At 30.9% G+C, this 144,179-nt stretch overlaps 4 protein-coding genes and 3 long non-coding RNA genes across 17 annotated transcripts; 3 read left to right on the top strand and 4 right to left on the bottom strand.

Moving 5' to 3' along the window:
* Positions 1–2,839: 2,839 nt before the first annotated feature.
* Positions 2,840–80,275, bottom strand: LOC656219 (uncharacterized protein). 9 transcript variants are annotated; one of them, XM_064354633.1, is made up of 10 exons: positions 80,125–80,275; positions 52,983–53,199; positions 20,074–20,268; positions 18,650–20,015; positions 14,272–14,946; positions 10,415–10,921; positions 7,102–8,125; positions 3,762–3,910; positions 3,544–3,713; positions 2,840–3,219 (listed from the first exon to the last, which is right to left on the bottom strand). In XM_064354633.1, exons 2-9 carry the CDS (start codon positions 53,151–53,153, stop codon positions 3,562–3,564), a joined length of 4,239 nt encoding a protein of 1,412 aa, XP_064210703.1. In that variant the 5' UTR covers positions 53,154–53,199; positions 80,125–80,275; the 3' UTR covers positions 2,840–3,219; positions 3,544–3,561. The 9 variants fall into 9 exon arrangements, with proteins under 9 accessions (XP_064210703.1, XP_064210705.1, XP_008192878.2 ...); XM_064354635.1 differs by lacking the exon at positions 80,125–80,275 and adding an exon at positions 71,330–71,483 and having other exon boundaries at positions 10,415–10,909; XM_008194656.3 differs by lacking the exon at positions 80,125–80,275 and adding an exon at positions 71,330–71,483 and having other exon boundaries at positions 3,641–3,713.
* Positions 37,128–39,543, top strand: LOC135265401 (probable ATP-dependent RNA helicase ddx42). 2 transcript variants are annotated; one of them, XM_064354865.1, is made up of 2 exons: positions 37,128–37,770; positions 37,828–39,543. In XM_064354865.1, the coding sequence occupies exon 2, from the start codon at positions 37,999–38,001 to the stop codon at positions 39,037–39,039; it is 1,041 nt and encodes a 346-aa protein (XP_064210935.1). In that variant the 5' UTR covers positions 37,128–37,770; positions 37,828–37,998; the 3' UTR covers positions 39,040–39,543. The 2 variants fall into 2 exon arrangements, with proteins under 2 accessions (XP_064210935.1, XP_064210934.1); XM_064354864.1 differs by having other exon boundaries at positions 37,128–37,622; positions 37,674–39,543.
* Positions 38,829–40,598, bottom strand: LOC135265402 (uncharacterized). The gene is made up of 2 exons (XR_010333052.1): positions 40,337–40,598; positions 38,829–40,281 (listed from the first exon to the last, which is right to left on the bottom strand). It is a non-coding gene; the product is annotated as an uncharacterized LOC135265402 (long non-coding RNA).
* On the top strand, positions 53,713–59,233 carry LOC107399054 (uncharacterized). Its single transcript, XR_001575737.2, has 2 exons — positions 53,713–53,878; positions 59,041–59,233. It is a non-coding gene; the product is annotated as an uncharacterized LOC107399054 (long non-coding RNA).
* Positions 80,276–85,563: 5,288 nt separating the features above from the next.
* mars lies at positions 85,564–89,861 on the top strand. Of its 2 annotated transcripts, none has more exons than XM_015984731.2 (6): positions 85,564–86,420; positions 88,286–88,393; positions 88,437–88,544; positions 88,595–88,898; positions 88,949–89,440; positions 89,580–89,861. In XM_015984731.2, the coding sequence occupies exons 1-6, from the start codon at positions 85,753–85,755 to the stop codon at positions 89,757–89,759; spliced, it is 1,860 nt and encodes a 619-aa protein (XP_015840217.2). In that variant the 5' UTR covers positions 85,564–85,752; the 3' UTR covers positions 89,760–89,861. The 2 variants fall into 2 exon arrangements, with proteins under 2 accessions (XP_015840217.2, XP_008192897.2); XM_008194675.3 differs by having other exon boundaries at positions 85,566–86,420; positions 88,446–88,544.
* Positions 89,862–92,633: 2,772 nt separating this feature from the next.
* Positions 92,634–98,128, bottom strand: f-cup (flyers-cup). The gene is made up of 9 exons (XM_008194682.3): positions 97,676–98,128; positions 97,439–97,629; positions 97,188–97,391; positions 97,017–97,140; positions 96,796–96,965; positions 96,552–96,694; positions 96,301–96,504; positions 92,967–93,485; positions 92,634–92,908 (listed from the first exon to the last, which is right to left on the bottom strand). Exons 1-9 carry the CDS (start codon positions 97,833–97,835, stop codon positions 92,803–92,805), a joined length of 1,821 nt encoding a protein of 606 aa, XP_008192904.2. The 5' UTR covers positions 97,836–98,128; the 3' UTR covers positions 92,634–92,802.
* A 1,162-nt stretch (positions 98,129–99,290) lies between these two features.
* Positions 99,291–99,708, bottom strand: LOC135265477 (uncharacterized). Its single transcript, XR_010333164.1, has 2 exons — positions 99,571–99,708; positions 99,291–99,519 (listed from the first exon to the last, which is right to left on the bottom strand). It is a non-coding gene; the product is annotated as an uncharacterized LOC135265477 (long non-coding RNA).
* Between the last annotated feature and the right edge of the window lie 44,471 nt (positions 99,709–144,179).

Below are 144,179 nucleotides of genomic sequence, written 5' to 3' on the forward strand. Positions count from 1 at the left end.
AGAATAGCAAGACAAATCGATTAAGTAAAATTTATGAAAATCACACATGCATAGTTTTTCCAAAAAAATTTTTTTGAAATGAAAGTCCCAAATTTTGAGAAACGCTGAACTAGAATTATAAAATTTTGCGCAAATTTTAGTATTATTGACAAAACAGCTGAGTAAATTAACTTCTTGGTTATTCATTCTTCTATTTGAATTTGTGTTCTGTTATTAAATTGTACAAAATAATACATTTTTTGCCAGGACCGGGATTCGAATTTCCCACACAATTGAACATGTTAACCACAATTTTGAAAAATTCTTAAAACGCCCATGCGCCACTATCTCCATTATATTTTATGAAAAAATTAATTGCTAATAAACTACTATAAGTCACACAGTAGCTCTCAACAGGTGTGTTAATAAAAATTTCTGAAGAAAGTACGCACTTTTTGGAAAAATGATATAAGAGTTTTTAACTCGCCTGATCACGACAAATTCACATATGAAATATTGCTAAGCCATTCCCTAACATCTTATATTATAAGTGATAGATATGCATCATTATATGCGAGTGAGAATTTTGATCTACGAGTGCGCTTGCGCACGAGTGGGACACTTCTCACGATTTCGATCACGTGTGATATACATTTTATCTTACAGGAGCATTGTAAAAAAATCCAAGAAATTCAAGTAAGTTTCCGCCTGAAACATTAGTATGGTTCTATGTATCAGTTTTCGTAGCGACCTGTTGCTGCTAGAGTTGTGAAATATTTAAACAGTCTCATCGTTTTCCACAATTTCCCCAAAAATTACGTTTTCACAAAGTGTCGAATTTTGTTGTAAAAAGCAAAAATGCACTAGAATTTTTATTTTTAGCATTTAGTATTTAGCATTAAAAATTTGGTGGAGGCGCCAGGGTTAATTTATAGGACGGCATTCAACAAATCTTCCACTGGACTTGTTGTAGACGCTTATTGTTGTTTTTGCTTTAGTTTCAAGATATACAATAATTTTCAAGAAAATTTCTGTAAAAATCCCAGCTGGGACACCTGGTACAGCAAACATATTGTTCTATTGATCATCGTTAAATGAATTTATATAATTGTTGCACTCTTTGCATGGAAACGGATAGTAACTAATCAAAAACGTGAAGAAAGGATTATTACTGACAAAAAAGTATTGGCAAATTATCTTTCTCTTTTACGATATCGTGGGTGCATAGTAAATTATGAAAACTGAGTAGCGTAACGTTTAGGACAAGGACAAGATTTCCTTTTTTTCAATTATTGCAAAATATTTATACATCTTGGTCCACGACTCATTCCCCAGCGGAACTGTGTAGTGGTAACAGCAATGGAGATGGCAAAAATAGTAAGTCCTTTATTCTTCGTTTGCAAGATACGAGGTTTCAAACTGACCAATCCCAAAAAGTCTCTTCCAGGTGAAGGAAGTGAAGCTGCGTTACCAAGGAATGAAAAATAATTCAAGAACAAACTATTATTATCTGGTGTAGTTATTTTTGGTTTCCTACAAACGTGTTTTGTTCTCGTAATCCTCCGGAGCAAGGCCTTTCGTGATTGTCTCCTTTAAGGCGGTGTTTTTACACTTTTTTTATTTTTATACATCTCAAAATCGACAACAATTTTCAACCGGAAACCATTGTGGCGCCTCTAACTGGCAAATCAATTTTGAAAGCGGTAATTTAAAAAAAAATCTCGTTCTTAAAGTAATTTGTCTAAAGGTTGTTTTTTCCTTGCTATTGCTAGTATCGGGTTCAATTTTTGCATACATATTTACAATGATGTTGTGCACGAATGGTGTACTTTTTTCCGATCTGTGCAGTATTTTGCGTTTGGCGCCCAAGTCTCAGATCAGCAAACCAAGAAAACGGATTTAATACTAAATTAAAAATGTATAGATTTGTGGGGAATTGATTTCTAATCATTTTGGTTTTTGTTTGGTACTGCTCCGTAGTTTATTTTTAAGCTATGTATTTATACTTTTAAAAAAGAATAAACATATTATTTTGACAGTTCTCGGGGGCCGCCTTAAAACGTTTTTATCTCGTAAACGCAAAGAGTTAGAACTTTTTTGTAAAGGCACTTTAGATTCAGAATTGCGTAAACTATATGCACCTTTCCGGTTGTGGTCCACTCTTATGTTTCCTCATTTCAGTTCGTAGTTTGCATTTTTTTAAATGAAATGAAGCACAAATTGAGAGTTTTTCATGGGTTTTCTTAGCTCAAAGTGTGTCGCTGGGATTTAATTTAACACAGAATTCTTAGCATCTACAGAAACTCTCAATTTGTGCTTTATTTTTCACTCAAAAAAAAATTCAAATGCGCTGTTGCAATTCTACTATGAACTGAAATGGGATATAGTTTATTTTTTAAGTAATTATTGAACAAGAAAATTACTGGTAGGTTATTACAACTTCACAGAAAACAGTTAACTAACGAATAGAAACTAGAATATCCATTTACACTAATCACAGCTTACGGTGGACTCCTTTTTGTGTTTTTGTTGGTAAATTGTTATTTTTCCGTGTGAGGTTTTTTTCATTTCCTTAAAATTCCTGCGTGTACTTTTTTGTGTGAATTTCTCTATTCTTTCTATGTGGATTTCTTCTCTGTGCGTTTCTTTCTATGTGAGACGAGGTCTTTTTCTTTGTGGGTTTTATTCTTTGTGAAGAAAAAAGGCTCAATCAAAAATTTTTCACCATCGTTTGAAGGGTGCCAATTCTATTCAATTGATACCACTTTAAAACTTTAAAATTACTAGATTGTCAAAATTTACTTATTTTATAGCATTGTCTGCGTGAAGAGGAATAAGACTGTATAAATGAAACGCCACATAATTAATAATCATTTAATTAATAAAACATCACAAAACCAAAGCAGTTTAAGATCACAATTATTTCAGAAAGTTAAACATTAATTACAAATGTATTAAATAATACATGTTAAGTATTAAGTAAGCAAACTCACATGTTATTAAACGCAAAGTCAAACGCTTGTCTTCGTCATTAAAGTAAATTAATTGAAAACATCGAAATGTTTATAAAAACTAAAAGTTTAGGAACTTACATGCTAATACGGCAGGAATATTACACTCATATTCGTATACTAACTTAAATAACATACTGAACTAACTAAGAAAATTCACTGGATTCATCCTTTAAGCAGCTCGGAATGTCGTGGCTTTTCATCTGTTCGGTGGCACTTTTTTATATTCCTGAAATAAAAATACAAGTTAACGGTAATAATTGTTACACCAAGTCACTATTGACATGACTTATTAACGTTCTAACGAAAATTAAATTTTTACTCAACATGATGTCATGACTTAGTAAAGCTCACGTTCACAGCCATTAACTACATGAGAAGTGTCTACAATAAGTCCTACGCTAGGTACCATTTGACTACGGCTACTTGTGACAATGGTACTTACTTGTTAATCAGTGAGTTAAACTATGATTCTGTTCACAATTTTTTAGTATTAGTTTAGATTAGTCAAAAAGACCGAAAATCTACTGATAATGAAACATTGCATTGCTACCTAGCGTAGTTCTAATTGTCAAGAACATAAACATGGACACTCGTCAGGTTGTTCAGTGTGTACATTTCGACTTCTAGCTCTACAAACAGGTACATACGCTGTTGAAATTCGGTGGTTAGAGATCTCACGGGTTGAAGCCGCCTTCTTCGGTTCACTTTTATAAATAGTTCCTAAAATGAGGAAATTAGAACAAAGCTACACACAAATATTAAGCGTACCTTTGATAGGTTCCTTTTTTGTTGTGGGTGGTACTCTTTTTTTTGCTTCTTCAGCTCTGCTTCGGCTTCTGTCACGACTAGACTTGTCTGCAGTACTTCTAATGGTAGACACAGCCGTTTTGTGCCGAATTTCAGTCACTGGTTCCACCCTGCAAATAAAATACGTTGAAACGAGTGAATAGACGCGGATGCGATCGGTTTCGCAAATATTTTTTTAAAGGTAGGGATAGTTGTTGATGTCCTAAAATATTCTCATTATGGTCTGAAAAAGTGGTAAATTTTACCGATAATTTGGCTAAAAAAGAGCCAGTGCCAAATATGTTTAGAAAAACGAAAACATTCATCAAGCACTTAGAAAGCGATTGTTAAGCCACTATTTTCTTACAGTTAAAGGCTCCTTTAATAAGCTTTGTTTTCTGAACACAATCAGAAAATTTTACGGATGATTCGTCTAGACACCAGAAATGCAAAAATATTTTGAAACAATAAGAAAATTTGTTACGCCCCTAAAATGATTGTCAATCCACTATTTTTTAACAGCCGAAAGTCTGTTAAATCAATGTTTTCAGCAAAAACCAGGAAAACGAGCCAAAGAAGAAATATTTTGAAAATTTATTCGTTAAGACTCTAACTAGTGACCATTGGTTCATTTTTTTAATCGTTCGCTTGTTTTCTCCATAAACTGGAAAATTTGCTAGGCGCGTTGACATTTAACTTTTGTTTTGTTATTTTGAAAAAAAATGTTTTAAGGCTCTAACTTGTGACTACTGGTTCATCACTTTTTTATAGCTCAGGAAAAAAACGTCGTTGTTAACGAAAATCGAAATAATTACAAAATCGTGGCCTATCGCCTGTGCGAAGCTGGAGTATTGGAATTATTATTACTTCCTATGTTTCGTATTTTATTTTCATATGAGCTGTTTTTATTTGCGGTTTGACTTGAAGAATCTGATACAAAACAAATGCACTGGCCGGAAGTCCTACGTTCAAATACATTTATTTGTTCTTTGATGGGAAGCCGATCAGGCTTTTTTTAGGGTTAAAAATTAATTTACGTTAATGTTAAAACATACAAATGTGTACTTTTTATTTATTTTGCTTTGTTTTCATTAGTGGCACGTAAATACGCTGCTCACGAGATAATTGCAATACAGTCCTTTCTAAGAAACACCTTATTATTGGAATTATTTATTTTATTTGGTGTAGTTTTGGTTTACAAAAGATCGTACACACTTTATTGTTTAGTGGTTTGATTATTTTGAGAAAACAAAATAATTTGTTAAAGTCCTTACTTGTGACAGTCGGTTTAATATTTTTTTAAAGTTAAAAGTCCTTTTGGTTAAATTTGTTTTTTGAAAAAATCTGTAAAATTGCTACAAGGGAGGCACTAAAGAAAATAAAAAAAATTAAATAAAATTTGGATTGGCAAGATATTAAAATAGAAAACAAAAAATTCGTTAAGTTTCCAAATAACGACGAAGTATCGATTTATCATTTCTATAGTTGAAAATCCTTTTGAGAAGCTTTATTTTCTGTAAATGTTTTAAGGTATTTAAGAAAACCAAAAAAAAACCGTAAGGCCCTAACAAGTGAGAATTGGTGTGTTTTTAGAGAAATATGTTTGAAAACGATGTTCGAAATAAACTCACAAACATCCTGTAGGCCATTTTCTAAAAAATACAATATCCTTACTGTGACATCATATTCTACATCCTCGAATGTGCAGCATTTATTCAAATCAAAAAGTTTTTGAAGAGATAATTTCTACTCGTAATAAACACCATTTACTTCAAACTACGTTTTCTGCAAAAATAAGGACAATCGCCATATAAGATGACACTTGAGAAAAAAAAATATGTCATAAAGGGATTTTGAAAAATTTAAAAAAAACGGTTAAGACACTAATACGTGCCTGTTTGATTCATCATTGTTTGAAGTTGCAAGCTGTTGTTTTCTGAAAAAATCATAATAATCGCTACTGGGAATGAAACTAGAGAAACGAAATAAAAGTTTTGTGAACACATTATAAGAAATAAAAAAAAATCTTAATGCCCTAACTAGTGACTATCGGTTTTTTATTTTTTTGCAGTCCAAAGTCTTTTTAACGAGCTTTATTTTCTGCAAAAATTCAAGAAAATCGCTGCACCGGATGACATTTAAAAAAAATTGCATGTAATTTTGAAACAAGATTTGGTAAAAATCTTTTTCATATGCAAAAATCAGCACAATCGTTACACGGGATAGCACTAGAGAAAGAAATGAATTAATTGTGAAAACATTTTGTGTTCTGCAAAAATCATGTGCAGATATGTTAAGAAATCAAATTAAAATTCGCTAAGGCCCCAACTAGTGACTAAAGATTTATTAGTTTTTATAATCGTAGGTCATTTTAAAAAGTTTTGTTTTCAGCAAAAATGAGGAACTCCGCTATAAAAGATGAGACTTAAGAAAAAAAAATGATTTTTTTTATTGTGAAAATATTTTGAGACACAAAAAAAAAAGAATTTTGTTAAGGCTCTAACAAGTTTTTAAAGTCAAAGATCATTTTGTGAAGCATGTTTTCTACAAACACTTGAGAAAGCAATCGAGACAATCACTAAATGACATTTGATAAAAACTTGTATTGAGAATATATAAAAAAAATATTTGTTTTCGTTTTATGACTTTTTTTAATTGGAAATTTTATTACAAGCTTATTTGTTTGTTTGTAAAGACCCCATTAAGTGATTTTCCTTTACATAATTTTTTACAATGAAAGACCTTTTCGAGAAACTTTGTTTTTTGAAAAATCAAGAAAAATTGCGACACAGGACAATTGAAAAAAAATGTGAAAACATTTTGAGAAAACTAAAAAATTCTTAAATAGTGACTGCCGGTTTATCATTTCTTTAAATCGCAGGCCTTTTTATCAAACTTTGTTTTCTGTAAAAATCTGAAAAAAATAAAATCTGAATTGGGAAGATATTTTTAAGAAAAAAAAAATGACTGTCCGTTCAAGCCACAAGCCTTTTAACAAGCTTTGTTTTTTACAAAAATTATAGAAACATAAGTATTATGCTGAATGAAACTTTAGAAAAAAAATGAATCTTTATTGTGCATATTTTGTAAAAAAAAGTCGCTAGAGGGAATGCACTTAATAAAACAAATTAAATTCTCACATATTATTGTAAAGACATTAAAAAAATTGTTGTGACCCTAACCATTTGTTCTTTTTTTTCTGCAAGAATGGGGAACATCACCACCTTAGTAAAAATGTATGTGCCATTTGATCGCAATTTAATATTAAATTTGGTTTTGAAATAGAACAAAAATAATTTGCAATACAACTAAACATACGTACTTCTCATCTGTTTTCGCTCTACGCCTGGGTGGATTCGGCGGTGTTGTTTTTTTATTCATTTCAATCCCGTTGCTAACAGTCAGTTGTGTTTGCTTCGTCTTTCGAATTTGCCTCGGTTTGCGTTGCGGGATTTCGACATTAGCGCCCAAATCCTCCGATGAACTACCATGAGACTGCAGTAAAGCTTCCCTACTACTGGCCCTTTGTAACCGTCGAGCTTTAGTTGTTGCTCTGACTGTGGGTTCATTAACCACATTTTTCTTCCTAATTGGAACAGGTCGTATTTGTTGCGCTTTACGTCCTTTTGTCAAACTTTCAACCGAAGAAGTGGACGATGTGTGTTTTAGCCTCGTTTTCACGTTTGATTGTTTCGCTGTTTTACTTTTCTTGTCTTGGCTCCAGGACTTGCTCTCAGTTATTGTGGCCAAAGGCTCCTTGAAGGTGTTTTCGTGTGAATCGTCATCAGTGAACCCGTTCACAGCCAATAGAATTTGATCAGCTGCTTTTGTTAGTTCTTCGAGTATGTTACTATCAAACTCTTTACCAACACGGACAACATTTTCGTAAATTGGTTGCGTGCGTTCGGGTGATCTAGTTCTACTTTTAGGACTATCTGTTTTCATGTGTTGTAAGAGATCAGGTTTTTCAGACAGTTTTGTTTCCCTATGTATCACAGATTCTTGGCTTTTTTTCACTGATTGTGGCGAAACCCTGACTCCGAAATAAGTCATTTCGGAACGTTTGGGTTGTCTTAGAACTATGTCGTTAGAAGAGTGTTTCTGGTGAAGTTTAGCATCTGTAACGTTTGCGAATTCTTTACTTTCTGTTTTATATTCGTATTTGTCCGTGCGTAGGTCTAATTTTGAGCTGCGACCGACTAGCGAAGGACTCGATAAATCACTTGTTGCACTCTTCAATTTGCGAGTTGCAACTGGCGAATATTTGTCTTTCGTTTTGATTCGGTAAGTTTTCGACAAACTATCCTCGATTCCAAATTTGTGTTTGGCACTTGCTTTTAAATCGTCTGCAAATGTGAGAGAAAATTAGTAAACTACGGAGCAATATAGATTAGGAGGCGAAACGAGATACACAATCGCACCAAAAAATATAGTACAAAAATACAGTCTCGGCGCAAAACCGTTTTAAATTAATTTATATTTAACCAGTTCATTATAATGGCTTGGACAAAAAATACAGAAATGTTGAGGAAATAGGCTGAGGAAAACTGAAGTCTAAAATTTTCACGAGAAACATGAGAAAAGATTATTTAAAATTTGAAATTTGTGTTTTTTCCTATATTTTTCAAAACGCTACAAATACGCTTAAAGTAAGGAGGTTAGATCCATACATATAACGTCCTTGGCTTAAAGATATAAGAAAAATGTCAGTAGTTAGCGAGACCATATGTCTATCTTCAATTGTTTATGCCTCAAAAACGTTTAAAAACGCTTAAGTGCTGGTCTTCTATTCCATAGTGTTAAAGCATTCAAAATAAACTTTTATTCATTAAATTAGCAATTATTGTTCCTAAAGGAAAGCAAATTAAGAAATATAAATTAGAAACTAAAAATTTTGTTGCTTGAAAAAAAAAATTAATTTCATTTTTGTATTTTATCAGTTACCCGAAAGTTTGTCCGACACTTTTGAATCAGCCTGTATAATTTAACACTTGACAAATACCTGGTAACGAAAATCTTCAGTTTTGTCAAAAGATTATTTAACTTTTTGTATCACCTTATTGGCAAATTGGAATCAGCTTTCTTAAATACAGGGTGAGTCTTAACTTATATGCATAAACTTAGGGAATATTAGCATCTGCCAAATAATAAAAATGCTAAAAAAATCTAGCAATTTTATTTTATAAAATATCGTGTAATCAAAATAATATTAAGCTTATAGATTTTAAATAAATTGTATAATACAACGTTTTCTCTTATAGGTACATTGAGAAATTTTTGTTAAATTTTTAAACCGATTGATTAAAAAAATCACCAAATGACCACTTTATTCTATCGAATAAGATAAAAAAATATCTAAATCAAATATTGTACCATAGTAACTGCTTGTAGAATAAAGATGTACTACTTCTACTCGTATCTGTGGAATAAGCAGTAACATTATTAATACCTATAATAGAAAATAAGTTGATCTCTGTTATCACAAAAAATTAGTTAAATGCAAAACATTTTTTTTTAATATAACAACAAGGAAACAATTTTTCTTTACATAGACAAACCGGTAAATTTAAACAGGTAAACATTAAAAAACATTAAAACGAGAAAAAATTCAACAAACAATCGAAATAATCAACATTATGAAAATTTTCGTGTTTTTTTTCTATTCTTTTTGAAGTACTGTTTTATTTTTTCCAAATTATCGATGTATGTATGTATCGCCATAAAAAAAGTTTAATTTTTACTTATTTTGCATTTTACTCATTATTGATTATAACTATTTTTTTTAATTGCCACTAATGTATACCAAGGAAGTAGATAAGTACTACCTGGTTAAGCTGGGTATACTTACCGTGCTTAAAATAATGACACTTTTCAAATTATTTCAAATTTAAAAGTTTAGTAGTGTAAAATTACGCAGTATCTCGGTAAATATAATAGTTTTACTTGATTGTTTTTCACCATTCGTCATTATTTGGCAAAAGCTAACATTCCTCAAGTTTATGTGTATTATGTGTATAAGTTCAGATTCACCCTGTAAACTGTAAAAAAGTAACTAGAACTAGAAGTAGCACAGCATCTCGAATATGTTAATTTGTCAATTGGTTGTCAAATCCTTGGTCCAACAGAAGCAGTGATGAGATTTATTTTTAATTCGATTGTATTTTTTATGTTAAAAAAAACGGGGAAAAAATCCAAATTTTAAATTTAAAAATTCACAATGTTATTTACTTCGTTTACATTACCTGACCTAACCTGAACTGACTTTTTTGTAGTAAAGTAAATTCTCTACAAGCTTTTTCCTGACATGTTTGTAGTATCTGTAACCGTATTCGCAGCGTTTTGAAAAATATGGGGCAAATTTTTTTCAGTATAGTTTACGATATAATTTTTGCATTATTTTCCTATTATTGAGAATTTAATGCTCTCTTTGAATTGTTTTTTAATTCCTTTCTCTGAAAACTTAGACGGTAATGGAGCAACTGCGCCCTCTTGCCACATTGACGGAACTATCCAGATCGAGGACGTTTTATTTGTACGTCGTTTCGTATCCTAGTCTATAGTTATCCGTATAATAAACAAATCGAAACATTTATTACAAAATTATAGTACGCGGTAATTTGCCTATAAACAGGTACCTTTTTCTACTTTTGCACTTATTCTAGCACTTGGAAAATCCCGAGTTATGTTTGTCTTTAGCATTCTGCAAGCCCTCATTTTACTCCAACTTCCGGAGATTTCGCTCGTGTTATCGTCTTTGTCGTTTTCGAGATCCCGTTCGTTCATTTTTCCCATCAAAACTTGCACTTCCTTGTCCGCGTCACTATCGCTTTGTACGTCTTCGTAGAGCTTCTTCAGTGCTTCGAGTTGTTGAGGAATGTTAATTTTATTGCAGTCGTTTTTAATCGTGTCTAGGACTAAAGAGGTAGACTTGAAACAGTGAGATCGTTTGGTTTGTGAAAGTACGGGGGATTTTTTTATGTTAGTAGGGGACGGGCTTAGGTCTATAGTGATTTTGGTCGTGGTGGTTGTGCTTGAATCCTGAGATGTTGTTTTGGAACAGACTGTGTGTTTAGATGTGTCGTCTCGTCCGATTCTTACCACAAGTCCTTTGTTTAAAATTCTCTCCGAGTCTGCAAGTTTCACTTTAATGAAGGTTGTTGGTTATTATTGATGGCAAGTCAGAAGAGTGGTTAATCTACGTTTACGAAAGGCGCATGCAGAAATAGAATAAGGTACCGTCTACAGATTTACAATGTCTAGTCTGATCACAAGGACAGTTTAATACTACAATGAATACACTACGTATGTACATTTTGATGACAAATTTTTAACTATCTACATATTATTACTTAATACACGATGTTTTTGGATATACTTGGCTGTGATATTTTGAATTCCTGTTCGTAAATCGGAATAAATATATAACAGATCAAGTAAAACAAAAATAACAAATTTTTAGCATAGTTCTTGTATAAAAATGTGCTTGATTGTTTAAAAAAGGCAATAATTACACGATTTTATATGAAATGTTAATGATTTTTCCAGATGATTTAAAAAAAATGGCGAAAATATGCTCAAGCATTTGAAAAACGAAAAGAATTGTGTTTAATATACTGGGTGTATCAAAAATAAATGTGTTAATTTTACCACGTAATAAAACTCATCAAATGCAACAACTTTTCTATGTAACATTTTGCAAGATTCTTAATTATTATTATTACTGTTTTCCTCCCTTGTGCAGACGAGCCCGTCAATGTTTAATAATTAGTTTGTGTTCATAGCAACAATTTTCATTGTTATTTTAAAATTGTTCAAATTACCAATTTCTACGACAACGACAACAGCTCGGCACTTTGATTTTTGAACCCATACTCGGGTACACGTTTCAATACATTACCTTTTTTAAATTATAAGTAAATTTCCGAAACTTTTATTCAAAAATTATATATAGAAAAAATGTTTTATTCGTTGAGTTTTGTTACCTGTTAAAATTAACACACATATTTCTGATACACCTGGTATAAATATGTAATCAAATCTCGTTATGTAATTGAATATTTTGCTGAAACTGCTCAAAAAGAGAGACTCAAAAAGAGTCTAAAAAAGTTAAAATAATCTCCCTTTCGACCTATTTAGTAAAATTTTGGATAATTTATGTAATTTTTTTAAATAGTATGCGTAATTTTTTCGGTCTGTTTGAGCGCAAGTTTGTGAAGAAAACTAGGTTGTTAACTTAGGAAAAGGAAAATTTAACACCATTTTCTGAAACCGCTTTTCCAAAATTTCGTTAAAAAATTTAAATATCTTGCTGGAAAAATGCTCAAAAATAAAATGCCATTTATGAATCAAATTGACAAGTTACATAATTTTCGACTTATTTAGCTATTTTTTCGCAAATTATAATGCTTTTTAACTGAAAAATATGTAAATACCGTCATTAAAAAAACATTTTCGACCTATTTTTAGTAATATTTTGTAGAAGTTTTGTAACACACAAAATAGTTGTATTTTGTGCCAAAAAACATGCATAGATTCTCAAATGTCAAAATATGTCAATTTATGATAGTTTCTGCTTGTTCTTCACAATAAAAACATACTCAAATGCTCATAAAAGCCAAAAAACGCATTTTTGACATAATTTAATGATCCATTTTAGCGCAAAATCGCGAAATATTTTGGTTATTATCTCAAAATCGTAATCAGTAAATGAAAAATATTACATCAGTTTAAATCTGATTTATCGACTACTTGAATAGCAAAAGTAGTGTCTAGCTTAATTTAGTAACTTTATGGACAGGTTTGCTAAAAACTGCAAAAATACCTGAATTCTTAGTTCAAAAAGTGATTAAACATTCGAAATAGCGGATATATTACTCCAATTTAGCCATGTTTCAGCTTATGTTAGACTATATTTTGCAAAACAATGGCAGTTCTTTCTACAAAAATGCTCAATAAAAGCAAATTTAGAGATTTTTTGACTTTTAGAGGCTTTTCAGCTCAAAACCGAGCTAGCATCAAACATAAACCAAAATTAGGCATTGTTCAATATAATTAGTGCGTCATGTTTTTGGCAAAATTTCTTAAAATTTCTTCAATAGTTGCAAAAACGCTTGAAAATGGTAAAAACTTTGAATATGAATATGAATCTTTTGTTAAGAAAACGTTAAAAATGTAAGAAAGTGAAAAGAACTACACAATTTTCGACTTAATTTAGTGACTTTTTACAAAATAATTGCTTTTTGAGCTGAAAACAAAAAATCAAAGTTATGATAAAAATTTCACCGGATTAAGTAAATACTTGGTAAGGCTTAGCAAAGACACGCTAAAAGTGTTTTTTTTTGGATTATTCTTTACATTTCGCACAATACTTGCGTTTTTAGCATCAATGCTTGAAAAAAAAAATATAAGGAGACCTTGTGTCAACAATTGATAAAAAGCGTAATTATGTTATTTTTTTAATTTTTACCGTATTGTTAACACTATACTTCGTGAAACAAATGCGTTTCGGGATCAAAAAGTACTAAAATGTCCAAAAAAGGCAAAAAATTCCATTTTTTATTTTATTGTCCATTTTACCTAAAAAGCGCGAAAAATTTGAGTTGTTATTTGGAAAAACGTAAGTCTATAAGAAATTTTTAACACGGTTACAAATATGCAAATATGATTTATGAGCTTCTTGAACGGTAAAAGTAAAGGCTTTTTCGACTTACTTTAAAATTTTTTTTAGTCAGGCTTGCCGTTTGTTCGAAAAGTGGTTAAACATTTAATACAATTCAGCAATTTTTTCGTTTATTTTTGGAAAAGAAATTGTAAAATTACAGCATTTATTGCTGAAAAAAGTACAAATTTTGCGATTTTTTGACCTGGATTTAGCCAAATTTTTCAAAAGCAAAAACTTTATAGCTCAAAAAGCAACACGTATTACGCAACCTTTGACCTACATATTATAATAATTTTACGTATTTTTTTTGTAAAAATTTCGCAAGGTAATTGGATTTTTGTCCTGAAAGCGTGGTTAACGTTTGAAAAGGGTGTAATTTTTAATCAAAATTGTCTCTACAAAGATAATCTCATAAAAAAAAATTCTTGTATTAATTGGGTTTCTGACAAAAAACGTAAAAAAAGTCTTATAACAAGTGACTCTCATTGATGTTTTTACCCGGTTTAGAAAGATCTCGTTGAGGAAACTACATTTGTATTCTAAAAACATGCTAATACGCCTGAGGAAAGCAAAAATTTTGGACAATCTTCGTTCTGTTTCTTCGCTTTATTTTTCGTTTAATTAAGGGTAGTCCCCTTAAACTGAGCCTTTTAGCCTTGAAAAAGGCAAAACTAATTTTTTTGATCAAATGTGGTAACTTTGCTCGGAAAAAAAGATAATTCACAGCCACTTCAACCAAAAACATCCCGAATCTACTTATTTTACAGTTTAGTAGAAGACATGAGAGGAAGAATTAGACTAGCAGTTTTCTACACAAGAAATATCAAGTACCTTTCGCAGAGTTCTCCTTCTTATTCCATTCTTTTTGCTCAAACTGATCGTTTTCCACAACGGCTGTTCCCCCATCACCAAAATTGACCTTGGTAGAATAAACCTTATTTTCTGCCCATTGACCGTCCTCACTTAATTTAACTCTATCAGCAACAGACCATGGTCTTCGATTATCAGCACTCGTGACGAACTTTACACTCGAAAAATTTTCTGAATTTCGTTGATTGGCCACCAGATCCGGCTTGTTCCCGCTGGTTGGTCGCAAATTCCTTAACAACTTCTGGAATTCGGGTTGTTCATCCTGTCCGAAAACGGTATTGTGCAACGTAACCGTGGATTTCCAATAGGGCGGTTCGGTTTTTTGAACCGGTTTAAGCCGAACCCCCCACTTCCCACTGTCACTGTCGGAGTTGCTGTTCAAAAAACGATCCTCCCCCAGGTGGTATGGAGTCGGTTTGATTGGCTTGTTTTTCAAAATCCCCTTCACGTTTTCAACAGCGTCCTTTTTGTCGTCGTCTTGCGGGTCCGCCAAATTTGATGTTGTGTTCACTGTGACCGTTCCGCACGAGATGTTCGAATAGATGTTTTCGTCGGTTGCAGGTTCAAAGTCTTCGTCAGCCACTCCAAGCAAGACTTTTTCGTACGAGCTGTCCCCAAAATGCAAGACTGGCAAGCCTTGGAAATAGAAACAGAAATCCAAAAATAATTTTATTTATGTCTAACAAGATAGAATAAAATAAAAACTTACACATTAGTACAACTGTAGTGAAAATGTGATTCAAAATTACATATATCAATTTACAATTAAAAACTCTTTAAGTTTCTTCTCAAGTTTCATTTGATACATTTAAAAAATCACTTGGCAACATATTTTAAAATTTAGTACATAAATTTAAGGGGAAGAGTTCCTGTGTTTCTAATAGCAACTGTTCACAAGTCATTTGACGTCACATATTTTATGTACTCTATGTCAACTGATCAGGAGATGGTTCATCAATAACGCGCAATAGGTTGGAGGACACACGTTTTTTTAAACTGATTCTTATGCAAAATTTTCTGCTAAGTTAGATTTTCCTAAACGTTTTAAACGTAACTGTGAAAATGTTTGAAAGACTTAAAATTGGTAAAATTTTGTGTTTACATCGTCATATCTTCCTTCTGGATAAAGCTAGAAACTTCTTTTTTTTGCAACAGACTCCTCAATGAATGTGGATTCTAACAAAAAGACACAAGTTTTAGTTTGAACACAAGAAAACTGAGAAAATCCCGTTTTTCTTGTAACGTTTCATATTTGTGTAGTGAAATTTTCGTGATAAGAGAAATTTTTTTATCTTAAAAGATAGACCTATACATAATCGAGATGAAATGAAGTTAATAACTTAAGTAAGTTTTTGGTGCGGGAATCATTTTGATATCTTCAACACTCAGCAAGTTATTGCAATTTAAAATTACTACGATATGCACTTGAAGTGGCAATGCTGCGTATTTCCATTTGTCCTCGTAGTGTTGCCCAATTTTTTTTCTTAAAACTAAAACTTGTGTATTTACGTTAAAAACTACATTCATTTAGCAATCTGTTGCAAAAAACGAAGTATTTAGCTTTATTCACAAGGAAGATATGACGATGTAAATGAAATACAGGGTGTCAGGGAATGGTCTCCCAAGAATTTCAGGGTGCGTTTATAAAGCCAAATGTAGTCGAAAACCTTTAAACAATTTTTTGCTAAAACAAATAGTTTTCTCAAAATCAAAATGGTCCCCACTGTTTGGGGACTGCTAAAATACTGCATTGGACACAAAAATCACATAAGTTTTGCGTTAGAAATTATTGTTGCCAGGTAACTATTCTACACAGTATCTGTCACAGTTACTGTCATAGCCAAAACTTAAAGTGACTTTGTTATTTTTAAAATCAATTTAAAGTTTTCTAATGGTGGAATATACAAACGAAGAATATGCAGATATGCATTTTGTGTATGGAGAATGTAATGGGAACGCAAGTGCAGCCGTCCGAAGATATGCAGAACGTTTTCCTCAAAGGAGAGTTCCGGATAGCAAAACTATTCTTGGTGTAGCACAACTTTTGCCTACAGCTGGCTTACAGTGAAACCAAAGGATCAAGACGTAGGTAGAGAACGAGAGTTGGGAACGGTTGGAAGTGAAAATGTTGCATTGAGTTGATAAAGATCCTTCACCAAATACTAGGCAAATAGCTAGGGAAGTTGGAGTGAGTCGTTGGACGGGATGAAGAATATTGAAAGAACCTCTGCTCTATCCGTACCATTTACAAAGAGTTCTGTTATGTTCTTCTGTCTTTTGGTGTTTATTTATTTTGGTTTTATTTTGTAGGTCGTGAATTTATTACAACTTATTGTTTCAATGCACAGTTTAATATAAATAAATAAAAAGCTTGATCTTCGAATAGTCTTTAGCAGGAAATAATCTGTGTTGTTTAATATTTGGTCAATAGGTACGTAAATTTTATAAAAGCTGCAGTCATAGTTCAATTCTTCACAAAGCCCCTTGCTTGCTTACTTGCGTTGATTAGCGTAGCGCCAAATTATTGACTGTTTCAGTAAAAATGCAAATCTGGAAAGTTTTGATGAATTGTGCAAGGGAATTTAAAAAACAAACGTAACATTACTCGCGAAAGTCTGTCAGAAAATGATTGTTCGTTTTTTTGTTGCTAAATAACAAACTTTTCTCAACAAACGATTGCTTTTATTCATTAACTCAACAATCAAATTATACAGAAGCTCTCAAACAGTAGGGCCAATTTTAAATTATTTATTTTTGAGAAAACCATTCATGTAAGGAAAAAATGGTATAAAGGTTTTTGTTTCCATTTTGCCTCATAGACTCACCCTAAAATTCTTGGGAGACCATTCCCTAAGACCCTGTATTTGACCAATTTTAAGTTTTTCAAGAATTTCTATAAAACGTCTTTTTCATGATGTAGGCAACCCCAAATCAAGAAACTAAATTCGAATTCGAATTCAGTAGAAAATTTTACATAAGAAAAAGTGTTTAATGAACAAAAATAGTTTAGTAAAATAAAATATGAAAAATGACAGCCGAATAAAATTTAAGAACTTATTGGTTTCTTAGACCTAATATTGAATATGAAAAAGGTTATCAAATAATAGAATAAAATTTAATTGCTCAAATTAGTCTAGTTAGTTTATCTGATAAATAAGGTCGAACTGAAATTGATAACAGTAAGCAAGTCCCACATTTATTTAACAGTTACCGTTATTGAATAATTTCTGAGGTTGGTGATACGACCCTAAGGCATTAAAACGTTCGTTAATTTGTTGCACTTAATAAAAAAATCATTCATTGTGATTAGTTAATACTGTTAATAGTTATAAATTATGTCGTCTTGGTAGTACTTCATGTTTCCGATGATCCCTTTAGAGAGGAAGTTTACAGAAAAAAAAAACAGAGTTAATAGAATAAGAAAGAAATAAGTTAGAACAGTGCAATCTTACAGAGAGATATTAGAAAATAAAAAAAAATTTCTGGAATTGTAAATAAAAATTACAAAAAGATACGTTAAAGAATAATTATTTTGAGATGATAATTATTATTAATTTAATATTTTTTTTGCAACCTAGCAAGGTGTTACTCGTATTTACATTTTCTTAAAAAATTTTTTGTTCCCAAATCATTCTCTTCATTAAAACCACTTTAAATAAGATGCAAGCAAAAAATGTAGACACTCCTCTTAAATCAGCAACCGTTTTTTGCATATTTCGAAAAACATAAAACCTGAATATTAAATTAGTGTAGGACAAAGTAAAAAATATAGTGGAAGGTGATAAACCTTGTTGGTCGGTGCAAGTAATTCTGAAAAAAATGTAACTCGTAAATTTCCAAATAATTTTTTTTAATACAAACTGTATTTTTTCGTCTTTACAACAACCTCACGTCATCATCTTCACTCTCTCAGAAGACAGACTGCTACTTTCAATGATCGTTTGTATGTTTATGTTGATTTGTTATTTTTTGACATGTGTAGAAAAACTTATTTGAATTATTAGTTTCGCATCTCGAAAATTTACTACACATTTGTGTAATTCAGTTGTTTTTGCCATAACTAAAGCTAGTGTGCATTCAATGAGAAATCATCTGCAAAAATGTTTCCCGCTTTATCAAGAAGGAAAATACGACGATGTTAACACAAAACTTAGGCAATTCAAAATAATTCATATAAAACACGACCCTTAAGATTCAAATTTATCAATATTTTTTACATAATGTTAAAAATCAGTTTTTAGTAAAAATGTACAATCGAGTCCACATGAACTTATTAAATAAGCGTCCTTTGAAGTGTTTATGAAATTCAAATTTGCCTCTTTGTTTAAAAGAAACCTACCGTTAAAATCGTCGGTAATCACAGGCCCCGAATTCCGTCTCCTTCTTCGAAAATTATTTGTAGGTGGTGGTTTCTCATCAGTTTCTACTATATTAACTTTCCCGGACTCGGCCGCAAAGTGTACTTCAGTTTTACAAAACTCGACTTTTTTCGACTTTCGATTCTGTGCACTGGAATCATCAATCGCCCTCCTGAACTTATTATCATACTTCGGTTCATCAACAGCGATGGAGTGCCGTTTCACCTCTTTCTCTGGCACATCGTCCCAACTCAAATCGACAAAGTTTGAGTTAGGTTTGGACACTATGGGTATAGTTATGGTGGTAGATTTCAAATCTTTGTTATCAAAAATGGACGAGATTTGCTTAACACTAGTAAACTTTTCTTCTGATTTTGTCGCTGGCACGATCACGATTTCGGACGATCTGCAAATACCACTGTCTGTTGACGATTCCACCCGACCTCGATTTTTAAGCGAGATGGGGTTTGAAGTTTCGTTGTGATTGTGCACTTGCTCGAAACCGTACGATTTACGCCGGTTATACCAGTCTTCATTGCGAAGATTCGTTCCTCCGTTGAGTAGTTTCGTTCGGGATTCCAAACTACCTGTTCCCAAAATAGGTTTCTTGGTTGCTTCCATTCCGTAGACGTATGAACGAACCCTTGACTTTTCACTAACTGGCATTTCGTTGCATTCAGTAACTATACCGTCATCAGTCTCTTCGTCTTTGTTAGTTTTGTAGATGTCTTCAGTCGACGAACTCGTTCGTCGAAGACGTCCTCTCACTTCTTGGAGCGTTTCGACGGTGACGAAAGAGTTGCGTTTTTGCTTCTTCGTCTCGGCTTCGTCTTGACTATCCTCAGGTTTGTCCGAACTTGAGCTGGAGATTGTTTGTAGGATCTGGTCCAAGGCTTGAAGATCGACGCTATTGCCTCGTAAGGCCGTGCTGAGTCTTCGCCCTTTTTCCAGTTCTTCGCGTATTTTCCGGACGCTTCCGCTGTTTTCGGGTAAATAGACTGGTTTGGGGGCCGGTTTGTTCTCTTTGGGGTATTGGAGGGAGCGTCGTAACTTGGACGTCCTCCGCCAGCTTTGCAACTGCTCCAAGTCCTCCAAATCTTCGATGCTTTTCGACGATTTATCCTCCAAGTGCAAGTCTTCGCTGCTGGTGCTTTTCGTTCGTGTCAGGTTCGGGTGTTCGTTTTGCTTGAGCGTTTCTTCGTGTATTTGATGGCAGAGTCTGGATACGCGGTATAGATTTAAGGACTCGTCTCTGGCTCGCGGTCGTGAAGGTGGCCGCCTACCGACACTTCTTCCTACGTTTGCTTTAGATTTTTGCGAAGTCAAATCCAGTGGGTTTAGCGAGAGCTGCAACATGACTAACATTCACAACTTTCATTAAACATAATAAACAAACTGGACTGACCTGGAGGTTCTCAAAGTCTTTGATCGGGAGGTGCAGGTCGGTCGATTTGTTGCTCCAGCGACTACTTGAGACCGACTGCGTTTTGATGACTTGTAGATGACCCCCAGGGATGTGGCTTTGGAACACTTCCAGTTGCCTTCTCGCCTGTTGTTGCAATGCACCGTCCGCGTTGGTTCGCGCTCGCGAGTCCACTACCTGCAACAACGAAACGATGACGATAATTATCATTTGGTGAAGGTTACTCATCACTAAAGCCCGGATTATGTGCATGCAAAAATTAGCAATTATGTGCATAAATCCGATGGCTAAAAGCACCCTGCACATGTGGGAATGTGCATCCGATCGAATTTGATGTAAATGTCACTTGCTGTTGTAAGGACAATCAGTTCACTTGCGTAACAGTCTTTCGCCACACCGTTAGAGTCAGGAAATCCAACCATAAATACATAATAATAAAAATTGACGTTGCAAATAATGAACGTTTAACATTGAACTAGTTGAAGATTGTGAGCAGTGTACCATCACAGCCTTGTGTTAATTACAGAAATATGTAAGACTGTAAGGTTGATGTAAACAGATAATGGGCAGGTTACTCAAGACCTTCGCGCTTGTTGGCACCGACTAATTTGGATTAGTTTGTTGTTCCTGCTTGTGTGTAGTGTTTTTGCACAAGGGGTGTTGTGATTTTTGGGATTTCAACCATGAATATCATAAATTTGCAGAACAGAGGTCAGTTTTCGCAGTGATAGTTAAATAGTATTTTTTTAAATTACAGTGGAACCTCGATAACTTGAAACTCTTACGAAAAGTTGAAGTAGTTATGGCTGGTCCCGAGCATTTTCTAATAAAATATAATTTTTTTTTAAGTCCAATTTTTCTGCTAAACAGATTTTCGGTTTCCCTCAGTTGTAAACTTTCGTAAGTCAATTTTTTTAATTCCTGCAATTGGTGCAGTATGCACGTGTTTCCGGTTTTTTACGAGCTCATACGCGAGTGCAATGAAAGTTAAGCAATGATAAACATTTGGACAAACAAGATATGTCAACAACACCTTCAGTCAAAGATAATGCAAATGCTTTGGAAACTCTGAAAACTGCTTGACGACCTTTGAAAACATTTCGGAATAAAATAATAAAAATCTATCTACTAAAAACTACAATTATTTTAAATTTCTTCTGTATACTTCTATTGTATATATTGTATTTATTTATAACAGGGTGATTAAAAAATGTCGGACAAACTTTTGAATGGTAATAAAAGTTAAGTATAAAAATCAAATGAGATATTTTCTAAGCAACTTAATTTTTAATTTTTTTGTTTTACTTAGCAACCGTATCAATTGTTTCTCTTTTGTTTGCAATACTGTGGAAGCTATTTTTTTGTTGGTTTTAAAAGCTTTAAAAAATGCTTTTTTAAAGCTTTTAACGCTTTTAAAGTGCCCATAGCAACATCAATAACCCAAGAAACGTGAAGGATAAATGGCATCTTTTTAATGATTTTTTATTATAATGATCTTGATCATCGAAACCTCGATAATTGGAATAATTTTCTTGGCAACAGTGCTTGAAATTAAGGAGGTTATATTTTATAATAAAATGTAATATTTTCTTAAGTTTAGTTGGTTTAGTGTGAGTTAAGGAATACAATAAGTACTGTTAAAAAATAAATAAATTTTCTCTAGTGTTCAAGATTTTGTCTGCAAAAAATTTTAAAATTTTTCAATATAACGAAATCACTTGGCACAATGTAAGAAACCCTCTTAAAACATATCAAAAAATTAGGGCTATGTAGGTACACTCACGACCATAAAAGTCCTACTACAATTTTTTAGATTACAAATTTCAACAAACAGGTTAGTTTACAAACTGTGCAGTTAGTTAACACAATATTGAGCTAGTTTATAAACTAGTCAAACGTACATATTAGCCGTAGCATATCGAAAAAAATTGGTAATGCGGTTTTAGAGATGTCATTCCTTTCGATTGTGACTGTACGTAGTATAGTCTGTTGAAGTCGATGTAGAAGATGTGATATAATTTTCCGATGAAACAAAATATAAATATAAAAATAATAAAGAAATGGATGGTCCGACAGTAGTTCCATTTGATTACCACATTGTAAGAAAGTCTTGTTTTCGACATGTAGGCTGCTGTAGATGGTAAAAAACCGTATTTTTGAACTTCTTGGTTTTTAATTATATCATAAGCCATTTTCCGAACATTGTTAAAAACATTTCTGTGGCAGATAAACAGGGGGGATAGATAATTTATTATTTATACTACATATTGTTATTCAGACAGCCGCTTGGTTTTAGTGAATAAATTTAAATTCACTTAATAAGTCTGTTAGACCTCGTTTAACACTTACGTAGTAAAAATGTCTTCAAACAAGCACTGTTTCTATTGTTTATTAATTTTTAAAACTAAAGGTGTAAAACCAATTTTTTTGGTTTTTATTTTTTAACAAAGTAATCCCTGAATCGATTTGAAAAAAACTTTAAAGACATATAAGAAGCTAAAAAGGTATCATAATGAGCACAAAAAAATAATAGCTTGGCATTAAAAAAATGTATGACTATGATATCATACTTTTTTAGGGACACTCTGTATAGTCAAAAATATTTTTCTGAAATATCAAAATCAAATATCAAAAAAAAATATCAAAACTCCAACTTAAATAATATCTGAGCTATGGAAGACGGGAGCTGAGTTGGACCACCCTGTATGACGCAAACAGAAAACAAAGCAAGTTATATAAAAACTCCAGTGACTCACATTTAATTCTCGTACTTCCCCAAATTTCAAAATTAATTTTAATGGTATCAAATAGGTACTACCAAATAATTCCAAATTTCAATTAAATTTTGTTTGAAATTGTAGACCGGAAAGTATAGATTTTGAACAGTGCTTGCGTTAGGCGAGTCGGTGTTATTTGCGAGATTGCGGAGATAACCCAATACTTTGTCTTCAATTTTGAAGCATGAATCAACATTCTTCTCGACGAATCACCCGTAACAGTGAAAAAATGCACAGTACCGCTGCGTAATGACCGAACGCTAGCTAAGTCGTGAAAATGTTCTTGAAGGGCGGAAGAAGTAATTGGCTGAGTTCATCCGGAACTCATGACACAATCGAATTAATAAAACTCACGTCAAGTAGGTACCTACACAAACGCTGCATATTAAATATTTAATGGATTGGGAGTTTTCTCTTAAACGTCTGAAAAACAAATTTTCACCCACACATCAAGTTGATGAATAACGCGACAGTCGCTTGAATGGATCCGTGTATTTACATAATTTTGTAATAAAGTATTATGCAACTGGACAAGACTTTATCTCGTTTATTATCAGGTGCATTACATGTCATTATTGCGCTAATCTCGGGCCATCTCCTTGATCCCGAGCAGGATATCACGTTGTGGCCTTTTTTGGAGACCCGTCCGGTGCATTCCGGGACACCCACTGTTTTCAGTCGGCACTTACCCTCTCGGATGGGTTCGTCGTTTGACGCACGGTCGGTCTCTCCAAACATGTGTGGTCTTGACAATCACCGACTTTACGATTCCATCAATCAAACGCCACTTTTTTAAATATCTCATTTCCATTCTACCGTTAATTTTAAGTATATGCGGCTCATATTAAGATAAGTTCTAAGGCGAGGTGGGCGTGCGCCCCCACAATACTTTCGACAAATATTAGACGCAAACATATGGCACGGCGATAAACACGACGTGTGTAAATTCGTTTAACATTACAATTTCAAATGTTGCTCAAGCTTGGTAACAATTTGATTTCATGTAAGCCGCAACCAAACTTCGTTTTTTCTTCGACCTACAAGCGAACATGAAAATATTACAAATTTTGTTTACACATACAATAAAACATAAGTGTTTAACATTATATGATTCCAAAAATAAGATGTTAAAAGAGATTTGTAAGAATAATTGTGCTTATTTTTGTAAACAATGAAGAATTTTGGTTTTCTAGTGTCTACCCTGGAAACATTGAATTGAAACTTACTTAAAATATCAGGCACTTTTAGAAATCCATTAGTTAGCTAATACAGTAAAACCTCTCAACAACGGACACCGGTGGAGAATCATTAATTGTCCGTTGTGGAGATTTGTCCACTAATGAGAGGTGGGCAATTTTAAATAAATAATTTTAGGCATCTTTCCATAAATTACCCACCAAACATATTCAAATTTAAAACAGCAGCAAAAGTATATTTTACAAAAAAAATGTTTTACTCTTACGCAGAATTCTTGAATAAGTTAAATAAGTGAAGTATGTATGTTACATGGATTATATGTTACATGTTTTGTATAAATTTAAGTGTATTTACTTCTTTAAATAATTTGACCATATTGATATCTGTAAGATTCGTGACAGTATAAACATTTTGTTATTAAAGTTTTTATTCTTAACTAGGTATATTAAGGGTAAGAGTTCCTTTGTTTCGCATCTAAACGGCAAAAAGTCATTTGCTGTCACATATTTTATGCACTGGCCAGGAGAGTATCCCGTCAGTGGCGCGCAATAAAATTAATAATTTACTTGTTCGTCCGGGTTGGAGCACACACGTTCTTTTAAACTGATTCTTATACAAAATTTTGACTTTGAATCTAAACTTAGTTTTTCGATTTGGAATTGCCTTTATCATAAAAAATATGTTTCTGTGGAAATTTTTGAAAAACTCAAAAATGGTCAAATTTTGTATTTACATCGTCATATCTTTCTACTGGATAAAGCTAGAGTAACGAGTAAGAGAAAAGTTGTAGTTTGGAGAAAATCAAACTGAGAAAACTGCATTTTTCTTGTAATGCTTCATATTTGTCTTGTAAAATTTTCGAGATGCGAGAAATTTTTTTATCTTAAAAGATAGACCTATATATATAATAAAGCTGAAATGAAGCTAATAGTTTAAGTAAGTTTTTGGTACAGGAATCATTTCGATATCTTCAACACTCAACAAGTTATTATAATTTAAATTCATTTAAATTCATTAAGCTTGCTGCTTATTTCCCTTTAAATTCGTAGTAAGGCCCAATTTTCTCAGTTTTCTTTTTTCAACTAAACTACTACTAAAAGTTGTGTATTTACGTTAAAAACGACATTCATTGAGCAATCTTTTGCAAAAAAACTAAGTTTCTAGCTTTAACCACAAGGAAGATATGACGATGTAAATGAAATATTTGATTAATTTTTAGTTCTTCAAGAATTTCTACAAAAACGTTTTTTTAAGATGAAAACAACTCCAAATCGAGAAACTAAATTTGGATTCGAATTCAGCAGAAAATTCTGCATAAGCACAAATGTTTAGTAAACGAGTCCGTTTTTAAGGTAAGTTTTCCCCAGCCATAACTCACGACACTGAATTTAAGCGAACGCCCAATAGAAGTTCGCTAGTATTATAGGCCAGTACCACAGATTTTTATCAGTTAACGATCGACAATTTCAAGTTAAAATAAAAGCCACTTTATTCCTAGGAGTTCACTACAGGTGCAAAAGTAATTTATTTTCTCTTTAACACACAATGTTGAGGGGAAATAATGTTTAAAGTACACCTTTGTTTCAGTTTTCAGGATTTTTTTTTCTGAATTAAATGAAGCACTTACACTATTTTAAACACTTTTGTACCTACAGCGCGAGTAGAAGAATGTATCCTGTAAATAACTTTAAAAAACGTTACTCAAAACGGCTGTAAAGCACCGCGGAAAATGGCTGAAATTTGACGCTTTTTAGCGTGGGTATTCTCCCCCTAAAGTATGATTAAAAATTTTTTCAAATTAAAATTAAAATTAGATATTAAAAAAGTAAACAAACAGATTTTCTACTTGAAATCTTCAAATTTTGTTTGGTTGTTTTGAGAAGCCGTGTTTTTTATAACAATAATTTTTTACATGACACATAATTTCAGCTATTTTTTAAAAGGTTCAAAATATTCAGACAGCATGAGTTTACTGTTTTCCCTTTAATACAATCGTCATTATCAATCAAAATTTCACACAGTCATCATTATTTAATTCTGGATTTCCGGTATAGAATTTTTCATCCATTTCTAGAAGGTCCTTGAAACAAATGTTCGTTTTTTGCACCACCACTCTTTCGGTCTGTTCGTTGTAAGAGGTAAATTTAGATGATATTATGGTACCTGATTGGGGAATTTTTTTGTCCGTATCCGCTGTACAAAGGGTCCGTTGTAGAGAGGTTTTCTTACATTATTTTCTAATGCTTTTGTTACGTTTCTACAAAAATGTCTATTGTGAAGAGGTGTCCGTTATTCAGTGGTGTTCATTAAGGGAGGTTTTACTGTATAAAAAAACAAGTCTATGAGAAGTACGTCGTTTACGTCGTCATTACCGATAAATATTCCGACACAATGTCTACAATGAGATTCAAAGTTAATCTAGAGTATTTTAAAAAATACATTGCTTCAATACCATTGATATGGCGACTATTCAAAGGTGACCGTACTGCACAGTTATATTGAAGATTTGGTCAAACCAAATCATAGTACAAAACTCATAGGGCTCTGATACTATGAAAGTCAAAGATCCATCTTTTGCACATCCTAGCAGTTTTAGACTCTTATTTACTATATAATCAATGTGATATTAACAAAAATTAGTTTACTGTCTAAAAATAGACACACCACGATCTATAACATTGTCTCTAATGGAGGGACGGGCAGAAGGTTCTTTACCACCAAAACAAATGAATCGATATTTCGGAATTTTTAAATCTAGTTTATTCTGTTCGCACCAACTTTTCAGAGCATTCAAATCAATTTGAATTATAGAAAGATCATTACTGAATGTAAATTTTCAAGTCGTTCGCATGGAGAAGACATTTAGAATCGTCATCTGACAGATATCATTTATAAAAATATTAATGAGCAATGGTCCAACTATTGATCCTTGAGGAACATCAGAGGAAGGCTGTTGATAAAGCACCACCAATACAAACTACTTGATTACGACTAGTAAAATACGAAACAATCCAAGTTATAAGTGGCTCACGAGTGCCATATAAATGTAATTTATGCAAAAGAACCGAATGTGTGACGGAATCGAATGTTTTTTTAAACTCAATGTAAATAACACAGACTTTAAGTCCTCATTCGAAAGCATCTATCACGTCACTAACGAACGCTAAAAGATTGGTTTCCGTAGAGCTACCCGAACAGAAAGCGTGTTGGGAGGTACTTACTGATAGTAAATATTTTGAAATACAAAGTGTAATAATAGTTTAGAAACAAATTTTTTAAAACATTTTTCAGATGCGGACAAATGGGTCTGTAAGTCATATTCTTGTGCTTGTGACCTGATTTATACAGCGTTGAGCAAAAGTATGAAACTAAGCGTTTTGTGCCTAAACTATGTAACTTACGAAAAAATACATCATCAAAGTACATCACCAATTACTTTCAAAATGTGATCATTTTTCAAGAATTACTTTTTTCAATTTTTTTTAGTTTTCGAGTTACTGAATTTTTTTTTTTAATGGAAATGGAAATATAATTTCAAATAGAAGACAGTCTGTTGAAATAAACAGTAAGAGATCTACAGCCAAATCTCTTACTAACTTATGGTGTACCCCAAGAGTCGGTTTTTGGACCACTAGTTTTTATAATATGCACTTCTAATCTGAGTAAATCACTGTCCAACAATACCACTACACCACGCTACTTGGCCTTTCAAATAAATACTTACAGACTGAACCAAAACAAACGCGGAAAATTAATATCTTTGTTATGAGTCAATTTTAAGAAAATCCCTGAATTGGTTTATTTTATTTTTTAAATGCTACATATTACCATCATAATGACATTTCTAACGTCATTCGTTTTTGAGTAATAACGTCATTTTTAATTTTTTTGATTGACAACTTTTATTTTTGAATATGGATTTAAGTTAGTACTACACATTTTTATCTCAGTAAGTATAAAAAAATAAAAAAAGCAAAAAAACTTAAACAAATAAAATAATAACAAAATAGGACACAAACAAAAAGATAAAGCCCTATATGTTTAATTGTCGATATATTTTTTATTTTATAATTTTTTAATTTTTTTTCCATTTTGTTTTTTTTAATAGTAAACAAAATTGTCGATTGTCATTTAAAAAAATTATGAATGACGTCACAACTAAAAAACGAATAACATCATGTCAAAATGTAGCATTTAAAAATAATAAAATATTATTATTCATATTTTCCCAAGTCTTTGCGACATGCGTGAAATGTGCATTGAGTTATCTAATTTTCAGAGCGTGCATCAGACTGTGTTTACTTTCACTCTTGATCACCTACTGTCTTCTCTGTTGAGCTACCTACGGAGCAACTTTATCTAGATCCATGCCTGTTCGCTTATACACTCGACGAAAACAAAATGCGATTTTATTGCATAATTACAACCCTGTGCACATGAAGGACATGAAATATGGCTGCGGTCGGTCTCGCAATGGAATGCTATCGAACTTTACGAGGGTCGTGGCGCACGTGATTCTTTTCGAATTCTTTCTTATTATACTACAGCAATGACATTGGAACTTTGACCCTTTCGTAATCTAGTTTCCTTATTTGTTTTTGGATGATTGCTCATGTCAAAAAAAGTTGATTGAAAACAAATTCTTTACAAAGAGACGCAATTTACATAATATGGCGGGCTTTCAAAAATCAGTTCATGTTGACATAACCACGCCTCTTTGCTTCTAACCTCCCAATATGGATTAGCTATTTCAAAATTCAATTACTAAGCCATCATGATTTACTTCATTCAACTGGAGGTGTTGAAACATGAAGAGGTGGTCGTCAAAATGTGAATCAAGAGTAAGTTAATTTTGAATGGTTGCTCCTCATTCAACAACAGCATAATTAGTAGAAACGCGCCATAACATGTTTCACTATTGTAATATAATGAAGAATACTAATTTTTGGAATTTTAGGTCTAGTTTGGTAATGGACAAAAAATAAACGGTATATAAGCTGGGCCGTTTACTATAAATCACTGTATAATAAATTACTATAAATCATAAATATACAGAGTGGCCCACTAATCGCTTCTCACCGGAAAAGTGCATATAGCAAACACTGCGTTTGGGAGATAAGAACGTTTCAAACTAGCCAATCACCAACGGCCTTGTTCCGAAGGATCAAGGAAATAAAACACGTTGCTAAGAAACCAAAAATAGGTAGAACATTATAAAAGTGTGCACTTGATGTATTTTTCATTCCTACTACTGTAGGCACTACACATGGGAGGAAACTTCTAGGATTGATCACTTTGAAACCTCTTTATCTCCCAAACGAAGAATAAAAGACCTACTTTTTTGCATTTTTGTCATCTCTATTGCTGTTACCACGAGCACATTTCCGGTGGGGAATGAGTTGTGGGCCACGCTGTATAGGAGCATGAGCAAACTGCTGGGTTGATGAGATAGGACATCCTGTGGTATTGGATAGGAAGAAAAGATGTCATATCTGCCAATTTTTGTTTTTCTTTGATTTATGCATAGAGGATTATATTGCTACATTTCTCAACTGGGCTATTTCCTATACAAAGCAAAATCAGGAAATACAATAGTATTGTAATAAATGTTTTGGAAAACTGTTTCAATGCAGTGTGATTCTTTAAAAAAATGTCAAAATTGAAGAATTGGTGGTATTGAATGAGTACATACTGAAAAAAAGAAATTGTAAAAAAGTTTTCATGGTAGCAAATTTCAAAAAGTCAAAAGTTTTTTTGTAGGTAAAGCGTAAAGTTTTACTCGTTAGCCCAGGTACTCGTAGTAGAAAACATGGTACTGGTACTTATTTGATGAAAATGACGTGACCATCAAATAATTTCAAGAATGTCACTTGTTATAGGTACTTGATTAGCATTCAGCAACGCCTTTAATAATTGTAATAAATGGTGTAAGTTCAAAGCGCCAAAAATTGCACGCATCAAAGGAGACCTATTTTACGGGATATATTATAATCTTAAAAAGGGTACAGATTGTTTTTATTTGTCTTAAAAAAGCTGTGACAACATTTTGGCAGTTTATTTACGAAGGACACTGAATGAGAACATAATGTATCAATTGCTTTTTGATTATTCTTTAATTAATCATTATTATATAAATAAAAAAGGCGTGGATAAATAATGTGTAATGAGTAATAACTTTAACATATTTTAATATTTAGTTTTAACACTTATTATTGTTATTACATATGATTATTTCGTAAAGTTATATCGAGTAAGTTACGAGTAATTCTTAATGGTCCTCTTTTAATTTAGCCAATAACTGTTACAATTTCAGTATACCTACATACCGGGTGCTCAAAAACCGGCGCACCAACTCAATGGAGTGTGGTAAAGAATTGCTTACATATAAAGGTAAAAATAGTAAAAAAATTCTTTGCATTAAAGTTATTGATAAATAACGAATTTTAAATAAATGTGGCAACGTTGTCTAATAGTCGTGATCGCAATAGAATTTGATCAACAATAAAAATAAATTATTTTTGAAACGGTTTCCTAGGAAATAATTCCCAGTGTTGGCACATTTACAAACTGTGATTTTTTTGTAAATTCTATTTTTTTTTAAATCAAAAAAACTGCTGAAGTCTGATGGTAAATTTAAAAATAGTTATTCATCGCTGTGTTAGGGAACGATTACTTAGTGTGAAACATAAAAAAATTAAAAAATAATGAAAACTGAAGAAGTTAACAAAATAAGTTTGTAGCAACAGATTTTTTTAAATATGACTTCAGGAAATTTTTCATGATTTTTCATGATCTACACATGCTTCTCAACAACGTATCACTGAGTTGGTGCGCCAGTTTTTGAGCACCCTGTATAATATAAATCAACAATTTTTGTATATCTTCAAGAAGAAGGCTGTCATGAAAAATTAAAAATATTTCTTCGTACATTTATTTCTATTATTTAGTATTCTCTTACAACTTCACATTTTCCTCATATTATAAGAAAAAGATCTTCGTATAGAATGTGGTAAAAAGATGTAAATAATTGCTCCCGGCAGTCGTGTCAAGCTAGCCACTTCATAATGTTTTATTTTTTTTACTTTATCTAAAACGGTTACATCTTAAACAGAGTATACATAGTGTAATAATAAGAAATTGTGAAGGGGTAAAGTACAAAGATCATCGGTGTACAAAATTGAGGAAATCAATGGAAATCTTGAGAAAATCAGAGGAAGTCAAAGGAAATCAGAGGTGTAAAAATTTAGGGTAAAGTCTACCCTTTGGAAATTATGTACCTATCTTCAGTTTTTTAATATGTTAGAGAAGAAGTCTTCATTATGACATAATTAAACTTGAAAAATATACCAAAAAGTTACAAATAATGGTCTTCTATCATAGGAGAACATTTTTGCTAACAGATTCATATTTTAAAATTTTATTGAGCGCTTTTATAAACCTTTTATAAATTTTAGAATTTCAACTTGTAAGTCAAAGTTGAAAAACGATTTTTATATTTTTCTTTATAATTACATTTCTTTGTATAACTGGAATTGCTTTTAAAATTACTGTAATTCTTTTTGGAGAAACCTGAAGAATCGTTTACCAAATAATTATTGTAAATTTGTCATTATTGCTTTTTTGTATTTTCTTATGTGAAAATTATAAAATGTTACAAAAAGTAAACTTGCAATGCCATAATATATGTAAAGAAATATAAATTCTTAAAACATACATACGACAAAAAATTAAATCTGTCAATTTTAGTAAATACATTTTATTGTTCTATTTTTTTATTATAGTCCTCTGTTCCAAGTTTCGCTGTTCCACTAGATTTCGGTAGAATTTTTGAAATCTAAATTAGGTGGACGCATTTTTTGAATTTATATATAATCAGAATTGCGTGGAATTATTTAAAAGTAACTATATTTATGTTTTTGAAAGTTTTTGGAATTGAAATAACGTTAAATTTCTTAAAACTGCCAAAACTAATTCTGAATTAAGTTGTAATTACATTCAATTAATGAGAAATTACTAGAAATAATATGGAATAACTGTGGTCTATTATTATTATAAGAATTTTTGGGACTTCAGAGAAATTTTTTGAAATTACTGAAATTTTAGTGAATTGTTTTTGAATTGAAATAATTTGTATAAGTACATGTTTTTTAGGTACAAAGTAGTAATAAGGCAAAACAGGGTGATTAGTAACACAATTTTTTCGCATAAACATGTGTTTAAATCTGGGTAAGATTAGCAATACGAGAATTTAGGTACTATTTTTTTTAGTGTTTAGTAAAGTAATAACAACAGTGCACTAGAAATTGCGTCAAAAACCTAAACCAGCGTTTTATCACAACATTAAAATGCAAAACGAACTTTAGACCTTATTTATATCAGGTTTTCAATAATTTATTGTTGTAACTGTAACACTTTTTATCTAGTTTTGGACGTTTCCTGTTCTTCAAATAACGTAGGTGCGGAGGTTTATCAATGAAACTTTTACGGTTTTGGACTAGAAATCAGCTTAAACTGACAGACTTATTTATAGTAGATAGTAGATAGCAAAGTTGTGGCAAAGTCTGTGCTGGTTAGTCTTTTGGGTTCAAAATTCTTAAGTCAAAAGATTTTGCTACAAGTAAACAATTCATCATGTTCTACATCTAAGTCTTTAATATGTTTAATAAAACACTTAAAGTCGGAAGAAAAAATAAACATTTTAGTCTACTTCTCGGACTACTTATTGTACGTACTTCAACTGCGTTGACAATTCAAGTAAAAAAACATTTTAAAAACCTATCAGATAAAACTTTGACCAGAATGCCAGTATGAGATAAGTCACACGTGATGGGTAGCCATAAAGCAAAAACTATGCTGTCTACCCATGAGTTTTTTGTATTTTTTTGCGAACACATGCAGTTCCTTTACCTGCAAAACAAAGCCTCGTCTTTCGCTAAAAAATTTACAATCGGACGGCGAAAAAACCCACAAACAAATTATCGTTTTAAAACAATATAAACATTAACTTTATCACAACTATTTATCTTAATTGAGTGGCGCTTTAGTTAAATGTTGTCCAAAAAGAAACAGAATTATATGACTCAATTTAGTAAGATGAACTTTTTTCACACAAAACAAACAAAATACTCGTTCTTCATCGTCCTAGGGCAGGAAGTTTGCCAGAACTTGAACTAGAAGTACAAGTTTAAAAATCTTGTACGATCTACCGAAACAATAGCGGTCGTCGACCAGTTAGTTGTTTAATTAAATGTTGTTGTTGCAATTACGATGGGTTCTTGGAAATTATGCTAATGGTTGAGTTTTCGGTCCTCCAAATAAATGCAGATCGTCCCATTGTTGTCTAACCCTGTGAGCTGATGGATGCATGTCTAAACCGGTATGTTCCTCCATTATAAGCTTCGTGATCGAATAATTCGCAAAGTTACTTCTCGACATTGACTTTGAACTTTGCTCGTAAAAATCGTCTGGAGAGAATGTGCATAATTGCGAACGATTTCTGATGCATTGTTGCTAAAGCGTAACGTCTGAACGTATATGTGTGTATACACCTGCCGTAAAAATGTTTCCAGTCTTTGAACCTGTCTCAGTCACTACTGCATATTCATATTTCCATAAATAGAGGAAACTGGCAATTTTGTCCGACAATGCTTGATATACATTGTGGTTCTGCCACACTGAATGTGAACCAGGCCTTAACACTGAGCTGGTATATACCGTAATCACACACGGGATCAGGATTGAATACCCATCGCGATGGAAAGAAAGAAACACTTTTGCTGTCACTGCTGCAACAAAGCATCTTGATGCACTTAGGTGAGAGTTCAAGGCAAAAGAAAGAAAGAAATTTTATTCCCAACGCTTACACACCTCATTGCATAACAGATGGTTGCCTCTATTGTATCTAGTAAACGACAATACTACCAGAATAAATTTGTTAAAACAATAGCCTTAAAACGAAATTGATCGCTCCGGCTTTTAATTTTCTACAACTAACCTACACGTGTCATTGGGCTCAGTTTTCTGATGGTTTCGTTCCCATCGTTTACAACAAGCTATAAAATTTGCTCATTTTACAGCCTTTCGTCATTGTTGCATCAGTGATTAATTAGAACCAATATTTCCAACTCAGTCACACTTATTTATGGGAGGATGATTTTGAAGCAATCTCATATTTTCTATTCATTCGTGTTTGGACATATCGGTTGCTCCATCTATAACACTACATTTTATTTCCGTTAGCTTTTTATGAGTTGTGCTGGCGTGGTCACATCTATTATGATGTTAATGATTTTTTTCAAAAGCTGGAGCAAATGTTTATGATGTTGAAAAATTCTCTCCTGCTTCATTGACGGACCCAGATTCACTGTTTAACAGGCGTTTTTAACTTATTTCCGAGTTTATTCCGAAATGATAATTGATATTAACCAATGAATATTATTATTATCATCAAAAGCTCATCAAAAGTTTTAATTTTTCTATACAGGGTGTACCATCTAAACCCCACATTAGAAGTACTGTGACATTTAATAAAGATTGGTCCAAATTAAAAAAAAAAGAAAATACAATCCAAATTTTTATACTTCAAGTTCTCATAACTCTTTTTTTTTCAAATAAAATTCACTTACTCTAATTTTACTTAATAAATTTCAGGTTATTTTAACGTTTTGTTGATACTGTCAGTCATTAGATATTAGATATTTTAGAAGAAAAAATACCTGTGGACCAAAAACGTTTTTCAAACCTAAATTAATAAATGTACTATTTAGTTTTTGTGAAAGGGTCTGACAAAAGTATTTAACGAACTTTTGAACAGAATTTGTCGTCAAAAATGTCAAAAAATAAAAACTGTATTTATTATACAGACTGTTTATAAAAGTAGGATCTCAGGTGGTTCTGAAATTTGAATTGAATTTGACGCATTTAATTATTTTATTTCTATAAAATTTCTGAAAAGTACCAATTCTTCTTTACCCAGGCAACAAGAAAAACCAATTTTTACATATACTAACATTGTTCGTTTCTTCCTGAAAGAAGCGGCAAACTTTTAATACCCACTACGATCCCATATTCATTTTTAGACAGATTGTACAATCTTTTTTTTTCAAGAAAAAAACAACATTGTTAGTATATGAAAAAATTGGTCTTATTGATTGCTGGGGTAGATTATAATAATTGGCACTTTTCAATAATTTTATAGAAATAAAATAAATAAATGAGTCAAATTCAAATTCCAGAACCACCTGAGATTCTACACTCTTTTATAAACAATCCGTACATACCATGCGATATTATAAAATTTTGATCTAGTTACCCATGACAGTTACTTTAACCCAATGTTCATTACGGAAATAAGATTCCAACACAATTTTTTTATGTTCTTCTGTGAACATTTTAGACATATTGACAGATAAAGCGGTGCTGAAGTAATCTACGCAATTCGTTTCACTGCTGGCGAAACTGTCATGAATAACTAGATCAAAATTTAAAAAAATCGCATGGTACTTAGGGAATGTGAATGAAGATCGGTACGAAATAAATTTTTCTTCATCAAGTAACAATATGAGACATTTTCTTGGAAAAATCTGAAAAAATTTAGTTTTAGGCAAATAAAATTCTCTAATCGTAATTTTCAAAATTTGGGGCTTGTTAATTTTCTGTTTCAAAATATGAAAATGTGTCAAGTGACTAAATACGATTTCAGATACAAACCCAAAAAAAATGTGAGTAAATATCTCAAAAATGTCTAAATTGATGAAAACTTTCTTAAAATATTTCACATAATCCAAAAAAAAACATAGGTAATGTTTTCTGCCTGAATAACAAACTAAACCGCAAAACAGACATTTATTTATCTACTTAATCTGGTAACTTTCACCCTATTTTTATGAAACAAGAACTGAGATTTTGATTCAAAATCTTATTAATAAAAGCAGAAACAAAAGGTAAAATATTTAACAAAATAATTTTGTTTTTTTTAACACCATTATTTGTGTAATTTACGGTTCTTTTAACAAAACGTTGCAAAATATGCAATTACGTTTGCAGACTAAAAATATACAAATTATAATAAAATAAAACAAAAATTATATATTTTCGGCCCAGTTGGGTGCTTTGACGACCTGGTTTACTTAAATACTCGGTTGTTGACACATTTTACAGATAATTTTGTGTTTCTAACTGAAAATCATACAAAAGAAGCAAAAATTTGTAATTATCGACTTAATCTGGTGACAAATTATGATAAAATAAGACAACTAAATTTCAACTTCAACTTAACTTTAGGGTTTTTTAGTCTATTTTTTAAAAAACTGTGACTTAGGATTACATAGATTGTGTGAAACTAGCAGAATACGATAAATTCTAATGTAATTAATTTGTGTAACTTTCGGGGTGGTTTAACAGATCAGGACCGTCTTAAGTGGGGGTACAAGAGGCGCATGGCAGCCGGGCGACATAATTTTGGGGCGACAAACTGCTGTTCCGATGTTTTTAATTAAAAAATAAGCTTAGGGGCTTGAAAAAAGTTTCCATTTTTGATTTAATATTGTAAATTTTTGATTTTTTTTAGGAAACGTTGCGAAATAATTGTATTCATGTACTGCTGAGAAACATGTTCAAAAAGTAAAACATATCTACAATTAAAGCAAAAATTATATTTTTCGATAAAACTTTGTATCTACTTTTCCAGTGTAGTGATGTTTCGATTTATTTTACAGAAAATTATGGAATATATTTTTTTAATAAAGTAAATAAAAATCAAATAAAAATAAAAATAAATATTTTTTTATTTAAAAATGATAAAATTGCAAAAAAATGCGTTTTCTGATTAATATGTTTAGGAATAAAGAATAGTATATTGAGTAATATAATTATTATAAAGTATTTTCAAAATTGGAGTAACATCAGCCTTTTCTTTCATTTTCTTTCTTTTATATTATACTTAATATATGATATTATATTATTATATGTTTTTTGAAACTTAGCATAAAATTTAATTTCAAAGTCTTCAGTGGAATTTACATAAGCTTTTCAAGCTCAAACTGTGCCTTAAAAGCAAAACAGTTGTAATGTACCCATTATAAATATCCCTTTAACGTTATAATTATCATTATCATTAGTAAACATCTTTCATTATCATTAGCAAACGTCTTAAATTTAATTTGTATCATCTACATCCGGCATGTTCAACTTTGTACCTAATTACTTTACTATCTCGAGTCCACTTTTATTTGTACATTCTTCCGCTTATCGCCTTTCATCCCTCTATATATAAGAAATCATTTTTATGTTATAGGGCAGTCAGAATAAGTTAGTTGTTACTGTACGACCTAATGTCAATTCCAAATTCCAAATTTTAATAAATTATAGTAGTAGTTAGAAGTAAAGTGCTGGAGTTTCTCTTTCCCATCACCGGACCATCACAAAATTGGTGTCAGAAGTGGGATCGTAATAGTGCGGTTGGAAAATTTATTTCAAATTCAATTTGAAATTTCAATCAGCAAGTTTGGGAAACTTCGATTTGGGCTATCGTCCATCATCCAGTGGTGCAACATCCAGGTCTTCAAGGTTCGTGTATTCGTGCTACCTGCTGCATCGTCGCTACCATAGGTGACAAACGGCGATATTCAACCCCAGACGTGAAGGTTTTCGAAAATCGTGTGGTCCAGTGTAACATAATGGGATTCCAGCAGTTATCTTCCCTTGTGTAAGTGAATTTATTTGTTTGATGCCAACAACGAGATCTATGTCAAAACACAAAAAGGAAGCTACGACGAATTTAGAAGGAGCTACCGCGTCTAATCCACATTCAATCGGTTCAGAAGAAACTAACACGATTGATTCCGTTACGCCCAATTCGGATCAAAGTAGCCTCAATAATTTAAGTATTCAATCATCTAGTAATTTAATTAACCCTAACTTAAATCTCACCAACATGTCGATTTCACTAGAGTTAGCAGAAAAAATGTTAATTAAGTTTGATGGAACCAAATCAATGTTGTTCGAATTTATAGATAATTGTGATCAAGCTCATAATCTTGTTGGAGTTGCAAATCAACCACTTTTACTTTCAATTATTAAAACCAAATTAACGCATAACGCGAGAACTTTAACACGTAATAGAGAATTTGCAAATTGGAAACAATTAAAGAAACATTTACTAGATTTGTATTCAGATAAACGTACAGTTGGTCAATGGCAATTGGAGTTAAATTCCTGTCGGCAAAATCACAATGAAAGTGTCGTTTCTTTTTCAAATCGTGTAGAAACATGCTACGTAAAATTAATAAATTCGTTAAGTGACAATTTAACCGAAGAAGTACGCAACGGAAACATTGATTTACTGCAAAATGAAGCTTTGAACGTTTTTATCACGGGATTAAATAAAGATTTGTCAATTTTAGTTAAAGCTCAAAAACCGGATACATTAGAAAAAGCAATCTCGATCGCGATTAACGAGGAACAGGAACTTAAATCCAAATACGAAATTCATAAATATCAAAACGTAAATAATAATTCGTCAAGTAGATTTTGTAATTATTGTAACAAATCGGGTCATAATTCATTTAATTGTCGGAACAAAAATCAACAACACAACCAGAACAAAAATTTTAATAATGTTCACCGAATTCAGAATCACACACATATCAATTCTCCAAGTACCAGTAATTCCTCAAAATTTAATCGTAACAATTTCCATAATAATAATTCTTCCTCTAAAATCCAGCCAAGATCTAACAATGATTTTCAAAGAAAATTCTGTAATTACTGCAAGAACAATGGTCATTTAATTAACGAGTGTCGTAAATTACAATATAACCAGTCGCGAAAGGAACAAAATAATAATTCCCGCATTAGATCTTCATCACAGTCCCTACAAAATTCAAACGGCAGTAATTTAAACTGCCCGGGCTCTTCGACGTTGGCGGAGAACTCGAGGACTGCCCACCAAATTTCCGCCGAATTGCAACATTAAACATTGCTGCTGTAACAAGTTATATTCCATTAAATATTGCTCAATTAAAAAATCATCCAGGTAAATTCCTTTTAGATACCGGTGCTGACATTTCGCTTGTAAAAATTTCTCATCTTAAAGGTCAAACTCATTGTTATGAAGACAATCTTATCACTCTGAAGGGTATTGATATAAACGTGACTCAGCATACGAAAACATTGTGCTATACTTATTTAGATTTCTATATCGGCAATCAGAAATTTACACATATTTTTCATGCAGTTCCCGATAATTTCCCGATTCCTTTCGACGGTCTTTTAGGTAACGACTTTTTAAAATCGTTCAACTGCCTAATTGATTATCAAAATGATAAACTATTTATAAATGATAAACATCTAGATATATTCCATTTAGAATATCCCATACGTGCGCAAATTCAACGCGATTACAAATCAAAATTTTCACAATCTAATTCTAATCCTCCATTAAGTCAGAACATTCCTGCTTACAATGAAAAATTTTCTTCAAATAAAATAAAAAACAATCAAACTGATTCAAATGTAAAATTTTAACTAGCTCCTAGAACAGAAACAATTGTAAAAATTAAAGCCATAAACGGAGAAATAAAAGAAGGCATTTGTCCAAATATTGATATACTTGAAGGCGTTTATCTCTGTCCAAGTTTTGTAAAGGTTGTCAAAGATAGCAACATAATAACCTCAATTTTAAACACTACCGAAAAAATCGTTAATATTAAAAATATCGAAGTCACATTAGATCCAATCGATTATAGTGAAAATAGTGCGAATATTTCCTCATTACGTACGAGTACCTCTGATAATAATTTCAAATCAGAACGTTTAGAAAAAATTTCAAATTTATTACGAACTGATCATCTAAATTCAGAAGAAAAACAATCTTTACTACAAATTTGTCATGAATTTAATCATATCTTTTATATCGATGGTGACAAACTAACATTTACAGATACAATCGCGCATAATATTCCTACATCATCGAAAGTACCAATTAACGCTAAAACATACCGATTTCCAGAAGTTCATAAAGAAGAAGTCAATAAGCAAATTAATCAAATGCTCGATGAAAATATTATCGAACCATCTAATTCACCATGGAATTCTCCTATATGGGTTGTACCTAAAAAATCAGACTCTTCCGGAATGAAAAAATGGCGAATAGTTGTCGATTATCGTAAGCTCAATGATATAACTGTCGGTGACTCATATCCGCTTCCTAATATCTCTGAAATTTTGGACCAGTTAGGACATTCAAAATATTTTTCAACAATAGATCTAACATCAGGTTTTCATCAGATAAAAATGTCTACAGAAGATGCTCCTAAAACTGCTTTTTCTACTCACACAGGTCACTATCAATTTAATCGTATGCCATTTGGATTAAAAAATGCACCAGCGACATTTCAACGATTAATGAATAATGTTTTATCTGGAATTCAAAATAACCGTTGTTTTGTTTATTTAGATGACATAGTAATTCATGCAGATACTTTAGAAAATCATAATAAAAAATTAAGAGAGGTATTTCAAAGACTATCAGAACACAATTTAAAAATTCAACCAAATCGAAATCAATTTAATCTTTATAAATTAATTCCATTACCGGTTTTAGACAACTCAACCTCTTATTATAAATTTATTTTACCGTCATTCAATTATCTAGCAATCTCCGAAAACCATAATTTGTATTTAGGTTTAAATGAGTTAACTAATTGTCAAAATTTAGATGAATCAACTTTTATTTGTGTAACTTCGGAACCTTTCTACTATACAAATTCTAGACCTATATGTGAAACCGAACTTTTAAAATCTCCTCTCAATATCCCAATAAATTGCAACATAAGAATTATAACCTCTCGCTTAGAAATTTGGCATAAATTGGATAAACCGAATACATGGATTTATATTTTACCCAAAAGAACTGATATCGCCTTAAATTGCTTTCAAATGTCACACATAACCCTTTTCTTAGAAAATACTGGAATTTTAAAAATTAACTCAAATTGTAAATTATACACAAGTTCCGCAACTTTCTTAACCGATAAAACAATTCGTAATAGTACACACAATGCTGTTGTACCTCAGTTAAAATTAAATGACGATTGTTGCATTAATTTAACTAAAACAAAAAATTTTTCTTTAAATCTATTACCTATAACACCTACTAATCTTCACATCGACACATTAAAAGAAGCAAGCCATAAATTACAAGATATTGCCAAATCAACAGACGAATTATTATTAAATAAAGATTTAACTTTCTTCCAGGATACTAGTTATACTAATCATATTTTTCTTTTGATTTTCGTAATTTTCATAATATTCTCATTATATTCGCTGTCCAAATATTGTAAGAAACGTCACTCAAATCACTCGATATTTAATCTATGTAAAAAATCATCATCAGCTCCATCTTATAATGTAAAATATGATAGTTCAGCAGGCTCACATTCAGAATCTCATTCATCAGCAGTAGATATAAGTCCGGTTGCGCCAAATACATCGTCATCACTACCAAAATTAAGAACCGATAAATCGTATTCTTAATTTTCTTTTACGGAGGGAGGTGTAATGTACCCATTATAAATATCCCTTTAACGTTATAATTATCATTATCATTAGTAAACATCTTTCATTATCATTAGCAAACGTCTTAAATTTAATTTGTATCATCTACATCCGGCATGTTCAACTTTGTACCTAATTACTTTACTATCTCGAGTCCACTTTTATTTGTACATTCTTCCGCTTATCGCCTTTCATCCCTCTATATATAAGAAATCATTTTTATGTTATAGGGCAGTCAGAATAAGTTAGTTGTTACTGTACGACCTAATGTCAATTCCAAATTCCAAATTTTAATAAATTATAGTAGTAGTTAGAAGTAAAGTGCTGGAGTTTCTCTTTCCCATCACCGGACCATCACACAGTTCAGGTATCATAATAATGTAAATTAATGAAATGGAAAAAAATGATGAGGTAATGGTGTATATATCTACAGTAGATATGTAATGTTTATGTATAATGAATTCGAGGACAACAATTATACAATTAAAATTAGTTTATAACTATTAGAATAACAAAAAATAGTTTAAGTTTTTGCTACTTTGGAGGCCACACATATATTTTTTTAAAAGTTTTTAATTTTTAAAGAGAAGTGAGAAGAAGAATATAAAAATGGGAAAAAACTCTAATGGAAAAAGTATCTACCAAAAACTTTTGTTGACGGGTTATGGATATATTGGTTAAAAATGGTCAAAAATCCTGGAACCGCCTCTAGTTGTGCCCATATTAAAATAATTGATGGGCGCTGTCACCCATTTGAACACTTCTTCAGTTGATTTATTGCCAGCAATCACTGGCGGCAATTTTGCGTGAGGAAATATGCAAATAAATTTATTTCGCCATTGTTGGCAACATTGTAAAAGTTGTATCGACCTGTTCGAAATCTAGAACCATGGATGTTCCACATCGAGTCTCGTTTTTTCTTTTGCTTTTGAGAAAGAATCGCCGTAACAGGCCGAGACTAATATTTGCCATACAAGTGGCTGTGTAACTGTACCAACATTCGAAACGTCATATAACTGTATAATAAATAATCAAAGTTTTTTCGCAGCTGAAAAATCGGTTACCATGCTGTACAGATGCTTATCATCAAAGCTAAATGTAAATAGAATAGGATTTATAGGAAGGTGTTGGCGTAAGTTATACATTGCTTTTGTACGTGTGTACCGCTCGAGTGTTTCGAATTCATATTTATTCTGTAATATTTATTTATGTATGTACACAATTCCTGACCATACTAGCTCTAAGATACCGGGAATTTTCATTGAAAAATATACAAAAGGTGTAGTTAATGACAATCATTTAATACACATGTAGGTGCGAGCGTTACACACATGCTAATTGACGTATTTTATATCCAATTAACGCTATTATTACGTCTGAATAACAAAACACAATATCTTGTGAGCATTTGGAAAAATTGTCAATTAGTACGCATCATGCAGTACATAATTGATTACGATAACGCCGGCTTTCACCGTAAAAAAGCCTTTAACTACTGTATTACTCGACAAACACAAAAAGAAGAGAAACTAATGGTTTTGAAAGCACTCCTCGACGAATTGCCAACGCACGGTTGCTCCAACATCAACTATTTGTCTCACTTGAACTTTCCAACACTTCTCCTTTCTGTAAATTTGAAAATAATTGCCGGCCTAATAATTTCGTTACAATTTATTGCTGTCCACCTTCTGACAACAGGTGGTAATAAATTGTCGCTATTTATTCTTTCACGGCCAAGCTACAAACGTAATGTACCATAATGAGGGTACTGACTTTGAAATGGGATGGAATCGACCAATAATAAAGGTAAAAGTATACATCAGGTATGACATCTTTTATCAATACTGTAATTCACTATTCTAAATTCTAAACTTTCGACCAGCTTGGTTTTTGCTAAACTTTCAGAAACCTTCTGCAAAATAATGCTACGATGATGAAACTTTGTTGAAGTAAACCCACAGTGGTCAGAATCACAATATAAAAATAAAAAAATATATTATAAAGGGAAATTTAGATATTTTTTCTTATTTTTTAAAAATTTGATTTGAGTTTAACAGTCTGTGTGAAAAAAATGAATTATGTTGAGCTGAAGAACTTTCTAGTAGAAGCAAAAAACACGATTTTACATTCTGCAAACACTTCAAGAGGGTTCTTGGAGGCAGAACAGCTAAAAATATCGCCGTGACCTTCACTACAACCAAATTTATGGACCATTGAAAACATACAAGACAATATGGATTACACGTAAGTTACACCATTTGACAATTTTTGGCATCAGTAATAATAATAAGTTACACAGTGTGAAATTTCGAAGCAAAACATCAACCAAATAGTCTTATTTGATGTCTATCAAGTGGAAAAAAATTGTTCAAATTTTAACCATATTATAGTTAATATTAGATAAGTTCGGATTTTGACAAAATTTCAACTTCCTATTTGTATTTCTTCACGTATCTTCGTTTTTTAGTATAAATTAGGTTGTAAGTATCCCAAACGCTACAAACGACTAATTAGTCATTTAAAACTTTGTACATTTTTTGTACATAATTGTTTAGTTGAGGCTCCATTCCATTAGGTAAATATAAATTAACGAGAGAATTAAGGTCAACAAATAACAGATTTGAGATCGTTATCTTAAATATTTTAATTAATTCAGACAATAACATTATAATATTAACAGTCTATTGAATATAAATTAGTGTAACTGAAAAAATTTATAAAGTTTGAGGGGTTTGGTATGAATTTGCAGAGTGGAAAAGGTATGGACATAACTCAATTTCTGTGGATTATGTTCATAGTTGAAGTGTAAATATTATAAATATATAATAGTTTTTATCTTATTTCAAGACTTACAACAAATATTTTGAAATAATAATTTTTCAGCAAAAAATATAAATTCAACAAGGCTCAAACTTATATGAGATATACAATGTGTTCAGAAATGGTTGTTTATCAAGTCACTTAGGAAATTTTAACATAATGTGCCGCTTAATTTAAATTGTAAATGCCGTCAAAGTGATAGATCTGTCAAAATAATGGAAAAAAGCTTCGAATACAAAAACGATAAAATACACAACAATACAGAAAAATAAAACACAAATCAAAACAAACCCTGCACTTAAAACAAATTTACCGAAAAATGCAAAAAGTGAGCAAAAAGTTCAAGATTCAAAGATTTGACACAGAAACGACATTAGTCATTTGGAGGAGGCGGCACATTGAATTTGAATTCCATAGTCAACTTGATGAACAAGCATTTTTGAACATATTGTAGAAGGTGAAACAAGTAAAAACCACTACACCTTAGACAAAAATAAAAAACAAATATAAAAGTGATATATATCCATAGAATGGAATTTTATATTTCTTATAAAATTTCCAAAAATCTTACTTTGAGTTAGATAATTCGAGCATTCTTAGTGTTAATAATAATAGCAGAAGTAGAAGAAGTATTTGCTTGATAGAATTATTATTATTTTCAGGGCTTAGATTTTTCGATTTTTAAATACCATATCCCATATTGCTTTAATTTAGTTAATTTTCTTTATTTTCAATGTAACATTCTTAATTTCATTCGAATTATTTGAAATATTTAACAATAAAATTAACATACAATAGTTTTTGGAAAGGTGCAAGTGTTAATTCACTTTTTTTTGTTTCAAATTTACAAGACGTTTTATTGATGGCTTATTCCGTTTTCTCAAAAATGGGTAATTGGCATATTAAAAGGACCACAATTTTAAACTAGATGTTTTTAATAAATTACTTTTTGGTGCTTCCATATTGGCACGTTACCAAAATCTTCTTTTTGGTAGAGCAGACATTACTCTATACGTATTTTTGTATTTTAAGAGTTAACTGGAGATGAAATATCATAATAAGACACGACGTTTTTGTATTAACATTATTTACTGAGAAGCGAAAGAACCATAAATAAAATAAGAAGGTAAAGACAAAATCGAATAGAATTATCTTGATAAATACAAACAGACTCGTATGGCGTTTATGCTCTTACAAAGAAATTCTTTGCAGATATGTAAAGTAAACCACGTCAACTAGCGGAACGAGATCGGGAAGAGAGAAAAAGAGAAAGATAACAAAAAATTGAAGAAAAAAGCTCAAGAGGAATTTTAGAAGTTTATCCAAGACTCTAATTAGACTCCAAGTCTTTAAAAACGATTCAATTTAAGTGATGAATCAAATGTAGCAATTTACTCAAAAGAATCGAACTTCTCCTCTCAACACGAAGATGTTTAGTAATGCGCTGAAGGGGAAAATGAAATCCTTTCCATAACCAAAATTTTGGAAAAATGCCATTTGAAATTCTGTCCATGGTGTGTTTCTAGATTTTTAACCCTTTCTAAAAATGGTGTTCAAATAGATTTTTTGAAGCAGAACCCAAAATTGAACAAATAATTTAGTATCTTTTTTTTAATAATTTTTGTTACTTAAATTAAAACCTACAACTCCAAATATTTTTATAACATTTTATAACAAAAACTCTCAAAAACAGCAAAAAATTGAACTTAGGAGTCCAAGACCATTTTCTTAAACTTCTTCAAATAAAAATTAATATTGACTCTCAAATTCGCATTTATCAGAACGTAAGCACAACTTCTTTCGTCTAAAGGGGAGAAGAAAGTAATAATTTGTTGTAATTGTCCATCTTTGTGACAGTTTTTGTGACCACGGCGATCGTGAAAATTATCTTCAGGAAAAATTTATTTTAGAAACATAATAAAAAATCGTAAAAATTTGAAGTACAGAATGATCCTTTGTGTTTACCCAGAAGTAGGTACATTTTTGCCTATCAAGGATAAGATATTTCAAGAGTATGTACACGATTTTGAACGAGAAGGTTAAGATTTGCATTACAGAATTTAAATGATCGATCAGATTACCATACTTGCATGTTACTGCAATATTAATTGTCTATATCTCATAATATTTAGAGTTTCTGTCGCCGTGGTTGAAGCTTTTATACCATTTCTGGATTAATAATTATTAACATATCATTTTACAAGTTTACAGCCAGATTATGACTCACTCAATTTATTGTTTTCCGTCTGTAGGTACAATGTTTCTGGTTTCTTAATAAAAAACTTTCCCAAATTGTGTGAATTAATTAGATCTGGAGCCATTAATTAGAAAAATAATGTGTGGCAACAGCTAAGGATATCCGGCCGAATTGAATCAAAATAGATGCCGCAAATAGATATTCCTTAAAGCATGACGCCAAAGTAACGCTTACCACTAATTGGCTAATACTGTAAAGTCCCTGCGATTTTTCACGTCTCAATTTAAATCAGCCAACCGTAGCGTTGTCACTTTTCAAACCACTATCAATTGCAGGAATTGCCTTACACCATTGTCTGCTCTAAAAGCAAAAGATTTTGTTTGGTTTAATTGAACTCACACACGCGTTTGTTCGTCGACACTGAAAAAATCCCGAACAGTATGGCTGAGCACGATTAATTTATTTATTACCGTGCTCTAGTTATCACCCGTCAGGAATTGTGGTGATTGTTGCAATGTTGCTGGTGACCGTGATCCACATAAGGTAAAAATCGGACCAATTGTGTAGAAATACGATCTTTCTACCAATTTTCTATGCAGCCTTGAAACATCACCAATTAATATTTGATCGCAATCATCTCATTAAAATTTACTGTTAGAAACTCAATTTTTTGCACAGTTACTTTACTAGAATTTTTTGGAATTGTTAAATTAGGGCTTACCCGCGCTTGAACTGCACTATCCAACACTTTTCCCCGTTTGCGTACCTAAACGAGTTCTGGTTAATTGATGTATGTACATACATGTGTTGCGTTCACGTTAGATCACAGGTCACCCGGTTCTAATTACTAGCAGCACAGTCTTCGATGGCAAAGTTCAGCAATAAGGAAAGCAAAACTACTGAACTACAATGTGGAGCATTATTACGCGTTCAAATGAACCTTTGTGTTAAATGACAGCTGATATTTTGCAACAAGCGACTAAAAGTTTACCTTAGCTCTCTGTCTTTCTGAATAAAGACAGGACGTGTTAAATTACTTTCACCGGACTAGCACTCATTTATTTAAATGCGTTCGTTATTAAAATAAAAAAGAAACTTGGGAGATTGGAGCTACAAAAAAGTCTAAATCGCGACCCGTGAGAATATCGAGGATCATGAAGAGTTGCTGGGATCATCTATAATGGATAGCCTTTAACGCGATCTCTTCGCTAATGAGTTGCTCACTGCTACTCGGGATATCATTAATCATTATGATAAATATGTACTAAGGGATGATCCAAAGTATTTCATCTCGAAAAAGTGCGTTAAGTACCGACTGAATCACCGAGTGAAAAAAGGAACATCCAACCTTTAATTCTCAAATTTTATCAAATGAAATAACGATGTTTTGAGAAAGTTTAGTGATGTTTTTATTATACCAAAATGCTAATAATGTCATTTTTGCAAAATCAATGTTTCATAAAGATCATAAACCAATTTACAAAGTGTACACATACGTAAAATTTTATTTAAATTAAGGTGACTAACTATAGAATACAAAAAACTAGGACACATTTAATTAATAATTATGTACTTATTTTGAAAAGTTGGCAGTGATTCTAATTAATTCCAAAGTAAAAAAATACCGATTTGCTCAATTCTCCATCTTCTGTCTGTTCTTCCATTTTAGTTCTTCTTTCTATATTCTGTATTTTACATTATTTTTAATTTCTACCTTCCATTTTCTATTCTATGTTCTATTTATTCTCTACCTAAAATTCAATATTGGCAAGTATTTCTATATTTCTATATTCATTTATCTAAAGAGTTTCCAATATTCAATCATTTGTCTTTAATCTCGGTCTCTCCCTCCTGCTTTCTTTCTCCCTTGTTCTTGGTATGCGTATTACTGTTATCTTTCTTTATTCAATACTTTCTGTTTTTTACTTTTTCTCATCACTTCTGTCTTTTGTTTGTTTTCTCAATCATATAAAATCACGAAATATTTCCAGGCATAGGTGTATAGAAACTTTTCTCTTATTATAACCTCAAATTCTGTGATCTAAAAAATCACTCCATCTAAATATCATTGTTCAAAATGATATTTTTTCAAAAAATAAATTGCTTTTAAGAATTTTTGTTTTTACGACCTCAAAAAAATTCGTACATGGGTACTTTGGCGTTCATCATAAAAAAATTGACAAAACTTACTGGATTTTTTATTACCATTATTTGACGACGACATCTTCTGCAAATGATAATCAAAATACTCCTGAATCACCTCTAAGATATAATTGTCCAATTTTTTAAAATTAAAACGGTCATAAGTGATGATAATCTTAGCCAAAATTCATTTTGATGTTTAAATTTATTTGAATAATTTTAATTAATAAATTTTAACTCGAGGTCCAACTTTTCTGATGAGCAGCTGCTTACACTTTTGTCGAATTGAAAATCGTTGTATGTAACTATCCTTGGGAAGGAAGAATCTTGGAAAGGTCTTCCTTCTATCTTTTACTTTTCAACAGAACATCAAATTCAGTCATTCGAATTTTTATTTGTATAAGTTAATGCTTTTGTTTTAGCTGCATCTGTACTAAGACTTACTAAAAAAAGAAAGTGTTGAAAAATAAGGTTGTTTGAGCAAATCTGAATCGATATTTTAGTCATTTATAAGTGAGAAACCATTAAAAATGAGAATTGTATCAGAACAATTTCGAAAATGGTCGATTTATTTGAAAATAAGGTGACTGGAGGTATTTTAAAAGTGTTTTTCTCGTTTACTCAAGATATTGCAGAGACATTAGTGCCAAAATCGAGGTTTTCGGAAAAAAAAACAAAACGTATTTAAGTTAGAAAATCGTCACTTTTAACTAAATTAGAACTATTTGAGCTATTCATTCTTAAACGATGGTCATTTTTAAAAAAAATTTCGTTAAAACCCAACATATTTTCCAAAACATGATTGTCCAAAAATTGGCGTTCTCGGTCAAGTAAGATATAGGCTATTCCCCAGCGATTATCACCCTTTTTAAAATTGTGTCGTCAGCTCAAAAATATCCCAATTTTAAAATTCCAAAAATATCTGTTAATTTAAAAAAAATCGGAAATTTACAAAAATATTTAAATATTTATACAACTAATTCTAACTAAAGTTAACCGCCCTTTGTTCCTACTTGATCTAATCCAAAAGATACGTGTGATTGATTTATTTACTTTACATCTAAGTGTGTGTTTCTAATAATTGTAATTAATTACAATCGCATATTCAGTATTTGTAATTGTAATTGTTATTAATTACATGTTGTGAAGTAATTTTAAAATCACTGAATACAAGTCTATGATTGTTAACACGAGATCATTGATCAAAACAACGGTACACATAAAACGTGATAAAAATTGTGATAACACATACACTTTGTTTTTCACAGTTTTATGCACTGTTTAATACAGTCCAGAACAATACCACAGGCTAATTTATTATTTCAGTTATTTTATTAAGCATTAACAATTTTTGTCTAATTTGTTGAGCTTTTGTTACATTTTTTACATTTATTTATTATTTAGAATTAGGTTTTTTCGTATAAGTTATTAATCTTCCTATACATGAAAAACAAAGCAAAAATGTGAAACACATTTTGGTCATCGATATATATATATATATATTTTTTATGAAAGATGGAATAAAATGCATTCTTGATCAATAATAATTCTAAGACAGTCAAAATAAAAATTCGTAGTTCTAGTTGTTAGTTGCTGTTTTAAACTTTTGTAGTAATTTTTCGGTAATTTTTTAATAGATGAAATACAATTGTCTCGGAATATCTTGACAAACCTTGTATTTAAGTTTCAATTTATAAAAAATGAATAAAAAAAAATGAGAACCAAATTCCCAACAAAATATAGATCAAGTGTTGTGAAAATTCGAAACGCCTACCCACAGTGTTTTTGTTTTTCAAATTAGAAATCTAAACAAACAAAACAAACAGTGGCTTAAAAAATCTTCAATTGCCACTATTATGGGTACAGCTATTTAAATACCGAAATAATAGAAGTGTGACAGGTGTGGGAAATTTTCTCGTACGAGTATTTTTAAAACACGAACAAGAGAACTTGTATTCAGTTATTGTGGTTTTAATTAAATACTCAATTTAAAAATCATTTGGATATTACGGTTCTTCACCTCATCATTTATGGATGTACTTATTAGTTTCGGCTAATTGTTTTATAATTATAATTTATAATGTTTCGTGTGGGTTTCAAACATTATTTTTCTGAGAATCTTAAAGAGGCAAAATGAAGTGTAATTCAAAAATTGGTTTGTATGTACCAGGTGATCAAGTGTTATTTGAATTGGCAATATTTAAAACTGTTGAAAGAACTAACCTGTCCGTCCTACCAACTTACTAAAATTTTCTTAATTTATAGTCTTTTTGTTACTCAATATTTCACATTAGGTTTTGCTAAAAAGCAGTGTGAATTTTTAAAAGTTATTGCATTAACTGCATTGTTTTTTGGAACATATCACAAAAAAGAAACAATTTATTATCAATCCATTTTAAAACATAACTTCCCACTTCTTCACAACAAAAAAGTAAAACAATGAGGAAACGCTATTTTTTTGTTTTTTGGCTTTTAAAGTATAATATGTCGAGGTGTCTGGAAACTGAATTTTAAATGTTTTAAACGATAGTTTATCGAATAACTTAAAAAAAAGTAAACTCAATCCATTGTTCCTTTCAGAATCTTGTGAACATGATTTACAACATTTTGCGAAGTAAATTTTGTCTATTTTTTGGATGCAATAAAAGTTCAAACAAACAACACTTTATGTTTTCATCAATTATCTGTTAAATTATAATGATTTATATTTTCGCATTTAACATAACAATAATCCAACAAATTAGAAAAATAGAAAGATGTATCGTTCACTATAGAATGACAAAATAAAGAACTTGAACCGTTTGGAAAAAATGTTTTGACAGCTCACAGTTTTAATCTGATAAGTGATAATAATCATCACTCATCAGTTATTTACAACTATTAGAGGATGTAGAAATTGTAGATACATTAACATGTCTTGTTAGTTTAGAATGAAACTGACGAAGTCGTGACTCAAAAAATCTTCACGTTTCTGATGATTGAATTTTGAAGATATGCAAGGTGAAGGTTAATTTTGCTGTATCAGCTTCGTCCTTTTTATTGCAGTACGAAAAGTAAAAAATATGGTTCAATGAGCTCTGAAGAGAGTCTATTATTTAAGTTCGCATAATCGAAAAAATTCAATTAAGAAACGGCAAATGTCAGTAAACGGTACCTATCATTAGCTCAAAGGGTAATTGATAGTAATTTTGCTGCTACAGTAATTTTCTAGTGGGTGGTGCGACTTCCCCTGATTCATATTACATAACTCACCACTTTCCGAAACTAATTAGATAAAGCAACGGTACACAGTTACTCACAATAGAATCGACATCATTACAACACAAGTCGCATTTTTTCATAAGTCTCATTAAATTATAGCACTATCTTTGAGCTTAAGATAAGGTTAATTGAGGTTAAAACAGTTAGCTTTCTAGCTGTTTATCGACAATGTTGTGTAACTGTACAATTTGCAGATTTGATTGTTAAAACGTCGCAGGTTCAGCCTAATTATGGATCAATTAGCTAAACTGCTATCATTATGATTAGAAAATTTTCAGATTAATTTGCATAATTGAGCACGCTTTTAGTTAAGTGAACATTCGCTTGATAAAAACCGAAACAAGAATGTTGCGCCGATGCTAAAATAGGTATAAAACATGTGACCAGTTTGGTTACACCCAAATAACATTTTTTTTGGCACGGTTTAATTAACTTCGTTGTAATCTAGTCTCTGATTTGGTATCCCTGAAGGGCATTTAGTTTGTCAGTAAGGTAATATATTATTCAAGCGTTAATAAGAGTAAAAATAAACCGAAAAGCTTTCTCAATATCCCCTTTTGGAGTGAAAACTCTCTACAACTTTAAGGAATGTATAAAACATCCGCCTGAAATGTCAAAATTAAAATAAAATCTGTCGTGTGTAACAGTATTCTACAATTGGTGGGCGTGCCGGAAGATACGAAATTGCTTAAGATTAAATTTAAAAAATGGAAACAGTATACGTTCAACACAATCACGAGCTTTTCCACAGAAGTTAATGGTAATAAAAATGCCAAATCGAAGTAAATCATAGCACTTTGTTGTTGTACAAAGACAGTGTTAATTAAACATTCAGTGAGCACGGTTGCAATTTGGAATTTTTATTCAGGGTGTGTAGCGGCGCCAGTTCATGAACTAGCGACACCCACAAGAACCTTTGTCCTCGTCATCGCACTGACCTTTCCGTATTTGTGACAGGAATTGTTGGTATTGGCGGTCCAGTGGTCGGTCTCCAAACGAGCCCTTTCCAGAACTCCAGTCAAACTGTCGAGTCGAGACCACTCGCGCACGTCATGGTCGTGAAAAGGGGGCACTCCACCGGTACCAGGGGTTGCTGCCACCACTTCCATCGTTTAGCTTGGACAAGGCGTGTTATCAAATGCTATTGACATTGACCTGCAACAAAATTAGTTGTATTGTTACAAAGGTTATTTATTGTAACTTTTCAAACACAAAAGTACTTTTGTTTTCCCAATCGATATTTGCAAATATTTATTCAATATCAAATCGTACTCCTGGTGTTTCAATTACTTTGTCAACTAGTTTTGTCCTGAATTCATCATATAATAAATTTTTCGAAATTTGAAATCGATCAATATAAACGTTGCCAAACTTCTCGTTTGAGTGTTTAGAGCAGTGGTTCCCAACCTTTAAAATCCAGTGGACCACCCACACAAAAGTATGATGTGTCGTGGACCCCTTTACAAAATTATCTGTTATTATAATTAAACTGATTAATTAAAATTAATGTGAACGTTGTGCTTGCATTTTATTTACTACCTAAATCTGAAATTCTAGAAATGATACTGTTGGTTTCTCTGTTTGTTCTTGAGAAGAAGTAGATTTGAAAATCTAATATATACACTCGTTTTTTAGTTAGGCATTTATGATGATGAATTTGCGGACCACATTCTGATGTCTTACGGACCACCTGTGGTCCACGGCACACTGTGGGAACCACTGGTTTAGAGAATGCCGAACTCTAGAAGTCGTTCCGAATTTCGTTTTTGGATCTCTACCTATTAGCGAAAAAGTTTGGTATAACTTGAAAACTACCGGCCCTAGGTCAGGTCAGGTCAAGTCATTTTTATGAAAATCCTATTTAGATTTTTTCATTTTTTTTTTAACTTCGATAGTTAAAATTTTTTATCTTACAAATCCCAGTCCGATTTCCTGGATGCCAATTACTGGCTTTCTCGGAACATTCTTCATACGGAGAATGTTAGAACGTTTATAATTTGGGAAATAATGACTAAATACGAAAAGACAAATTATTCCAATTTGAGGTGAAGTTTGAAAATGCATTATTTTGAAATTCTTGGAAATTCGGATTTACACAAAAACGGCAGATAAACTGGAATCGAGTTCCGTTTCGTTTGTTTTTTTCAAAGCTCGAAAATATTGGTCCCAGCTCGATCAAACGGACATTCGTCGAACGATTTTAAATTATAAAGGTTTTTTTTTCGATTTTGGTGGTGTAGATATGTACGCTTAACTTCGAGCATATCTTTAGGATCTTATGTCAAAAGTGGTGACACAGAATTTTTTGACTATTATTCTTTTAATATACAGGGTGCTCAAAAACTGGCGCACCAACTCAGTGGTACGTTATTGAGAAGCAAGTGCAGATTACGGGAAAAATGTTGAAAAAATTCCTAAAGTTATATTTTAAAAAATCCGGAGCTACAAACTTATTGTGTTAAGTTCTTTAGTTTTCATTATTTTTTAATGTTGTTATGTTTCACACTAGGTAATCGTTCCCTAACAAAACGACGAATAATTATTTTTAAATTTTCTATCAGACAGCAGTTTTTTTAATTTTAAAAAAATAAAATTTGTCAAAAGAATCACAATGTGTAGATGTGCCAATATTGAGAATTATTTCCTAGGAAACCCTTTCAAAAATAATTTATTTTTATTGTTGCTCAAATTCTATTGCGATCATGACTGTTAGACAACGTTGCCACATATCATTTACCTAAAATTTGTTATTTATCAATAACTTTAATACAAAGAATTTTTTTACTATTTTTACCATTATATGTAACCACTTCTCTACCACACACCATTGAGTTGGTGCGCCAGTTTTTGAGCACGCTGTACAAAACGATCGAAAAGTCCTTCTACAAAGTAATCTTAGAAATTAAAGAACGTATGTCTGCGGAACTTAATCCTAATGTCAAAGGAAAAATGTCAAAAAATTAAGCAAATTAAATTATTGTTAAAATCGAGTTTTGCCCCACAGACACCATTTAGGGGTCGTGTAGCGTTTGGGTGTTACTTGTGTCACGGATTCACGGCATCTAACGGTTTACGTTTGATATCATCTCAGTTTAAATTTTGACAGCAGGCACGACACCGGACATACGTACTCAAGTGATAGGTCTACTTGATAGAAGGACTTTCTGATCACTTTGTACTAACATGTATAAAATTTCCTCGGTTTTTTTAAGAATTACATTGTATACAGGGTGTAAACAAGTTGTAGCCTAAGCTGTTCAGTACGCTATAACACACGTTTCAACAAATTTTAGAAAAATAATAAAAAATCCCCTTTTATTATTCTTAGAGTTATGAAGACGTGGAATGAAAACTTTTCGCTCTTAATTTTTTTAATTATTTTTAATCGGTGATAGAACCAAGTAAAAAACCAAGTTCCTCTATTTTTTCACGTCAACAAAACTGAAAATTATGTATAATAATTAATCAACATAATTTTTTTTTATCCAAAAAATTAAAAGATCAGGCAACATGTAATAACAGATTCTATAGTAACAATATTGTAATCACTCCTCATCAATTAAAATAGGAATACGGCAAAAACACTCAAGTATTCACAATGATGCCAATTTTACCAAACTGTTTTATGTTGACAAATTCGTTAAGAATGATGATTTCTATTATATTTTTTAGAGGTTTCCAAAACGTGCCAGTGAGCCTAAGCGCTATTTTGTATACACGCTGTATAACTGCTAATAAATCTGGAACCACTTATTAATTACTGTAGGCGAGAAAATACTTTAAAATCTTTTCTTCGTATAAACACAATTAACGTTTAGCACGATTATCGCAAACATAACTCAAAAATTATAGATCCTATAATTATAATATCGACGAACGATTTGATGTAAATCACTTTGAATTTTGATAAAATATGAAAAATTTCAGTTTGCTAGTTGGTTATTTTTTTGCAATGGATATCTATCGAGAACTTTGGAACTGTTAGAAAATATTTGAATACTACCAACGGTCTTCTACCTCCTATGTAACATCTAACATACAAAAAGTCTTCCTATTATCAAAAGAATCCTAGGTGTACCCTCCAATCATTAAAGCACATGATCATCAAAACATTCAACAATTTTTTTCCCAAACCCGTTTGTCGCTAATATCCAAGAAAAAATTTACAAACTGTAAACCGTAATGTTAAAATCAACGAATTATTTTATCTGGACCCCATCAGACGTTGAAATAAAACGCAAGTGGCAGATCAGAAAGCTCAACAAGTTTCTGAACATCGAGGAATGCAAAATTTTGAAGTGATTCACTGAAAAATCCAATATACCATAAGCACCAAACTAAGAAATCAATAAGAAGTTTATCACATCATCAAGTATTGAACACCCAACAAGTGAGAAAAATAAAGAAAAAAAATTAATTATCAATACTGTCAGTCTCATGCAAGAATACTACCTCAAAAATCCCACCCTCTGGCCTCTATCTCTGACAAGAAAGACCATTGAGTAAAATAACTATTACACTCTTGTCCGTGAGAAAGACTGACTATGCAACATATCTCAAAAATTGCATAGAATCAAGCAAGAATTTGATATACAATGTGTTCAAAAATGGTTGTTCATCAAGTCACCTATGAAATTTAAACGTAATGTGCCACTTAATTTAAGTTGTGAGAGTGACAGATCCGTTAAAATGATGCAAAAAGGTTCCGAATCAAAAAAAGAAAGAATACACAATAACAAAAATCACGGAAATATATAACACAAATTAAGAGAAACCGTACGCGTGAAACAACTTTGCGAAAAATACAAAAAAGTGAGTGAAAAGTTAATTCACAAATTTCACGAAGAAACTACAATAGTTACTTAGAATAAGCGGTACATTGAATTTTAATTCCATAGTCAACCATTTAGAACACATTGTACCAGCTATTCTAAACCCAAAAAATAAAGAAAATTTTCTAACATTCTCAAAAAATTAAATTTACTTCTTAAAATCCAATGTCTAGTGTAAATAATTAATGAAACTACTTCTAATAGCCCAGCTGCTGAAGCGCATTACCTACTTTTTAAATTAAAAAAAAATACATGAGCGCAAAGTAAATGAATAGTCTCTGCACCTAAAATTTTGATAAATCTTAAGAAACTTAAGGAAATCATGAAAAAATGGTAAACCATACAAAATGTTAAATGCGGTTTACCCCTCGTACACAACTCAGTGGTTAGGAAAAACTTTTTGTTGTGTTACTGCCTTTAGTTTAGATTTACAAGCCACCGACTTGTGTGTTTTATGATTTGTGTGTCAGTCGAAGAAAGTGTGACTTTTAAGTTATGGTTGATGAGATATTGAGTCGAAACAAAATCGTAAAAAGATTTATGTTCTCTCCTATAGCAGATCTTTTACAGTTGACGCCTATGTTCCATTGTCTAAGCACGAGATTTAAAAGTTCAAAGAAAGGGATAATAAATTGCCCAAGTTTGTGCTTCATTACGTGAAATAAAGCGGAACTATATTATGGATAATGCACTCGGTTTTACGTAGATTTATACGTATTAATGCAAATCATGACAGGCTAGCCAACCTTGAAGCTGAAATTACATTTTTGGACATAAACAATTTCTAAATCGACAAGAAGAGAACTAATTTGGTGATTTTTTAATAATGTGTCCCTGACGCAACGTACCAAATCCGGTCGATATGGTGGCACGATTCGTCAACGTCTCTTAAATGTTTATTTACGTCACTTTACGAGATGCGGTATTGTTTCGTTTCCAGATAGTGGCTCAGACTAGATGTTATCACAGCAAAGCACCTGTTGGGCAACACTTTTACACACGCTCGCAACGCGGATTAAAATTCAATTATGACTAAAAATGATTTAATGTTCCTCCGCGAAACAGAACAAACTGAATTTTGGCGTACAGACAGCTGGGTATAAAATCCCACATATGGTCTAAATATGGTCAAGACAACTTTTTACCGGCACGTTGCGTTCCTTTATCCACCAGTACACTCTTCTAACGAAAGCAGGTGTATATGTTAAATTCAGCCCAAGGCATCGCAATTTTTCGAACGCTTGATCCAGTGCGGAAATTTCAATGCTTGATAACGCTTGTGACCTCGCCTCACAAAGAAAATTGGCGATTTGAACCGCAAGCAAGCACCGATTTGTGTTAGTCATTGCGACCTTTACACCAACAGGAAGAACAGCTAAAATAATGACAGTCCAGGTCATAGTATTGTTTTGAACTTTACATGGATCTAACTGTTCCTCAATTACCTACCACAACTAATTAACTCTGCAGCCTACATGATGCACGGAAAAAAATCGATAAATTACCAACTAACTGATCTTTGTGGCTGAACCACGGATGCTCCTTTGATAATAATTATACCTCCAGATATATTTTATTCCCGCTCGCCTCGAGTGGTTAGTTAAGATCACAAATAAAACCCAAGGAGGCACCCCTATCCATATAAATTACTCGCAAACGTGTATATGTACATAAGAACTCGCTTTGGGCATCCGCTGCATTTTTCAAAAAACCCACAAGCTATTAAAATCCTTTCTCGTTTGTTAACAGCCTTTTTCTAGCTGAAATTATTAAATTGTTGCATAAAATCGAGAACAGAAACGGCAAATGTGGTTTTAATGATGCAATTACCGTACGGCAGATGGCTTTATCTTTTTTCCTCGTCAATTAGGTTCTTTTAATTAAGTGCAAGTCCAATAAAATCGCTGAATTATTTTTGGCGTTTTCGGAAAAATGTAATAACGACCATTGCAAGTCGTTCACCCATCGTGCTAGTGTAATAATCTATTTTTGCCTTATTATTAAATGAGCTAAACTGTGAATAATCGGTGTAATAACAATTATTGTAAACACAAATTACATCCTGCATGAAAACCTTGACGGTTGTCATATAAGGGAGCGCGAAAAATCGCATTAAACAATAATTTGAATGAAATTGCTCATTCGTTTTTTTTTCATTTTTCAGGTATTTGCACAGCAGCACTTGGTGGAACCATTAATCAGAATCGACGCAGACGTCGTCGACATTGTCCTTTCACAGTGATATTTTCACGCTTTTCATAATTTGACAGTTTTATTACACGCTGTTGGCTGATAAATAAGCGCAATTTAAATTCAATTACCCCGTACTTTAAATAAATATTTGCCTTAAGAATTAATGGCTGAAATGCAATTATTGTCCCAATGTGTTCCTATAAACAGTTCATTAAACGGTAGAATAGCTCCAACTGAACCTCCAGATATGCCATATTACGGTTTAAACGCGCCTTTCTGATGCAAGAATGCTGAAGGTTCAGCAGTCGAGAAATGCTCCCGATGTACACTCGAATAGCTGAAAATGTCGTGTCCCCAGACTGAGTGTCCCAGCGAATTGGGATCTCCCTAACTAAGAGGTTTAGATAAAAATGAGTGACACATTCTCATGTCCGTTTTTTTAGGAGATAATCTTGGTCAAAACCGCATCTCGCTATCGTCTTTTGTTTTCGACTTATAAACAAAAGCATAATCTTAAAAAAATTCATATCTTCACATTTACACATACACATTTTGAAGCAAAGAGAATTTAATAATGTTATCAGCAATTTTTTTTAACCTTTCGTTTAGCTGTAATAACATAAAGTTGTATTTTTTTAAATAGGAGTCACAGTTGGCTATGACATTTTCGAAAAGCTTATTTTTTCTGAATTGGAAACAATATAAATTCAGTTTAATATTCTTATATACTTTTGATAAAAAATATATTAAAAAAATTCGAAAGTAGTTAGCAATATTTCACATAAATGGTGTGAATAGTCTGGACATTTTGTGAACGATTATTAAAGTAAAAAATGTGAAATTATCAAAATCAGCTAAGTAAAAGTTATTTTCAGTTGAACAAATATACGATCGTCGCAGATTTTAATTACATAAAAAATGTGCAGAAAATTGAAAACGATGTGCAATGGAGGTGACGTTAATAATGTTACCTATGTTTTTTTATCGCAGATGGAATTTTATTTTGGTGTTTGGATTGACATTTTTTTGTAAAATTAAATTTTACTGACAGGCAATTATACAATTAATAAAATTTTTCTTTTTACGACATTTTATGTTTAATTAGAAAATAGAATGACAATGTTCGCTTGCCATTTTAAATCTAAAAACAAATAATTTTTATTAATCGCAAAAATTTGATATAATAATTTATTATGCTGTTTTTATATTAATTAGTCTTTAAAAAATCATTAAATTATAAACAGTTGTTGGGTGATATATTTTTCATAGTTCTAATTGAAAATCTAAACTTTTTTCTTGGCCTACTATAAAGAAAAAGCGAAATGTGTTTTTTTTAATATTAAAAAAGTGTGTTACACAAATAGTTATATGAAATCAAAAAGCTTTTCAAAAAAATCACAGCCGCCTATGATTCCTATTTAAAAAATTGAGCTTTATGCTCTTACAGCTAAACGAATAATTAAAAAAAATGCTGCTATAGTGGCGGTCAGCTCGATTTGCGTGTGCGTCATCAATTTCATTTTTTCATTACCAACACAAAGCTATAAAAAAATTATTAAAAACAATGCAAATTTAAACAGCTAAGGGCTATTTAAGGGTGGTATCCTTGAACATTAATTTACATGTGCACTTCGACAACACCGTCAAGTGTCACGAATTTGTCAAACTGACATTGACAGTAAATTATAGACGTCGTCGCATGGTTGTCGAAAGTGTTATCGGTGTTAATCGCAAGTATTTTCCGTTCGTTTATTTTGTTTTGTGATTTGCGTTTCGTTAGGTTTTTGATTCTGCGTTTATTAGTTCTTGTTTTGTGAATCTGTATTTTTTGTAACAACTCATAATTTAAGCACTTCGTAACCTCAAAAAATATTTGATAGTTTGCTATGACCCTACTATGTATACGTAGTGACAGAAATGTTAGATGACGCACACGCAAATGGAGCTGAGCGCTACCATAGCTTTATTAAATTCTCTGTAAAAAAGTGCCTGTATAATGTTTTTGTTTCAAGTGTGTATCGATTATAATAAAGAAGATATGAATTTTTGAAGACTTCTCTAAAATGTCAACTTTTGTCTATAAGTCGAAAACAAAAGACGGTAGCGAGATGCGGTTTTGACCAAGATTATTTCTTAAAAAAACGGACCGAGAATGTGTTACTGGTATTTCTTTAAACCTCTTAGTTACGGATATTCGTATTCGGACATCTAAAATGCAGCGCCCTTCAGATTACTGATCTATAAATAAAAACGTTACAAAACAATGCATAACTATTATATAATAACCCCTTGAAAATTTTTCAAGTGTACAGCGTGATTCAGAAATGAGATACTGTAAGTTAAAGTTGAACGGCAAATTTTAATTTATTCGTCGACCAAAACTCTCTATATCTCAAAAACCATAAATATTCGGATAATTCACTTAAGTAGAAAACATAAAATTTTACTCATCTTTACAACACAGTGTAATTCAAAATTTTTCTCAAATAAAACTGATTAAAAGTGCTTTAAAAGTTGGTGTTTTTTGATAACGAGGATCACCATTTTTAAGAGATCGTAGATCTTAGATCTACTGACATTATCTAAGTATATTTTATAATTGAGAGTTTCTTACCAAAAAATTGTTTCAACACTTTTTTTTACAAAATATACCTTTTCAGATCATATTTTTTTGACTTTAATTAGCGTCTTGTAACATTAAAATGTCTTATGATGTTAAAAAAGTTATGGCAATTTTTCAATAAATTAAATTGGACATCACAGGAAACAAAAGAGCAACAATCGATACCATTGCTAAAAAAAACTAAAACAATAAATACTGAAAGTTAAAAATTAAAAATTAAAATGTTTAAAATAATATTACGTCATTTTGTCCGACACTTTTGAATCACTCTGTATGCAGTTGTAACTATGTACCAGATTTCTGAGAGATAAACTTTCCTTTTTGTTTAAATTTTTGTAGAAAAGAGCTCAATATATCAAACATTTTGTATTTAATAATAAGAATGATATTTAAAAATTTGTGAATTAAAAATACTCAAACGAACCAACCATAACTTACGAGCTGTAAACAAAAGTTTACTACTAAACTTAATCATAAAACCAAACTTAAAAATGTATGAATTATTCTAAAAAAAATGTCATAAAAAATCGACGAAAAAATTACTTAAAAAATTAAAACCTGAATTTAATTCTAAAAAGTCATAAAAGTAAGAGAAAACTATGTAAAACCATACTTAAAAAAATTATTTCCAAATTTAAATTTACAACCCCTAAAGGATTGGACATTTGTAGATTTGCAATTTGTGGTGGAGATTTTAAGACTTTTTATTATTATTAACATTAAACATTTAAAATGTATTAATAAATTTTATTCTTCGACACTGTCAAAATTTACGGTTTTTCTCCTGTGTAAGGACGTTTTGACAACTGTTTGACATTTCTCAGTACGAATCGTCAGATTATTTTTAACAAATTTAAAGCAATTTTGAGCCTTGCTGAGTTTATTTCGAAGAATAAAATGTTGTATTCAACTCGTTTTTATGTAAATCGGTTCATTTATTTCGCCTCGTGGATGATAAACCACTCGTTTTCACTCGTGGTTTAAAAATCCACTCGTGAAATAAAGCGTCCGATTTACACTCAAACTCGTTAAATAAATAACTATTAAAGTCTGTACGTTTTTTCCAGATTTGTATAACTATCGTTTAAAATTTTCACAATTTTTGTTTCCATTCTTGTTTTTATTGTTTTTAAGTTTAAATTTTTTGGACATCACAGTATTGTAGTTTCGGTCTCTGCAAGCTGTATTCTGAATAAGATCCAAAATTTATCGAACCCGGAAACCGAGCACTAATTAAGATATAAATTAAACAAAAATTGTAAGGAAATTGATGAAATCAAATTGAAATATTGAAAATGCGATTAATTACCAACCCAAAGAATACAGTTAAACCGAAAAATCTAAAATATCAAAAGTTCTGAAACTCAAATATAATCAAGATGCAAATTTTAAATTCTATAAATTTTTCTGATATCTCCAGATTATGAGATTAATGTATTTTTTTTAATGTTTTGTTCGCGTTTCAGTGAATCACTTGAACTACGTTACTGTACTTTTATTTTCGACGAAACCGAATAAAATTTCTATTTTAAAAAAGCGAATGCTCACTTAATTAATGTGCAATAAACGCAAAATAGGTATTAAAAATTCCGAAAAATTTCAATAAACTCAAACCAAAAAAGGAGAAATAAAACCATAATAAACAATTAAATTGAAAACATAAAACAATTCGCCCTGAATACCTAAAAAAGTACACCCAAGTACAAGTAACTTGAAACCTAAAAGATTCTGAACTTAAAAACAAAGAAATAATTCTGAAATATATTCTGCCCTCCAACCGCCAATCTGACATGAATGCGAGCAAAAATGCCGCCATAAAATACTAACGCTCTGCCATGAGAAATTTAACTGCTTTTAACAGATTTGTCAAAAAACTACAATTTTATTTTGTCATGGTTAAGGTTGCAAGACGAAGTCTAAATATTTTAATAAAGTGTTGAGTGGCAATCAAAAAATATGGAAATATAAAATAGTTGAAAAAGTTCTTTGATGAGAAAAACGTAAAATTCTAGTACTAAGTACTTGAATCTTTCTTGCTTGATGAGTCCTGTACTAAGTACTGGCACCAAAGGGCCAATGACACCTGCTTGACCGCAAAGACCAGTAGCAGCATCGATTGCAGAGTGTAATAAATGTATAAATTAATCTAGTTCCCGAGGCGGTGCCATGACCTAGTCCAGCCACCACTTCCTGGTCATTATCCGCGTTAATGGGTGTCGAGAACAAACACCTCATGATTGATCCTCCAGGTCAAGCTTTTTAACGGGCCCATGTTATACCAAATATGGTCGCATGATGAGGAAGTCGTTTTCAACAACACAACGGTTTTTCCGCGAAGCTACCCTTCGATTCTTGTTTGATTTTCGTTTATTCACCGTGACTTGCTTTATTCCTTCGGGAGGAATGACTCACTTTCGGCCATTGTCTTTACCAATTACTTTTTCTTTGCGTACCACCATCGTGTTATTTATTTGTACAAGAGATCACGTCGCTTGGACTTTTACGTCTCGTAAATCAATATTCCAACTGATTTATTGCCTACCGGGATCTTGTTAAACTTTTCTTGGACGCAATCGTATGTTTTATAGATTTTTGCTTTCGTATCGGGACAGTTTATGGATGTCTGCTAAGACGTGAGAACAAAATCCTCGCAGATAGCCTTGAGACGAGCCTTAACGGCTATTATTTCATACCAGAGAATCGTCTTGATTTGCATCATTTTCTGTTTTTTCTCCCTATGCACCAGGGACACTCAAAAAAGTTTGAAATGTCCATAGGGTGTCCATACGAGCTGGTAATGTCCATCCATTACTGATCATTAAATTGCGATACTTGAATAAATTTTTACATATAATTATGAAACCCCCACTCTAGATTTTTTGCATTTTTGTATATAGAAACTATAACGTTTATACAGGGTGCTCAAAAACTGGCGCACCAACTCAATGGTGTGTGGTAGAGAACTGGTTATATATAAAGGTAAAAATATAAAAAAATCTTTGTATTAAAATTATTGATAAATGACAGATTTTAGATAAATCATATGTGGCAACGTTGTCTAACAGTCGTGATCACAATAGCATTTGATCAACAATAAAAATAAATTAATTTTGAAATGGTTTCCTAGGAAATAATTCCCAGTGTTGGCACATCTACACATTGTGGTTTTTTGGTTAAATTTTAAATTTTTTTAATTAAAAATACTGCTAAAATCTGATAGTAAATTTAAAAATAATTATTCATCGTTTTATTACGGAACGATTACCTGGTATGAAACGTAAAAACATAAAAAAATAATGAAAACCAAAGAAGTTAACACAATAAGTTTGTAGCTCCAGATTTTTTAAAATATGACTTTAGGAATTTTTTCAACATTTTTCCCGTAATCTTCACTTGCTTCTCAATAACGTACCACTGAGTTGGTGCGCCAGTTTTTGAGCACGCTGTATGTACATATTGATCTTTTTATTGCTCGATTTTGCGTATAGTTTGGTTACTGAAAACTGATTCTTATGCAATATTTTTTGCTGAATTCGAATCCTAAAGTTGTTCAATTTGGAAATGTCTTTACTATAAAAATGATATGTTTGTGTACATTTAAAAAAACAGAATTTAGTATTCAGATGCTCACATAATGCACACAAGTTTTGTTTTGACTAAACAAAACTAGGAAAATATCAGTAGTCTGATACCGTGTCATACTTGTGTTCAAAGATTTTCGAAATGTAAGAATTTTTTTGTTTTATAGGATGGACCGCTACATATTCTAGTCGAAATGAATTTACCTGCAATATGCTCTTATCACTACCACGGCAAATAATCAAAAAATTCATTTGAAATGGTTAAAATAACGTAACTTGGTCATAATTCTTCTTTTTTTTTAGCTTCTTAAGACACCAGCTAACCGATTTGAAGATGGCGTGTCTATAAAACAAACTCTTGCAATGCTTGCCTTTGCCTGACCGCAAATACCCCTAATAAATCACCAACGCAAAAATTTCGACTTCACAAAAGATACATTGTGTTTAAACACTAAATAAATAAATCGTAAAACATCTTCCTAATCTGCAGTTTTAAAGGCATTTCGTAAAACTCGAAGTAAGTATGTTTTGTTCAAAACGTATCTAACTATTTGACATACATTTTACTTTTGCAAAATTGTCTTGTATCCTAAATATGTTTTAAACATCTTAAAATTGTGTTTATCCTTCCTAATTAAAAATAAGGTAGTTTTCAATTTTTTATTGTTCAAAAAAAGAAAACCGACATCCGATTTTTCAATTAGTAGTTTCTTAATTTTACACCTAGAAATTTTTTGTTTCTCAGGTTTTCAGTCTCTCAGTCCTATAGTTTATTGGTGTTTAAATCACACAGTCTTTAGGTTTCTCAGTATTTTAGCTTTTTAGTTTTTTAATTTCCCCATATTAATTTTTTACATTTTTCAGTTTTTTGCGGTTTCATTATCTTATAATATCAGTTTTCCAATTTCTTATGCTTGCTTTTCTACAGTTTTATATAGTTTTTTACTTTATCAAACTTTTAGTCACTTTAGTTCATCAGAACATCGATGTTACTGTTTTTTAGTTCTTTTGTATTTCCGTTTGTCTGATCTAAGTTCATTAGATTTTCAATCCGTTACTGTATTGTTTTTTTTTGTTTATAATGTAAGTATATATTTCAATTTATTAGTTTCCCTTTTCCAGTTCTATACTTTTTTCAGTTTCTCAAAGTTCATAAAAAAATTGTAGTTTTTATATTACAGTTATTTGGTTTCTTCGGGCAAGTTTCTTTTATATTTAATTAATTAAACTAAATGTCATAATATACTGATTACTATGGATCTGTTGATAAAAACTTCACATTCTAAGTCAACTTTAACTTAAAAGTCCCTTTATTTTGATTATGAAGCTGGCCTTTAGTGTTTAAAGTTATCAGTTCTAATACTTCTATAATGTCAGTTTTGAATTTTTAATTTTTCTACTTTTTAGTTAGAAAGATACTAGTTGTATTGGAATAGTAAATTATTTTTTAAGTTCTTTTAATTCTAAACATTTATGAACGTTATTTTATTTAAGTCACTTTGTAAAATTAAAATTTTAGTAAATAGCATAACAAAATTAGAAACCGTAGGCCTGTTACTTGTTGAAGCTACTGAATCAAATGTCTTAGTTAAAAGTACTCCAGGAATTAGTTAGTGACAAACTAAAACAAACTACAAAAAATCTGCATATAACAAATACTGAAAATCAAAATGGTAATTTAATTAAAAAATACTGGTAATGCAGACGTGCCGACTTGAGTATACTATGAACCCGGTTTATAGAAGCGTCATTAATTTAATTCGCAATTAAATGCATGATTAAGTGATCACGTGACCGAAATGAAGCAATTTGGTTGGTCCATTTGCGTTGTTAACTTTTACCATCGCAATTAACTTTAATCGGGCTTTCTATAAACCGGCCCTAAATATTTTCCTTACAGTTGTATGTTCATTTCATAATTTGAGATGAATTCTCACAAAAAATCGAATTAATTTTACAGCAAAAAAATGAAAATATTATTAACAATTATTATTATTAACAATTAATAAGTTTTTATAGGTAGTAGCTTTGTTAGACACGAGAAAATTTGGAGTTTTTTACAAAATGTATTAGTTTTATTTGTGTTTGTAATAAATAAATAATATAACTAATAATAATAAAAAATATGTTTTTATTTTTCTTTCTGCAGGAATGAGTAAAAAATATATACCACATTACCTAATTTTAATACCTAATTTTTGTTTTTCATACACTTTTTGAGGCCTAAATAACTTCCCAAAAATCCGGTTTCTGTTGATAAATAGTCCGAACAATCAAATGCTGTGACCTACATATGGATATGAAATTGGTCATTAGACGACAGTTAAACAGCAAGAAAAAAAGGTAGAAATTGAACACCAAATTCTGTATATCAGATGAAAAAACAAAAAAAAATTTTCAAAAAATTAAAACAAATTTAAAGTGAGAAGAATGAGTAGGTACGCAACTTTTGAATCATTCAGTACGTAGTAAAACTATTTCATTAAAAAATTAAACTAAATTTCCAACTATATATTTAAACAATTGCATTATGATAGTGACTACAAAATTGTAATTTTTCACACTTTCTAGCAAAATTGGTCAACTTCTCTTAAATTACCCCCTTTCGTTTTCTTGCCGGAAGCTTGGAAAGTGATTTTTGGTACCAGATCACGATTTTGAAAAAAGTTGAACAAAAATGCTATTTAGAAAAAAAAATCAAACCTCCCGTGCAATTACAAATTGGGTTAGAGAAACTTAAAATGAACGATTTTGCACAGCTGCGTTTTGCAATCGAGTCCTGCCATGAGGTGTATTTCACTCGGTGCAACAGCAGCAGCGACTTTTTCTTAGTTTCTCTCTTCGGTGTGTGAGCTATGAGGATACGTTTAGCAATAATTGTCACTGAAGCAATTACTGCAATCGATAGCGATTAGCGATTCACGTGGCGTGCCCATTTTTCCGCAGTTTAGGCTCGCTGGCGAGAAAAAAGCCAGCAGACGAGGCAAGTTCCACAGGATAGTTCCTTATATGGACCTTGTCCGACAGGGTAGCTGCTGTTTTATGCGAGACTTGAACTTTGGTATTCGTTTATTAACTGTGTGGTATACCGCTATGCGTTGTTCGTCAACAGTTTGTTTTATTGTTAAAGTTTTAAAGCGCCCACGCCTCTGACAATTCGGACATCTTTAATCCCTGCTGCATGTCTTTCAGCTTACGTTTAATCCGATATTTGCGCTTCCTCGTATCCTTGATCTTTACACGTCTTTTCGAAGCAACTGCAACCGACAAATCTCGATGCCCTTCGGTTCCCTAAATGGGCAAACCTTGGTCAAATAAATTAGCGTCGTATTCAAACAAACAGAAAATTCCAATCGCAACCATAAACAAATTTTCCCATTGTCAAGGCGCGAAAATTTCAACGTGACAAGGTTTAAGATCATGGATTTCATGATGGCATTGCTGGCCTTCGTTGGGGATATTTTTTCATCAGATCAACTTAGAATGAAATTGACTAAATCGGTTCCTTGAACGAACAACGTTGTGGTCTAACCAAAAAATACTCAGTCAAGGAGACTTTTGCCACTGCTTACATAATGGTCATAGGTTTTTCGTACTGCGTGTAATTTAAATTTACTACTTCAAGTTGAATAATTACACACTTCTTAAAATTGAAACTCTAATTTCCAATTTTTGGAAAAACCAAATAAGCACTATACCTCAGTTGAAAGATCTTCCATAAATTTTGACAAACTTTTGTTGAAATATATTCACAATTAGATAGAAAGTCATATATCACTTTCAGACTAATTTAAGGAATTTTCACAACATTTTCGCAAAATTAAAAAACGCTGTAACAAATCGGTAGGAAGAAGATTTTCTACATTGCATTGAGACTTATTTTGCAACAACCAATTTAGTAAAAATTTTCTTTTTCATTTAGTTAATTATTTAAACATCTATGCTCTAAGAAAATCCTAGACATCCTAGACCTGAAGTAACGATTTTAAATTTTGTTTTTACTTAAAATTTATGCTAAAATATGTTAACTTTTTTACTTTTTACTTTTATTTAGCAAAATCATTCAAATTTAGCGAGTTTCCTATAAAATACAAAAACATAGGTCAAACTTAATTTTACAGCTTTCGGTCTCTTTGTTAAAATATTTCTACTTTGGTCAGTCTGAAAGATGATCCTAAATTTGCAACAATAATGAATTTTCTGCATATTTGTTCCAAAATAGAATTGTTTTGCAAAAACCCTTGTAATTATAAATTAGAAAAAAATAGAAAATTAGAAAGTAATTAGAAAATGTCCTCAAGTCAAAAAAATTTTAAACCTATGTTTCCTTCGACTTCCCATTTTCTTTTGGCAAACTCTTAATTTCTTCACTTTTGTTGATTTAGGAATTTTCTGCTGCCATATCAGAGAATTTTTTAAAACTAGAAGTGAATTTTACTTGAAGAATCTAACAAAATCATTAAACATGTTGGTTTTAATTGTGGATTTTTTGCTAATTTAATGACTTTTTTACTGAAAAACGCTCACAGATTCATAGCAAATGTTAGGTACAACACATGGACCTATTTTAACGATTTTAAACTAGTTTTAGCAAAATCTTTGAAATTTTATAGGTTTATCGTTGAAATAATCGTATTCCTGAACACATAGAAATTTCATAGTGTATTTAATTTTGGAAAAAAATTTTGGTTCACAAAAAATCAGATCCACTTTACCAACAATTTATAAGCTTCTCTCACAAAAACGAGATCCCGGAAAGCAGTAAAGACTTTTCTGTTAAATTACGAATTTTTTTATTCATATCAAATAATGCTCTAAAGGCCGGTTTATAGAAAGCTCTATTAAAATTTAACACGATGTTAAAAGTTAACAATGCTAGTAGACCAAACTATTTGATCACGTGATCAAATTTGATGATCTTTAGATCTTGTTTTTTGATACCAAACGATCAGAAGCTAATTTACACGATCTACTTTAGAACATAGAAAAAAACTGTGACGTAACAGAAACATTTTACCCACATTTTTGTTTAATGGAAGATAAATAAACAAACATATTATGACTTAATTAAAGTTATATTAAACACATTAGTAAACTAGTGTTATCTAAGATAATTCCAAATATATTCAAACTCATAAATGTCACAATCTTTTATCCATTTTTGTACGAAAAATTTCTAATTTGGAAAACACAAGGAATACCAATCGTAATATTTTGTCCCACTTTCTAGTAAATCTCATGAATACCTTACCTTCACAAATTTGTTTAAAATTTTAAATTAGATCGTAAATAATAAAAGACTAGAATTAATGAAATAAGTTTCACTGACATTGTAGACTTGATTATAGTATTTTTCAGGTTACTTATTTACTTTATTTGTTGAGCAAAGTAGTGAAACGCTTAGCACAGCTGGAGCTGTCTAAGTCTAATAGTCTATAATCGACTAAAACACCTAATTAATTAGTCATTTATGTATAAACATGTGTGCATGTGCTATACATGAACTATACTTTTTTAAACCTAAAATCCGGATTTGTATTTTATGTGTTTAAAAAAATATCTAAAGAACTGGATTAGAAGAAATTATTTGCCGCAGTCTTTTTCGGAAGATTAATTGTCTGCAGTACATCAGTGGGCGAATCGGCTTTGTTCACTATTAATAATTTTCCGAATGCGAAATGGCATTCTGCGAATTTTTTGATCTCATGGTTTAGTGATTATTTTTTCAGTCAAAGTCAGGTTTCCATATTCAGAAACCGTTCGCATATTTGAAATCAAACTCAGCATCAAATTTCGCCGAATCACGAATTAATGAGCACCGATATTAGAAAATATAGTTTTTAATTAGATTTGCGGTTAATAAACATCGGTGATGATTCAGGTTTATGATGACCTAAAGTGGTACCACGGTTTTTTGCATTTCCTTATCTGCCCACCATCTAGTTTAAAATTCAATTATCTGGTGATGCGCTGTTTTGAAGAGATCTTTTTGGAGATAAAAACATGGTCTTATATTTAGTTAATGTTGACAGGAAATTATTCTTTTTGCCACTCACCCAATAACATAACAGCAAAGACACTCCAATTAAGCACGACAGTATGAATCCGTAAGTACCATAAATGTGGTACCATACGCTATTCGCACCTTTTCTAAACACCAACACCAGACGCGCGCGCTGAGTCAAATGCGGCTCAGAAATCGCCAAGTGCAAGTCTTGAGTTCCTCCGAAAGGTTCCCCTACCTTCCTTCCTTCCGCTGAGGTCACTCACTTAACACTCTCTGCTGATGAAAAGCCATGACCTTACGACGAAATGGATTAAATTCACTTTTTCCCGACCAGTTTTTAGCGCGAAAAGTCGTTAAGAATCGTTATTGAAAAAGATATACTTCATTACTCATCAACTGATTTATAGGATTTTTATGCAAATGGTTCTCAAGGTTGCTGGTTCGGACTATTCATGCACGAAAGGTTCCAAATTCATCGAAAGATACAGAAGAAAGTTGGACGACGGGTCCAAAAGAAACTTGTTGACTTGGAACAATTTGCGAGTTTTACTGATTGGGGACGAAGATAAAAACTGTCATCAAAAACACAAAAACTCTTTTTGAAAAAATATTTGGTAAAGCAGCCTCATAATGTTTTTTACAAGTGCAAATTTTTGAAGTTATTTTGGTTTTCACAATTTTCCTCAACGGCAAATTACTGAAAAACACACGAGTGGGTGTAACGTGAACACCTGTTAATCTCATTTATGTATTTTGTAATTTTCTCAAACTAAAAACCCAGTTCCTGTCAATATTTGCACTTTTGTTTCAAAAATTATTATTTGTCTAAAACCGCTAATCATCTCCACCTCCACAGATTCAGTATTTTTTCCATTTTTTTTCTATTTCGTTGTATTTTCTACCTAATTCAAGCGTTTTTGAAGCATACAGGGTGTTTTTAAAACCCAAGAACATTTGAAGAGATTAAAAAGTTTATTTTTTTTCCTTTTACATCTTTGAGAAAGGTAGAAATTATCTCACCTTTTTGAAAATTAACATAAATATTAAGATAAAACTAAGTAGTTTTGTTTTTTTTTCCTGAAAATTAGTATTTCTTTAATTTCATTTGATGAAAACCCGAAATCACACGTGAATTACTGCTCCTATGATTTTGGCGATCATGGTACAGATCTTGCAGAAATACCTACAGAAGATAACTTTTTAAACCTTCCTGAAATTCGTTCTGAACGACACAAAAAAGCAACTAATTCAAGTATGAAATGATAAAAAAACTGCAAAAATCAAACGAAATACAAGCTCAAAGGAGTTTCAGTTTCTTTACTACTATTATGTAATTTATTTAAAGACTATTAAAACAAAGTAAATGGTGGTGAAGAAACTTAAATTTAAGAGAAGACATGGTACCAAAATATTAAATATAAAATAAAACATCTCAGAAATGTTGCTCAATGTTTTCTGATCAAACCGAAGATGCTATTTGCAGTAAACCTTGCAATTAATCTGCAGTTTCAAATCGCAAAATATTTAGCAGTAAATTTTGGTGGCATATCTAACCAATTTTTATGAATTTGGTTACAGCAGTGGTTGCAGTTCAGTATCCGACTCGAAGGACCAAAAAATGTTTATAAATAATTGTGGACTGCGTTTTATGTAATTTTAATGTAATTTTATTACGAGTAAAATATAAATGACGTACACCACAAAATTTATTATCCATTTTCAAGATCTAAATTTTACTCTACTCGTATTTATCGTAATAAAAAATATGTGTTTTCTTCTGTTTGAGTATTGTTTCCTTCTATCGAAATGTAGTCAGCTTTATACAAAATCGAAATAAAGATCCAATTGAAATACAGATTGTGAGCTTCAGTTGTAGGAATATTATTACGAGAACCTATAACCTTGAATATATCTCTTTTTTGAGGAATAGATTTTAGGTTAAGTTGCGAGCTAAAGTACCTATTTGCGTCTAAAAAAAATATCTAATTTGTTCAATTTCCGCAAAGCTCTTTTTCAAATATCTATCTTGTAAATTAACGAAAAAATTGGAAAAAATAATAAAGGTTAAAAGTAAGAGTAAAAAGATTAAAACATTTTAAAAAATTTACAGAATTTTTGAAATAGAATGTTATTAGTTTTGTCTATTATTCAGAGAACCTATTTATGTGGTCAATAAAATCAACATTTTTAATCACAGTTTTTAAATGAGTATCTTTTATACCTCAAAAATAGTTAACTGTAGAAACTCTAAAATTCAGTACCATCCCAATTACTCACTGATATGACTGAACATATTTCCAAATAAAAAATTTTTTTTGCTAAATGTTAATGTTGTTGTGTAAATACTTTTCTAACAACTTTTTCTAAACTGGAAAAAACTATAACTTGTGCCGACACTAAGACAAAAATGTAAAGAAAGTGTTTTTTGTAACATATATTTGAAACTAAAGTAAAAAAAATCGACACATTGTTTTTAGTGGTAAATTGAAATCGCTGAAATTTTACTATAGTGCAAGTTTCATTAATCCACTAACGAACACATTTTTTATTGCGTTATGGAGAAGGTTTTTGCCAAATTTTGAGTTCTTGTTAAGATACTCAGTTTAACACTTGGTGAAATCAAACAACAGTGCACCGATTTGAACAAAAAAACTCGAAAATTAACCTTGTAGTATAATTCTCAACAATAAACTTACCTTAAAAACGTAGGTACTGGGAAACTATGTTTTCAAATTGGTTAATCAATTCCAAAATACAAAAATTTAAAAGTAATAGTTATACACGTATTTTGGATTCATTGTTGACTACATATTTAAGAAATTATCTCGGAAAGGAATTTGGAAAGTCCTTGAATCCCCTAAATCCTAAATTTTACACAAATGCCAATAAATTGTTTTCAGGCATATTTAAAAAATAGACAAAATAGCGCTCTTAGACCAAATTTGCTTAAATTTGCACTATTGATGTATCCAAGTTCAAGTATTAATAATTCAGCCACAAGTTTATTATAATTTTACCAGATTTTGAGTTTTTGTTATGATATTAAGGTTAAGACTTTTAAGTCTAACTCAGACAATTATAAACCGATTTAAACGATATTTTCAAAAGAGTTCCGAAGTATCTTAAGTAAATTAGTTTTACTACATTATTTTAACATTTTTTTAATTATACGTTATAAGGTTGATTGAATAAAAATAACCTTGATTGAATGTTAAATAAAATCATACATACATCCATATATCTTAATTTTTGGGATCCTTTGTCAATAGACCATTTTGTGAAGAAGATGTTAAAGTTTGACGAATTGTTACTTTATAAATATACAAATAGAATGAATAAATCACCACGTAATACAAATTAAGAAATTTTCGTTTTCTCTTTGATTTATTGGATTTTTATGTTAATCATATCCTTTGCTATTGTATTTTTATTGCAAAATTAAATTTAAGCCAAGGTTATACGATAGTACAACCACCCATTTTTTTTCATTTTATCGATATTCACTGGTTTGCTTTTTCGTGAATGACCAGCAAGGTCTATTGCAATCAGAGATGAGAGTCATGTCCGGGACATCCTGCACAAAATTTACTATTGGAGGAGTCTGGAGTCCTTTTATTTGAAATTTTCCAGTTGGCTTAGCAGCGCGGTGAATGTTATAATAATATGTTAAATGGTTCACTAACAAGACAGACATAAGTTATATTAACACGGTGCAACATTTTATTGTTCTGTTTTCTTATTATATACAAAGTAAGAAAAGATTTCTTTTGGTCTTTATGGACGCGATAAATTCTAGTTATGTTCGAGCTTTGTAAACCAACCCATTGCATTGTCTTCCACTAAAGATATAAAGACAATTAACGTCACATGAAGTCACACAATTTCAATTTTCAGCAGATTATGTGCAACTAATTCCAAGGACGTTATGTGTACCACGCTTTAATAAATCAGCTTTTTACTAGGCTTTTTGACTACAATAGCACTTCGTTAAGTTCTTTATCATTTTTCCAGCCTTGGATGTTTCTTGTGAAATTGAAAATAAATTGAGGCAGGACAGATAAGGAGCCAAATCAGGGAGGAGTGCGTTGAATCACTCTGTCTTATTACGTATTGGATCGGAAACCTCTCATGACAATACTCACATTCATTTACAAAGCAAATATGGAAATTGGCCTTGCAAAGGTGCTTGCTACAATTAAATCTGTCAGTTAATTAATAAACACGGACATTTCCGCTTAATAAAATCGTTCTGAGGCAGACACTGGATGAAATCCCACTAAATTAACTTGTCCAAGGGTTTTCTCCATCGTAAACATTATACACCTACTTGTTTCATAGTTATTACCGTAAATAAAAACAGATATTATACTAAACTTAATTATAGACGCACTAAGACGTCTAGTTGATGCTGGTGTGTAAGATGCCATAACTGGTTCTTCTTTTAACATAAAACCTTTTTTTCGCTCATTGTTATTGCAGATTTTAATGAAACGCGATCATTTTCTATTAATAGGATTAATAGAAATGCATAATTACAGCCTACATATGGATAATGTTGTAAAGACAGCAGAATTCACCTACGAGCAATTATGTTGTTTCCATCCAGGTGTTTGAACTATTGTTGATTTAATTCGTGTTAATTAAGAGAGTAGTGATGAATTGCTTCTCTCTTGTGCTATTGTCGAATTTAAAAAGATTTATTATGTCTTGAGCTACCAGTTGAGATTAAGACAGTGATAGATTTGTACCGCAGTTTTAAAAATAATAATGACGGCAATATTTTGCAGCTAAGCATATGGTCAACTGGATATTAACAGTTAGACTACTCGTATGTCATTAACGTTTCTTCCTGTTCACTCAAAAGAAACGCAAAAAACGAAGAATCGCATGTCATAGGATCATAAAAGCTGTTATGAACAATTTTATTTATCTTTAAAATGTGATGGAGGAAATGGTTGAATCTTGACAAGACTCGGGGTTTTTGAGGTGTAACTGATGCAGTTTGCGAGATTATGGGAGCTATAAATTATAGCAAAATTGTTGATTGTTCGATGCAATAGATCTAGAATAATCACTGTGTTGGTTGTCAATAAATGCATTCATCATATTCCACGTTTCAAATTTATGGTTTCAATGATAATTATCTACTTTACACTGTTTTAAACAAAGAAAATTTTCACGATCAAAAATTTTAAAAACGTAACTTTTTAATCCTCAAGAACTATCGCTCCTAGATAAAAAAACAAAACAGATTCAGATTCCTTGAATAATTTTGTATGTGAAAAGTTGGAGTATTAATTTTTCCGAACTATGTTAAATTTCATCAAAAAAAAAATAAATGCGCAGTAACAATAATAAATGCACAGTAAAAATAATATATGCATAGTAGAATAATAAATGCACAGTAAATAATAGCTTCTCAAAACTAGAGAGTCTAGAATTACACATTAAGGACAGGCTTATAGAAGCATCATTAATTTAATTCGCAATTAATGTGTGGTTAACGGATCACGTGACAAAATTGAGCCAATTTGATTGGTCTATTCGCGTTGTTAACTTTTAACAACGAATTAAAATTTAATGAAGCTTTCTATAAACCGCACCTTAGAGCCGGTTTACAGAACATTTTAATTGCATTTAAATTTTAATCGCGATTAACTTGACATTTGTCAATGCATTTTAAATGGCAACTTAATTCGAATTAGTTTAATTTTGAATTAAATCTTAATTTCGCTTTCTGTAAACCGACCCTTAAGCCTTCTACGTTTTCGAGATTAATCGCCCGAGAGGTATATTTCCTTTTAGTTCCTGCGGCCAAGCCCCAGCCTGCAGGCTAGCTGCTGAGAGTTTATTATTTTTTTATTGTTATTTTATTATTTATTATTATTATTATTATTTTATCATTTATTATTTTTTTTAAATCGGATTTATTACTGATTGCTTTATTACTACCCATTAGATACTGTGCATGTAAGATTTTTTTACTGGGCACTTTATACAGAACAAATTTTAATAAAATACTGTGCTCTATTGCTATTTGCTATTGCTATTTGAATTTTTTTCTGCAATTTTACAATTACTCCAACTAATCTTTATCTTGAGGAACCTAACTTTTACCGAAACCTAAAAACTGTTAGCTTTAGGCGAAAAATTAGGACAGTTTCAAAATTCTCAGACACTTTTCCGTAAGTAAAACTTACATTTGCTAAAAATAATTATGTTTAGAAGTGTTTCGATTTTGACAAACGAATTTTAACCAGTTCCTTAAACTAGCTGACAAAAAATAAAAACAGATTCAAGGTTCTTGAATAATTTTGTTTAAAAAGCTCAATTGTATACACTATGTCTAACTTCACTCTTTACCTGTCGCTTGATATATTTGATTTTTATCAACTTATCATAGTTTTTTAACTATGACCCTGTGCATTAATGAATCTGGCGAATTGTACCACAGTTATAAAGAAAAAACTCAACTAGATTGAGTTTCAGAAAATTTTGAAAAAAAGTTTCCTGAAAAGACTACGAAAATCGGAAAAACGAATTTTGCGGTGTGGTAAAACATTTTATTTAAAAAATAGGACATCCGATCAGATTAAAATAAAATTAAAGAAAGTTCATAGGCATTCTGCTTCTTCGTCAACAATAGTTTATTTCTGGGTATTTTAACTGTTTCCAAATTCAAAAATTTGGCCTTAGAAAAAAGATTTGGTCCATATTCGCGGGTAATATTCAACAAAAAAATTTTTTCGATGGGTTAAATAAATTAGAAAACCATTAGACGATGTGCATTAATCCTAATAGAGAGATTACATGGAAAAATAAAAAGATTTTTTTCTTTAATTATGATTTTTACTATTACATTTATCAAACAACCTCCGTTAAAACTAAACTGTTTCGCAATCTTTGGACAATTTTTCGTAAGCTTAAAGCTCAAATTTAAGTTGGTTTAATTCTCCATTTTACCAAAAAGAATTTTATTTTAGAAGTTTTTGCTTTTTGACAAACTAAATTCTAACCAGTTTTTCTAGCTTAAACTGATATTTTAAGAATTACTACTAACAAACCAGCAATGAGAACAGATTCAGAATCCTTGCAGATGAAAAGCTGAACTATCATTTGTCTGAACTGTGTATAACTTCAAAAATAAAACAATTAAACGCAGTTATCTCTTACTGCAACTAATCTTTTTGTTAAAGAATCAAACTTTGACTGATATTAAAAACTGTTAGCTATAGATAAAAAATAGATACAAAAAATTAAGTAGATATTTAAAAAATTTTAAGTAAATAAAAAAATAAAGTCTCAATTGTCTGAATTATTTTTCAAAAACAATCAAAATTAAACTTTCACCGATATCTCATTAATTGATAGCTGTAGATGACAAGTAAAGACAGTTTCGGAATTTTCTGATAATTTTCCGACAGAAAAACTTATATTTGAAGTCGTTTGACTTTTTACTCCATTCCGAAAAGAATTATATTTTCAAGAGTGTTTGGTTTCTATTTTAACCACTTCCAACAACTTTAACTATATCTTAAGACCTATCGTTCGTAAAAAAAATCAAAATGAAAATCAGTTTTCTAAACTGTGTATCTTCAATAAAAAATACTTCCTTGATAAGATCTGAAATTTCAGCCGTTGTGGGTCTCTATTTTGCAGGATAAGTACCAAAAGATGATTAACTAAACTGTAAGTTATACTAAATCACAAAATGTGATACATTTTCGCTTTTAATATTACACGTTGGTGGAAATTCAGTGTTTTTGCCAAGGTGAAAAAGGCTTGGTTGATTGTTCGATGTAATAAGTGTTACTTGTCAACAAATGCATTCATCATATTCTATGTTTGTAATTTAAGATTTCAACGATAATTATTTACTTTTACAGTATCTTAACCACTTTGTTGATTTAGAATTTCTCATAACGCACTAGATACACCTATGTTTATAATTTGTTCAATGTCGAGATACTCCTCGATATGAGAGTTGATCATTTAATTATTAGCATTTCACAACAACCTTCGTTGTGACAAGCCAATAACTTGTAATCATTTATCTGCAACTTCTTGGAATCTTAAGTTTAACTCAAAACTTGCCACTTAAAATAATAATGCATTTGAACCAATTTCTGTGCAAGTGAAAGCGCTAATTTATCGTACAGTCAGCATCTAATGGGTTTTTATGTGCATACGAATTATTGGCAAAGTAAAGGTGAAATGTTAGCCTCAATGCAATTAATAGTGAACGAGTAATTTGGCGGCATCAGCATCTAAATTTACGACATAACTGGCATTTAAAGTGGCGCCAGACATGCAGAAGAAAAATTTCTGATTGAAATGATTCTGGAAGCTCTTGCTACTGGCGGAGATGAGCTCTTTAGGGTCTCTATTGTTCTCCACGTCTTTTGTTCTCCATTTGAACTTTCTCTGATTTTTTTGGAAAGATTGCGATGACGTCGGGCATGATTTTGCAAATGGTTCGGGAAAATCAGCAATTCCCCGAGGAGTCAACCGATGACTTATCAAATATCTATCTGAGAGTGTAGGTTTCAGACTGTTGCCCCCTGAACACCGACCTTGGGCCAATTCACTACACCTACCCACATTGACGACCACGACTTTTACTAAAGGAAAGTGAATACAGATATCCAGTTGCATACGTGCCCAGATTATCCGATTTGGGTGAATCCCCTTTTCCAAATCAACAAACACCGATAACGGAGTTGTCTGCTTAAAGCAAATACGTAAATTTGGAGTGATTCACTTTGTGAACTCGGTAATTAGGTGATAAACTACTTAGATAACGGGATTTTGACGAAATTGCACCACATTACACGAAAAACTCACCTGGCCAAACTGGCTTAAATTTGCTGCAACACGACACATCAACTGCACTTGAGGAAATTTTCGCGGCTTTTCCGAAGTGTCGCGCTCTTTGGCTGGCAAACGCAGCTGAACTTGGTTAAGCCAGTTCTAAACTAAGTGGAAGCCTTCGACAAGAAAGTCAGTCACCTAACCTGAGACAAAAACTAGTTGTACGCGGTGTCTCCAATATAGGTTTGCTCGATTTCATCCATCGACAATTCAGTAGTGCGACAACTGCTCTTAGATGACCCGGATCATGGATGCATCAATTTCTAATTTAACATCACGCTGTGATAAGGACAAAGTCTTGCACTAGATCTGGCAAAAAAATCATTTTTCATTATCTTGTAATCCTCTTGGAAAAGGTTGTAAAATCAAAGGCAGGAGAAGGCTTATCAGGAATCCTTTTATTAGGGACTGGGAGTGACTAGGAAGGTTACACGTAAATTTCTTGCGAAACCCCTTTAGACACCGTTAGTCAGTTTTTTAGACAGATTCGTCGGCAATGAAAATTTTTTAAGTTTTTTTTTGGTCTACTTATCATTGGTCTAACTTCTATTAGAAAAAATGATTTATATTATGGTTTTAGAGGGCTGAATATAAATTTCTGTTAAAAGAAATGTTGAGACCTCTCTTTAAAACACTGAGTTTTTACTTTTTGGTTGTTTTTGAGTATTTTATGGTCAATTTTCTGTTAAGGAGATTTACAGCTCTTTTAACAGCCGGGACATTTTACACAAATGTTTAGATTATAATTTATTTTCAGTTCTTATGAACAGTATCAAAAGAAGTGAATTTTTCTTTATAGGAATTTAGTTCCAGTCAAACTGTTTGATGTTTGATGAATGATGTCGGACGGGACACAAAAAAAACTTCACATTTTATTGTTAAACAATCGTTATAAAATTCTGCTAATTTAATAGTCACTAATTGTAACAATTCTTAATTTTAAACTAAAAGGTGGAGGTTGAAACTTTTAAAACCTAAAAACCAACAAGGCAATGTGCAACGACTTGTGATTAATTAAATTTTTGCTTACACATGACGAATGTGACGAAAACATCTTGTGTATGAAAATAACCCAAAAAATATATTCAGACAGGTTTCAGTTGTTATATTAGAAAGTAAAAATTAAATAGCTTAAATCTGAATTCAGTTTTAAGCTCAGATGAATGTCTTTATCACCATTTGAAAGTGGCTTCACCAATTTTGAGTCACCCTTTAGTTATACAGTGTGTCCCACCTACTTGATAGAAGCTTTGTATAAGTTTATATTTTAGTTCATTCTGAAACAGGGTATTTTTGAAAATAATTTTATGTGTTACAGAAATCTATCTACGAATTTTTAAAAAAGTATTTATTTTTTCGTTATTTTAAGTCCATTAATCGACTTTTCCAATTCTCCGGGACTCCTGTATACAGGCTGTCCCGTCTAAAACCCACATTAGAAGTATTAGAAATTAATAATGATAGTCATCTAAAAATTTGTATACAACCATAATCTCATAGGTACTGCTCATTGAAATTCCGGAAGTCGTTAGCAACTTTCTTATTTTAAATGGAAGATTATATTTTTTAACGTTTTTGGATTACTAAAGTTATTTTAAGGTAGTTTTTGTAAGCTTTTCCTATACCTAAATTTAGCCGTTTACGAAATACTTTGAGTTTTAAAAATCCTTGTAGATTTGTTCAAAAATCGATAACTTTGTCATTTTTTAAAGTTTGGAAATATGTTTTATGTCATTTGGTGTTTTCGAATTTCTAAAAATGAGTAACTAACCCAAAATTTTTAAAGTTAAAATTTTAAATTTAAAATTTTTAAAATGCCAATTTAGATGTGTAGAGATGTCCTAATGTCCCAATGATAATCAGTTAATCAGTGATTGAAATAAACAACACCAATCATTATACCTGACTGTTGTCATGGCTTATTAAATATTAATTTCCACCGAACAAACTATGGGTTTAACTTATCTTATAGCCATATATCTAGGTACCTAGATATACATCAACACAATTTTCAGTGGAACTGACCTTTTAATTTTCTTTTTGAATTCCTATTATTCTTTGAGTCTTTGTTTTATCTTAACCTAAGAATGTTGTGTTATTTTATTTTTTCTCTTGCTGTTATTATTTGTCAACAAACGCTACATAAATTTTAAGTTTTCTTTTTTTCGAATTTACCTTTATGTACATTTGTATTTTGGCAATAAATTTTATTATTATTATTCATATTATTATTATTAATATTATTATTTTTATTATTATTATTAATTATTATTATTACTAAAAAAGATTACAAAAAAATAAAAAAATAATCTACTGAAATAATTTCATTTCTGGTTAAAAATCAAACAGAACGTTAAAAAACGAAGACTAATGGTTTTAAAAATTAAACTTTGTAATTTTTTAGTCCATTTCAGCAAAAACTTTTAATAAAAAGTAAAGTTTTTAATAATTCAAAAATGTGATTGGTTGATAGAATAGATAAACGTAGATATTTATTAGTTTTATTACAGTCAAACTTTGACAAATTGATCTTCGAAAACTCAGTTCAGCTAAATCCATACATAATGTATTTCCAAAGAAAACTTATCAAATTCTTGAAACACAAAGTGTTCATCGAGATGTATATGGTTTTTTTAGTTAACTCGAGAAGTCAAACTAAAATTTCGAAAAAAAGCATTTGTTTCTTAATTCAATGATGTTTTATGTTATAACGCAGTACCTCCGCTGCCGGCAACGGCGCCCAAAAAATACAGGGATGGCTGCCGGCGTCGCCATCGGTTACCCGCGCATCTTGCTTCAGATTCCTTATTATTCTGATTCCAGCGGTCAGATACAAAACTAATAATTGGAGTTTGCATCATTTTACATAATAGTTCATTGACAAATGATATTTTCAAATATTTTTTGAGAAAATTTATTAATAATGCCTAGAAGCATTAGACTTCATTTAAATAAAATATTCAATCAAAATTTTGAAAGAAACACATGGTTCAGAAAAGCTTTATGACTCTGGCTGATGCTGGATAAAAAAAGACTTTTATGAAACAAAGTAGATGTTGTTACACAAAGATCCGGAATTTGATTGTTCACAAAATTTATAAAAGAAACAAATTGTGCTAATACCGTCATGCTACTTGAAATGTTCTTTTTAAAAATAAAATTATTAATTGACTAACAAAGGACTAAATTTTATTTCCGAATATTTAACACGCAGGGTACACGCAGAGTAGCTTTAGAAAATTGTAATAAGGAGCAAAAATAATTTGCACCACAAGTGTGTTAAGTTGTTTACTTCATAGTTAAACTATAGCAATAGGAATAACACCTAATTTTTGAGATATAAGGTTTTTAGAATGTTTTAGACGTTAACAAAAACATTTTAAGTTAAGAAAATACAGCTTTGGTCTAGAAAAATGTAAAATTAACAGAAATTTCTAAGTATTAATTTAAGTTCAAAAAATTTACAGTTTTAAATTTTTTATTCTGCAAAAGGTGTTCAAAACATTTACTATCTATTTACTTCCTTGCAATAATAAATAAATAGGTATTATTTTATATAAACAAAATTTTATAAGAATTCATCCCCAGTACAGTTGAACTCATTTTAGGCCTGAGTCTCAAATTAGTCTGAGTAACATATGGTCATTTTGAAACAAAAAAAAACTTCGTCTTAAAAAGAAAACGATAATTTTTGTGGATATTTTAGGAAAATTCAATCAGTAGTTTTTTTCTAAAATATACTCAAGAGCTGAAGTAGTGTTTTATTAATTTAACATTGACGTAGTGATAAGTAATCACAAGAAGTAATTATTCTGTAGCTCTAAAGACAATTATTCTTATTTCTTCTCTTTCTCGGTTATTTTGGAAAATGAAAAACTTAATCAATACGAGGTTTCATTTTTTAGTTGTAGTTGTAGCCATTTTAGTACATAAAAACAATAACAAATAAAATGAAAGATTAAGAACCGGTTTACAGAAGCGTCATTAATTTAATTCGCAATTAAATGTGTGATTAACGGACCAAATTGAACAAATGTGATTGGTCCATTTGCGTTGTTAACTTTTAACAACGAATTAAAATTTGATGAAGCTTTCTATAAACCGGACCTTAAGCTTTGAAAATGCATTTTTTATAAAATATCTTGCAAGAACCTCATAATATTTTAGTATAATATCTTTTTATAAACAACTTAATTTAATACAGCAACAATAACATTAGCTGCTGTAAATCTACCTCTGTCCACAGTCGTTGGTATAAATTAAAGTATTTTCAAATTTTCGGATGCGACGAATAAGATTAGGGAATACACGACAAGAAATGTGGCGATCTGGAAATCTTGCTTTGTAGAAACGAACTTGCAGCTCTTATTGCTTGTTGAAAATGTAAATTCTTTCTATGTTTCCTTTCCAACCCAACAAACGAACACCACTGATTTCAATTAATCAAATTTGCCACATTGACAGTAGCTATCACTTTTTTTCTTAGAGCATTCGGATTCCTGATTTCAGCCACAATCCTTGCCGCAGGTCTGATTGGGTAAATTTAAAAGACTATTGTTTGGACAAAAAGCGTGATGGGAAAAATTTAACACTAGCTTTTGAATCCTGGTGGTTATCTTTACCACTCCTTAAGTGATTACCAAACACGCAAAATTTGCAAATTTGTAAGTAAAAAAAGTACAATTTTTAAAAACTCTTCTTTTTTTAAGATGTACGAGTAACGAGTATGTTCATTTTGTTACTTTATTACATAAATTTTGTAACAAACTTTGTTGATTTTTTATTAGAACTTCTCAGTAATCAATTAATCACATTCACGCCAAATTTCTATTACTTCCTAATTTCAAAAAATATTTGTGGATATAGGTACATCTTTAATGAACAGATAAGAAATAAAATTACAGGTGCAAGGGGCGACAATTTTAAATCTGCACGCAGGCGAAAACACCTCTTGTAATTGTTGCTTCATTATGAATGAGAACTCAGTACAATATCTGAAAAACCAAAAAATTAAGAATAAGAAAGAGACTAGCAGTTGGTTGAGAACAAATCGACAATACGATAATACATTTTTTTATGTTTGGTCATGTAAGAACATTTGAACATTATTTTTGATTGTTAGTGTTTGTTTGATAAAATTGAAGACAACTTTAGGCAACACAATATACACAACCGTTAATTGTATATTTTAAGAACATAACTATAGCACGTGGTGATTTAAAATGCATACATTCCATATGCTTATTAGTGTTTAGGTACAAAAAACTTTCAAAAATTTTACACTCAACTTAATTTTGATCACAGTTTTGATTAATTAATGACCATCATTTAAAACTTCTTTAAAAATTTTATAGTTTTTCCAACAGTCGGCAGATGGCAACCGAATCGCTAAAATTTCGACCAATGGTAGGTAGACTAGCTAATTTTGACAGTACTTACTTAAATTAACGGTCATAGAAATTTGATTTTGTGAATTGTATGTTTGTAACGTTTGTCGTTTGGTGTTACATGTTATTTATCTAAAACACGCTTGTGTTGTGTGTTTTCTTAAAAGTACAATTTAATTTACACATTTTCGAGTAGTCAGTGTTACAAAATGTAATGGGGGATTTATCTGAATATATAAAAAACCATCTCTACCTTCTTCATAAAAAGAAAAGTGACTTGTTTGGTACAGTGCAAGAGCGGATCATGAAAATGAACACGCAAAGAAAACAAAGCCGCTTGGACGACGCCTTGGTCAAACGAAGAATTCCCGAGAACATGTCTCCAATCGTAACACCAGTCCCCAAAAGAAATAAACGAGAAGAAAGACGTGAGCCAGCAGATCCAGGAGTGAACAAACGGCTGGAGATGCTAAAAAAATGGAAGACAGAGAAGGAGAAACGGAAAGAAGTGCAGAAAAAGACCAGCAAACCCATTTTCAAAGTGTCGCATGTCTCTGTGGCTCTGGGGCTTCCCAAACTGGAGATGGTGAATAGGGAAATCAAAGGCAAACCGTTCAAGTCGAAGTTCGCTCCTCCGAATCATAAATTTCACCCGCCACCGAACATACAACCTATTTATTTTGATAACAAAGACCCACAGTCGTCGAAAAATACGAGTAGAGATAAAAAGACTGAAAAAGAGTCTCACAAAATGGTAACGAGGTCGCAGGCGCGGGCTACGTCGGCACTTCAGAAAAACGAAGCCAAAGTGAAGACAACGGGAAAAAAGACTCCTACCAAAGCGAGCAGAATGGGCGAGAAGAATAAAACCAGAGAAGATAGGTAAAAACATCTAAAGTTTTTTTGCAGGGATGCCCCAAGTCTCGATAGCCTCCTTGACTAACTTGCCGAACAGATTTCTTTGAAGGACCAAAAATTAACAGTATATTAAAGTATAAGTGGATATTACGGTTTTTAAAACACGCGCGATTTATTATGTATTATCTATTATCGTGGTCATTATAATAAAAAAACCATTAAATTTATCTTTTTAACCATTTATCTTCACGTTTCTTGCGTTATTGATTGATGTTCCCATGGACACTTTAAAAAACGCGCGTTTTTGAAAGTTGGATTTATAGACGCTGCAGCGTGTTTGAAAACAAAATAGATTACCAATAAAAAACATGTGTATTTACCTAACGAGTTTGGAAAGTGTAATTTTTTTTAATTCTTTTACTTGTTAAAATTGTTAAAATAAAAGTATTGCTGTTCTTTGATAAATTTGTACGAGGGATAATAGCAAATATTTTTGTTCCATTATTGCTCCATTATTTTGTAGTTTTCTCGACTCCAATCGATTTCTCTTAACATTTTACGTACGTGTTCCTCAGAAAATACCAATCGTTTCCCACGAAATGGTCAACATAGAAAAAAAAGCCGAAATATTTATAGACATCTTTAGAACTGTCTGATATATTGCGGTTTTTTGAGGGCAATTGATTCATCGGAACATTTTACATACAGGTGTCCCAGGGAGTTGAAAAAGTCCATTGCTGACCTTTAAATAATTTAAAAATAAATATAATGAAAATCAAATATACAGCGTGATTCGTCAGAAATGAGCTACAATAAAAACTTTTGTTTTTGTAAATAAAACATCCTAAATTTTATTGAATTTTTGTTTGTATTGGTCGATTCTGCTTATTAACAAAATAAGAATAATAAAAACATTATTAAGGCAAGTGCGTTTCTATGCGTTTCATATTTTGTTTTTTTACTGAGCATAAATTACTATTAAGTAACGTTTTACAAAATGGATAATCTAAAAAACTCTGATAAGCCAAATGTAGTAACGTTTGGATAATCCGAACACCCAAATTGTTTCCATAATTCGAACCTTTGAATTCCGTAATACCAATTATCAATATCATTATAAGTTAAAAACATCAGTGTTAAAAGCAACATCCAAAAATGCAAAAAATATAGGATATTCTATTTAATGTTTGAAAACAATTTTAGGTGAGTCAGGGGGTTAGGGCTTTCCTAAAAAAGTGATTAATTTTTTAACATTTAAAGGGCAATAATAGATTTTTTCACTCTGTTTGTAGATATTTACATGATTAATTGGTCATGTAAAGTCTATATTCCGAACATGTTCGGGTTATTGATATCATTTATTATGAATTCCACAATTCAAACTTTTCCGTAATCCGAACGGGCTTTTTAAACTTTCTGTTTGGATTATCCAAACATTACTGTATCAGTTATTGGAATTACAAATAGTTTTTCTGAAACAAAAAGTATTACGGATTAGTTTTGGCAAATTTTGATGTATGAATCACTCTGTATTATCCATGTAAAATGTAAGCAACTGCTCTTTAAATTTATTTAGACTCCAATTATTAATGTTCTCAATTTAAAATCAAAATATTTGTTATCGGTCATAATATTAATAATTATTCACCAGTTTCTATCGTTTTTTCCAAATTTATAATTTTAAAGTGTTGATTTTTTTGTATACCGGACCGTGTTTTGATTTATTCTTATTTGCGATTAAGGGTTTATAAGCAAAAAAATTGTCTCAATAAACCTAACATTAAGCAACATCTTTTTGAGCCACACTGTATATCTCTTTACTAATTTGCAAAATAATCTTCTGGGTTGGTGCACAGTTATATGTGTCTGAATATTTTAATTGATTTCAGTGATTTAACTTTAGTACCACCTAAGCAGCCAGTAACCAAAGCGAAATCAAGAGCAAAAACTGAAAAATCCAACACAACGAAGGAGAAGAATGTAAAACACGAAAACAGGTTGGTTTTCTAAAAATTGTTAAACTTTTATTAATCTTAGTAGTATTTGCAGTGATGCACCTATGAAAACGCCTGTCTTAACGAAATCAGAGCCAAGTTCCACTGTTCAACAGGACAAAATAGAGGAAACGAATGAAAATAAAGAAAATATGTTGGTTTGTGTAAAAAATGTTTGACTTTTTTTAATTGAACTGTTTCCAGTGACTTATCTTTGATATCACCTGACTACCCAGTTGCGAATATTCAATCAACTGAAAGTGATGAGGTGCAGACGCCTATTAAAGTGGCGCCTCCTATATACATTAGCCCTTTCGTGACAATATCTCGAGGAAAAAACAGTGCTCGAAAAGAGTACGTAGTTCGAAAATTAGGACAATCTTTTTCTTCAAATATAGACACTCCTGATTACACGTCGCCAAAAGCAGGCGCTGTCTATTTCACGTGGCTTTTGGATAGTGAAATATCTCGTTTGAAAGACATGTGCGACCAATGGACTACATATAAAGTATTAGTCTGCTTTTACCCGAAGTCAGTTGAGTTAATTTTTTTTTATAGAATGAAATGGATCCTCCTGAAGAAGCCGTCTCAATGATTGACGTTGCCTTGGGCCAAACTAATCTCTTAATAACAAAAAAATTCGAGCAATTCCGAGGTTTGATACACAAGTGTCAATCAGAAACTGAAGAGGCTCTTGTCACATGTGAAGATCTACACGGTTTTTGGGATATGATGCATTTACAAGTCAATAATTTGGACAAGAGATTCGCAAACCTAGACAATTTGAAAGCCAACAATTGGCAAGAAATTATACCTGAAGTGAAGAAGGACGTGAAAAAGAAGAGTCGAAAACCGAAAACAGTGAAAGCTTCAAGTGCTCTTCGAGAAGCTATTCAAGCTGCTCGCAAAAAGAAACAAGAAAATCCAGACATTTCGCTCAATAAAAGTAATAAAAGAGTCTCAGTTATGCAAAGCGAAGAGAAAAAGAAAAGAATTAGTTCTCCGGGACTTTTGATGATGAAAGTGACCCAATTTGGGAAAAATGTCGAGGTAAAATTTAGCATTCTGTGTTTGCATAAGCAGTTGCTTTCTAAATAAGTTTTTTGTTACTAAAAAATTTAAAAACTTCTTTCGCTGATGATGGGTTGATAAATTATCTTTTCTAAATTGTTACATGTGATTGTTCCAGACTCCTGCCAAAAGTATATTGAAAGAAACATCTGTGAAATCAAATCAGAAAAGTCAACAAAAATCTGTGTTGTTTCATGATGAAGTATCAGTCGAAATTAGGGACACTGATCTACACAATTCTGGAGTGAAAACACCAATACGGCGGTCAGAAAGACTTTCGAAAGGTAAATTGTTTTAAAATGTTAACTGATAATTTTTTGTGTGTTTAAAAGTTGGTAATTTTTATAAATGAATTGTTTTAATTGTGTTAATATTGCAGTAATAAAGGTAATGACTTCCTGCCGTTTGTTTCCTTGCTTACCTACAGTTTTTTTCCATGTAGCCCCGTAGTCATTATTTTTTTTTGGGAGTATGTATTATTAGCACTTTTTTTGTTCAAGAAAAAAAGAAAGTAAGAGTGATTTCTATTGAGTTGTTTATTTCCAGTTTATCAAATTACATATTAAAGCATTAGAACATGCAGTGACTAAGAAATTACGAAACTAATTTTTGTACAATTAATCAATTAATTGAATAGTAACTAAAACCACTACGTTGCATGATTCAAAACAATATTACATTTATTATGTAAAACAGTAAACCACACAATCTATTCTAAATGCTGATATATTTACATTAAACTTAAAAAAAATATACGTATATACAATCTAATGGCACCCTTAGACTACGTATAGGTTTACAATATACCACTGCCCAGTTTTTTAAACTAGACAAATACTGTTAGTTGCTTTTTGATTTGTATGATTGGAAAAATGTGATTTGCATTGCTTGTTTATTTATGGTTGTGAAAAGTGTGAGCCAAACGGATGGGTAAATGAACAGATAATGAAAAGACAATTGTTGGTGTACCCATTTTTATAAAAAAGCGAAAACTAAGTGAATAGAAAATAAAATCGAAATTTAAAAAAGATCAAAAAAATGGAGAAAAACAAGCAAAACAAATATAAAGAAGAACGCAAATTAGTGATTTTTTTTTCTTACACTAATAAATTGCATTTGAAGCAATTTAAGTCCAGAAATGGTTGTTGACGAAAAATGTTTAAAGTTTTTGAAGAAAAACAAAGATCAAATAAAATTGGACAAACACATAAAACAAAAAAGATGAAGATAAAAATGGCCTTCAAGAAATAAATCTAGAAGAAAAATCAGTGCTGAACCACTGAAGAGTTCGAAATTAATTTAAAAAATCAAAAAATTGTTCCATTGAAACAAATAAAGTTCTAATAAAGACAGAAGAGATCAAAGAACAAAGAGAAGTGGTGGAAGCGGTAGTATTGTTGAAATGCTAATGCATATTGAAGATTTTGTGAAACTAATCAAAAAATTTAACGTCTAGAGTTTGATAGATCAGAAAGTGGAAAAACCGAAGACAGAGACAGGAACAGGGTGTTCCATCTAAACGTCGCATGAAAGCACTAAGATTTTTAATTTGGGTGTTTGAAAGAAAGTTTAGATATTCCCTTTGGTGTTTTCAAATTTAGAGAAAAGATTAGCTAGATCAAGAATTTTTAAGGAGATTTAATTTGGAGAACTCTAAATACCCTTAATTTATGTTTTTCCAGAGGAAATGCCCCAATTTTTATTTTACAGAATAATAACAATCCCTATATCCAGTTGTTTTACTTTTTGTTGGCACTGATAAATTCATTAGCCAAAGATTGTTTTTTGGAAAAATCAAAATTTTTGAACAGAAGTTATCGTCTGCTGAATCAGAAAAAATTAAATAAATTCAAGTTCTTTAACCTAACCTCTGAAATTTAAGATTTATTAACATTTGTCAAAATTTGAAGACACCAGAAAAAAAGTACAAGCTTTCTTTTCCACGAATAGTTCAAAATATTTTAAACTGCTTAACAGTTTTTGGAAAGAAAGGTGAAAATCCACCAAAAAAAAAAAACGGCTAAACTTACTGTAAGTAAAGCTGATGAAATCATCCTAAGAATAACTCGAGTAATCCACAACAAAAATACAAGAATAAAACATAGCTTTACATTTAAAATAACTCCGGTATTACCGGAAGAGCCGCTGTCTTGCAAATATTTAACGGAATAAGGTTATAAGGGTGTATCAGTAATAAGTGTGTTAATATTAACACGTAATAAAACTCATCACATATAACAACTTTTCTATATAACATTTCGCAAAATTCTGTTACGTTGGCACATATTTTGTCGGGAGTTCCCTGAGTTGCTCGAGGAGAGGGGAGCCATTCCAGCCAGCGTCACGGTACTACAGTCGGAAATCAAGTCCGAGTCAGCCGAGATTATCGACTTCAACTAAAAACCGTTGTATTGCTCGGAATAAACATTATTTATGAAATTTAGACTTTTATTATCTTAACAATTCTTATTTATAATTTTCACTGTTTTCCTCCTTTCTTTTGTGCAAACGAGTCGGTCAGTGTTTAATAATTAGTTTGTATTCATAGCAACAATTTTCGTTGTTGTTTAAAATTGTTTAAATTGTCCGTTTCTATCACATCGAAAATAGATCGGCTCTCTTACTTTTGTACCCATAGGCGGGTATACGTTTCAGTATGTTATCTTTTTCCAAATTTTAAGTTAATTTGCGAATTTTTTATTGAAATTTGTTGAGCTCTATTACCTGTTAAAATTAAGACACGTATTTCTGATACACCCTGTATACTCGTACCTACAAATTTTCAGATGAATATACTTAATTATTAAAACTTGCAATTTTCTAATGTGGGGTTTAGATGGAACACCCTATATGTTTCGTTATTGCAAAAAGCAGTAATTCGGAGAAGACAACTATTAAACTTTTACACAACAGTTAAAAATCGGTTATTGCAAAAAATTACCCATGCTATTTTATGCACTTGCCTTCATAAGTTTCACTGTTAGCGACAACAAAATTGAGTTATCTTATTTTTGCAACATCCGACGATATATAAAAAAAACTTCTATCTTCGTTCTATCAAACCTAAAAAGTGTTCGGAACAGTGCAAGTAAGAAATGAAGGAACAATTTTCTAAAGCAGGCCTATCTCATACACAGAAAATGGAAAACAGAGGAAGAAAAACGAAAAGAAATACAATAAAAACAAATAAACCATTTTCGATTACATTTTCAAAGTAATGCATATCCCTGTAACATTTGCAGATGGTTAAAAGGGCAATCATATCAAAATTTGATCCTGCTAATCACACGTTTCGATCAAGGCCTACGAAATAAAACAGAAAATAAAACTATGACTAGAAACTATTTAGGAATTCTATCCCTCAAATAACTTAGTACGGAAGCAGTCCCTTGTTCTAAAATTGCGTACCTCGGTTGTCTAAAGCAATTACCTCGTAACTCCAGTGTCCTAGAATTTAATTATTTTTAATTATTTATTAATTTAAAAACCAGATTTGCATACATACCTGAGTTGAGTGACATTCCCCAGTTCAGGTGGTATATGACTCATGTTGTTGTTGGTCAAATCTAAAGTTGCAATTCTTGTAAGATTTTTCAGTCCCTCCACATTAATATCAGTTATTTTGTTATCACTAGCTAAAAGTATTTCTAACCCTACCATACTGTACACACAATCTGGTATGTGAACAAATCTATTGTTACTTAGTACAAGTTCTCTTAAACCAACCAATGAACTTAAACATTCCGGCAAATCCGACAATAAATTGTTGCCCAAATCGAAATATTTCAGTTTTATACAATTGCTGATAAATTCAGGAATTTCGCTAATAGCATTCATAGACAAATTTAATTCGGTCAAATTTTCGGCCACTAATTGTATCCCATTAGGCACTGAAGGTAGTTTATTTTTACACAAGTCAACAATAGTAACTTCTGCTAATTTGGCTTCCTCGAAAACATCATCAGGTACTGAAGTAAGCTGCTTCATTGTAACATTCAAAGAACGTGAATGTTTGATAGTGTATCTGAAAAAGTTTTTAATAAAAGTTACAACTAAACAAGCATTATCGCTTTGAGCGAAAATGTAGATCCGACTGAATAATTCTAAAATAATACATATTAAAAATATTTCAGAATAGTAAAAAATGTATGGGGAAAAATACAAACAACGAAAATATTATATTTTGGTGGAGTAATAAGAACTTTTCCAATAGTTAATAGTCACTACTGGTAAACAAAGACGAATTCATAGCAAATCCCATTAAATACATCAAAAGGGAAAATTAATATATCTTTTGAGTTTTTTTTGGGTTTTTTCACAATTTGAATTACAAAAACTTTAAAGTTGTTATAAAGTAATCGCTCACTGCTAAAAGATTTATATTCCTAAATTTCAATAAATAAAAATAAAAAACAAAAGATGCTTTTTATCTCTGACACTGCCAAGAGACTACACTTTGTATTATAAATTATAAGAAATTAAAAACCATTCTGTTGAGAAGAGGTTTCTTTTGAACTTTTTTTTGTTTTTTGTCGCTCTATGCTAAGAAAACTAGTCTAAGTTATAAATTTAATTGGCAAAATGTCAAAATAAATTCAGAGAGAAAATAGAAGATAAATTAAATTATAATACGGACTGATCCAGAAATACTGAGCCTGTAGGCAACACAAATTTTAAAGAAAACCAATGGCGTACACTCCCATATAACAACAATTCTGAAATTACCAGCAAAAATACTTTCAAATCTGTTGCCAAGAGACTCAATTTTTCTGGATCAGCCTGTAGTTATTTTTTACCGAGTTTGAGTGTAAATCGGACGCTTTATTGCCGAGTGAATTTTTAAACGTCGAGTGATAGCGAGAGGTTTATCATCCACGAAGTGAAATAAGTGAACCGATTTACACAAAAATGAGGTCAATACAACATTTTATTCGAATTAGACTCAACTAGGGTTAAAACTGCTTTAAATTTGTTAAAAATAATCTGGCGTTTCGTATTGAGAAATGCCAAACAGTTCTCAAAACTTTCTTACGCAGGAAAAAAATCGTAAATTTTGACAATGTTGAAGAATAAAAACTGTTATAATCGCTAGCTGCTCTAAATAAAACAATCCCAAATCTGCTCAAAAAACTAAAGTTTAAATTTTAAAGCTGCTAAACAAAGATAGATTCATCTTAAATCATTAGATGAATAAAGGTAACAACAAAAAAATGGCCTTTTTTGATTTCTGACACTCTGTTAATAAAACTACGGCTTATATTATAAGAAAGTAAAAACAGTTCTAATCGTTATAAATTCAATACAGTCATTCTTATTTCATGATCATTATCATTATCTAAATAGACAATGAGTAAGTTTTTATGGTTTTTGTTTCTCTACGCCTATAGTAAAAAAATGTCTAAAATCTACATTTAAAAGGATAACAAAGACAAATTTCTAGCAAATGTTAAATAAATCAAAAGGAAAAAAAGGAGTACATTGTGCTAAAAAAACTATAATTTGACTAACTGAAAGAAATTAAATGCTGTTATAACAACAGCTTTGCCGACAAACAATCATTCTAAATCTCTAAATCTAAATCTCGTTAGATACATAATACATATATCTCAATCCAATTCATAGTAGAATTTTGCTACAGCGCATTTCAATTTTTGGAGTGTAATGGAGCAGAAATTGAGAGTTTCTGGTTGGTTTCTTTAATTTAACACAAAATTGTTTTCTTTCACAGAAACTCTCAATTAGTGCTTTATTTTTCGCTCCGAAAAATTCAATTGCGCTGTTACAATTCTACTAAAAACTAAAATGAGATATAAAAAGAGAAAGCAAGAGATGTGCTATAATTTTGCACTTTTTGCTAAGAAAACTGTAGGTTCAATTATAAGAAATTAAAAACTGTTCTATTCGTTAACAGCTCGGTGTTGAACAAAGGCAGATTTATTATAAATATAATAATTAAGACAATAAGAGGTGAGCCTTTTTTCTTGACACTATTTGCTAAAAAAAGTATAGTCTTAAATTTTAAAGTTACATTAACATAATCGTTAAAAACTCGCTTTCTAAAAAGTGATTGATTCATTTGGTGATATTCATTTTAAATTTTGTTAGAATTTTGATTTTATAATATAAATATGTATAATAAAGATTTGTGATTCATTAAATCTATAAATAAAGAAAGAAACCATTAGATGGGCCTTTCCACAAAAACTGATGTTTAAATACAATTCGATGTCAAACAAAGGTAGACTTATACCAGAGTTCAGATAGATGAAGAGAGGAAACACGAGATCTCTTATGAGCGTCTTGCTAATTATTTTAAGGCGGCCCCCGAGAACTGTCAAAATGATGTGTTCATACTTTTATACCTATCTCAAAAAATAGAACACGGAACAGTATCAAACAAAAAGCAAAGTGATTAGAAATTAATTCCCCACAAAACTACACATTTTTTATTTCGTATTGAAACTATTTTCATGGTCTGATGATCTGAGACTTGGGTGCCAAACGCAAGATCGGAAAAAATACACCATTCATGTACAACATCATTGTAAATGTGGATGCAAAAATTAAACCCATTACTAGCAATAACAAGGAAAAACAACCTTTACAAAAATTTCTTTGAGAATGAGATTTTTTAAAACTTGCCGCTTTCAAAATTTATTTGCCAGTTGAAGGCGCCACAATGGTTTCCGGTTGAAAATTGTTGTCGATTTTGAGATATGTATAAAAGTAAAAAAGGGTAAAAACATATTTTTTTGATTTGACAGTTTGATTTTGACAGTTCTCGAGGGCAGCCTTAAATTTTGTAAAAAAAAATGTAAAAACTGGTGATTTTTACATACTTATCGGGAAATGTTTTAGCTTCATGTTGCATAGTGGAGACTTTAGGAACACTCTCAAGGTCTTCATCATCAAGCTGCTCCTTCAAATGTTTCAAAATGCGCATTGTTCCTCCTTTAATAATATCACCTCTGATTTTTTTCAACTTGTTACCTTCCAATTGAAGATTTTGCAAGTGCGCTAACAAACCCAATGAATTGGGAAGACTAAAAAAAACTGTAAGGAAACACCAAATAATGTAAGAATTGCATACTCTGTCAAATCATTATTGGTTAAATCGAGTCGAATCAAGTGTTGCAACATCGCGATTTCATTGGGAATTTGCTCGATTTTATTGTCTCGCAAATCAAGAATTTTTAAATTTGACATGTTTTCACAAAAATCGGTAGTAACTTCCTACAATTTCAAATTTGTTAGTCGCCTGTGATTGGAAGTTCATTTGTTCAGTGTCACCAACTTAATTTTAATGTCACAGTAAGTGAATAATTACCACTTACTTTTATGTAATTGTTGCCAAAATAGACTTGCTGTAAGTGTGTACAGCCCTCAAAATCTGGAATTTCCTCAATATTATTGTGTTGGGCATACAAAAACTGTAACTTGGCAAGTTCGCCCATTTTTGGCAAGTAAACCAAGTCATTGTGAGTAACATCCAATTTCAAGAGACCTTAAAACAACTATCCATAAATTATCGACAATTTAAGCCACATTTTAGTACCCCTTAAGTTAACAATATCGGGTGGTAATTCAATTAGTTTGTTATGTGAGAGATTTATTTCAGTTAGTCGCACTAAAAACCCCATTCCTGGTGGTAATTTGGTTAAAATATTATGAGACAAGTCCTATAAATTGTTTTTAGTTGGTTGTTACTCAATAATTAACTGTGTACCAATTGTTGTAGCATAACCAAATCGGCAAAGTTTTTCGAGATTTTTTCCAAGTTGTTATGAGCTAATGAAAGGACCTGTAACTCCACTAACTTGTAAAATTCCATTGGCAACAAATTAATCTTGTTATGGCTGAGGTTTAGTTTTGTTAACTTGGTTAGATTACAAATTTCAGGGGGTAAACTTGTTATGTTGTTATCTTGCAACTAGAAAAAAATATCTGATCATTTCCTGATGCTAATTAAATGATTACATTGAGTGCAGTCAAGTCCTCAAACATTCCAATTTTTCCGGGAATCTCATGCAGTACGTTTGAGCTTAGGTCCAAGTAATTTAAGGGTTTAAACTGCCACCAGTTTTCCTCCTCGGGCTCTTTGTTGAAGTCTATATATTTCGCAGTGTCTTCCTCTGTTAATTCATACATAGTAAACATTTTTTCAGGTACTAAAAATTACTTGTAGGAAGAGGTTTAAATGCTGTTTGTTCTTACCATGGGCCAAACTACGTCCCGATAAGTTGAGCTGTCCCGTCCTTCGAACAATTTTGATCATACCTTTTGTTAGTTGATTGTCATCTTCTTCTTTTGTTTGTAGATGAAAAACTGGATTTATTAGTTTACGTTTAGATTTAACGCTTGATTGTTTGGCCATTGTGGAATATCTTTAACGGAAAAATATCGATTAATCAAACAGAAACATAACCTTTCGTTTTTGTTGTGACATCATGAACCTTGAAATGACCTCTATCCTGTATTACGTCGCTCCCACAGAATTGTAAAACAGAGCGATTTTCACAGATACAGAATGTGTCTAAATTCCTTCATACTCTATTAACTGGAGAGTCTTCAGATTATTTCGCAACATCACGTAAATTCAATTTGGGGCGCGACGCCCACATGAGGGCAAAAAATGATGCTATGTAAAGTTTAAGCACAAAATATGAGTACGCCACTGGTAACGACATTTAAAAGCATTGAAAAATGAAGAACTTATCGCGTACAACGCAAAAAAGGTGCAAAAACTTGTGTTATCGCCGGTGATCATCATGATCATAAAAAATCCCACAAATTCTGAAATTTGAAATGTGAAATTGACAGTTCTGGCACCGGCTCTCATTGTCGCTTCTAATTCGAGCTGTCTGAATTGTCGCCTAAGGCAAAAATATCTCATCGTATCGGGTCCCTTCAGGTAGTGGAGTCAGTCCCTCGTTCATAATTTTATTTCTTTTCACTGTGTGACAAAGATGAGTATAAATAAGATGATTTCCGTAGTCACTGCTTGATCTTTAGTAAAGAATCTACATTAATTTATAAAATCTTTTTACAAATTCATTAAAATTTTAATTTCGCCTAGATCGGTTTGAAAGTGCATTGTACATACTGTTTTGTTCGATAGATACTTGATTAGGTAGTTAACCCGTTACCCTAAGAATTTTAAATATATAATTTTTATTGTTGAAGCAGTTTTGATTTTAGGAAGGTAAGGTGGCAAGCATTAATTTTAACAGAAAGAAATTATAAATAATAAATACAAAAGTAAAACAAAAATGATTTACATGACTATTTTTTCATGTTTTAAAAAACTAATTAATAACAAAATTTGATTTTTGACACAATGTGTAGTTTTATGTCAATCAAAACAAAAATAGTAGTGGTAGGGTCGGTTTACGGAATGTTTTTATCGCAATTAAATTTTAATTTGCGATTAACTTGACGTTTGTCAATGTAAAATAAATGGCAGCTAATTTCTAATTAGTTTAATTCTGAATTAAATTTTAATTTTACTTTCTGTAAACTGACCGACCTGTAGTAGTGATTTTGTATTTAACAAATTAACGATAATTTTCTGCTGAAACTATCCCAGAACTCGCGCCCCAGAGAAAAGGAGAGAAATCGTCATAAAAAGACGAATAAATAATGCTAATGACAAAATTTTCTATGTTGAACGATATTCAAGAAAAGAATGTTTTAAGTCGACCAATCAGACCCTTTTAAACCATCCAGGTTTAGTTTCTCGTAATTGTTGCTAGGTTGCACGTTTTACTAGCTTCATTACCTTTCCAATAAACTGCTCGACTATGAAATTTTTGAGAAACGTCAACAAACGTCATTGTGAAAATTTTAATAGCACTTTAGTATCGCCATTGGGCTCAACCGTACTTTTTCGGGCAGGAATCATCCCTATCACAAAGTGATTCACAATAAAGCTATCTCACAAACAAGGTAAACAGGTCAAGTTCTACCAAATGGGAATGATGTCGGTGTGGTGCTCGCAGGACTGTTCTCATTGTTCAAAATTAAGAGACTTTTTTCAAAAGCGTATCTTGCTGTCACGTCTGTTATTTGTAACGACGTTTTTAACGGAAAAACTGTTTTGGGGCTATTACCTTCTTATTAATTAATTATCATAACAGACATAATTCAAGCTCTAATGCTTGGAAGATGCTTCAATTTGTGGATTTGTTACTAAAATGTCACAGACTGTCAGATATTAAAAATAGACGGAAGTCATGTCGTGTTCTTGATTTATACTACTCCTACCAGATGATATTTTAGATGCGTTTGCAAAAGCTTAGCAACCAATTTTATTCACATTATCACCTAGAGTTCCCTTTCTGGGATTGGTGGTAATTAGACTCTTTAAGTTATAAACTTTAAGTTATAAAAGCCATTAATTTTTCTTCGTTTGCACTTTTGGGATCTGCGATCTGCATTGTCGTCGGCACTAGTCAGTTTTCTCTGGGGCGTGATTTCTGGGACAGCCTGTACATTCTCGGTATTTCCATTTTTCCTTTTCTTCGTACCACACCTGCCCTTTACCCTTCTCCTACTAATTGTTTTTCACCCACCAGTACTCAAAATCCCAAGTTCAAAACATATAAATAAAAATAAAAATGATTCAAGAGAAAAGTAGTTTACTTAAAGCTTGTGAAAAGAATTGCAATAGCGTGAAAACAAAAAGAATAAATGTGCTTAGACGTGAAATTAAAATTAAACTAAAGAAGGATTATGATCATTATATTAATACTGTTGAACACTCTGTCAGCAGAAATCTAAAAGAACTATGGAACTTTATTAACTCCAAAAAAAGATCTCTTAGAATACCTAGGAAAATGATTTACAATACGACTAGTCTAGAATCTTCTTGTGATATCGCCAATCCTTTGCAGACTATTTTAAATCGACTTATGTGATAGACTCGGTGACTTATTTATTTTGTGATAAAAAAACTGTGATACTTCTATTGTTCGTACAAATAGTGATAAGAAAGACTGTGATACTCAGATTATTCCTACAAGCTGTGGTATTTCTAATATGCAAACCATACATAATTTTGTCATATTAGGATATTAGTAAATCGGTAAAAAAATTAACACTCAACCTTACAATGGGAGTTGATAGTATTCCAGCTTTCCTAGTAAAGGACTGCATTTCTGTTTTTTTAAAACCGCTTTGTCATATTACTACTTTTACACACAAGCCATTTTCCCTATCAGGGGAAATTATCTAAAATTTGTCCCATTTTAAAGTCTGGCAGTAAGTGCCAAGTAACTAACTATCGTCCTATTGGTCTACTATGCAACTTTGTAAAGTTATTTGAAAGTATCTTATGTTCTTACATATACAGTCATATTGGAAATAAGATAAGTGAAAATCAACACGGCTATATGCCGGGCAGATTCACAAATACTAATTTGGGAAGTTTTGTTCATTTTGTTTCCTCTGTTTTGGACTGTCGATCTTAGGTAGACATCATCTATACTGATGTGTCTAAAGTCTTTGATAAGGTAAATCATAACCTTTTGTTACATAAGTTAAGCGAATATGGCTTTAATGATAAACTAATATAATTATTTTCATCAATAATTAAGGGTCGCAAACAGGTTGTAGAACACAAAGGAATTCAGTCAGAGCCTTATGTAGCTGATAGCGGAGTGGTTCAAGGTTCTAACCTGGGCCCAACACTATTTTTATTGTATTTAGATAATGTAAAATACTTATTAAATTCCAACTTCTCTATGTTTGCTGATGACATTAAATTGGCAAGTCATTAACAGTGATGATGACTGTAAAAATTTACAAATGATTTAAATTTGTTAACCTCTTGGTGCATGGAAAATAAGTTGACGATTAATATAGATAAATGCAAGATAATGTCCTTTACGAGGAAAAGTGTCACAACCTCATATAATTATACAATATTAGGGACTAATTTACAAAGATGTCTTTATTATAAGGATTTGGGGGTTATATTTGACACAAAATTGCAATTTGATGAGCATATAAATAATATCTGTACGACAGCGTTTAAGGTGTTGGGTTTTATTTTACGTAATACAGACACATTTAAGAATATTTCATGTATAAAAAACTGTACTATGCGTTTGTGAGGAGTCATCTTGAGTATAACAGTGTTATCTGGTGTTCATCTTATAAGATATATAGTGAAATGATTAAAACGTTCAGAAAAAATTTGTAAATATTTTTACAAGATTAAACATGGTCGTTGGCCCCCAAGGCATTATCCTTATAATCAGCTCTTAGATGAATTTGAATTAGAACCTCTTAGTCTTTGTAGAATGATCAGGTGTTTTTGTATAAGCTTGTTAATAATGTTATTAACTGTTCTTTCTTGCTCTCATGTTTGTGTTTTGATGTTTAACGTGTCAATAGCAAAATTTCTGTATGTTTCAAAAATCTTTTATCAAAATCAAGACAACATATGTATTCTTTCGTAATGTTAATCTGCTCAAATTATAATTTGTTACACAAACATGTTGATATATTTAATATGCCATTAAGTACTTTTATTAATATAATTAAGTTCATATTATGTAGACCGCTATAATGATTTAAATTTGCGATTTGTATTGTTTAATTTTTGTAATGAGGGATGTACTTTGTAAATCTTTATATTCATTACATTGTGATCCTGTAATTGGAATTACTTCTGTTGGATCAATAAACCTGTTATTATTATTATTATTAAAACATTTTAACGCAATAGCGTGGAGGGGGAAACTTTTTCCTACACGCAATATAAATTTTTAGACTGTGATTAACCGTCCGCACATTTGTGGACATTATATATTGTGGACAATAAACCGACAAAATATCTGTCTCTTTATAGTATAGTCCATATACTTACTAATTAAATCATATACTGGGTAATTTTATACTTAACATATACCAGTAATTTTTGCTGTAAATATGATGCTTTCTTTTGAGTGAAAGTTTTATTTTAATTTGATGTCTGTGGAACAAGGGCAAACATAACAGACATTTTAAGTACGATAAATTTAACAGAAAATTTGAAGGAATCATCAAAAATTAGTTTTTCGAATATCACATAAGAGTGAGGAATAAATTAGAAAATTATTTTCCAGATCTTGCTCAAACGTGTTGTCAATATCAATTGTCATTCAAGTTTTCCTGATCTCCTGAAAATTGCCTGACAAAATATTTTCGAAAAGTTAGGTCAAATAATTTTTGTCACTCTCTTTTGGTATGGTAACGTGTCTTTTGTGATTGGCTACTTTTAAACACTAACTATCTCCCAAACGCAGAGTTAGAATTTTTTTGGAAAGGAATTTTAGTTTCAGAATTGTCTAAACTATATGCATCTTTCTTGTGGAGCGCGAGAGCAGGAGACGCTGTATACTTATACTGGGTGCTCAAAAACGGGCGCACCAACTCACTGGTGTGTGGTAGAGAAATGCTTACGATTCCAACCTTATTGTAGTTTTCTTGTTCAAAGCAAAGAATCGCCAAAAATAAGTCGTTTTTGTCCAAACTGATACATAATTCGTTCTTTTGTACCCGAATAAGTAGTTTTCAGTTTCTTTGATGAAAAACAAAGAATCAACATAAATAATTTGTTTTAATCTAAAATGTGATATCAATTATTCTTATGAGGCGAAATATGACGCTTTGCATCTGTTTAATGGAATTTAACTCATTTCGCAGCATAGAATCGTCCGAAATAAACCTTTTTCGTCAAAAGTATAACCAAATTCGTTCTTTTGTGCCAGAATATGGAGTTTTCATTATGCTTTATAAAAGTTTACTCTATTCTAAGCAAAGAATCGAACAGAATAAGCGGCTTTTGTCCAAACTGATACATAATTTGCTATTTTGTGCCTGAAAAAGGAGTTTTCACTTTCTTTGATGTAAGGTTTTCTGTTTCGAACAAAGAATCAACGGAAATAATTCGTTTTAATCAAAAATGTGACCAGGGTCCCGCGTGGTCAAAAGCCGCCTGCGTGCCACTTTATAATTTGGCGCCCTTTGAACAATGATTGATCAATGAGAGGGTCGGGTCAGATCAGATCAGGGTCATTAGAAATAGGGTTGTCAGTTAAAATTTTTTGATTTACTTACAAAATTCTTACAATTTCCTACAAACGGTCAATAGGTAATAAATTAAAATAAATATATTGGTTTGAAACCCTTTTTATCTAAAACAAAACAAGACAGTATTTTACTAATTTCATCCTCTTGAATCATACCTATATCTCAACTTTTCTAATTTTGATTGCTACAAATTCTTTTAAAATATTCTCTGTATTAATAGTATCTAGAAGAAGTAAGGACAAAATTGCTAATCCAGATAACCTTTCCAGTAGCATAGTAGATCTTAAATTATTTTTGATGATTTTAAGTTTCAAAAATGAACGTTCACTTGAAGCTACTGAAACCGCAAGAGTAAGAAGAATTCTCAAAAAAAAGCTGGTGACAAATTGTTCTCAAAGATATATTGTAACAAAAGGGAGGAATTTTTGAATTTATTCGTCAAGGGAAAAAGTTTAAACGCTTTTATTTTATTAAATAAATCATTGTCGTCAATATCAGATTAATTTTTTAATTTGTCGCTCAATTTTAAATGTAAAGTTTTGCAATGATCTAAAAGTTCTTGCTCAGACAAATCAGGAATATTACTAAAAAATCCAAAAATATTATTATAACTCGACATTAGCTCAAATTTGTCTTGCAAGGAGATTAAGGTTTGGTCAATTATTCTGTTAAAAAAATTATTTTAAAGTTTTGTTTTGGATTCACAACTGGATAATAGTCGAAAAGTTTTGGTCGTATTTTTCTGCGTTTTCTGAGAGGGTGGAAAAGTAGTTTTAACTTCTATATTTGAAGCTACTTCTGCAGCTTTAGTTAGAATTTTCTCAAAAGTATTATCATAATAATATAATAATTTTTAAAATAATTTATCAAGTTGCCCAAATAATCTATTCATGTTTTAATATTAGTATCTGGATTTTGTAACATTTTGCTTAAAACGTTAATTTTAAACAAAACGTCATACCATATAATAATAGAAGTTATAAACTTAAAATTCTGAATATATGTAAGTAATGTGTATGTGTTGTTTCGCAACTTTAAGTAAAATCTCCAGTAATTTCTAAAAGGGCATTACTAACTGCCTACAAATGAAGTCTTAAAGGTTTCATCGCGTCAATTCTACTTGACCATCTCGTATCGCTTAATGGCTTTAAGTTTAATCCAGGTAAATGTTTTTTTATCACTTCCCATCTTTTTGAGGAAGATGAAAAAACAATATACCACTTTTGAACCCTACTAAAGAAGTTTACTGTTTCATGCGAGATTTTTCATGCATCATTTACGACCAAGTTTAGGCTATGTGCAAAATATGGCACAAAAGATGCTCTAGGATTAATATTAGTAATACGTTTCTGTAGACCAATGTGTTTCGTTTCGCCCCCGTTGTCATATCACTGACCGCGCATGTCGTGAAAGTTTAGGTTTAAGCTTTGAAACAAATCAAATACAAATTGGCACAAACCCTCCCCAGTCGAATCTGATATTGAATAAAAGGCAATAAAAATTTCATTTATTTTAATTGCTTTAGTTTTGTCATTTAATGTGACATATCTTAGAACTACACTTATTTGTTCAGTGTGACTTGTATCTGGCGTACTATCCAAAATTATAGAAAAATATTTTGAAGTGCAAATCATTTCTAAAATTGAATTTTTTACTTTGGAAAATAGCAAATCTATTAGTTCATTTTGAATTTGGTTTCCCAAATAATGTGGCATTTTTTCTAAGTGTTTTTGTGATTTCTTCACACGATTAATGTGCTCTTGCATAACTGCATCAAATGTGAAGATCATCTCAATTGCTTTTAAAAAACTGCTAATTGCTATTATTGTGAACAAAAAGTTGCTTGGAAGAACCTTGAAAGCCAACATTGTCTAGCTAAATACTTAATTACAGCAACAATTCTTTCCAAAACATCATAACAATATTTTTTTTATTTCTAAAAGTTTCAGATGTTTCTTATTTGCAGTTGTTTTTGAATTTAACATTTTATTTAAGTTAAACCAAATTTGTACAATTTGTACGTTGGTATTGTGTAAGATACTACTTTCACGTCGTTTTAAACTCAAAGATAAATGTTGCCAGTCAGAGAATCCTTTTGAGTTAGAATAACTGTTCAATGGTTTACCAATAATTTTACAACAGAAACAAAATATTGAATTTTTAGATTTCGAATAAAGAAGCCAATCTCTTACTGTTTGTTCCTCATTGGAAAGTTGTCTAACAAAATACTTTGCAGAAAATTTTTTTCCATTGTTGTTAACAGGATAATTATGTTCTTTCAACTGCACCGGTTTACGCTCCACCAAAATTTTCGAAATCTCACTGGTTATAAATTCTGGTCAGAAGCCTGGATCATCGGAAATCACCACATCGTTCTGTCCTGGATTCTGTTCTTTCGCTTCATTTATTTAGGTATCAGGTTGAGTCTTAGTTTCAGCGTCTTCATTTGTATCGGAGTTTTCGCTTGGAAGTACTGAAACTTCCGTATTTTCAATATTTTCTTCTGACGTCGAGCGCGGGGTTGACGTGGATGGTGATATCACTGATATGGCATCGGCGACAAAGTCTTGATGGGTATTTGTGGGTATAGAACTTTCATCGTGTCCATGTTGCAAAAACCTGCTTATACTATTACTTATTAGCCATTTTTTCTCTTTCTTGTTGTTTAATTTAAGCCGTTTTCGTCAAAACTATCACGTTATTGTTTTTTTTGTGTTTACTCTATTCTATGCAAAGAATCGAACAGTTTTTTCTGCTTTATTCTAAAGTGATACATAATTCGCTCTTTTGTGCTTTAACAAAAGGTTTTCAGTATGATCGATGTAAGTTTCTTTGTACAGTACAAAGAATCGTTCAAAATAAGCCGATTTTGTCTAGACTACGAAGGTCCATAACTTTGGAGACGAAACGAGATACAAAAACACGAGATTTTCGGATCACAAAAAATTTTATTTGAACGTTATACCGTCTGTCAAATCGTTTTAAATTAATTGAAATTCAACCAGTTTACTAATTACTTGTGAAAAAATACAGAAAAGTTGAGCTTTGCATTTTCAACAGAGTGAGAAAAACTGAGGACTAATGTTTTCCTGAAAAACATAAGAAAAAATTATTCAAAATTTTAAATTTGCGCTTCGTCCCGTATTTTTCAAAACGCTGCGAATACGTATTACGTTTTCATGAAAATTTCATTTCGATTTGAAAACTGTTTAGGTATCTAATTTCAAACATGTTTTCATGGCAAGTTTTAAATATGCATTTGAAATTTTGACATTTTAATTTGTCACTTGTCATTGGAGGTACAACTTAAATTCAACTGTAAACACTTTCTGAAAGAAATGTTTTAAGGATTTGAATTTAACCTATTTAAGGGTTTCGTTAGTGATAGCACAGGGTTTACCGTTCACAAGCCAAGCTTTCTTAAAAATTCTCAGTTTTCATCAAAAAGGTTCGATTCGATATCGATACGATCTCAAAATTTTTTAAATGGATAGTAATGGATAGTGCTTCATGTGTTTTGCGTAACCGTGAATGATGTTAGAATTGTCCGACTGATAAGTAGTGGGGATTATTTCTTACTTATGTGTTTGCTATACATTTTCGCAACCGTGTGTAAACATAAAGCAATGGGTTTCTTAATAAAATCTATAAACGAAGAAACTCATCTTATGCCTTATGTTCAGGCAAGTTATTTACAAATCGATACAAGGTTTTCAATTAAAAGTTTGATTAAAACGGAATCTCTATTTGGAAAACAAGTAGTCGTGGATTGTGGTGAATTTAAAACACCTCTCCCACAACGCTTCCCTAAAAAATTTAGTGAAACAGTTATTCAAACTTTAAACAATATATTGAAGCAAAAAAAAACATTTACATGGTTAGTGAAGATATAGTTGGAAGAACAACCAATGTCAAGTTTATTGAACAATTAGAAGAATAAGTTATCTTGAATCCACACAAAAAAATATGCCAGTTCCAATCAAGTTTAAATGCCCATCGTGCAAAGGTGAAAGAGTTGTGGAAGGCGTTAGATGTATTGCGTGCAGCATGCGTGATTTAATTAAGATGCAAACTTTTTTTAACAATAAATATTTTATTAGACCAACTGGTGTATATCCTTTATCAAAAATGTGTCGATGTTTACTTATGCGTACGTGATCTCAAACAGAAAATTTATTGTGTGTATTTGCAAGTTTAATATGAGTATAAGCCGACTTAAATAATGACTTTTTATTGCTTTTTTTAACATTTGCCGGTGTAGTATTAATTGTTTCGTGATATTTGTGGTTATATTTGTTGACGATTTTATCTAGAATGTTGATCCATTTATAATTTTTTTGAAAACTAAATTGTTCTCACATCAATTGCTTTAGCGTTCTGTTGACTCATTCAACTATAAATGCTTTCATAGAACTAAAAGTACTATAATGATTAATCTTACATTTTTCCATTAAATTCGGAAACATTGTGTTGTAAAACTCTTTACCATTATCAGTCTGTAAGTTTTTAGGTGATGGTTTTATTTTCAATAATTTTTTTTCTATTGCAACACACACATTTTTAGCATTTTTTGTTTTTAGTGGAACCATCCAAACGTATTTAGAAAAGCAATCACTTACAAGTAAGATGTATTTAAATTGTTTGTTTTTTTGGCATATGGAATTATTTTTACAAGATCAGTTTGCAATGTTTCATTTAATCCATTAAAGTTTAATACGTCGACGTGTTTACATTTTTTCCCTGCTGGTTTATGTAGTTCTTTTACAATATTCATCTTATTGGATGTTGGTTTATAATTATTATTTTTTAATTTAGGAAACTATTTTTATTAATGTTTTGCAATCGCTTTTTCATCATTGACTGACTGATTTTCAAATTTAATTGGACATTTAACAATTATTTGTGTAAATAAACATTTATGTATAAAGTTTTTAGCTTTCGGTGCATTTTGCTTTACAGCAAATGATATATTGGCTCCAAAACGCAATTGATATATTAAAGCAAGTTTTTTTGTAAATATGTAATTTATCATCTATACTTATAAAAAAGTTCATCATTTTTTAGAAGAATATTTTTAATGATACCCTGTTCTAATGGAAATTTATAATCAACTCTACCAAAACCTATAACATATTTTTATTTAAGATGGCATTAGTTTCAAATTTTAATATTATGCTATAAAACATATATGATGATGAGAGAATTTCTTTATCACTAAACTTTGATAAAAACAATTGTGGATTTTTAACTATGTGGCGCTCAAATTTGTTTAGCGTCATTATTCAATAATACCAGATTCACGTAATTTTTCTACAATTGACACTATTTTGTTATTGTGACCCGAATGTCCTGCTGTCTGCGAAGCAACTAATAACCGAAGTCGACTAATTCATTTGGATTATCCTAGTAAACATAATTTGTAGGATTGTTTTATACTTATCAGCTCTTGTACCTTGGAATGAAGCAGAAGGTTTGAACAGAATACGAGCAGCTTGACTTATATCCAAAATTTCTTTTTATGTAATTAAGTCACTTTCTGTGTAATTTTTAGGATTGCTTTGCTGTGTTGTTTTAATATTTTTTGTCTTCTGTAATGTCTTTGCCTATAAACTCTACCAGAGATGAACCAATCCAAAATTTCTCAGCAATGCTGTCGTGTCTTATGCCAGTCCTATGATCAAATTCTCGTTTCTTATCACGGATCATTCCATTTATGTAATGTCGAGGTACTTCATCACAAGTTTCTAAATATTTATTATACAAATCTGTTCCAAGCAAACTTGAAATATTTTTTTTACTTTCTTCAACAGAATTTTCAATAAAATGATCTAGTTTCATATCTTTAAAGTCTTCAGGTTTTGCTGTAAAAACTTTTTCATCTTCTATTTTTTCTAAAGTGTTATTTGGTGTATTTTGCATTATCCTATCAACTCCATTAAAATCAACTTTATCATTTTTTAATAACTCTATTCTTGTTTTAAGATTAGAAATTTTACTTGAAAGATCATTTTTATTTTTCGTAGGAAACGTTTGATTAAAAATTTCTTGTTTCTCTTGTTTGGATTTAAAGTCATGAACAATATTCTTCTCTTGTAACTGATTGGATATTGTTTCAAGTCTTTTGGTAATTGGAGAAAATGTGTTTTCATAAACAGACACATCTTGCTTTATCAAAGTAATGTTTGGCTTTACTTCTTCTTTTTTGTTTACTTCTTCTTTTTTAATTTCTTTAGATGTTCTGTTTCTGTATCTAGATTTAATCTGTTTTTTAAGTTCATAGCTAATACATTTATATTTTGATTTAACGAAAACAAAAACTCTAAAAACCGTCTGCCAATCGTTTGCCAACCGTCTACATACAAACCGTAAAAAGCGTTTATAAACCGAATTTAAACCGTAATGTAACTGCAAAGCGCAGAAGCAAACCGTCTAAAAACCGCTCATAACGCGTAAAAGCGTTAATAAACCGGTACAAAACTTTGCGGTTTGATACTTCGTTTTGTTTATATAGTTTCTTTTACTAAAATTAAGGTTGTATAAAGCAATCAATAACCTCTATTATGAAATTTTTTTCTTTATCAATTACTAAAAAAATTTACCTATCTTGCCAACATAAATGGCACATTTTTTTAAATTCTTTAAAAGTCAGATTCGAACTAATATTGTTTGTATAAACATGAAGTAAATTTAAGTATTTAAGTCATCTTGTTTAAATACTATTAAGAAAGGACTAGGCACACTTCTTATGGGAATTTAAGGACCACTCAAATTGGATAATTTTTATATCAATCGATGCATCTCAAAAAGCTGATCAAATCATATTATTGCGCCAAACGTGTAGCTTGATTAGGAACGCCGGAAATCGCGATTGAATTTAAATTATTCCTATTGTTGGAGATATTAACTTCTGTCCGCTTAAATCCCTATTTCCATAAAAGTGTCTGTTCCCTATACCTGATCCCCAATCCAGTAATTGTAGTAATACCGCAGTGTTGTAAATCTCAATGATTTACAAGCTCTTTGTACTCACCGAAAAGCCGCCCCAATGCTTTTCTTATGGGAGAAATCTTCACTTTGATTGTAATTTCCCGCGTTCCTAATTAAGCTACACGTTTGGCGCAATGATATGATTTGATCAGCTTTTTGAGATGCATCGATTGATATAAAAATTATCCAATTTGAGTGGTCCTTAAATTTCCATAAGAAGTCTGCCTAGTTCTTTGCATTGTCTTTAATTATATGTTTTGGTATATGGAATTTTGGTATAAGTCTGACACAAATAGAGACGGTCAATATTCTTATGTCTGCCCATACTAAAATATTCTTTCATAACATTTTGTTTATCACAAGCTACATTATCAAATATTATTATAGAATTGGGTTTAACTTTTGATGAAGAGGGTATATTATTTTCTAGATCAGTAAATGCACAATAGCTCATTCCTTTTATGGGTTTTAATAACGTTTCCAAATACTAATATTTTGGTTGAAATAACGATTTTGAAAATATATATACGTTTTCAAATCGTAAACTGTTAGGGTGTTTAATTAAACTTATCATTGTATTGGTTTTACCACAGTTTGATGGTCCGACAAAAAGACAACGTATAGTTGACGGAAAAAGTTCGCCATGTCGTTTTTGCTTAATAGTTTTAAAATCATTGTTTGACACTTGTAGCGTTATTGGTTGTTGAACATTTCGCATTTAACAGACACTTAAGAAATTAACATTTTAAAAAAACGTAAAAAAATACTAATTTAAGATTATTAGCGGGTGTTACAACCAAAAGCTCTTATTACGTCTATTAAACGATATGGCTTCCCTTGGGATGGGTGTGGTAATCTATTCTTGAGGAATTTGAACATTCTTTTTCCAGTGCCACTCTTAAGTTATTTAACGCCTCCAGCAGGGGTTAGCTACGTTCTAGTCTTTTGCCAAGAAATTTCCAAACCAGCTCTACTGGATTCAAGTCAAAACTATTGGCTGAGCACGAAATGCGTCGTATATTAACTTGTTCCAGTATCAAATAACAATGTTTTGGTGAGCATTATCATTCACAAAAAGATTATTTCCGATACTGAATGGTGCATAGGAAACCATATGTGATTCTACACACTCGAGGAAGTACCTACCTGCTGTTATTGTCCAATTTTTAACAAACACCAAGTCGGTATGGGCTTCTAAATATGTACCAGTCCAGATCATTAAACTGCCAAATTACTGTTTTGTTAAATCTCGCTATGGGTGATAGGCAGCATTGACTGAATCGCTTGTTTGGTCTTTGCCATACTTTTTTACGACGGTCTGCTGATGTTGGACTAAATCTAAACTCATCTGTATAGAGTACTTTCTTACATTTGTTATTGCCTCAACTCACATTGGGTTGTGCAAATTTAAACCCCAATCTTTAATGAGCTACCGTTAATTTAGGATATCTAGCTGGACTTTTAGCAAATGGACCTGCTTCCGTGAGTCTCCTTTAGACTGTTGGAGGTGAAATTTTTACTTTACGAACGTCTGCTAATCGTCCAGCAAGGATAGTTGATGACAATCCACAATCTCATAAGGCAGAAAAACCCAGAAAACGGTCATCTCGAAGAGTTGTTGAGCTCCCACGACCAAATCGGGCTTTTTTTGCGAATCTCTATGTTTTACAAAGCTGTGAGTGTACGCTGAAAGTAGGTGTTTCAACATTTGTTACTGTACCAAATTTTATTAAATATAAACATGCAGTAATTAATGTTGAGAATAATGATAATTTTTGTTTTTTGTGATCAATTGTGTCTGCTTTGTATCCTGCAAAAAAAATAGAATTTCTTCCTATCTTCATTTTAAAGATGTATTAAAATATGAAAATATACAATTTCCAATTACAATTAAATTTGTTAAAAAGTTTGAAAAACTTAACAATCATGTAATTAATTTATATTGTTTTGAAGGTTCTAAGATTCTGCCTTGTTCAATAAGTTTACAAGATTATAAAAATGATCATACTAAAGTTATTAATTTATTATTGTTGCCAATTATTACTAAACCAAATTTGTCATTTTCTTCTGAAGAATCTTCACTTTATCATTTTATGTGGATTAAAAATTTATCGCGTTTGTTGTCTAAACAATTATCAAATGATAATAAGAAATGTTCTGTGAGATTGTGAGATTTGTTTAAATTTTTTCACCAATAACAATCTATTTTAGAACCATTAACGTTATTGTCTAAAGTCAAACCAATGTTGTGTCAAAGTACCTGATGAAACAAAAAAAATTTTACACTTCGAAAATCATTCTTACAAGAAAAAAGTCCCATTTGTTATATATGCAAATTTAGAAAATATTTTAGAAAAAATATCTGCATCGGACAGTAATAATTGTTCTACAAAATCTAATTCTGTGATAAATCAAAACCATGTTGCATTTAGTATAGCTTATTATCTAAAGTGCTCTTTCGACGATTCATTCTCTAAATTTAATATTTATCGTGGTAAAGATTGCATACAATGGTTTGTTAAAGAGTTGCATAAAATTTCACTATTTTGTAATGAAACGCATGAAATAATTTTACCTATGACAACAAGAACAACAACAAATGATAGGTGTCACATTAGAAAGCATACGTTTCACTCAAATCAAATTAAAGCACGAGATCATAATCATCAAACTGGAGAGTTTCGTGAATTTGCGCATCAGGTTTGTAACTTAAATTACAAAGATGCTCATTACATTCCTGTTGTTTTTCATAACTTCAGTGGATATGATGCTCACTTTATAATTAAAGAACTATCAACACAGTTTCAAGGTACAATCAAATTGCTTCCTATTAATAAAAAATATATTTCTTTTACCAAACATATTACTGGCACAAACGTTTCTTTACGATTTGTTGATTCGTTTTGTTTTATGTCTCAAACTCTAGGAAAACTTTCATCAAACTTACAAAACAACCAAAAATCTATAACTAAATTATTTTGTAATACTGAAGAAGAATTCTTGTTGTCAGTTTTTAGCAGTTTTTTTAATTTAAAAAACATAAAATTTATCAAAAAATCACAATGTGTAGAAGTGCCAACACTGGGAATTATTTCCTCGGAAACCTTTCAAAAATAATTTATTTTTATTGTTGATCAAATTCTATTGCGATCATTACTGTTAGACAACGTTGCCACATATCATTTATCTAAAATCCGTTATTTATCAATAACTTTAATACAAAGAATTTTTTTACTATTTTTACCTTTATATGTAACCAGTTCTCTACCACACACCATTGAGTTGGTGCGCCAGTTTTTGAGCACGCTGTATAAAAGAAAATTTTAATAAAAATTTGGATAGCAAGTACTTAATGTATTTTTCTGTAAATAATTTGTAAGGTGCTGCAATGTCAGAATATTTACCATATGGTAAATTTGAGTTATTAGAAAATTTTAACATTCAACAAATATTAAATACAGCTAATACTTCAGATGTTGGTTACGTAATTGAATGTGATTTAGATTATCCTATTTACCTACATGACCTGCATAGCGATTTACCACTGGTACCTGAACATATGGTGCCACCAAATTCTACATCTAAAATTAAGAAACTGCTTTTAACATTGTTTCTAAAAAAGAACTATATCAATCATTATAGAAATTTAAAAATGTTCTTAGAACTGGGAATGCAATTGACAAGGTTTACAAAGTTTAAAATTCAAACAATCATCATGGCTTAAACAGTATATTGACTTGAATACTAGACTTAGACAAGAGTCTAAAAATGATTTTGAAAAAATTTTTATAAATTAATGATTAATGCTATTTATGGTAAATATATGAAGAATGTTAGAAAACATAGAGACATTCGAATGGTAACGAAATGGGATGGTGCACGTTGGGGATTGCGCGCATTAATTCTAAACCTAGTTTTCATAGCTCGATTATTTTTGATGAAAATATTGTTGTTGTTGAAATAAATAAATTAGAAGTATAAATTAGAAGTTTATTTGAATAAACCTATATATGTTGGTTTTAGTATTTGAGATATTTCAAAGATTTTTTTATATCATTTTCATTACAACTATATTATTAAAACCTTTCAAAGTTTTGCAAAATTACTTTACACCGATACTGACAGCTTAATTTATGAATTTAAAGTTGATGACATATATCAGTACATTAAAAATGATTTTCATCTTTTCGATACCTCAGATTATGACGCTATCAATGTCTATAACATCATACAACAAAGCAAAAAAGTACCCGGTCTTATAAAAGATGAAAACAATGGTAAAATTATGCTGAAATTTTTCGGTTTAATATTAAAAATGTATGTTTACACTGTTGATGATAATAAATCAAAAAAACATTTAGTTAAAAAATCAATAGGATCTACAAAATTTTCTATAAAAGCGATAACATTTAATGATTATAAAAATTGTTTATTTAATCAAACAATTTTAGAAAAAGTACAAAAATTAATAAAATCTAAAAATCATAAGGTCTCATTTGTAAAACGAAAAAAATTGTTTTAAGTCCATTTAATGATAAACGCAATCTCAATTGTGGGGCTACATGTAACAAGCGACATTTAACAAGAAATTAGAAAAAATTAATGATAATAACTAAATTATGTGTCTATCTAAGAAAATAATGAAAGAGATATTAACTACAAAACAAGGTGCGCTATACAAACTAACAACACAAATAATTTTATTTCATTGTTGTTGCAGTGCTAACCAGTCTCTTCAAGACGAATCTTTTGTTGCAAATCAAAATCGAAGTCTATGATGCTCTTCAGAAAATGTATATAAAATATTTAAATAACCTGATTCTGTATGAAGACACTCACCTAACAAAACTTAATTTCTTTACTGTAATGAACTGGGAAGACTTTATTATTTTATTTTATTTATTATATTTTTGTAAAGATGTCTGTTTACATCAAAAATATTGATGTTGATATATTTGCAAAACTGTTGGGTAAAAGCAAACATATCCAAAGGAGACAACAATCCAGAAGCCTATCTTGGTTGGACCTGTGGTCCAGATTCAACAAGATGGCCATCAACAAAGCTTTAGGATTATAAAGAAACTTTAAGCCTGTTAATACTATTATTGGCTATTCAATAAAACACTTGAATACTTTTATTTTTGTTTTATTTATTACTTTCCATATATATGTATGGATATATATATATATATATATATATATATATATATATATATATATATATATATATATAACAATAATATAAACAAATATAAATGCTCATAACGTATCTTACTAAACTTATTATGTTTTTAATTGGTTTAATATGCAGTTGTTTAATCAGGTATATTTATACCTGTTTCAAATTCAATTCTAATATCTACTGCACTTCTTTTTAATTCTTCGTTTTGTTTAAAGCAATCAACTATAACAATTGGTGCAATATCTTTAAACTCCTTTGGAGTAAGATAAGGTTCACTTTCTTTTAAAAGAATTGAATTTTGAAAATTAGTAAACATGTCATAACAGAGCATACTAGTTTAAATTTATATTTAAATTGTCATATGGATAATGAGTACCATTAAGGAAAACTTTTATGTTTCTTAAATGACAATGATCAAAACGACTACAATTTTTTGTTAATTGTTAACATTATCTTTACCATACACTTTTACTTTTCCTTAAACATGTAATGGACTGTACCATGGTATCCTGCTAATTTCATCATTATTGTTGAAAGAACTGGATGCATAAGGAGGATGAGTACGTTTTTCAGCATAGGCAATTGCTGTATCAAATAATGGTGGCTCTTGAACATTAAAAATTTGAAAATTCATTCTGTTAAACTTATATTTATACTCGAAATCCTAAAGATTTTAAAAACAAACGGTTTGCTGTAGTTAACTCTTTCACGTTGTTTACTCGACAACAAATTTTTTTGGTCTTTGACTTATTTATATTATTATCATTATATGCTGCACTAATTCTATTATTAACATTAAACACTATTCAAAATTACATTGGGGTTGAAACTACGCAAAACTGCTTGTAACCTACGTTTTAACAACCTCAAATATACAAAAAAATCAGGTTAAGTCAAGTCAATAAAATGAACTTGATTTATTTATATACCTTATAAGAACCTACACCTATAGGGAAGTTTAACTCCCGTTTTGGGTCGGGCGAAAATTACTTTTATGCCTAAAATATTTTTATTTCATATTTGGTTTATAACGGCTGCATTTAGAAAAATAAAGTGCTCTAAAACTGCAATTTTAATTTTTTTCTTTTAGCATATTAAAAAAAGCATTTTAAAACAAAAAAAAATAATTACAGTTGCTTATTCATAATAAAAAAATATATTTGGTTAAAATTTCAAATTTGTATCACAACATTTAGGTTAGGGGTAGTTTTTTAAATGTTATCAGAACCCTATCGAGTTACAGATTAAACTTCATCGCAATAACTCACAAATTTAATTATTAACTCAAATTCAAAAAAAAATTAAACGGCATCACAATCCAAAATGAGTAATTCCAAAAAAAAATTACATAAAACATTTTTTGATAAAACTAGTAGTTTTTAAAATAAACGGTATCAAAGTTTCACAATTTTACCATTTAATTGTAATTTGAGCTTCTATACGTGATTCTGTCAACTTTCAGTTTTTGTCGTTCGATTTATAAGTGTTTTTTGCTACTTTTTTTCTTTCATTATTTCAAGCTATTGTGTACCGTTTCAAAAGTTAATTTTTGAAATTTTTTCTTATTAATGTAATTTGAGCTGATATTCATGATCTTATCAATTTCTAGTTTTTTTCCATTTGATTTCAATCTATCATGCGCAACTTTTTTTTCTATTGTTTTTATTTTTGAGCTAACGTTTTAAATTATATTAAATACTATTTTTCGGTGTGTAAAATAATACAATAATTTTTTTCAATAGTTTTTATTAATCACATTTATAAATAACACATTATTAGAGATTAATAAAAAACAAAAGTCTTTTCTGTTGAGTAACGCACAACATGTGCCAGACCTTTTTAATTTTTAAATACTGTTGAATTGCTCGTACAGAAATGGTTATTCCAAAAATTATTAAAATCCAACACAACTAATTGTCGCCTTTTAACAATTCTGTGGCATATTTAATATAAAACGTCCACGTTGCTGTGGATAATCTGAATCCTGACAAAACGCCATACTTTGATGCAATTATGTACCAAAAACACATCACTAATAAAAACCCAATAAAGTTAAAAATATACCCAATAAAATAAGCAATGCAAAACAGAAAGTTTGGGCATAGACTGAAGTCAGTGTCTTCATTTGATCCATTTTCAATGCGAAAAATTTCTTGTTGTTTATTGTTGATTGATATATTTTTCTCTCTCGAAACCTTTTCATATGTGGGTAACTTCATAAAATGTTTGGTTATAATTTTCGGAAAATATGTACCAATCATTACCATTTCATAAACTTATGGCTGAATAAAAACAACAACGTAGAGACGATTGTATGCATTTGGTTGATTACTACATTTATGGTATTAATTCACGATTTTAATTGCCTCCCACCCGCAGTCATGATTTATTTCATAAGACGTTTAATTTGTTATGCTCTTAGCTCCACCCACTAGAAGGAGGAGAACTGAGAAGAAACTTTTGTTTGAAAATTTTGTTGGGGTTTTTTGCAAAGCTTGCATTATTTTTTATTATATAATTCTAACCACCAAGCAATCTAAACAAATTTTAAAAATGAGTTCATCAAGAAAAGTTTGTCTAATACAACCGGATGCTGTGTCTCCTATTCAACATAGGCTCTTGTTGGCATCCTGCTTAATTTTGATTACGTTTTAAAACTACACAAATTTAATGTTTACTTATTTTTTGTCTTAATAATAAATTGTATAGTAATGGATTAAAAACTTTCTATAAAAGTCACTAATTGATTTATAAAATCTTAATCTGTCTTTGACATAGATTTCTCAGTCTGCTTTTCAAAATTCGTTATATTTACCAAAATAATTTTAACTAATGGCTGTCTTTCTAAAGCAAACACTTTTGATTGTTAATTGAATTGGAAAATTGTTAATTAAATAACTGTAAATTAATTTTGCAAAAAATATTGTTGATTTTTCTTGAAATTTACATGAGATAAAACATTCAGATCTTGCATAATTAATACTTCATCACCCTCCAATTAATCAACAGCCCTACTCGTTCACAAACAAAGCACTAGTTTTTTTTTGTAATAAAAGAAAACGACATATTGATTTCAATAAAAATTTATTTATTTAATACTCATATTTTAACACTTTGAATTTTTTTATTAATTTCATACATTGCAATTAAATGTTTTAAGTTATTTATTGACTGTGTATGTGACAAAAACAATTTTTTCTTCTTGTTGACTACTTTTAGATTTTCAACACTTCTCTGTTGATTCTTCGTTGTTCCACTTTTATTCTTCCACAAAAGCGATATTCGTTGTTTTTCCAACCAATTTTCGGCTAACTATAAAAATTATTTTGCCTTCCTTTAATTCTTTGTTGAGCGTCGTAATATCCTCTTCAGTAAATTGTGTTGTAAATCGTTGTGGTAACGATGTCTTGAATTCACCACAATCAACCACAACTTGCTTGCCAAATTGTGAATCTTCTTTACTAAACCGAATTATTGAATATTTTTTGTTTATTTCCAGCTGGTTTGGTTTTACAAACTGATTGCAAAAAAGAACTCATTTTAAAAAATGTTGTTTCTGTTATTGTTGTTCTTAAACTTGTATAAAACACTTAAACCATTATAATTAATACCCTTTATCCCCACTTGTTTTATCAAAACACGCCCACTATTGCATAAGCAATATCCAACCCACAAACAAAACACTATGACTGATTAATGAATTTCAAATGTAAGAAATTTTACTATTTTGCAAAGGACGCAAGATTTTTATCTACTACTTAATTTAAACAACCCCATAAAATTTATTTTACTAGTTTAAAAAAAGTCGTTAATCTTATTATATTGTATGTTCATTATTATTATTATTATTTATGTTATAATAATAATTATTATTATTAACAGCATTGTAATTATTACGATTATTATTATTATTACAATTAACAAACAATCCATCCATAAAGTAATAAAACTCTATATTCTGGCAGAAAAGATAGAATTATGTTATAGTTTTGACAAAAACGGCTTATTTCGGACGATTCTGTCCTGCAAAATAATAAACTTTTATTGAACAGACGCAAAACGTCATATTTCGCCTTCAAAGAATGATTGATGCCACAGTTTGGATTAAAACGAACTATTTTCGCTGATTCTTTGTTTGGAACAACAATTCTTTCATCAAAGACACTGAAAATTTCTTATTCAGGCACAAAGGAACAAATTACGTATCAATTAGGACAAAAACGTCCAAACTGTTTTGCGTCTGTTCAATAAAAGTTTAATATTTTACAGCACAGAGTCGTCCGAAATAAGTCGTTTTTGTCAGAACTATAACGTAATTCTATCTTTTGTGACAGAATATAAAGTCTTATTACTTTATGGATGGATTGTTTGATAATAGTTGTAATAATAATAATAATAATAATAATATTAAAATAATAATAATAATAATAATAACCCCGCAGAGGGTAGATGATAAGTCTACTTGGGGATTAACGTTCCCACGGACCCCAGTTATACCGTCGGAGGGGCTAGCAACCGCAAAGATGTGAATTATTATGCTAAAAAGAATGAAAAGAAAAACAAAGGCGGGCTGGAAATTTAGACTTCTTCTAGTCGGAATTGTCGTGATGACCAGTCTGGCGAAGAACTCGGCAAGGCGAGTGGCGCTGATCTTCGAAATGGCACCACAAGAGGCGATGAAACGGAGTGTGATACTGTTCAAGAAATATCTGAGGCGTCGAAACAAGTAACCTTAAAGAGGAAACTCAACAAGGACTGTCTTCTGCACAAAAGCCTACCACTAATAGGACGAGCGAAAACGTAAAGAAAAAACTAAAGTGGACCAAAAATGAATATAAAGAAATTATGTACTGCCATTTTTACACTATAGAAACTACTGGAACGAAAAATCAAGAGAAAACTTATGAGTTGTGAAAGAGCAGAAACGGCGACAGCAATAGGGAAGGATTTACATCGCTGAAACTTGCCAATCAAAGAAGATTTATAGAAAAATCAAATAAGTTATCACAACACGATATACAAGAAATCAAGGCCCAAGTCAACAAGCAAGTTTAACAGGATTATGTCCGTCAGAATCCACAAGAAAACAACCACATTGTAGAACCGGTACCGAACGATGATGAACATCTTAGAGAAAACAGAGAAGAAATCATGGAAACAACAGCTACAGTACAACCTACAGTAAACTCAAGAAATCAGAATGAAAAAGATGAAGAACTAAGTAAAAGAACTAATAACTTTGAAAGAAGGAATCCCCTAAAGAAGATAGCCAAAGAAACAGCAGCGATCGCGAAACAAATAGAAGATATCAACAAAGTTTTAGGAAAAATTTTAAGTTCAAAGCCAACAAGTGAAGCAAGTGTTACCTACCTTAATAAACTAATATATGTAGCCGCCAGCTTAATATCTGAGCAAAAGACAAACAACAAACTAAACAAAAACAAAAGAAACCGCGATGCACTTTGGAAATGTAGAAAACAAAACAAGATTAAAGAAATGAGAAAAGATCTATCACTCCTAGGTGAAACAACAAAGGAACAACTTAGTGCTAAGATGAATAAAGAAACGAGAAGACTGTACTATAAGTACAAAATTTTGAATTCAGAAAATTTGAAAACGACTATTGAAATATTGAAACAGAAAATACAGGCACAAGCTCAGAGGATACAAAGATACGACAAGCAAACCAAAACGTATCACCAAAACAAATTGTTTGCAGAAGACAACGGAAAGTTTTATAAAATGTTAAATCATTCGCAGAATGATAACCACAAATTGCCAAGAAAAGAAGAGTTGGAAAACTAGGAAGAACATATGGGAAAAAGAAGAACACTATGAAATTGAAGCCAAATGGATAAAAAGAGAGGAACGCCGAAATGAAAAAGTAAACAATATGACATGGAATTTTATAACAAAAGAAGAATTAGAGCAACAGATAAAGCGAACTGCCAGTTGGAAAACAACAGGCCCCGACTTAATATCAAACTAATGGTTAAAAAAGTTCCCAGCCACACACGAAGTATTAGCTAATGCATTTAACAACCTCATTGTCAATAACAAACCACCCCCTAAATGGTTAACGGTTGGAAACACCTACTTAATCCCAAAAGACAAAGATACGATTCTTCCAGCAAACTTTAGACCTATCACATGCCTGCCGACTATGTATAAAATCATGACAGGATTAATACTTCTTGTTGGATTTCCTTGACGTGGAAAATAAATAAAACAAAGTTTAAAAATCCTGACACACCAAACCTTTATTTAAAAACACTACGTGTTTCAACCACAAAGTGGTCATCCTCAGGTGAGAATATAAACTAAACTAATTCTTACAATGTTCTGCCTTATATACTAATTTTGCCGACTTTCAATTTTCCTACCCCCGACTAATGAGTAGAGGGGAGAAAAAGGGATGGGGCCGTTCATAAGCCTATTTCTATTCTTAAAAATTTCAAGACTTTCGAAAGCGTCAAGAAATTTACAATAATTAACTACTCTAAGAATTCTTAAGTTAGTGCTATTAATTCTATGGTCTTTTCAAAAAATATGTTGAGCAACACTTGATTTTTCAAATCTGTTGAATTTTAAATGTGCTAAATGTTCTTTAAATCTAATGTTGACTGATCGACGTGTCTGCCCAATATATTTTAGTTCACAATCTTTACAATTAATTTCATAAATCCACAATTTTTCCAAAAATCCAATTTTATCTTTTGGACTTCCGAGAAAACTCTTGAGACTTGTGCCTGAGTTGTAAACAACTTGCAAGTCAAGATTTTTAAAAATTCTACTCAAATCTCTTGTGACTGAGGGAGTATAAGGAAAAGTTATAAAATTTTTCTTCTCGGGTGTGTTTGTAAAAGTCGTGGATTGTTTAATCATGTATCTATATTTAACTTTTCGAACAATTTTGTCAACTGTTCTTGTCCCAAATCCATTACACCTTGCTGCATCTTTAATAATTTTCAGCTCCTTTTCAAACCTTGCGTTATTCAAGGGAAAATTAATGAGCCTGTGAATCAAAAAATTAAAACTAGCCATTTTATGTTGAGGACAATGATGTGAATCAGCAGTGATGTAGCGAAGTATACTAGTATCTTTTTTATAAATATCAAACTCTAATATATAGTTAGCTTTAATAACTAATGTATCTAGAAATGGTAACATTCCGTCTACTTCTTTTTCGCAAGTGAATTTAATACTTTTAAACCTGTTGTTTAGAATTTTGATAAATTCTTCTATTGTACATTTACTAAGATCAAAAATAGCAAAAATGTCATCCACATACCTTAGCCAAACTCTTGGAAAATATTCAAGCTCATTTTTAAATTCTTTTCAAATCGGCTCATCAAAAGGTCAGCTAAGAAAGGAGATAATGAGTTACCCATTGCCGTACCTTCTTGCTGTTCGAAAAACTTCCCGGAAAATTGAAAAATGTTTTGCTTCATGCATAGTTCTGTGAATTGAATATATTCGTTTATAACTTGTTGTTCCAAATCTTTTAAGTAAGTTAAAGTCTGTGGAATTGGAACACTTGGAAACAGAGAGCTTACATCAAATGAAACTAATAACTCATCTTCATGCAATGTGATATCCTTGACTTTATTAATAAATTCTAAAGAATTTTTAACTGAACAACTAGGTTGCTGAAGTGGTAAGTTATTAAATTCATCAGTTAACCATTTTGAAACCTTGGAAGTGGTAGCGTCAATCGCTGAAACGATTGGACGGACTGACTTTCCAGGTTTGTGAATTTTTGGGAGACAATAAAGTTTAGGGACAATTGGGATGGAAACATGCAATTTTGAGACAAGAACAGTTGACAAAATTGTTCAAAAAGTTAAATATAGATACATGATTAAACAATCCACGACTTTTACAATCACACCCGAGAAGACAAATTTTATAACTTTACCTTATACTCCCTCAGTCACAAGAGGTTTGAGTAGAATTTTCAAAAATCTTGACTTGCAAGTTGTTTACAACTCAGACACAAGTCTCAAGAGTTTTCTCGGAAGTCCAAAAGATAAAATTGGATTTTTGGAAAAATCGGGGATTTATGAAATTAATTGTAAAGATTGTGAACTAAAATATATTGGACAGATACGTCGATCAATCAACATTAGATTTAAAAAACATATAGCACATTTAAAATTCAACAGATTTGAAAAATCAAGTGTTGCTCAACATAGTTTTGAAGAAGACTATAGAATTGATAGCACTTAATTAAAAATTTTTAGAGTAGTTAATAATTGTAAATTTCTTGACGCTTTCTAAAGTCTTGAAATTTTTAAGAATAGAAATAGGCTTATGAATTCATTTTCTCTTCTTTACTCATTAGTCGGGGGTAGGAAAAGTGAAAGTCGGTAAAATTAGTATATAAGGCAGAACATTGTAAGAATTAGTTTAGTTTATATTCTCACCTGAGGATGACCACTTTGTGGTTGAAACGCGTAGTGTTTTTAAATAAAGGTTTGGTGTGTCGGGTTTTTTAAACTTTGTTTTATTAAGTTTTCACGCCAAGGAAATCCAATAAGAAGTACAAAAATTAAAGCTCATAAAATTTTCTATAAAATAGTTATTTGCATTTTTCATGTAGGACTAACCATAAGCGAGATATAAGTTTGAAAATAATTAATAATTTAAAATAAATGTGCTTTAACAGAAAATGTCTTGTGATTTAAAATACACTAAATTTATTGGGTCCAACACTTTATTAGAAGAAAAAGGAGAAGACATAGAAGTCACTGAAGTCTTCAATGTCGTTTTTAGATGTGCATTTTCGTCTTCGTTTCAAACATTGAAAACTGAATTACATTTTTGTTCAGTAACAGTTACAGTTTTCTTTTTAGTTTTTTGCTTATATCTTGAAAACAGTTACTCTTATCAATTTTTGTCTTTCTACCAAAATTAAAGCTGATAAAATTTTCTACAGCATTTTTCTTGTAGGAACAACCATAAGCGAGTTATGGGGTTGGATATAAATAATCTAAATAAATAATATAATATATAATATATAATATATAAATATAATATATATAATAATAATAATAATATATAAATATAAATAATATAAAAAATTTGCTTTAAAATAATATGTTTAAAAAACTGAAATTAAACTAAACTAATTGGGTCTAACACTTTAGTAGAGGAGAAAGGAGGAGACATAAAAGTCACTAAAGTCTTCAGAGTCGTCTTCAGTCGTCATATTAATAACAATAACATTAATAATAGTAATATTAATGGTACTAAATTTGCTTATATGCAAGCGCTTAATTTTTCTAAGCTGCAATAGCTTTTTATGTATTTTATGAGTGTTTTTTTATTTATATGCAAAGGTTCATTTGTGAACAGATATTCTTGGTAGTCAATTTTTGGTTTTAAAGCGAGAAATTGCCTAATAAATAGAATAATTTTTCTCTCAAAAATAATTTGGCTAGAATATATAAAAATCAGAATAATTTAATTAATTATTATTAATTAATTAAAGTAATTAAAAATGTTTAAATTATTAAGATTAAACCGATTGGGTAAGGTTGGTAAATAAAAATAAAAATTATTGATAAAGTTATATTTGAAGATTCAATTAAGGTTTTTTTTGGTTTTTTGCTTATATCTCAACAACTGTCACTCTAATCAATTTTTGTCTTTTTACCAAAATTAAAGCTGATAAAATTTTGTACAAAATAGTTAGTTGCATTTATCTTTTAAGACCAACCATAAGCGAGTTATGGAGTTGGATATAAATAATCTATAAAAAAAATTCATGTCTCCTCCTTTCTCCTCTACTAGAGTGTAAGACCTAATTAATTTAGTTCAATTTCAGTTTTTCAAACATTTTATTTTAAAGCAAATTTTTTTTAAAGATTATTTATATCCAACCCTGTAACTCGCTTATGGTTAGTCCTACAAGAAAAATGCAAATAATTATTTTGTAGGAAATTTTATCAGCTTTAATTTTGGTGAAAAGATAAAAATTGATAGGAGTAACTGTTTTCGAGATTTCAGCAAAAAACCGAAAAACTGTAACCATAATTAAGCGCTTGCATATAAGCAAATTTAGTACTATTAGTATTATTATTATTAATGTTATTGTTATTAATATGACGACTAAAGACGACTCTGAAGACTTTAGTGACTTTTTTGTCTCCTTCTTTCTCCTCTACTAAAGTGTTAGACCCAATTAATTTAGTTTAAATTTTAGTTTTTCAAACATTTTATTTTAAAGCAAATTTTTTTAAAGAATATTTATATCCAACCTCATAACTCGCTTATGGTTGGTCCTACAAGAAAAATGCAATTAACTATTTTGTAGGAAATTTTATCATTATTGTTTTATTGTTAGCGCGTCTTTTCGTTTAGGGATTTTTTGTAATATTTTACTAAGGGATAAGTAGTAGTCGAGAAGCGATCGGGTGGCAGCAACACGCCGCATTTCTCAGTGGATTTATTAATTGTTAATTTAATTGTGCCGTGCCGTCAAGGTTCTCTTTCTATCTATTCTTTTTCTTTCCTTACTTCTTCCTTCTTACATCGATCCGCACTTTGACGGACCACTCGGTAAGTTTTTTTTGTGTTGTTTTGGATTCAATTAAATAGCCTTTCTTTTACGCAATAACATTTGGTCCTTCGAGCCACCGGATCTTCGTTTAGTTAAATCAAGGGCATTGGTATTGCTATTTTTGGAACGCGTTGTTGCAAAAACCCTTCGCTTATCGAGTTATCGGTTTAGCTTATCTCTTGTCGCTGTTGCTTGCTTACGTCCTCGCTTATTAGAAATTCGTTTAAATTTATCATGGCTCCAACTAAAGTGAACGAATTAAAGTCACTTCAAGGCAAGCGTCAATCACTTTTTTTGAGAATTCAGGGTTTATATAACGACTCTAGAAACCTGGATGATGAGACGGTTTGCAAAAACTTTAAAATTAGATATAATACACTAGAAAAGACGCGCCAATTGTTTAGTAATTGCATTGATTCGATAAATTTATTAAGTTTAGAACTCGACCCTGACTATACGCCTAGCTTTGCTGAGTTGGAAGCGGTGGACGAATTATATTGTCACATTGTAGAAGCAGCAAAAAAGGTTTTTACAAAAACTGAAAGTTTGCCCAAGCCGGTGAAAGCTATAGCTAAATTGCCCAAGATCGAATTGATGGAATTTTCAGGAGAAATGTCCGATTGGCCAATTTTTTATGACACGTTTAGAACTTTAATTCACGAAACTCCCGATTTAGACGATATTACTAGAATGCATTACTTATTAGGAAAATTGACGGGTAAAGCTTTGCTAGTTTGCTCTTGAATACAACCAACAGGAGCAAATTATCCTATCTTATGAAAAGCGATCGTAGAAAAATATGATGATAAACGTCTTCTTATTTGTCGCAAATTCTTGACTATTGACCTTTACAAAATGAATCGGTAGTTTGTTTAAATATATTTTTGGAAAAGTTTGATACAGCGGTGAACGCTGTGAAACTATTAGATATAGAAAATCTTTCGGACTTTATTATAAGTTCAATCGCACATTCAAAATTAGATGGTCAAACTCGTAGACATTTTGAGCTGTCACAGAAAAAATCTGAAATTCCTTTGTGCAAGGAAATTGTCGACTTTGTAAAGGATCACACAAAAATCTTAGCTTGTACTTCGAAATCAACTGCTACAACAGCAAATCGAACAAACTATAGCGCTCCTTTCAGTAAACCTAGTAGAACCCATTCGCTTGTTGTTGGTAATCGCGCATCGAATAATATTTGTCCAATTTGTAATGAGGCTTCTCATTTAGTTTATCAGTGTGCGAAGCTTTTAAAGTTAGGTTCTTTGGAAAGATATCAATTAGTCAAAAATAAAGCTTTATGTTTAAATTGCCTTAGTCCGAAACATAAAATAATCGCTTGTAAATCGACAACCACTTGTAGTTTGTGTAGAAAGAGACATCATTCTCTGCTTCATTTTGATAAACCGCACATTGAGAAATCAGAACAGCCTGCTAAAAAGGATTTGGTTTCAATTAGTGACGTTAATAGTACTTCCCGCGAGTCCCATAGTTTTTGTGTCGCTTCAAATACTAGCTTTAAATCATCTAGATATAGTAACACTTTGCTTGCTACCGCCATAGTAGAAATATTCGTTCCAAATTCGAAAAAGAAATTAGTTAGACTTTTAGTAGACCCCGCTAGTCAATAGCATTTTATTACTACAAACTGTTGTACCCGCTTAAATTTGCCAATTAGAAAAATTAACGCTTCTGTTAAAGGCATTGGTGCCATCACGCATCCTATAAAAGGAAAAATAGATACGGTCATTGCTTCTCGCTTTATTCAGATTATAGATTCACGTTCGAGGCTTTAGTTATCGATCAAATTATTGACAATTTGCCAGATCGAAATATTCCGCAATCATCTATAGAAAATTTGCTTAATCTTCCGCTAGCCGACGAGAAATTTTTTGAGTCAGGGGAAATCGTTGGAATAATTGGTGGTAAATTGTTCCCGCAAATATTAGGTCCGATCAAAGTAGAAGGATCACCTGGAAGCCCAATCGCTTTAGAAACTACACTAGGATACATAGTTATGGGCGAAATACCACGTGTAGCCGCGAATTGTGAAACACATTCATTTTTGATTGAGGAACCACCTCTAGATAATGCACTTGAAAAATTTTGGTCAATGGAAGAGGTTCCCAGTCCCAGTGTTTTATTGAACAAAGATGACGCAAAATGTGAAGAACTTTTCGTTTCTACGGTTAAACGCAAACCGTCCGGAAAATACATAGTCTCGCTTCCTTTTAAAGAATTTCCTCCTAATTTGGGTAGTTCATTTCAAAACGCTTTTCGAAGATTTCTAGCTTTAGAAAGAAAATTTCGCTCAATGCCAGCATTTTATCAAAGTTATTGCGATGCAATACAAGACTTCATCGAGCAAGGTCACATGTCTTTAGTAGAGCCACATAGATTGAATAGCGAATCTTTATTTTACATTCCGCATCATGCTATTTTTAAGGAAAGTACTAGTACTCCGCTGAGAGTTGTGTTTGATGCTAGCGCCAATGGTAGTAATTCGCTTTCTTTGAACGATGTTTTATATACTGGTGAAAAATTACAAACCGATATAGTTTCTTTGCTACTGAATTTTAGACTATTTGCTGTAGCCATGACCGCTGACGTACGTCAGATGTATAGACAAATTTGGCTAAATCCTGATCATCGATTCTTTCAAAGAATTCTCTAGCGATTTTCGATTAATGAACCTCTCCAAACATACGAAATCAATGTGGTCTCTTGGATTTAAAGCCTCGCCATTTTTAGCGCTTCGTATAGGTAAGCAACTAGCCTCGGACGAATCTAGAAATTTTCCGTTAGCTTCAAGAATTGTAAATAGAGATACATACATGGACGATGTTGTAACTAGTGTTCTTACCAGTGAAGAAGCTATTGCGTTGTACCGCGATTTAATTGGTTTGTTTAGGGCCGGGGGGTTTAGCTTAACCAAATGGACAACAAACTCTAATGAATTATTGTCAGATATTTTAGAACCAGAACGCTGCTTTCAGCCCGTTGAATTTAGCGATAATTCGTTGAAGGTTTTAGGTTTTCAGTGGCATCCGCAAATTGACTTGCTTGGTTTTAAAATTAATGTTCCTGACAAAGAATGTACGAAACGGAATATTTTGTCAATAATTGCTCGCATTTGGGATCCTTTAGGATTGTTGGCTTCCGTTACCTTATATGCAGAATTATTGATTCGGGAAATTTGGGTTCAAAAACTTGGTTGGAACGATCCTGTATCGGCTGATATACGAAAAATTTGGAGTTTTTTAAAAAGAGAGTTGCATCTTTTGGAAAACTTTGAAATTCCGCGTCATTTAAGAACTTGTAGTAATTTACCTGTGAAGATTGTTGGATTTGCAGACGCATCAGAAAAGGGTTATGGAGCGGTAGTGTATGTAAGAGTTCCAGAAAAGGTACCTACTGTTAGAATCATTTGCGCTAGATCAAATGTTGCTCCGTTAAAGTCACTTTCGATACCCAGATTAGACCTTTGTGCTGCGCTTCTTTTAGCTAGACTGATCCATTTTGTAGAAAGCACTTTCCAATCGCGATTAATTATAGAAAACATTGTTGCTCTGACTGATTCTTCTTTTGTACTTAACTAGATAAACGCATCTCTTCATCGTTGGCACACTTTTGTAGCAAATCGCGTGGCAAAAATTCAAGAATTAGTGCTGTCGGTTAATTGGTATCATGTCGATGGGAAGGAAAACCCAGCCGACCCAATTTCTAGGGGTCTAACACCGGCGCACCTTTTAAACCATCCGATTTGGCTAACTGGTCCTAGTTGGTTATTTATGGACAAACAGTTATGGCCTATTAACTCTTCAACTAATACAGATGAACCTCCACTCGAAGAGAAACCGATAGTTCTCATCACTTTCTCACGTTGTGTCAACCCTTTACAACTTATAGATAGGTCGTCTTCGTATAGTAAATTGCGTAATGCAGTTGTATATGTTCTCAGATTTCTTAAGATATTGCCAAAAGGAAATCCTATTACACTCAAAGACTTAGAAACCGCTGAATTAACGCTAGTTAGACTTGTCCAAAGAGAACATTTTGCTTCAGATTTAGATTTGTTAGAGCAAAATAAACCTTGTTTGCCTAAAATTCGTGCCTTATGTCCGTTTCTTAAAAATGGAGTTATTTGAGTAGGAGGACGTCTATCAAACTCAAATTTAGAATATGATCAGCAGCATCCGTTTTTGCTGCCCAAAAAAGACCACTTGGTGGATCTCTTAATAGACTATTTTCACCAACGTAATTTACATACTGGTCCGCATCTTACACTGTCGTTGTTGCGTCAAAAATTTTGGATTTTAACTGCACGAAATGTTGTTAGACATTGCATTCGCAACTGTAATTTTTGCTTTAAATTTCGTTTTCGCGCAACTTTCCCATGTATGGCGGATTTGCCCGCTCTTAGAAGCGAAACCATTTTTGCACAGTGGTGTAGATTATGCCGGACCTTTGTATATCACTCTGACTCGTCGTAGAGGTGTAAAAAGCCAGAAAGCTTATTTATGCTTATTTATTTGTTTAGTTACCAAAGCCTTACATCTAGAAGAAGTGGCTTCTGACCTATCCACTGCGACTTTTATTAATGCCTTTAAACGTTTTTTATTCCGTCGTGGTTCTTGCTCGGTTTTGTATTCCGATTGTGGTACAAATGTTATTGGAGCTAAACCTGCCCTAGACGATTTGTCAAAATTTGTGACCTCACAAGAGTATCATTCTAGTATTGATGATTGATGACGCCTTTTCATTCGCTACCAATTCAAAGTTTAGACATGTCGACTAATATAGTAACCCGAAAAGAACTGTTCGATCAAATTTTGCAAACGTATTGGAAACGATGGCACGTGGAATATCTACATAATTTGCAAGTTCGTCAAAAATGGAATAAGCCATTTTCCTCAATAAAGGCCAGTACGGTTGTAGTTTTGCGGACGGATAACACCCCACCGTTGCATTGGCCATTAGAGGTCGTTCAAGAGGTCTTTCCTAGCAAGGATGGGATAGTTCGCGTCGCCAGCGTCAAAACTCCCAATGGTCTTTATAAACGATCTTTAGTTCGCCTATGTCCTCTTCCAAATCAGTGATCGTTTTGATCCTATAATTTTGTTTTTAGTTATTTTTTCCTTGGGTGGATGCAATTACTTGTAATTTAATTTAATTTAATATTTATTATAATTATGCGGAAGGAAAATTATATTTCTTTTCTTTAGTTGATAATTTAGTTTTAGTTAACTTCATTCCTTAACGGTCGGGGGGAATGTGAGCGCGTCTTTTCATTTAGTGGTTTTTTGTAATATTTTACTAAGAGATAAGTAGTAGTCGAGAAGCGATCGGGTGGCAGCAACACGCCGCATTTCTCAGTGGATTTATTAATTGTTAATTTAATTGTGCCGTGCCGTCAAGGTTCTCTTTTTTCCTATTCTTCCACTTTCCTTACTTCTTCCTTCTTACATCGATCTGCACTTTGACGGACCACTCGGTAAGTTTTTTTGTGTTGTTTTGGATTCAATTAAATAGCCTTTCTTTTACGCAATACCAATCTGTGATTTGTATGTTTAGGCAATGTAAGCCATTTTATAGTTTTTAGGCAAAAAATTGTCTATAATTAATCACTCATTTTAAAACTGGTATAAAAACATTTATTCTGCAAAAGTTATAATCGGTTTTTTATAATATTAATATTAATAATAATAATAATAATAATAGTGATAATAATAATAATAATAATAATAATAATAATAATAATAATAATAATATCAATAAACTAACAAATTTGTTTATAAATCAAAGCTTAGTTTTTCTAAGCAAAAATTAAGCTTATTTTGTGTTATACAATCGTTTTCTCATTTCTATGCAAGAGATCATCTGTGAAAATAAAACGCTTATATAACACAAAACAAGCTTCATTTGTGCTTAGAAAAACTAAGCCTTGATTTTGAAGGAAATTTATTATTAAACGTATTATAATTATTATTATTTTTATTACTATTATTATTATTATTATTATTATTATTATTATTATTATTATTATTATTATTATTATTATTATTATTATTATTATTATTATTATTATTATTATTATTGTTATTATTATTATTATTATTATAAACGTAACTGGAACCACATATTCTGATACAAAAAAACGAATTACGTTATAGACTTGACGAGAACGGCGTATCTCGGACCATTCTATGCTTCGACACAAATATATTTTTATTGAACGAATGCAAAAAATATCAGTTTGAATTAAAACAAATTATTTTTGTTAACTCTCAGTACGAATTGTTCATCAGTTCAAACAAAAACGGCTTATTTTAGACGATCTTTTGCTTTGAACAAGAAAGCTTACATCGAACAGATTAAAAACGTATAATTCTGGCATAAAAGAGTAATTTATGTATCACTTTGGATAAAGGCAGCTAATCCTATTCGTTTCATTGCTTAAAATTGACTAAATTGTTAATAAATCGAACAAAAACGCAGTATTCTTGCACAAAATACTAATTACATTATAGTTTTGACGAGAATAGCTTATTTGGAATGATTCTATGCTGCCAAACGAGTAAATTTTTATTAAACAGATGCCAGACATCATGTTTTGTCCTATAAAGACATTTTATATTGCAGTTTGTATTAAAACAAAATCTTTTCGTTGATTCTTTGTTAGAAGCAGCAAACCTAACATTAAAGAATCTGAAAGCTTTGTATTCGGACACAAACCAACGAATTTTGTGTGAGTTTAGACAAAAACGGTTGATTTTCGACAATATTTTGCTTTGAACAAGAAAACTTATATCGAACAGACAAAAACTTTTTTTCCGCGGCCTTTCTAGTTGAAGACCACAATTCAACATCAGAAGATGACTCTGATGATATGATAGAATAAAATGTTAGATTCAATGCATACAGTTTATTAAAAATTGTTTTCAAAATATGTATATTAAATTAATTATATATTAATATTTGACTAAACAAAAATGTAATTCAGTTTTCAATGCTTGTGACGACGACAAAAATGCAGCACCTAAAGACGGCTCTGAAGACTTTAGTGACTTTTATGTCTTCTCCTTTCTCCTCTACTAAAGTGTTAGACACAATTAATTTAGTTTAATTTTAGTTTTTCAAACATTTTATTTTAAAGCAAATTTTTTTTTAAGATTATTTATATCCAACCCTATAACTCGCTTATGGTTGGTCCTACATGAAAAATGCAATTAACTATTTTGTAGGAAATTTTATCAGCTTTAATATTGGTAGAGAGACAAAAATTGATAGGAGTAACTGTTTTCGAGATATAAGCAAAAAACCAAAAAGAAAACTGTAACTGTTACCGAACAAAAATGTAATTCAGTTTTCAATGTTTGAGACGAAGACGAAAATGCAGCATCTAAAAACGACTCTGAAGACTTCAGTGACTTTTATGTTTCCTCTTTTTTCCTCTAATAAAGTGTTGGACCCAATAAATTTAGTGTATTTTAAATCACAAGACATGTTCAACACATTTTTTTTAATTATTAATTATTTTCAAATTTATATCTCGCTTATGGTTAGTCTTACATGAAAAATGCAAATAAGAATTTTGTAGAAAATTTTATGAGTTTTAATTTTTGTGAAAAGACAAAAATTGATTGGAGTAACAGTTTTCGAGATATAAGCAAAAACCCATGAAAAAACTTCTTTAACCTATTCCCGCTCTTCGAGCTTGCCCTCCAGCCTCAGGAAATTTTGATATACTTCTACCCAAGTGTAAAGAAATGTTTAAAAAACTACTCCAATTTTCTATAAAATTTTTTGAACGATTTGTCTAATTTGACTTGGATAATAATTATATTAATAACAATAACATTAATGATAATAATACTAATAGTACTAATTTTGCTTATATGCAAGCGCTTAATTAAGGTTACAGTTAATTGGTTTTTTGCTTTTATCTCGAAAACAGTTACTTCTATCAATTTTTATCTTTTTACCAAAATTAAAGCTGATAAAATCTCCTACAAAATAGTTATTTGCATTTTTCTTGTAGGACCAACCATAAGCGAGATATAGAGTTTAATATAAATAATCTTAAAAAAAATTGCTTTAAAATAAAATGTTTGAAAAACTGAAATTGAACTAAATTAATTGGGTCTAACACTTTAGTAGAGGAGAAAGGAAGAGACAAGAAGTCGCTAAAGTTTTCAGAGCTGTCTTTAGATGCTGCATTTTTGTCTTTGTTTCAAATATTTTTGACCAAAATTAAAGTTGATAAAACTTCTTAGAAAAAATTTCTAGCCTCATTGTTGTAGGACCAACCGTAAGCGAGTTACTAGCTCTTAAAGTTTAGTGTCTACAATACACTATATAATTAAACATTATTATACCATAAGTATTTATATGGTAATAGTGCGTGTAAAGCATCTCCCAACTAAAAAAATGTGCAAAATAAGAAAAAAAATACTTTCTTTCTTCGGGCTTTCCAGTTGTAGAACACAATTCAACATCTGATGATGACTCAGATGATATGATAGAATAAAATGTTGTACTCAATGCATACAGTTTATTAAAAAATGTGTTTAAAAAATGTATATTAAATTAATTATATATTAATATTTGACTAAACAAAAATGTAATACAGTTTCCAATGTTTGAGACGACGACGAGAATGCAGCACCTAAAGACGACTCTGAAGACATTAGTGACTTCTATGTCTCCTTTTATAGTTTTTAGGCAAGAATTTGTCTAAAATTAATCACTCATTTTAAAACTGGTATAAAAACAATTATTATACAAAAGTTATAATCGGTTTTTAATAATAATAATAATAATAATAATAATAATAATAATAGTAGTAATAATAATAATAATAATAATAATAATGACGATAAAAATAATAATAATTCATTTTTGCTTTGAAAAACTAAGCTTTGATTTAAAAAGAAATTCATTATTAAAATTATTATTATTATTATTATTATTACTTTAATTACTATTATTATTAATATTTGTACTATTATTATCATTATTGTTATAATACTAATTATTATTATTGTTATTTTTATTATTATTATTACTATTATTATTATTATGAAGAACCGATTATAACCTTTGTATAGTAAATGTTTTTATACCAGTTTTAAAATGAGTCATTAATTTTAGACAATTTTTTGCCTAAAAACTATAAAATGGCTTACAATGCCTAAAAACACAGATCACAGATGATCTCTTGCATAGAAATGAGAAAACGCTTATATAACAGAAAATAAGCTTCATTTTTGCTTAGACAAACTAAGCCCTGATTTAGAAGGTAATTCATTATAAAAAGTATTTTTATTATTATTATTATTATTATTATTATTATTATTATTATTTTTATTATTATTATTATTATTATTATCATTATTATTATTAAAAATCGATTATAACTTTTGTATAATAAATGTGTTTATACCAGTTTTAAAATAAGTGGTTAATTTTAGACAATTTTTTGCCTAAAAACTATGAAATGGCTTACATGGTCTAAAAACACAGATCACAGATGATCTTTTGCATAGAAAAGAGAAAACGCTCATATAACACATAAAATAAGCTTCATTTTTGCTTAGAAAACTAAGCTTAGATTTAGAAGGAAATTCATTATTAAAAGAATTATTATTATTATTATTTTTATTACTATTATTATTTCTATTACTATTATTATTATTATTATTATTTTATTATTATTACTTTATTATTATTATTATTATTATTATTATTATTATTATTATTATTAAAAACTTATATTAAACAGACAGAAAACGTCGTATTCTATCACAAATGAGCTAATTATGTATCACTTTAAATAGAAGCAGTTTATCCTGTTTGTTTCTTTGCTTACATAAGAGCAAACCTTTATAAAGCTTAACTGAAACCACATATTCTGACACAAAAAAACGAATTACGTTTTAGACTTGACGAGAACGGCGTATCTTGGACGATTCTATGCTTCGTCAAAAATATATTTGTATTGAACGGATGCAAAACCTTATATTTTGTCTTATAGGAACAAAAACTATCAGTTTGGATTAAAACTAATAATTTTGGTTGTCTCTCAGTACGAATTGTTTATCAGTTCAAACAAAAACGGCTTATTTTAGACGATCTTTTGCTTTGAACAAGAAAATTTACATCGAACAGACTAAAAACGTATAATTCTGGCATAAAACAGCAATTTATGTATCACTTTGGATAAAGGCAGCTTATAGCTTATTTGGAATGATTCTATGCTACCAAACGAGTAAATTTTTATTAAACAGATGCCAAGCATCACGTTGTGTTCTATAAAGATCTTTTATATTGCAGTTTGTATTAAAACGAAATATTTTCGTTGATTCTTTGTTAGAAGCAGCAAACCTAACATTAAAGAATATGAAAACTTTGTATTCGGATACAAACCAACGAATTTTGTATCAGTTGAGACAAAAACGGTTGGATTTCGACAATATTTTGCTTTGAACAAGAAAACTTATATCGAACATACTAAAAACGTCTTATTTTAGCACAAAACAAAAGATTTGCGTTATAGTCTTAAAGAGAATTGTTAATTTTAAATGATTCTATGCTTTGAAACGAGTAAACTTTTACTGAACAGAGGCAAAACGTTTTATTTTGCCTTTTAAATACGATTTAAGTCACAGTTTGGATTAAAACCAATTATTTTCGTTAATTCATTGTTACAAACAAGAAACCTTAGATCAAAGAAACTGAAAACCTCTTATTCAGGCACAGAAAATCAAATTACGTTTCAGTCTGGACAAAAACTTCTTATTTTAGACGATCCTTTGTTTTGAACACAAGAACTTTCATTAAAAACATTAAAAACGTCTTATTCTGTCCGAAAACTGCAAATTATATATTACTCTAGATAAAAGCAGTTTATACTGATTACTCCTTTGCTTAGAATAGAGTAAACTTGTATAAAACTTAATGAAAACTTTAAATTCCGTCTCAAAGAAATAATTTACGTTATAGTTTTGACCAGCACTGTTAATTTCAAACGATTTTATGCTTCGAAACTATTGAACTTTTATGGGGTAAATGTAAAACCACATATTACCACATAAAGCGTTATTTTAAAGCGAAGTATTACCTTTTGCAACAAGAAATTTCACGTCAATGAAACTGAAAACTTCGTATCCATGCACAAAAAAGAATTACGTATCAGTTTAGGCAAACACAGCTTATTTTAAACGATTCCTTGCTATAAACAAGATAAATTTTATCGAACAGATTGATAACGTTTTATTCTCGAAAATAAGAGCAAATTATATATCAGTTTTAACAAAAGCGGATTACTCTGTTCGATTCTATGCTTTGAGTAGAGTAAACTACTATAAAACGTAATGAAAACTATATATTCAAGCACAAAAGAACAAATTACGTTATAGTTTTGACAAAAAAAACTTATTTCGGACGATTACATACTTCGAAGTAAGCAAACTTTAATTGAACAAGTGCAAAAAGTAATACTTTGCTTTAAAATAACGATTTATTTGGTAATATGATGTTTTGCATCTGTCCTATAAACGTTTACTCGTTTCGCTCCATTGAATCATTCGAAATAAATTATTTTGCCACAACAACAACGAAAATAATGTGTTTTTGTTTAAACTGTGACATAAGTCGTTTTCATAAGACGAACTAAGACGTTTGGCATCTGTTTTGTGAAAGTTTACACGTTTGGAGACATAAAATCGTTTGAAATTAATAGTTCTGGTCAAAACTATAACGTAAATTATTTCTTTGAGACGAAATTTAAAGTACTCATTAAGTTTTATACAAGTTTCCTGTATTCTAAGCAAAGAAGTAATCAGGATAAACTGCTTTTATCCAAAGTAATACATAATTTGCAGTTTTGAGCCAGAATAAGAAGTTTTTAATCTTTTTAATGTAAGTTTTCGTGTTCAAAAGAAAGGATCGTCTATAATAAGAAGTGTGTGTACAGACTGAAACGTAATATCTTTTGTTTTGTGCTAAAATTAGACGTTTTTAGTCTGTTCGATATAAGTTTTCTTGTTCAAAGCAAAATATTGTCGAAAATCAAGCGTTTTCGTCTAAACTGATACAAAATTCGGTGATTTGTGTCCGAATACACAGTTTTCAGATTTTTTAATATTAGGTTTGCTGCTTCTAACAAAGAATCAACGAAAATATTTCGTTTTAATACACACTGCAATATAAAATGTTTTTATAGGACAAAACATGATGTTTGGCATCTGTTTAATAAAAATTTACTCGTTTGAAAGCATAGAATCATTCCAAATAAACTATTCTCGTCAAAACTATAATGTAATTAGTATTTTGTGCCAAAAACAGCGTTTTTGTTAGATTTATTAAAAATTTAGTATATTTTAAGCAATAAAACGAATAGGATTAGCTGTCTTTATCTAAAGTGATACATAAATTGCTCTTTTATGAAAGAATTATACGTTTTTAGTCTGTTCGATGTAAGTTTTCTTGTTTAAAGCAAAAGATCGTCTAAAATAAGCCGTTGTTGTTTGAACTGATGAAGAATTCGTACTGAGAGTTAACAAAAATAATTTGTTTTAATCCAAACTGATATTTTTTGTTCCTATAAGTCAAAATATTAGGTTTTGCATCCGTTCAATAAAAATGTATTTGTGTCGAAACATAGAATCGTCTGAGATACGCCGTTCTCTTCAAGTCTTTAACGTAATTCGTTTTTTCGTGTCAGAATATGTAGTTTTAGTTACGTTTTATAAAAGTTTGCTCTTATGTAAGCAAAGAAACAAACAGGTTAAACTGCTTCTATTTAAAGTGATACATAATGAGCTTATTTGTGACAGAATACGACGTTTTAATAATAATAATAATATTAATAACAATAATAATAATAATAATAATAATAATAATAATAATAATAATAATAATATTAATAATAATAATAATAATAATAATAATAATAATAATAATAATAATAACAATACTTCTAATAATGAATTTCCTTCTAAATATAAGCTTAGTTTTTCTAAGCAAATATGAAGCTTATTTTGTGTTATAAGAGCGTTTTTTCATTTCTATGCAAAAGATCATCTGTGATCTGCGTTTTTAGGCAAGAAATTGTCTAAAATTAATCTCTCATTTTAAAACTGGTATAAAAACATTTACTATACAAAAGTTATAATCGGTTTTTAATAATAATACTAATAGAAAAAATAATAATAAAAATAATGATAACAATAATAGTAATCATAATAATAATAATAATAATAGTAATAAAAGTAATAATAATAATACTTTTAATAATGAATTTCTTTCTAAATCAAAGCTTAGTCTTTCTAAGCAAAAATAAAGCTTATTTTGTGTTATATGAGCGTTTTCTCATTTCTATGGAAGAGATAATCTGTGATCTTTGTTTTTAGGCAATGTATGCAATTTTATAGTTTTTAGGCAAGAAATTGTCTAAAGTTAATCACCCAGCTTAAAACTGGTATAAAAATATTTATTATACAAAAGTTATAATCGGTTTTAATAATAATAATAATAGTAATAACAATATTAATAATAACAATAATAATGATAATAATAATAATAATAATAGTAATATAAATAATAATACTTTTAATAATGAATTTCCTTCTGAATCAAGGCTTAGTTTTTCTAAGCAAAAATGAAGCTTATTTTGTGTTATATAAGCATTTTCTCATTTCTATGCAAGAGATCATCTGTGATCTGTGTTTTTAGACAATGTAAGTTATTTTATAGTTTTTAGGCAAGAAATTGTTTAAAATTAAACACTCATTTTAAAACTGGTATAAAAACATTTACTATACAAAAGTTATAGTCGGTTTTTAACAATAATACTAATAGAAATAATAATAAAAATTATGATAACAATAATAATAATAATAATAATAATAATAATAATAATAATAATAATAATAATAATAATAATAATAGTAATAAAAGTAATAATAATAATAAAACTTTTATTAATGAATTTCTTTTTAAATCAAAGCTTAGTTTTTCTAAGCAAAAATGAAGCTTATTTTGTGTTATATAAGCGTTTTCTCATTTCTATGCAAGAGGTTATCTGTGATCTGTGTTTTTAGACAATGTAAGCCATTTTATAGTTTTTAGGCAAGAAATTGTTTAAAATTAATCACTCATTTTAAAACTGGTATAAAAACATTTACTATACAAAAGTTATAATCGGTTTTTAATAATAATACTAATAGAAATAATAATAAAAATTATGATAACAATAATAGTAATAATAATAATAATAATAATAATAATAATAATAATAATAATAATAATAATACTTTTATTAATGAATTATTTATTTATTATTATTTTTATTATTATTATTTTTATCATTATTATTATTATTATTATTATTATTACTACTATTATTATTATTATTATTATTATTATTAAAAACCGATTATAACTTTTGTATAATAATTGTTTTTATACCAGTTTTAAAATGAGTGATTAATTTTAGACAAATTCTTGCCTAAAAACTATAAAAGGAGACATAGAAGTCACTAATGTCTTCAGAGTCGTCTTTAGGTGCTGCATTCTCGTCGTCGTCTCAAACATTGGAAACTGTATTACATTTTTGTTTAGTCAAATATTAATATATAATTGATATAATATACATACTTTGAACACATTTTTTAATAAACTGTATGCATTGAGTCCAACATTTCATTCTATCATATCATCCGAGTCATTTTCTTATGTTGAATAGTGGTCTTCAACTAGAAAGGCCGAGGAAAGAAAGTTTTTTTTTCTTATTTTGCACATTTTTTTAGTTGGGAGATGCTTTACACGCACTATTGCCATATAAATACTTATGGTACACTAATGTTTAATTATATAGTGTAATGTAGACACTAAACTTTAAAAGCTAGTAACTTGCTTACGGTTAGTCCTACAACAATGAAGCTAGAACTTTTTTCTAAGAAGTTTCATCGACTTTAGTTTTGGTAAAAATTGTTTGCGACAAAGACAAAAATGCAGCATTTAAAAACGACTCTAAAGTCTTCAGTAACTTCTATGTCTCCTCCTTTTTTCTCTAATAAAGTGTTGGACGCAATAAATTTAGTGTATTTTAAATCACAAGACATTTTCTGTTAAAGCACATTTTTTTTAAAGCATTAATTATTTTCAAACTTATATCTCGCTTATGGTTAGCCTTACATGAAAAATGCATCTAATTATTTTGTAGGAAATTTTATCAGCTTTAATTTTGGTAAAAAGATAAAAATTGATTGGAGTAATAGTTTTCGAGATATAAGCAAAAACCCATAAAAAAACTTCTTTAAGCTATTCCCCCTCTTCTAGCTTGCCTTCCAGCCTCAGGAAATTTTGATATACGTCTACCCAAGTGTAAAGAAATGTTTAAAAAATACACTCCAACTCTTTATAAAATTTTTTGAACGATTTGTTTAATTTGACTGAGGTAATAATCATATTAATCCAAAGGGTTGACACAACGTGAGAAAGTGACGAGAACTATCGGTTTCTCTTCGAGTGAAGGTTTGTCTGTATTAGTTGAAGAGTTAATAGACCATAACTGTTTGTCCATAAATAAGCAACTAGGACCAGTTAGCCAAATCGGGTGGTTTAAAAGGTGCGCCGGTGTTAGACCCTTAGAAATTGGGTCGGCTGGGTTTTCCTTCCCATCGACATGAAACCAATTAACCGACGGCACTAATTCTTGAATTTTTGCCACACGATTTGCTACAAATGTGTGCCAACGATAAGAAGATGCGTTTATCCAGTTAAGTACGACCAAAGAATCAGTCAGAGCAACAATGTTTTCTATAATTAATCGCGATTGGAAAGTGCATTCTACAAAATGGATCAGTCTAGCTAAAAGAAGCGCAGCACAAAGGTCTAATCTGGGTATCGAAAGTGACTTTAACGGAGCAACTTTTGATCTAGCGCAAATGATTCTAACAGTAGGTGCGTTTTCTGGAACTCTTACATACACTACCGCTCCATAACCCTTTTCTGATGCGTCTGCAAATCCATCAATTTTCACAGGTAAATTACTACAAGTTCCTAAATGACGCGGAATTTTAAAGTTTTCTAAAAGATGCAACTCTCTTTTTAAAAGACGCCAATTTTTTTGTATATCAGCCGCTACAGGATCGTCCCAACCAAGTTTTTGAACCCAAATTTCCCGAATCAATAATTTTGCATATAAGGTAACGGGAGCCAACAATCCTAAAGGATTCCAAATGCGAGCAATTTTTGACAAAATATTCCGTTTTGTACATTCTATGTCAGGAACACTAATTTTAAAACCAATTGAGTCAGTTTGCGGATGCCACTGAAAACCTAAGACCTTCAACGAATTATCGCTAAATTCAACGGGCTGAAAGCAGCGTTCCGGTTCTATAATTTCTGACATTAATTCATTAGACTTTGTTGTCCATTTGGTTAAGCTAAACCCCCCGGCCCCAAACAAACCAATTAAATCGCGGTACAACGGAATAGCTTCTTCACTGGTAGGAACACTAGTTACAACATCGTTCATGTATGTATCTCTATTTACAATTCCTGAAGCTAACGGAAAATTTCTAGATTCGTCCGAGGCAAGTTGCTTAACTGTACGAAGCGCTAAAAATGGCGAGACTTTGACTCCAAAAGAAACCACATTGATTTCGTATGTTTGGAGGGTTCATTAATCGAAAATCGCTAATGAATTCTTTGAAAGCATCGATGATCGGAATTAAGCCAAATTTGTCTATACATCTGACGTACGTCAGCGGTCATGGCTACAGCAAATAGTCTAAAATTCAGTAGCAAAGAAACTATATCGGTTTGTAATTTTTTACCAGTATATAAAACATCGTTCAAAGAAAGCGAATTACTATCTTTGGCGCTAGCATCAAACACAACTCTCAGCGGAGTACTAGTACTTTCCTTAAGAATAGCATGATGCGGAATGTAAAATGAAGATTCTCTATTCAATCTATGTGGCTCTACTAGAGACATGTGACCTTACTCGATGAAGTCTTGTATAGCATCGCAATAACTTTGATGAAATGCTGGCGTTGAGCGAAATTTTTTTTCTGAAGCTAGATATCTTCGAAAAGCGTTTTGAAATGAACTACCCAAATTAGGAGGAAATTCTTTAAAAGGAAGCGAGACTATGTATTTTCCGGACGGTTTGCGTTTAACCGTAGAAACGAAAAGTTCTTCACATTTTGCGTCATCTTTGTTCAATAAAACACTGGGACTGGGAACCTCTTCCATTGACCAAAATTTTTCAAGTGCTTTATCTAGAGGTGGTTCCTCAATCAAACAAAATGAATGTGTTTCACAATTCGCGGCTACACGTGGTATTTCGCCCATAACTATGTGTCCTAGTGTAGTTGCTAAAGCGATTGGGCTTCCAGGTGAACCTTCTACTTTGATCGGGCCTAATATTTGCGGGAACAATTTACCACTAATTATTCCATCGATTTCCCCTGACTCAAAAAATTTCTCGTCGGCTAGCGGAAGATTAAGCAAATTTTCTATAGATGATTGTGGAATATTTCGATCTGGCAAATTGTCAATAATTTGATCAATATCTAAAGCCTCGAACGTGTATCTATAATCTGAATAAAGCGAGAAGCAATGACCGTATCTATTTTTCCTTTTATAGGATGCGTGATGGCATCAATGCCTTTAACAGAAGCGTTAATTTTTCTAATTGGCAAATTTAAGCGGGTACAACAGTTTGTAGTAATAAAATGCTATTGACTAGCGGGGTCTACTAAAAGTCTAACTAATTTCTTTTTCGAATTTGGAGCGAATATTTCTACTATGGCGGTAGCAAGCAAAGTGTTACTATATCTAGATGATTTAAAGCTAGTATTTGAAGCGACACAAAAACTATGGGACTCGCGGGA

Source organism: Tribolium castaneum, chromosome 2, assembly GCF_031307605.1.
Source record: "Tribolium castaneum strain GA2 chromosome 2, icTriCast1.1, whole genome shotgun sequence".
NCBI lineage: Eukaryota > Metazoa > Arthropoda > Insecta > Coleoptera > Tenebrionidae > Tribolium > Tribolium castaneum.

Excerpts from the sequence above, each read along its gene's own strand:
- LOC135265401 (XM_064354864.1), top strand. The coding sequence starts at position 37,792 with ATGCCAACAACGAGATCTATGTCAAAACACAAAAAGGAAGCTACGACG.
- LOC656219 (XM_064354633.1), bottom strand. The coding sequence starts at position 53,153 with ATGGAAGTGGTGGCAGCAACCCCTGGTACCGGTGGAGTGCCCCCTTTT. Across the intron at positions 20,269-52,982 it reads CCTGTCACAAATACGGAAAG|GTAGTGGACTCGCGAGCGCG; the intron begins GTCAGTGCGATG and ends TCGTTGTTGCAG. Across the intron at positions 10,922-14,271 it reads GAAGGAGAACTCTGCGAAAG|TGAAACTTGCAGACTCGGAG; the intron begins GTACTTGATATT and ends CCTTCATTAAAG.
- mars (XM_015984731.2), top strand. The coding sequence starts at position 85,753 with ATGGGGGATTTATCTGAATATATAAAAAACCATCTCTACCTTCTTCAT. Across the intron at positions 86,421-88,285 it reads AATAAAACCAGAGAAGATAG|TGATTTAACTTTAGTACCAC; the intron begins GTAAAAACATCT and ends AATTGATTTCAG. Across the intron at positions 88,545-88,594 it reads AATGAAAATAAAGAAAATAT|TGACTTATCTTTGATATCAC; the intron begins GTTGGTTTGTGT and ends AACTGTTTCCAG.
- f-cup (XM_008194682.3), bottom strand. The coding sequence starts at position 97,835 with ATGGCCAAACAATCAAGCGTTAAATCTAAACGTAAACTAATAAATCCA. Across the intron at positions 97,630-97,675 it reads GGGACGTAGTTTGGCCCATG|TACCTGAAAAAATGTTTACT; the intron begins GTAAGAACAAAC and ends AGTAATTTTTAG. Across the intron at positions 92,909-92,966 it reads GGGAATGTCACTCAACTCAG|GACACTGGAGTTACGAGGTA; the intron begins GTATGTATGCAA and ends ATTAAATTCTAG.